Source organism: Ammospiza nelsoni, chromosome 11 (genome assembly GCF_027579445.1).
Source record: "Ammospiza nelsoni isolate bAmmNel1 chromosome 11, bAmmNel1.pri, whole genome shotgun sequence".
NCBI classification, from domain to species: domain Eukaryota; kingdom Metazoa; phylum Chordata; class Aves; order Passeriformes; family Passerellidae; genus Ammospiza; species Ammospiza nelsoni.
In genome coordinates, this window is record NC_080643.1 from 14,441,969 (window position 1) to 14,579,898 (window position 137,930).

The window sequence follows — 137,930 nt, forward strand, 5'->3', positions numbered from 1 at the left end:
CCTCTCCATCCCCTCAGTGCCTTTCAGCTGTATTTCACAGAATTGTTTACCAGTCTTGCCTCCCTGGGGGGAGTGTGGGTCAGCTCCAAGTGAGGCTGCCACCGCCAAGGCTGCGCTTGCAGGAGGATGCAAAATGCCCAGACGCTGGAAGGAACAGGAACACGTGTCAAGGGAGAGTTTCCATTTATTAGTGACAGTAACCTCAGCAAAAAATAGCCTGGTCTTTGTCACATCTTCATCCCTTCAGTGTCTCTGCGGGGCACAGGCAGAGGAGCTCTAATTGCTCCCAGGTGCGGGAAGCAGAGATCAGAGCCCAGCATCTCTCCTCACCCTCTCTGCTTCCTTCTTGCCTTTTTCTCTTCCTCCCCATCCTTTTCTCCACCATCCCTCTTTCATCTTTCAGCACCAGAATGACCAGCATACATGGCTGTGCTCGCTGCTCCATCCCTGCCCTTCATCCCTGCCTGTCACCCTCACACACCCTCAGGGCTCTTGCTCTCGGTGCTGGGTCCCTGGGGGGCTGTCCCCTGCCTTCCTGGCTGCTTTTGGAGACTGCTGTGGCACAGGCTCTTGTCCATGCCCTGCGTGCAGGCAGGAGGAGCACACCAGAGGGACAGGCACGGTCAGGCGCTGGCTTTGGGGTGGGAGAGGCGCTCGGGGGGCACGGGGACAGAAGGGTTAACTGTCCCTGGTGCGGTGCCATCGCCGGGTGCCCATCAGCTGCCCCGTGTTGCACCAACAGCGGGCACTGAATCCCTTCCTTGTTGGCAGCGCTCCAGCCCGGCGGAGGAAGCTGCTGAGAAAATGCAATTACAGCAAACAACAGCCACACGCGCAAGCGCTGCAATCCACACCTGGCACTAATTAACTTAATTAGCCCTTAATGAGCTACACTGGTCGGAAGGCCTATTTTTACTTAATTATCCCCTAATGTGCTTAGCAGAAAGTGGGGGCCCTGATGGATGGAGAGGTTTACCTGGCTTCCTCCACTCCGGCAGGCTCCTCCATCATCCTGGCATTCCTGCAAGGAGCTGAGCTGCCCCAGAGTGGAGCAGGGATGAGCCTGGGGTGCCTGGAAGCCTGGCACACAGCCTGGCTGATGGCAGGGTTTGGCTGCACTGTGTGCCTTGTCCCACTGTGTCCCAGCTCCTGCAGGTCTGGGTGGCATTTAGGAGACCCTGGGTGGTGCCCTGGTTGAGTGAAGTCGTGGTGCTGGTGCAAAAGGCTTTCCTGGGCTGTGGTGGCCTGCAGCTGCCAGGCTATGCCATGCTGTTCCTGGGGGATGGCTGGATCCCCCAGGTGGCTGGAGGAGAGGTGGTGGCCCAGGTACAAAGCATTTTGTTCCACCCCAGGGAGCCCTGTGCAATGAACATGCTGTGCATGACATACACGGGGTGGCAGGGGGTAAATCCATTGATCCCTGGGGAAAATGGGACTGGGAGCAGACAGACTGGGGCTGGGAACAGCCCAGTGCCACCAGAACAGCTCTCTGCATCCTGTGCTCTCCAGCTGCAAGCTAGGTGAGAGGAGCTGGTCCCAGGTGCAGGGAAATGCTGCTGTCCCTGGATCTGGCCCTGCTGTTTCCACAGCAACCAGCATCCTCCAGGCCGGCCCTGGAGCTGCAGCATCTCTGGGAGCTTCCCAAGACAGCCTGTCCCGAGAAGCTGAGCTAAAGGTGTGGGAGTCACCTCCAAACTGTGTCCTGGGGAGCTGCAAGGACCTGCTGTGGCAAGGCAAGGAGGCAGTGACAGGGGAGGGAGGGGATGGTGCCTGCCCCTGGCCTTATTCATACCATGCCTCAATGTAAAGAATTTTTAAATTAAAAGAAGAGCAGGAGCCAGGAGAGCAGTGCTGCTCTCGCAGGCCTGTCAAGCCACTTCCCAGATGGATATCCCTGTAAATTATGGATGGAATCTGCCATGCTTTCCAGCAGCAGTGGAGCACGGAGCTGTGACGTGCTTGGGAAGGAAGTGGCTGTGACCCAGAGCATGACATGGCTGGACACTGGGGCTGCTGCTCTTCTCTCACCTGCCCTTCAATACCACCACCCACAACACAGCCAAGCCTGGCCTTGCCAGCAAGGGGCACTGGGCTGTGCTGAGGCAGCTGGGCAGTCCTTCCTCCTTCCCCTCCGCATCATCACCTTAGCAGACTCAGTGAATGGTGCCATGTCCTGATATTCCCTTCCCTTGGGTTTGCTCCCTCCACCTTCCTTTGTTCTTCCTCCTATCCCTTTGGTGAGATGATTTCCTAAAGCTATTTTAGTAAAGTTTCTCCTTTGAATTTCTTCCTTGTTAAGTTTTGCAGCCCAGACCTCAGTAAAACACTGGCCTGCTGCTTTCCCAGGTGGTGGAGAGACATGGTGGGCTCCTCACTGCTGGGGTCACTGTCCTCCATGTCTCCCTCAAGACTCTCTGGGCTGATGGATCCTTTTGTCTCCGATTCCTTTGTTTAACAGATTTGGAACCAGTGAATTGCCTTTATTGCCTTTCCTGGGTCTTAAAGGACTTTGCTGGGTGCAGGAAAGGTGTGCAGGATTTTAGGAGATTTCTTCTGCTCTGGAATTTGGTTAATTCACTCCATTTTTCGTGGTGACTCTAATCAGAAGTGTGAGACCCTTTATTCACACACTGAGGTGTGTTGAGTGTTTAAAGGAGGGTTTAGAAGCAGATGTTGGGGGATCTGAGAGTCCTGGCAGCAAAGGGCCTGGCCTGTGCTCTGAGGGCATCCTGTCTGTCCTTATGGGCTTTCTGTCCCAAAGGGACATCCTGCCCTGGATGGGACTCTTGTCCCACAGAGGCATTCTTATGGGAACAGGGGATCCTGTTCCCAAGGGATGCCCTGTCATGGATGGGGTCCTGTTCCCAAAGAACACCCTGTCCTAAACTGAGGCCCTGTGCCTAAGCAATATCCTGTCCCCAAGTGTTATCCTGACCTGGGTGCACGTCCTCTCTCCACAAGGGTTTCTGGTTCCCTGGAACAGCTTGTGTCCATGGGCTGCTCTTTCTCCATGAGGTGTCCTGTGTGAGGATGAACTCCTGGCTGCCCAGCCCAGCTCCAAGGGATGTTTTCCACCTTGCTCACACCGTGGCACAGCTGGGTACCCATGAACAGCCCTGGCCACCCAGCTTTCCCTAGGGGACCCCTGCTCTCCCAGCCTGGCACACAGGGAGAGGGCTCCAGGTGCAGCTCACAGCTGGATTACAGCAATGCTTTGGGGCAGTAAAAAGGGGTCTTGGGCCACTCAGGGGAGCCCTGGTGGGGGACCGGCAGTCATTCCCAAACCTGGGGCTGTTAATTTGTTGTTGTGCAGTGAAAATAGGGCACCGAAGTGCATTTGAAGGTGAGCTGATACAGGTGTATTGGTGGTTGGGCCTCTTTGGGAGAGCATTTAAGTACTGCTAAAAGGATGCTGGGAGAGGGTTTCCAGCAGTGACATCTCTCATTTGTCCCTGAAGTACAGTGGGGGGCATGCAGCCCACCTGGAAGGCAGCTGCCACTGCAGCAGCATTGCTGTTTAACCTCAGCCTGAAGCCCCAGCCATGTCCCAGTCTCCTCCCATCTGCAGCTGGGTCCAGCATCCCCGCCTCTGACCCCTGTCCCTGCCACCAAGCAGCATTTTAGCACCCAAACTCAACAAAAAGAAGCTTTTCCCCAAAGACACCTTGCTCCTGGAGACCCAAGGGTGCTCCTGGGGACAGCATCCACCTCACCTGCCTCCCTGGAGAGGGAAAACCCCATGGCAGGGCTCAGGCATCGCCCCCACTTGGGCTCTATGTTTGTCATTATATTAATCTCTCATTTGAAATGGATACAAGGAGGGGGGAGAGATAAATTAGTCCCATTCTTCTGGGAAGAATGAGGTGACCCTGCGAGGCGAGGGACGGCCGTGCCAGCCCCACCGGCCCAGGCAGAAATGCAAATTTCTCCTCTCCTCCACCAAAGCCGGAGTAAAAAATGCTAATGGGGCTGACGGCGGGCTGCAGATAAAAGTCTGTGTCTGCTCGCTCGCACACAGATGGGTTTGAGCGCCGCGATAAGCTGGCAAACAAGGTAATTAAAATAATTAAAATGCTAAACAAAGGGGAGGATGGAGACAAGCGGTACAAAGGGCTGGGAGAGACGAGCAGCTCCTGGGGAATGGGAACTGGGTGCGGGCAAGGAGGAGGGCACAGGGATGGAGGTGGGTGGGCTGGCAAGGATGAAGGGCTGGGAGGTGCCCCAGGTAACCATCCCATCGGGGATCCCCATCCCTGGGCTGCAGCTGGCCCTGGCCACGGGGACATCTGCCTCCTCCATCCCCTGCCTGCCCCGTGCCCCCAGTGAACCCAGGGGCACAGGCAAATTCCCACTGCCTTGGCAAATTTTTTCAGTTCAAAACAAACTGCCCCCAAAACAGGCATGTTCTGCTGCTGGAAATTGCCATCTCAAAGTCTCCCTTTTATTAACAGCATCTATTAAAATACAAAAAAAAAAAAAAAAAAAAAAAAAAAAGCAAGCTTGAAATTAAAATTAATTTTTGTTTCAGGCCATGAGAAACATTGGATTGGAGGGAAGCAAACTTTTATTTTCAAGCAAAGTCCTCAGGTGGCACAGAGCTTTCACCTGCAAGGAGAGCTGGGGTCTGGAGCCAATCTGGGGACCTGTGTGCCATGCTGAGGCCACATCCCAGCATCACCAGCTGCAATTCCACACTGGTGCAGCACTCGGCAGGGATGTCACCACCTCACAGGGGGCAGCACGGGCTTGGGATGGCCGTGCCAGGTTCAGAATGCCCAGAGCCCTGCGCTCCTCCCTCCCCATGGCTGTGCATCCATCCCTGGAGCTGGAGCAAGGATCCCGCCAGACAGTTCAGCAGGAGCCACGGAGCCTGGGGAGCAGCAGATGCCCTGTGAGATGCTCTGGGGGGTCGGGGCTGGATCCCCCCTCCGAGCTTGCTGCTGTGGAGGAGCTGCAGCCAAAGCAGGCCGGGGGCTGGCAGCCTGCCCGCCGTGAGCTGAATCTCCGGCTGCAGTTTGAAGCTCGCAGACAGCTATTTAACACAAACAGCCAAGCTGTTATCTTTTCCCTTAGGGCCACCATCCCTTTCGCTTCTCAAATGCCAAATTACAGCCTACATTTAATTTCAATGCCACGGGGAGATGCATGTCAAGGGAGGGCAGCTTCGTTTAAAATTAGCCACATTAGATTAGTGGTGATACAGCCGGGGAGGAGGGTTCAGAGGGAGGAGAAGCGTCCCCATGAACTTTGGGGGGATTCCTCCAGGAATGTTGAGGATTTGGGGTCCAGCAGAGCCAAGTCTGCCCCATTTGCTGCATCTCTGGCTCCACATGGATGCTGTTTCTGGCTGGGGATATCCCATGTTTCACGGGGTCAGGGAAGGGATTTATGGTGTGGCAGGCACAATGTGGAGCTGGCACAGACAGATACAGGGCACCAAGTGTGTTTCCAGCCATCAGCCTTGAATTATTTGACCAAGGGAAATTTATAAGGATCTTCACTATTTTCACTAAATAGTGTATTTTTTTCTGCACAGCACACTTATGGGAGAAGGGTGTGAGGTGGGGTTGGTTTCCTGACCACAGCATTGGCATTGTTAGGATTTCTGTGAGCTTTTTGCCTGGATATGGATTGAACAAGCAAAGACCAAAGAGCCTCTGCTAGTGCACACATCGACATTCTGCTCTGGTCTGAGCCCCCCAAAATGATGGTTTTTGGTGGGGAGACAATCAGAGGAGTTTGAAACCAGCCACGCGCACATGGCAAGTGTCAGCCCAAATCCCAATTTCTTTTTCTTTACATTGAAATGCAGAAATGCTAAAATTGTGGGCAATGCTTTCATGGGGAATAGTGACAGCCAGGAAAAGAAGAGAGAGCCTGTAATTGCAGGCTTTCACTGACAGCAAAACAACCCTTTAATAATAACTAAATACAAGGAGCGCGCAGAGAGCAATCTTCTCAGAAAGAAACAAACACTGATTTTTCTTTTTTTTCTCCTCACCAGAAACATCTCTGCTACAAAAGGGCTGGCTGGCATCACCCACATCTCCTTCATCCCCAGGGATTCAGTCTGCCCCATCAAGGCTTTCCAGGCATGCTGGTGTGCGCAGGGCAGGATGAGCCCTGGCAGCGCCCTGTTCCCTCCACGCCAGTACCCAGCTGTTTGTGGGGGGTATGATGGGTTCATGGCAGGGCCCAGCATCTCTGGGCTCTGGGACCCAACCTGTTAGTTTTAATAAAAGTATTACAGCCTCAAAATCCCCTGGGGCAGAGCTACAAGGGGTGGACACGGGCAGGCATTGGGAGTAAAGCAGAAGGAATATGGAGAAGGTCCCCAGAGAATGGGGGAGTTGTGCCATGGAGCAGTGCCACCCCTGCTCCAGCTCCATACCCAGAGTAATTGGGCAGCCCTGTGGCACAGGGGAACTGCTGCACTTCCCCATGGCAGAGCTCCTTCTGTGTGTCCCCATCTCAGGGCTGCTCCTCTGGGGATCACTGGCTGCGTCCCTCTGGGCATTCACCTCACCCCAGGTGACACAGGGACAGGTGACACAGTGTGGCTTCAGCAGGGGCAGAGGAGATGTTGATGGGTCTGTCCTGTGTGGAATTCAGCTTCTCACATCAAGCCAGTCCTGCAGCACTCCCAGTTTCAATGGACCGCTCTGTCCTGCTCTGCCTCCCCAGACTCCCTGCCCTGTACAGCAAACCCAACACCCTTGTTGTGGGCAGCTCTTCGCCACCCAAAGACCCCCCCAAAATCCAGTTTGCCTTCCCATGCCCCCATTGAGCAGCTATTTGTGCAGCAGGGGAGGCAGCGGCGGCGGGGGAAGGGGGAGCAGGGCCGGGCAGAGCCGAGCCGAGCCGCAGGGATGCTCCATCAACATGCAGAGCCACGTGCCGCTTCCACGGCGGCCGGACAGCGTCTGGCTCCTCCAGACACACTGCTGGGGGAGAGGTGGAGAGCCAGCCCCGGAAATAATGGTGGAGAAGGAATCCTCTCACCTGGAGCCCAGGACAATGGGCTGAACCCCACTTATAGGAACGGCCAGAGGGAGCCCTTTGTGGCCCTTAATGAGGCTGTAATTTAGGTGGTCGCTGCGTTCAGAGGAGCGAGGACAAATCTTGTACACATGAGTGGAGTGCAGCCGGTGCCACCCCCCGTCCCCTCCCGCTGTCTCACGGGTGGGAGCTGCGGTGCCAGGGCTGGGCTGGCCAAGCCGCCGGGGCCAGCCCTGGCACTCAGGAATCTGCCGCCTCGTGGGGCTTCAACTAATGTGACTTGCATCTGTAATTCACTTTTAAAAGGGGATTCTTGCTTTCTCTCTCTCTCTCTCTCTCCACACTGCCTGCTGGCTGCTCCTGGATTTTCCAAGCAAAGGGAAGGGGAAGAGGGGTATGAATAAAATATCATCATGACAGCTTTTATATATATATACATGAACCCGCTCTGTCAGGCTGCGAGCTTCATTTTTAAATAAGAAGCTCAGCTCCGTTCCCCAGAGGCCGGGAGAACGCAGCGGGCTTTTAAGGGAAGGGACCAAAACAGAAGAGCATTTTCCTCTTCCATCACATCAGACTGGAGCTGGGTTAATTACGCTTCTCTGTCCTGATTTAAGCACGGGAGCTTATTCAGTACAACTGTTCCTTTATTAATGAATTGCAACCCAATTTTAACTGGAGGAAGCTGGCGAGGAGGAAAAAAAAAAAATTGGAAACCCTTTTGCCAGCATGCTCTGTTTGCCGCTGCCTTTCATTTACATAACTTCAAAGTGATGCATTTTTTAAACCAACCTATTTTCAGGTCTGGCTGGACTGCATGGGTGCATGGACATCCATGAGGATGTGGCATTTCTGCGTGTACGCCCACTGCTGCTGCAGGGTGCAACAGCTCCCGGGCAGGGCTGGGATCCACCATCCTGCTGGGCTGGGACACGGCTCTCCACACGCTGCTGCTGGCTCTGCGGGAATGCCACCATGAGCTGATGACCTGGTGCCAGCCAGTCCCTGCAACATCTCCTGGCGTTCCCATCCTCCCTGGGATGGCCCAGGAGGCGCATGGAGGATCCCAGGGAGCAGGGATTCGTGCTGCTGCTGGTCCTGCAGTCTGCAGTCTGTGCTGGTCCTGCAGGCCATCCCTGGCACTGGGGGTCCCGTGTGCCTCCCCCAGCGCAGGGGGAGTCGCGGCATCGGCGCCGCCGCCACGCGCCGGGGATCCAGGCACATATGCTGCTTGTTCACGCCGAGGAAACACCACCTGCTCGGCTTCCTGCTCAGCCCCAGGCAGCGAGGGAGGGGAGCCCATCACCCCAGTGCCCCCCAGCACGTCCCCACGGCCTCCTGCGCCCAGCAGGGCTTGGCCTCTCCCTGCCAGCTGTGGGCACTCGTCAGTGGTGAGCTCTGGAGTGCCGTGGGATGGCACAGCTGATCCCCAGTGCCCTGCAAGCAGACAGAGCTGAGAGCTGAGAGCAGCTTCCCAGCCCTGAGCAGTGCCAGGACCAGCCCGGTGCCAGCACCCACCACTGCCCCCTCCATCACACGGGAGAGGTGCTGGGGCAGGGGGGAGGCTCATGGATATTCATGAGCAGAGGGTTTACTGATCAAAAGGCGCAATCCTGTTTTCCTTTATAATATATCTGGTTAATACAGACTTAATGAACAAATGAATAATAAATTAGACCAATTTTGTTTTCTTTCTTCTTGGAAAGGCAGGCACGAAGGGGGACTCTGTGCGGGTTTGATTGATAGCAGGGGCTTGCTGGGAGATCTGCTCCTCAAACCCTTATTAAATATGGAACAAATAATGGTGCAATTGGTTTAATCTTGTTGCAGTGGTGGACGCTGGCTGGGCAGGGAGAAGAGGAGGATGATGGGGAGGAAGAGGGATTTTCAACCACCTTCATCCCACACCAAGGCAGGGTTCGGGTGTCTGGGTAGGGTGCTGGGCACCTCGGTGGTGGTGGCTGCACCATTAACCAGAGCACAGTGTGGGCACAAGCTACAGGAAGCAGCCAGCACTGCATGGCACCAGGGTGATGCAAAGGCATCCTCAGGGAATGGAGCAACACCATTGCCCCAGCTGGACCCACACAGGGGCTCCTGGGCTCAGCAGCTGATGTGTGAGGAGCTGCCACCAGAAGAGGATGAGACGATGAGCTCCATCAGGGAGGTGAGTTGTGGCCACGCTGTGATGGCCATGAGCCTGGGATGGCAGGGGGCCGTGGGTCCCTGCATGGCAGCACAGTCACTGATCACTGCCACGGCTCACTGCAGCCTCCAGGGTCCTGTCACATCCCACTGCTGGTGTGAAGCACTGGGAGGACGGGATGAGTCACAGGCCACTGGAGCATCCTCCACCTGGCAGGGCTGGTGGGAGCCCAGGGTGTTTCCCTAGGGAGCACTGGGGCTGGCATGCAGGTCTCCAGAAACACAAATCCCTTCAGAAACACCCTCCAGGCCTTCAACAGGCTCCAGGGTCTGGGCTTCATCCTGATCTATCTCCACAATGTCCCACTGAGCTGCCTGAACCTCCTGGACTCCCTGCAGAAGCAGTGATGGGAGCATCCCCTGCCCTAGGACGGGCGTGGGTGTCATGGGTGGCTTTCCATGCCCAGCACCCCTGGGCCCTGCCAGGCAGCGAGGCACTCCAGGTGGGTGCCATCACCCTAAACCCCCCAGTGACACCTCAGCACACACAGCTCCAGCAGTGCAGCAGGTGCTTCTTGTGGAACCTGCTCCTCTCCAGGTAGCTTCCCCCTGCCATCATTTCAATGGAAAAAAGAGAAGGAATTCCCAGCTGCTGTGAGCTTAGCGCCGCTCCAGCTGCCTTGGCCCAGCCTCGCTGCTTTTCTTTGAGCTCAGAGCCCCTCACTGGAGTCCTGGCCGTGGTGGGAAGCTGGGCTGGGGATAAAAGTGCCGCTTACCTGCTTACTTCTGCTCCAGCGCCCAACGAGCAGCAACACATGGATTACCAAAAATAATTCCCCCTAGAAAAGGAGGGAGGAAAGAGGGAGGGGGAGAAACGAAAAAAAAAAAAAAAAAGAAAAGAAAGCCTGTGCTGTGGGAACAGCCAGCTAACCTCGAAAGCCTCTTACCTGGCTAGATTTAACTGCCTTTGTTGCTGCATCAGCCTGAAAAATCCCCTCTTGCACGGTGTCAGTGCTGCTGGCAGCTCGGAGCCGCTTCCCGGCCCTTTGTAATGAAAGGCGGCTCTGTGCTCTGTGCTCGGTGCTCGGTGCTCGGTGCTGTGTACTCTGTGCTCCGTGCTCCGTGCTCGGCGCGGCAGCCGCGGCCCCGCTCTCCCCCTCCGCCGGTTCCCCTGAGGGACCCAGCCCAGCCCGGCCCGGCCCGGCCCTGCTCGTCTTCACGGGCTCGGTGTGCTCGGGGCTCCAGAATGGCCTGGGCAGGAATTGCCTGTATTAAACACTGGCCCTGGTATTAACTTATCTTCTGCCTCCTTGAACCTGCTTATCGCTGTGATCCCAGCTGCAGCACTTCCAGCTTGCTCCAAAGCGGCATTTCTGACCTGTATCTCCAATCTACTAATTAATGGCTTTATTAATGCTAGAGGAATGGCATGGCTTGGGACAGGGGGCATGAGAGGCAGGGGAGTTTGGGTGAATCCAATCTGCTAAGGTAGAGCCTGAGGCTGTCCTGGGAAGTTGGTACTGGTGGGACACAGCTCCCACACACTGCCATCCCCTCCTTTTCCAGGGCAAGCCCCAGGGCCACCTCTGCCACCGTGGTTCAGGGCCTGGCATCCGTGCCTCGCTCCAGCCAGCAGCACTGCGGGGCTGGGAGTGAGCAGGGGATGAATGGGACCAAGCCTGGGTGACATCTGCACTTTCCCCTTGGATTTTTCTGCCACCTTGATGCCAGCCCTCAGAGATAAAGAGGGAGCCAAACCAGCGGCGAGACATCAAAAGAGGTTGTGTGTATGTGGATGGGGTGCAACACCATGTCCCCCAATGTCCCCTTTGAGTTGGTTCACCCAGGACGGTGGGTGACAGCCACCTTGCCCGGGAGGGTTTGGCAGGGTTGGCAGTAGCCAGCTGGAGGACACAGAGGAGTGTTCATGTGTGTGTGGTTTGTGGGACTGAGTGCATGTTGGGGCCCAGAGCTGCATCACCAGCACAGCATGCACCTGCAGCACCCCACTGCCATGTGCGTGGGGACAGTCACAGCCCTTCCCTGCACCTGCCGCTGCTCAGAGGGAAGCCAGCGGGAAAGAGGACGGCGGCGATGCTCCATCCCGCCTGAGATGTTTTGGTCTCCCAGGGTGGGCATCCCTGTCCCGGGCTCCCTCTGCCCACATGTGTGCCGTGACCTCCATGCGGGCCGTGTCCCCATCCCGGGCCGGGCTCCCCCTGCGCTCGCTCGGAGCCCGTGGGGGTCCCGAGGGGCTGTCGGGCAGCGGAGGCTGCGGAGGGGGCGGGGAGCCCCGGCCGGGCTGGGGGCCGGTGCCGGGCAGGGCCGGGGGCGGGGAGGGGGCGCTCGCCCCCCCCTTTCCCGCTGCCCGCCCCCGCGGCAGCGCGAGTCGGCGGCGGCTGCAGACGGGGACGGCGGCGCCGCGCAGGTAGGACCGGCAGCGGCAGCGGCACCGGCAGCGGCAGCGCGGCCGCTCCAGGGGAGGGAGCTCGGAGCGGGGCAGGAGCGGGCGGCGGGGCAGGTGCGGCAGCCCCGGCTCGGCGGGAGCGGCGGGAGCGGCGCCGGGGGCTGCCCGGCGGTACCGGGCCGGGGATGGGAGCGGCGCGGGGGTGTTCCCGCTGCTGCCGCTGCCCGGGGGCGCTGGGCTGGAGCCGGGGCTGGATCCTGCCGGGAGGGAGGCTGCTGCCTGGCCGGCCGGGGCAGAAAGGCTCCGGGATGGAGGATCGGTGGTCCTGGGGACGGCCCGGGGTGATGGGGCTCCTCGGGTACCCGCGGGGAGCGAGGCCGGGGGATGGCGGGGGCTGGCGTGGGCGTGGGTCGGGCTCCGGCTGCCTGGCGGCAGGTGGATCCGGGGCAGGGACACCTCGGGGGACCCCCGGGCCGCTCGCTGTGGCCCCCATTTCCCCAGCGGTCACTGCTCTGGCCACCTCGGTGGGGCCGGGGGCGCCTGGGGGAGAGCCCACTGAGCGGGGACACCCTGGGAGGCAGGAGTCGTGTCCGGAGGGGCCGAGCCCTTGTCCGCTCTCCCCGCAGAGCCCCGGCCCGCGAGAGACTGACTCCCTGTAGGTTCCCTGCATCGTCCCGGGTGGCCTCGGTGGGCTGCCGGGGTGGCCGGTGGCTCTCAGGGGATGTGATGCATGTGACACGGCTGAGCTCCCTGCTCCTTTCCCGGCTGCCGCCTCTTCCCTCTGCAATTTTTCATCCTCCCATCTCCACGTCTACCTCTGCAGCCTCTGGTTTCTTTTTTATCCTTCCCTCTTGTTTCAAGATCCGTGGGTTTGTGTGGACTTTTTTTTTCCAGCCCACTCTCCCCCCCTCCCTCTCCTGTTTTCTCATCCGTGCTCTCGCTCGCTGGAGCCCTCGTCTTTGTTTCAGCAGGGAAAAAAAAAAAAAAATGCTTCCCTTGTAAAGTTGGCCGTGGCAGAGCGAGCCCCTGGAGAGCGATGCTGCCCGGGTGGCGCGGGAGCCAATGGCAGCCCCTGCCGCCCCGGAGCCGCGGTGCCGAGCGCGGGGGGACAGCCCCAATAAATGCCTGCCACCTCCCGGTGTCGGGATGGCCCGCGCCTGGGGGCACTGCCGGTCTGACACAGGTACCTCCACGGAGCTGCTTTCCCCAGGGTGGGCTTTTCTCCCGGCATGATTTTGGTCACGGGCCCCGTGTCTCGGTTTGGGCATCTCTGTCACTCAGGTCTGTGTGTGCTGCTGGTCCCCGGCGGTCCCGTGGGGCTGGGGGCTTCTCAGCCGGCCTGGGCTCGCAGGGGGCTTGGGCTCGCAGGGGCTTGTGTTTCAGGTGTGTGCTGCTATGCCCAGGTTTGCCTTTGTTTGGAGCAGGGACGAGGATGAGGGACGCGGGGGGGGGGGGGGGGGGGGTTGGTTGGTCTTTTATTTTCCCTTTTGCATGTGTCTTTGATACCGTCCCCAGGCGGGGATCCCATTTCCCCGAGCCGTCTTTGCTCTGCGTGGCTCCTCCTGCGCTGCCGGGATTCACAGCAGCCCCAGGTGAAAGGAGAAGCCGGGGCTGCTCCGTGCCCGAACCGCGGGCCGGCTGCCGGATCCGGCTGCGATCCCGGCATGGAGCCGCTTTGTGGCTGCCTTCGGCCTCGCCGGCTCGGGTATCGCCTGCCGGATGCTGGCGGCAGAATCTGGCCCCTTGTTTATAAGCGAGTGAGTAGTTTTGTCCTTATCTCCATCTGCTACGGAGGCCGGAGCTAAAATTTCAGTGGGATGCCGTGGATCACCCCGGGCGGCAGCCGGCGTGGGTGCTGCGCCCGGGGGAAGGTGTGGGCACCCCGAGGGGCAGAGCAGCGGTGGGCTCTGCTCAGCCCGGAGCTGGGCTCTTGAGGACCACAGGTTTAGCCATGGATTTATTGTCTGGCGTCTGTGTCTGCCCTCTGCTCTGTCTGGTTCCTTCTCCATGGCTAGGCTGTCTCTGGCGGGCAGGGAGGAGGTGATGCTCGGTGGGCAGCACACAGAGGGCATGCGGGGCTTTTCGGGGTGCGCACACAAAGCGCCCGCTCCCTTGTCCCCAGAAAGTTCGTACAGGATGCTGCCGTGGCTTTGGGCACCGATGGCTTTGCTCAGCTGGATGAACCCGGGCGGAGCGGGAGCGGAGTGTGGGCTCCGAGCCCCGTGGGGAGGGAGCGCAGGCCGGGCCCGCCGGCTCCACGGGCTGTGTTTGGAGCAATGACGCGTGCGGTGACGGCAGGGAGGGCAGCAGGGCACGGTCAGGCACTGGCCGCATCCCGGGGCTCGCGTGGACATGCACAGCCCGAGCAGAGCGTGGGGAGGGGGATGAACAAGGCATGGCGTCTCCTGTGCTCGGCCCTCCGCGCTGCCGAGCCCTGCCGCTGCTGCGAGCCCCTGCCTGCCCTCTCCGAGCCGCTTGAACTCGGCCACACGGAAAGAAGGCCGGGCGTAGGGTTTCCTCCCACCTCCCCCCTTTTTTTGTGTGTGTGCTTTTCAGCATGAGACATTCCTGAGTGGATATTCGTTGCCGGGGCTGGAACGCCTCCTGCCAGACAAAACTCATGAGAAATAGGGGAACTGGTTTGGGATTTTTTCTCTGGTGTCTTGACCCTTTGAGTTATTGAAAAGCCAGCTGCAGCTCAGCCCTGCACGGCGATTCCCATGTCTCCAGCCAGTCATTTTGGCTCTGTAGGTGGCCTGCAGAGAAGTCCTTGTGAGTACAGGAGCAGCAGCTCACACTGTTGTGGTTTCTGTGGCAGGTTACGTGGTTTTGTCTCTATTTCCATCCCCAGTTCAGATGTGTAACGATCAGAATCATCAAAATGTAAATTATAAAAAAAAACCAGCTGTGACATAGTTATAACTCTGCCCTCAGAGAGGTCAGCCTTTGGAGCTGGGAGGCCCAGAGGAGCACTGTGCCACTGTCCCATCTGCTGGCCACCATCCCATCACCCACCTGGCCACTGGCAGGGTACAGAGAGGGGAGATGCAGTTAGGCAGGGAGTGGGTGACCTTGTGAGGTCCCCTTCGTCCTGCTCTGCTCCACCACCTCTCGTTTTTGTCCAGGCACTCACTGTAGACATCTCTGAAAGCTCTAATCTGCAAAGCCCTGGGGGGCTCCACACTGCGCTGGCTGCTATTATCCCCGAGACAAAGAGGGACAGGCAGGCAGATTACCTTGGCCTTTATTTTTTCAGCTGGGAGCAAAGAAAAGCCTTAAATGAGCTTGCTGCCAGGGCAGGATTGACGGGGCAGAGCCCCCAGTGCCCTGCACTCCTTCCTCTCCCCAGATGCCGGGACCCCGTTGCCCATCCCTTGGTCACTCCCTGCTCTGTTGCCAAGCCCCAGGGCAAGGCAAGGTTCCCCAAGGTTGGGCCCTCCTGCAGTGTCTCAGGCCGTGTCGCACCTGGGGCTGGTGTGGCCATGACCAAACCGGTGCTCACACCCACCTGGTGCCCACCATCTCTGTGCCTCTGGTCTCATTGCCAGGCTGGAGGGGCGATGGCTCCCAGGGTCCCATCCCGGGCTCGGGGCTGTGTCCCACCCGGCCTGGCCCCAAGCCAGGGCCAGCTCCCCTCCATATGGTGCCCCTGGCCGGCTCTCAGCGCGGGGCAGGTGCTCCTGTCGGGACCACACAAAACCCCATTGTCGGCTTCCCCGAGGCTTTCCCGAGCCTTGCCCTCCCAGGCAGGGCCTGTGCCAGCCCCAGCCCTGCCAGGCACAGCCACCTCCTGCTCTGGGTGCCCTGCAGAGGATGCTTCCCATGCAGCCCATGTCCCCCTGCTGTCCCCAGCCCTGCTGGGTGGGCTGTGCCACCCGGCCGCTGAAGTGCTGATGGTTTTATGCCCAGCACTTCATTATTCCCCGAGTGCCAGGGCCATGTGCTGGCGAGCGGCGCTGGCTGTGACCCGCCGAGCCCGACGCCGCAGCCTGGGGAGCTAATGGCAGAAGCACACCACACGTGGAGTTTAATTATTGGCTTTCTTCCTCAACAGAGTACATTGGCTGACCTTAATGCAATTAATTAGGGCTTAATCAACTTCTGGTGGCTCAGCACAGCACACAGCGATTCCTGCCTTTCCAGGAGGGTTTATAAGAGGTTAAAGCAGTAAAGGGGAGGGTGTGGTGTTGTTTGTGGGGCTGTGTAGATAAGTCGAGTTAAGTTAGTCAGGTATTGGGGTAGACTTCGTGTCCTCCCAGGCTGGGCTTGTTGCTGGACGTTCTGGTATAGGCAGGGGGCAGGGGAGAGGTGAGCTGGACGCAAAAGCTGTGTCTGAGGTTATGCTTCTGCACAGAAGTGCTTGTGTTGCTTGTTTTTGGCATAACACTGAGCTCAGGGGTGGTGGGACTGTGGCTGGGTTGTGCATCCAGCAGCTGCTGGTGGGTGGCTCTTAGGTTTGCACCCAGAGTGCTGGAGGTGATGTGTGGGGAGCCCCTTTGCTTCCTCGAGCAGCTGTCAGCCTTAGACACAAGAAGTTGTTGGTCACTGAGTGTTCCTGGGCAAGAGGGAGGCTCATCCCCTCCCTGCCCTGCAGCATTTAAAAATTAACAGCTCTCATGAATATAACAGAGTGTCCCCCTGGCATGGGCCCTTGGCCTGCACCCCATGGCTCCTCTTGGTTTGCCTGCTGGGTGCCCCAAAAGCTTTTGGAGCCCCTAAAAGGGGATTAGACACAGATGTCCAGCACAAAGACTTATTTGCACACCTTGTGTTTCCAAGCCAGCAGGTACCTGTCGGCACAGCTGGTGATGGGTGCCCTGCCCTTGGGCTGCTGGGATGAAGTGACTCAGCCTTGGCCATGCAGAGAGCCCCTGGCAGGGGAGGTGGCCCTGTGCAAGTGGTGGCATGTCCTGGTGATGGTGGCAGAAACCACAGCATGTCCTGCTGTGTACCCTCACATCCTGCATGCTTTGCATCCTCCCTGTGCCATCATCCCAGAGCAGTTCCTGTCCCACAGTGGTATGTCTCCCCCTCTGCTGCTGCTTCTTTGGGTCCCCACGTCCCTGGCTGTGCCACCAAGCCCCTCGTGCAGGCTGCCCAGTGCCGGGACTGGGATGTGGCAGCAGGAGCTGTGCCAGGCACTGTTACTGCCTTGTTTGCTTCTGTGCCAAGTCATTAATATCAAAAAGCTAATTAGGATTCCACAGCCCTTCCCACCCAGGCCTTTCCTTTGGAGGCTGGAGGATCCTTGTCTGCAGGATTTTGCTGCAGCCCTGCGTTCAAAGGAGTCAGTTCTGCTCTGTCCCATCCCGGTGCTTTGTGTCCCTCCCTCTGTTCCTGGCTAATCCATGTGGCTAAAGCCCCTCCAAGCCTGGCAAATGGGAACTGATATTTGCCAATAATCCCTGTGCTCTCCTGGGCAGGCTTCTCATATTACAGGTTTATTAAAAAAAACAGAACCCAGGCAGCAATAACTGTGGCCCCAGGGAGAGCCCGAGCACAGATTGTTCCTGGTCAAACCCCACCTAAGAGGAGAGTGTAGGCCCAGCCCCATCTCCTGGAGCATCTCTGGGCAGAGCCCAGCCCCTCTTGCAAGCACAGGCGAGTGAGCCACAATCCTCTTTCTCCCTGGGGAACAAGCAGGATTCCCATGAGTCACAGACTAAATCCAATTTCTCCCCCAAAGGCTGTGGGATAAACTCTGCTATTGCTCACCGGGGCTCCCCAATCCAGTGCCAGCACCCCCTGGCCTTGGCATCTTCCCCACTGCTGGGCTGGGCATCTTGCAGGGACGGGACAGAGCCAGGTCCACCTGCCTGGCACCTGCTAGGACAAACAGACTCTACTACTGATTTTTTGCAAAGCTTTTGAGGAAACTTGCCCAGAATCAGGGATGCTGTTTGCTGTTTCTTCCAGAACAGGGTGGTGATGTTGCTCCATCCTTTCCCAAAGTCTTGCCTCCTTGAGATGGGTTTTTCCCGTGGGAAATTCAAACCACTAAATATGTGTAGCTGGGGGTGGGTTTTTTGTTTTTTTCCCTGCAAAAAATATCAATTTCCCTGCAAGGAGTCTCACTTCAGCTCGAAACATTTCATTGCATGGACTGGGGGTTTCCTTCTGGTTTTAAGTCAACATTTCCCCTCAAAATGTCACTCAGGGAAAGCTGCTTTTTTTTTACAGCAAAAGTCTGTGATGACATTTTAAGTGGAGAAGAAAATTGCTGCTTCGTTTCAAAATGTCAACTTTGAGTGGGGTGGGCTTAGAGTTTTGTTGTTTTTTTCTTTTTTTTTTCATTCCGGTGTTTCCCAGGGGAAAAGCAAAACGGTTTCATTAGACTAACTGTTGCCCCCCCCCCCCCATCGTCTCCAAAATAAATCTGTTTGGCTTTTTTTTTTTTTTTTTTTTTTTTTTAACCTGTTTGCATTTTTGTAGCAAGGAAACTTTTGCCAAGAGAAGTTGTGCTCCAGTGGGATGCTGCCTTGGGAAGGGACAACCCTGCTGCATCCAAACTGAGCCCTCTATGGCAAATTCTCTGCCACCAAACTCCAGTGAGGACCTGTGGGAGAGACTCCACTGCTGCCGGCTGGCTTTGGTTCCTGTGGGAAGGATTAACAGCACATCCAGGTTTTGAAGCTCTCCTCTCACTGCTTTCCCTCTGCCTTGTGCTCCTGCTTTTATTTCATACAGCTCTCCTCGAAAATCACTTGTTCTAGATTAGGCTAGAGACTGGAGTTATCTTCCTTTTATTTATTAGGGTAATTATACCTAATGATTCACATGCTCGGGGAGAGTAATTGCTCCCAAATACAGCGCTGGCAGTGTTCGTACCCAGCCGGGGTGCGGTGATTCACAAACGCATCTTTTCCTACAATTCATCAGCTGATGATCCCGTAATTGCCGACTCGCTCTGGAGCAGTGAAGGAGCGATCGGGACCCGGCGCTGCCCTCAGGTGTTGGGTCCCTGGGAGTGTCCCCTCCCTGCCACCCCAATGCCCGGCACCATTCCGTTCCTGTCTGCGTTTTGTTGGGGATTTCGTTGGGCCAAGCTCCTCAAACTGTGGGATTTGGGCTTCTGAAAGAGTCACGGTGCCTAATGTGGCAAATTCCGTGGCACAGCCTGGCCGAGGGAAAGCCAGGGCTGTCCCCCTCTGCATCCTCTCCATCTTCCCAAAAAGTGGCACAGATGTGGTTTGACGCTCACCTCTTCACAGCTCTTGGTGACAGCCTTGGAATTCTGATGTGGAAAGCCAAACCCTTCAGGTTTTACACTGAAAAAAGCTTCTGTGGGGATGGATCCCCCTTCCTTGGGGTCTGGCAGCCCTCTGCCTGCGCTGCCCAGGGAGGGGACGTGGAGAGCCTTGCCTCAGGACTCTGCCCACCCAGTGTGGGCAGACACATCCCACGAGGGATGATGTGCAGAGCCCACCCTCCTGCACAGCCCCAGCCCCTGGAGAAACCTGGGCACTGGGGCTGGAGGAAGGCTTCTGGCAGTGTTTTGAAGAGTGTGGACGTTCCCAGTGCTACCCTGTGGCATGGAAAGGCAGCCTGAGGCTTGGAATTCCTCCTGCTGGCTTAAGGAGAGCCCAGGGTGATGGTTCTGGGGTGGCTCAGCCCCTCTGGAGCTGCTTAAGACAACACCATAGTGCTCAGCTGGAGGCTGCTGGCTGTGCTGTCTTGGGCCAGCAAAAAGAGTTTTTTAGTGCTGTGTGGCAACCAGAGAGTGTATTGGTACTTTGCTGGGGGGGGGTTGTTGTTTGTTTGTTTTTTTTTTTTTTTTTTTTTTTTGGTGGGAGGTTGGTGTGGAGTTTTTATTTGTCTGTCTTGGTTTTGGTTTTGTTTGTTAGTTTGGGGTTTTTTTTGTTTGTTTGTTTGTTTTTAGCTAGAAGACCTTTCCCTTCTCAGTCTGGGCTGCACTGCATGAGCCTGCACCCAGCACCCATTCTCTCCTGCCCCAGGCACTGCTCCAGCTCTCCCATCCTGTGGATGCCAGAATTGCTGCTGGGATGTCAGCAGAAAGGCAGGGGGAGAGGAGGTGGCACAAACAGCCCTTTCTGCTGGCCACCCTTGGCTACATCCCCAGCACTGCTTGGGTGGGCTCCCTGCCCTGGCTGTGCCAGTGCTGCTCTCTGAGTGTTCACTGAGGAACAGCTCCCTGCTTTCCCTCCACCCACATCCACCTCCTTAGAGGAGGATCCATGTTAGTGCCTGGTCCCCTGACAAGAGCTCCTGCAGGCAGCCAGGAGCTGCTCCTAATGGGCTGCCAGGGGATTTGGGATCTGACAGCTGGGTGCTGACAGCTCCCTGCAACTGCTCGCTCCAGCTGCTGGGCTCCTCTCCCTGGTAAGATGGAGAAGGATGCTCTGACTGCCACAGGGAGGAGGCTGGCTCTTTTTTCTCCCCTCACCAGGTGTTTGTGATGGTGCTGGAGGGTTATGGTGCCCACTGCCTTGGTGGGGCTGGAGGGTTGTGGTGCCCACTGCCTTGGTGGGGCTGGTAAAGCCTTGGGGGACAATGCTGGTACAATGTACAATGGTGGTACAAGCAGAGGGATGCCAGGCTGGAGGAGCTCCTGCAGGGTGGTGCTCCCACATGGGCACTGTGAGAGGGAAGGAGGTCTGGGTGCTGCACAGAGCAAGTCTTATCGCAGCCCCTAGCAGGGAGTTGGGATGGGAGGCCCTTGTTAGCTAGGAGAGCTGGGAGCAAGTGCTGGCACCTCCTGGGGCTCCCTCTGCAGCAGCTCTGGGGCCTCCCAAGCCTTCTCCTGGCTGACACATCGCCTCTCTCCTCTGCTTGATGCAGGGCTCCTGTGTGTCCCCACAGACCCCATGCAGGGGCTGGGGGGATCCTGGGGCTCCCTGGGGTCCGGCTCCATCCCAGCAGGGCCGTGGCAGCCCGGGCAGAGGGACTGTCCCATCATCCTCCAGCACGGAGCATCTCCCAGCCTGCTGTCTTGTATGGCTTTTTATTCCTATGTGATTATACATCCCACTTCATATAGGGATTGAAGCCGTGCACTACGCCGGGCTCCTGCGGCAGAGAGCAGCCCCTGTGCCACGGGAGCCGGCCTCAGAGGAGCCACCAGAGCTGTCCCCGGGGGCTGGAGGGAGACTGCTGGCCTCAGCCTGAGCTCATCCCACATCCCAGTCTCCCCAGCCCTCTTGGGATGCAGATGAGGGGTGCCAGGCTGCTTTGGGGTGAGGCCGGCACAAGCCCACTCCTTGCATTGCACCCCTTGCAAGGGTGGCGCACAAACACCCTTCTGCACCACATCTGTGTGGAGAGCCTCAGTGACTGCACTGGTGGGCTGATCCCTGGGGAATCTGCTGCTCTGCTTTTGTCCCCAAATATCCTGGGATATGCAGGCACTGCCAGCAGCACAGGGGAGGAGGAAGAGGAAAAAGAGGAAAAAGATGCTGAGGAATGGCCACGACAGCAAGGGCTGCCCCAGGCACGATGCTCTTCAAGGTTTCTCAAGAGGCCTCAGCCACTCTTTCAAGGTTTGTGTTATATCTGTCACATTAGCGAAAATGGTGAAAATTGTGGCTTGTGGAGGAGATGAAAGGCAGCCCCTTCCAATGCCTCCATAAAGGAAGGGCCCCATTAACACCTAGTGAATTATTGGCCATTAATCAGGCTCTGTGCAAAATAAAACCATCCACATTTATCATTATTGGATCCTTAATGAAGTGATAATGGGAATGCTGGGGAGCTGTGATATTAATGTCTTCTAAGAGGCAAGAGCAGAGCCAAGGGCGGCAGCCAAGATTTTTAATTTACTGCCAGAAGCTCGTGCTGTTAATAATGCTGTTACTTCCCCCGGCCGTTAGCCCTGTTTGGCTACGAGCTGCCGACCTGGGAGAGCAAATCAACCCTGAACATACCCAGACTTTGCTCACCTGCTCCCCACACAGCATCTGAGCACATTTTCCCCACCCACTGTCTCCTGCCCATGTGTAGGGATATGGCCGGGGAGCTGCTGGCTATCTTCACCCACCTGGCTCCTTCCTGAAGGCTGGCTGGTGTAGAAAGTTTTGCTTTCTGATAAAAAGCAAAGGGACTGTGAGCATCAAGCCCCTGTGTCTCTTACTGTCCTCACTCTCTGTGACTTTTCTCCTTAGGCACAAGCACCAGAGCCAGGGTGGCACACAGCTGGTCCCAGCACAGCCCACACACCGGGGTTGCTCCACACTCTGGTGTCTTCATTTGCACAGCTTATTCTCATGAGGCCAATATCCCATCCAGGACAGCAAGCACAAGCTGCAAAGCCTGCTCAGCTGTGGTGACTCACTTGAGTTCCAATGGGAAAGTCATTGCTCCTGCCAAGTCCTGCCAGCCCAGAGGCAAATCATTACCAGGCAGGTAAGCGATGCTCTCTCTCGTGTCTTAAGATTTGTGTTATCTCACAAATCCTGTTAAACCTGGCCAGTGGGGCCCAAAGGTATGTTGGCTCATGCATGGGGCCTTTTGACCTTTTGTGAAGGCACTGCAGGTCAGAGGGAGCTGGCCTTGGGCTGGAGTGATAGCAGACAATTCCCTGCTGAGCACTGTCCAGAGGAATAAGATGCTGCTTTGTCTGGGAGGGCTGAGCACACTCCAGTGCTCCTTTTGTCCCTTGGCAGAAGTTGCACAGGGTCCACCAAAGCAACCCCTTGGAAATGGAGCTTTGAGTTATCCAGGCAGAAGCATCAGAGAAGTATTTCTGTAGCCTGGGTGTTCTTGCTGAACCTCCCCCTGGCCTGTTATCTCCTCATTAGGAAAGAAAGGACAAGAACAAAAATCCATATATGGCAGCCAAGCAAAGGTAGATGGGAAATGCACTTCAAACAGCTCCATCCTTTCAACAAAGCTTTTATTAGACTTCTCTCCTCCCCAACACACACTCTTTAATCGTTATGAAAAGCCACCATTCAGGAAGCAAGGACACTGCTGGGGCTACCTGGAGCAGGCATTTCCCAGGAGAAGCCAGCCAGCACTAGCCCAAGGTCCTCTGGAATTGACTGGGAGGCAGCACAAGCAGCAGCTCCAAGTCCAGGGTGGTGCTCAGCAGTGTGGCAGAGCTGTGGGCAGTGGGTTGTGGTGGCCCTGTGGCAGTGGTGGCAGTGTGCCCAGGCTAAAACACTGGTCTGCTGCTGCAGTGACCCTTCTGCCAGGCACCCCAGCCTGAAAGGGAGTCACTCTGCATTCTGCTGGAGCAGAATGGCCCAGGGAGGGCTCAGCATGCTGTGGGGCCAGCAGAATGGCCCAGGGAGCACCCAGCACACTCTGGAGCCAGCAGAATGGCCCAGCTGTCCTGGCTGCAGCCCACACTCGTGGCTGTGTGGCTGCCCATGTTAGTGCCCTGTGGAGCTGCCCTGCTGGGCACGGTGCAGGCGACCTGCCAGTGACCTCTGGAGAAAAACACAGAGCACAAAGCAGCTTCTCCTGCACAACCACCCCTGACACTACGGGGGCACAGCGAGCTCTGTAACGCTTGGCAGATTTTCCCCAGCAGATCTGGGAGCTGCTTGCCACTGTGAGCAAGTTCAGGCATGTTACAAAAGACCTTCAGACTCTGAGGACAAATGAGATGCATGGATGAGTTTAAACCACCGGGCAAGAGTGGGGTTTTGAAATTCCCAGGGTTGTGCCTTATTCTGAGCCTGGGCTGTAGCCCAGAATGTCCAGCTGCCAGCCTGGCATCGACAGCAGGCCCCATGATGGTCCTGCTGATATCCCTACTTGTTAGGTACTGGCTTCAAAACCAAAATAGGAGGTTTTGCATCCTCCACAAAACCCCACCCTCTGATCCACCTTGAAGTGGGGTGCAGAACAAGTGACTGTTCAGTGAGACACCACAGGCTGTTGGCACAAGGGTGTATTTATGTCACACGATGAGATCAGGCACACGGAGTAGGTCGGTCTGTCTGGAAAGAGTCTGAGTCAAGCGTGTCCTATTACATTAGAGCTGGATTTTCAAAGGAGCTCAGCTCCCACTTAGGCTCTGTAACAAACAGACGGATATTCAAAAGGAGTTGGACGTGCTGGGTCATACTGGCTGCTGAGCTAAAGCCCTTTGAATACCCAGCCAAACCGTCAGTGTGCCTGTTGCTGCAGGCAAAGCCCTCCTGAAATCCTGCCCCACTGTGAGCTCCCTGTCCTGGGAAACCGAGCTCATCTCTGCTCTCCCACATACCACACTGCAGTAGGTGACAAAAACGTGATAACCACAGTGTCCTCGTGCATGTGGGGGGAGCAGCTCCCTGTCAGAGCACAGCTCTGGCAGATCTGCCCTTTGATCAGCTCAGCAGTATGGGTCAGGAGAGCTGAGCACGAAGGTTTCCTTGTCTTTTGTTCTGTGGAATTAGCAGAGTTAATCAGAATGACAGCAACTTCTGCCTCAGTGCAGAGGAAAGGTCAGTGGCTCGGGCTGGATGCATGACAGTTTCCTACAGTTGGAAAACTACACCATGAAAGCTCATAGCATACATGCTGCTGGCACACAGGCTCTCCCAACAGGGACCAGCAGGGAAGATGTTGCTGTGGAGGGAAAGAGGCTGGAGGAGGACTCCACACAGCTGGCTTGTCACTGCGCTTCATTCATCCCCATCCTTACACTGTACAGGGAAGGTATGTTGTCCTCTTTGTCACTGTGCACTGCTTGTGCCACCCAGCCAGTATCAAGAACTTCTCTCTGCCAGCGTGCTCCTTAGCCACACTCCTGGCAGTGCATCCTGCTGGGCCTGGGTCTCTGTCATCTCAGTACCCTGCTGTGGGAAGAGCTGCAGGGCACTGTGCTGGCTTGTGGAGCAGGTGCTGGGTGTCCCCTTCCCAGCACATCCCCCCAGCCGCTCCATGCTTCATGTGAGCAGGCCTTGCTGTAATTTGCTCCAGTGGACCCCTAAAACCCCACTGCTGAGCTGCTCTTAGCTGGGGGCACTGCAAGTGCAACATTGCAGCAAGGGCTCTCCATGGTAGCTCTGCAAATGGCCTCAACTTCCTTACATCTCTTAAATTAACTGGAGCAGTCACATGCCTTAAATCCAGTTTCTTTCTCTGTAATGTGACCCCTTACCTTCCTCTGATCCCACCAATTAGAAGTGCTTGTTTTTGCTGTGGACATTCACTCATGTGTCTACACAGTGGATTCTTTCTGTCAAAGACACTGGCAGCCTCAACAGTGAGCCCTAATTTAAGTAGTTTGCATTTGTCCACAGCATTGGTGCTCTCATTTACTCCTGCTTCTAATTAAGTGCATCTGGGTGTCTGCAGAGGGAGCTCTCATGATCACTCCGTGGCTCTAATTAAAATGGCCTGGATGTCCATGACATTGGTGCCTGTCAAGCCTGTCACCAGGAGGTGATGCCCACCTTGGAACTGGCTGAAGAACGTGTAGGAGTCATTGTTCCTGAGAAAGGCCTCCACATCCAGGCCCTCCTGAAGTGCCTCAGCCACCAGCCCTGGGCTGCAGAAGGCTCCTGCTGCCTCCGTTGGCCCATCCTGCCCGTCTGTTCCCCCACTGAGGAAGAGGATCTCACACCTCCCTTGGGGGCTGCTGGCTCCTGTGGCCTGGGCCTTGTGCAGCCCCAGCCCCACACGCAGGACCAGCTCCTGGTTTCTCCCTCCCTTGCCTGTTCCTTGGAGCTGGACCGTGGTTTCTCCACCAGCCAGGATGCAGACTGGTCTGTCGGGCCCCAATCCTCTCAGGGCCTGTAGGAACTCCTCCAGGTGCAAGCCTGGGATCTGCAGCTCTGCTTCCAGCTGCAGGAGATTGCCCCTCAGCTCGTCCCCCAGGGGCCCTTCTGCGAGGCTGCTGAAGCCCAGGCAGAGCAGCTGGATCAGCTGGCAGTACAGGGTGGCTACACTGCCCACTTCCCCCTGCACTGCTGCACTCAGCACCAGGGCTGCATAGCCCAGGCCCTCAGCCTGGCGCCTGGCCTCCTCCAGAGCCAGCCTGTTGGAGCCAAGGATGATGTTGGAAACATGGGAGTAGTTTTCTGGAGCAGTGGGCTTGGTGGGAGAGCTGGAGAGGACCATTTCCACTGACTTGGGCAGGTTGTGCAGCAGGTTGTATTTGGTGAGTATCTGGAGGCAGTCTTGGACACTGTGGGAGCTGGGAGCAGTGGGCCCACTCGCTATGATGTCCAGGGGGTCACCTATCACATCAGACAGGATGAGACTCACCACCTGTGGAAAGAAATGCCCACAGATTATTGCAGGAGGCAAAGACAGGTGACCATAAAAGAGCCCTGGCATAAGCACTGCTCTGAGTGCCATCCCCACATCAAAGCAGATGGAAACAGGGTAGGGCTTCACCCATTTTCAATTAATGGACCTGTGAGTGTCACCTTGCCCTTCTCAAAGCCACAGATTTACAGTCCCCTTTGAAGCTGGACTATCATGCTGGAAGATGTAACCTGTGACACTGCAGTTGTCAGGCCCAACCTAGTGTGGGTTCAGCAATGGGACATGCTGAGAACAGCCCCCAGGGGAGCCAAGGGTCAGGGCCAGCCTTGAAAGTACTGTGCTGAAGCACCAACACTTGGAAGTGCCTGCTGGCTGTGGGCTGGGGTCTGCATGATGGGATGGCTGATGTTTCCCAAGTCTGAATTCCCACTCTCCCAGCTCTGTCTCCCTGAGAGTTTCTGCCCAAAGTGAAATCTCAGCCAGAGAGCCCCAAAACAGTGTGCAAAGCTGTTCACTCAGTATGGACAAAAACCTGGCAAGCTGATTTAAACCTGTGTTTTAAGGGTAGATGGGAGATGTCTGGGCAGACAGGGGCTTTCCCTTGGTCACCTGAGCAGGATGTGCCAGCTGGGCCAGCCCTCCACCCTTCAGCACGGACAGAGTCTTCCGGACAATGTTCAGCTCCTGTATGGCAGCTCCTCGGGAAGCCAACAGCTTTGTGAGCTTCTCCTTCTCCTCCAAGAGGATGGGAGGGATGGGAGCAGGCAGGAGGGCAGATCCACCCCCTAGGATGCAGAAGAGATGGCAAGGACATCAGGATAGCAGGAGAAGGAGGACAAAGGAGAGCAAGGCTTTAGCCTTTTCTCTTCCCTCACCGGTGTCTGGAGGGAAGGCAGAGGTGACTGGGGACCTAAGCTAACATCTCTGGGGAATTCAGTCATCTTCAGTGGTGGGTTTGAATCACTGCTGTGCTGCACTCTCTGCAGTCAGCTACACTTCACCCAGGCAGTGTGAGCCTGGCTGCATGGGGGCACCACAAGCCTGCAGTGTGGTGGGGGTGACAGAAGAGGGACGGCACCCACCCTCACCTCTGCACTGGGCTGCAGCTGGCTCCTCACACTGATATTGAGGGGTCACCTGGGTGTGTGAGCAGGGAGCCATGGCCTCCATGGATCACACAGCAGCCAGTGCTGGCCACATGGGGACACTGCCTGCTGTGGTGGCTCCATTTATTCAGGACAGTGTGTAAAAACACTGGCTAGGGATGCAGCAAGATTGGAAACTGCTGAACTGCACTCATCTAGGCCTGGGAGGAGAGAAAAGGGGGGACAGTAATGCAAAGGACAAAGCACACACTGAGTCCAGGGTGATAGCTTCACTGCTGGGAATTCTGTCTGACACAAGCAGGCATTGGAAATGTGGAAAAGAAGGAAAGGTTCTAATGGAAAAGTGGAATGGATTGAAAATACAGAGGAGAAAAGAGCAAGGTCTGTGCACAGAGTGAACGTGCACAGAAGTACAGCTGAATGCTACTGTCAAAATGCAAAGCCTGCTCAGAGGTTTGAGACAAATCAGCATCAATAAAACATGATGAGCAAGAAAAACAAATGCAAATGCCTGTGTTTCAGTCAATAGCCAGGGATCTAGCTGAGAGGCAGGAGCAGTTGGGGACCGGCTGCTGTGTGGGAGTGCACATACACAGGGAGTCACAGCCACGGGGAGATCCTGCACAGGCTCCCTGAAGGGCTGAGGAGTCTCTTGGAGATCCCTGGAGCCAGAAGACAGGAGGAAGCCCAGGGGAATTCCCAGAAAGCACAGCTAGCTTCCAGTCACTTGGGTGTTTGCCTAATGGCACTGCTCTCTCTGTACTGGATCAGGCTGCAGCATCCACAGGGGAATAAACACTGAGCAGAGGAGAACAAGGCCTTTCTGCAGAGCTGCTCCAAGCCCCTGCATGCTTCTGCCACTGAGCTCAGGATGAGGTGATGTCACTGCATCCCTCTGATGCATCTTCTTGCACAGCCCTGGATCTGGGGACAGCCTGGGGGCCACCAGCCAGCCCTGGGGGTGTGCAGGGCTGCCCCTGCAAGGCATGCAGCTTACTGTGTGCTACCTGGAGGCCTCATTTCCACTAGCTGGGAAGGAGCCAAGCCCTGGGAAAGGTCAGTCCCAGAGCTCAGCTTTCAGACTCACGCTCCTGCACAAAGGCTGAGCATGCAAATCTACCAAGTGCTTGCTTCTCCAAGTCTGCGTCCCCAAAGGTAAGGAGGGGGCAGGAAGAAAGTGTCTCCTTGCCAAGAGGTGGGAACAGCTGCCAGGCTGTGCCCAGAGGTGCCACTTCACTGTGGTGGCACAGCTGCAGGACCCAGCCTGTGCAGCTCAGCCTCTTTCCAGTGCTGGGAGGCAGCAGCAGGAAGCCCTGTGCTCTCCCCTGCTGCATGCCTGGAGGAAGGATGGCAGAAGGGAGAGGAAAAATCAGAGGTGCAAGTGGCTGTGCTGAAGGGGCTGGCACAGCACAGCACTCCCTTGCTGCAGGGTCAGGGGTGGGCAGGCAGCTGGGGGCCTCAGCAGATCCCACTCCCTGGGATCCCCACACTACCTGAGATGAGCACAAGGAGCAGGTCATCTGCAGTCAGACCCTCAGCCAGCTCCTGGATGGCAACTGCTCCCTTCAGAGCCTCTGCATCTGGGAGGTTGTTCTTGGCACCTTCGATGACCTGGATTCTGCTGTGTGGCTTCAGCAGCATCTCCCTGGTGAGGTAAGAGAGGCAATTACAGCACGGATCTGTGCACCCACACAGGCAGCCAGGCTGTCACCTGCAGGTGCCTGGGGTACCAGTGGCATACAGGGAGTGACCAGGACACAAGGCCTTTGCTGAGTGTCTCTTCCCCACAGCCAGAGGCAGCACACCCAGCACAAGAGGTGAGCTGCATTACTGGTGTCACTGGAATGTGATGGTGCTTGAAGATGAGAACAGAGGGGTGGATGAGGTGGGCAGCAAAGCAAGGGCAGCTCAGAAGGACTTAAGGTGTTCATAGCAATATCCCACAGAGAAAAATCTGGCAGCTTATACCCCTCCTCCCTGCTCCCCAAAACTGCCCAGAAACAGTCCTTACTGCATTCCTGCTCGCTGCAGGCTCTCCTGGATCCCCAGCGGCACATTGATAATCCCCCGAGTGAGGTGCTCTCCCAGGATCTCTTCTGCTGCTGCAGCCATCCCCAGCACAGCTTTTCCAAAACCCACCAGGTACAGGTGGTCCCTCTTCAGTGGAAAGGCCTGGCCCTTGACCAGCAGCTGAGGGCTCCCCTCTCCCTGGAGCTTCAGAGCCCTCCTCAGCATGGGAGCGGGGCGGACGGTGCCCAGGGCGCCGCGGAACAGGGACAGCGCGTGCTCGCGGAGGGACATGGGGCACAGGCTGCCCGGGCTGAGCCCCTCTGCCTTGTGGGGTGGCTTCTGCACTCCTGCCACCAAGGGCCGAAACAGCCAGCAGCCTCCGACCTGCAAGGGAAAGTGAACACTTTTGCTAGTAGAAGAGACAGGGCTGTCACTGAAAGAACAGAGAGGTCAAAACATGAACTGTGGAACTCTAGCTCCTGTTTCCCCTAGATTAAGGTGTCATACAAGCAGCATTTTCTAACTTTTCCCCAGGCAGGAGGAAGGGAAGGACAGTGTCACATTCAAACTATCTGTCAGCTTGTGATTCCCCTGCAATCTCATCACCTCCTGCAGGGAAGGTGAGCTCTGCCAGCCAGCTCCTCCATCACTGTAGATTTGCCACTGGCAAGCCATCATTTCTATTTGCTTAACGTTTGACACCTTTCCAAACTGTGGAAGCTGCTCTCTGTCCTGGAGAGAGCAGGGCATCTGGGTGGAACAGCTTTTCACTACATTAACTCCCTTCCCCATGCCAGCCAAATGCTGATGTCACCCTCTGGCTGTGCATTGCCCCATGTGTCCCTGCAGCATCAGACACGGACTGAGGAGAAACAGCAGCCTTGCTGGCTGCCTCATCCCTTGCTGCTGGTGGCCACAGAGAGACCAGTAATGAGGTTTCCTCACCAAACAACAAATTAACACAAGGCTTAATTTACCTTTCTCTTTTACTCCTCATTATCCATTAAAATCACATTTAGAGCCCAAATAAGACTTCATATCCACGCAAAGTGTCTGTGAAAGCCGTGTCTGTGAAAGCTCATTTGAGCTGCTCTCCACTGAGCATTAGCATTATCTGCAACAGATCTGTGCATGGACCAAAAAATCTCAGCCGCTCAAGGGCAGATACTTGTCTTGACAGAGGAAAGGTGGCCCCTGCCGGCACACACACATCTATTCCCTCCCAGCATTTCTCCTTCCTTCTGTTAACTGGCAGCAAGTTCACTGCTGGTTTCTGAGGATCAAAGATCCTTGTGATCTGCATCTCTCCTGCTCATGGCATTTAAGGCAGGGTGCCAGGAGGCTGAAGCAGCCAGGGCAACACACTTGATCACAGACCCATTGAAATTCCCTGAGAGAGAGTTAATCCTCTCTCAAGTAAATGGATGTGTTTTGTGCAAGGGCTTCTTTTAGGAGAGCTCAGGAGTCCAGAGGTCTCTTTGTCCTGACACTCCCTAGCATTGCAAGGTGTTAATCATTAAGCTGGACAAGCTTTTCAACAGCTCCTCCGGGTCTAAATCTGCCTTATTTTGCTGCAGGGACCCAAAAGATCTACAGAGAAAACCTCTACACACCTTCTCAGGCATTGAAACTTAGGAACACTGAAATATTGGGACAAGGGACTTGTAGGTAAGGCTATAAAGAGAATCAAAAGTTTGTCAGAGAAAGAACCCCAAGAATCACTGACGTGGGGAAAGACCCTTAAGAACAAGGATAGTAGTAAACGATTCATTGCTTAGGGAACAGATTTTAAAGCCAAAAGCCAAGGCAGATTAACTTCCTATGTGTACTCCCTTTAGGTGCTGTCAGGACTGGCTTTTCAACCACGAGGAGACAGGAGAACAAAAGACAGGGTGCCCTGACCACTTTGTTACTAGACTTAAACTTCATGGCAGCTGATGCTGCCAGCAGTTGAAACCACTGACCCCACTTCAGTGAGGGCCAGAGTAACTGAGGGCCGCAGTGAGGTCAGCCCTGCACCTCTCAGGAACTGAGATAAGCATCTCTCCTCCCAGCAGGTCTCTGATTCACCTGGCCCCGGGCACTGTGCAATCAGAGGAAGGTGCTACAAAGCAGAGGTGCATCACACCCCAGGTCACCTCGTCTGAGCTGCAATACAGGGTTTGCAGAAAAGGCTGGAGAAGAAAAGCTTAAAGGGAGGCAGGGGAGTTTAAGAAAATAAAGCCCCAAAGTTTTTAACAGGCTTTGTCTCTGCCTTGATGTCTCTGCTCGCCGCTGACCCTGAAGCCCGGGGAAATTGAGCACCAGCAGACCTGCAGCCGTGGCTCTGTCACACGTGCCCTCCTGGCAGCTCCAGCTCCAGACACCACACAGCAGGCAGGAGTTCTTTAAAGGCAGTCCTCTCCTACTGGAGGTGGAAAAACTAAATGTCAGCTTAATTCATCTGGCACTTGTGTACATACTGCTAATGCTTACTCTGGAAAGCATTTCAGTACAATAGCAGCATGTAATCTGTTTTCTGCACTCTGAACTCAGATTATATTTTAACCATCGAGGCCTGATCCAGAGCCTGTGGGAGCCAGCAAGTGCCTTTCTATTGCACCTCAGGATTTTGGGGTTCACTGCCTGGCACTGATCTCAGAGCACAGGTGTAAAGGCAGAGTAAATACAGTGTAAAACCCCCTAGTGCTCTGAGGTTATCCAACTTTATGCCAGTGCAACAGAGAGCTGAATTTGGCACAGATCCATTTGCTTTGGATGTCTCAGTGTGTGACTCTGCTCCTTGTCAGCTCTGATTAGACATACAGGCTCAGTGGAGACTCCCCTTGGAATGGGGGTGCTGCTAATGATACCACAAATCCCTTTTTATGTAATTTATTTATACAGTCTCAGGCACTGGGTACTAAATGTCATCAGGGAACAGCTATAAATCAGTGCTATGGAATCCACTGTAGATATTAACAAAAATAAAACTCCTACTCATTTTACTAAGGCTTTAAAAACAAGATCAAGAGAACTGAATATCACCCCAAAACACAGGCAGTAGTGGAAAGAAAAATAACCCAAATGGCAGCTCTCATGCTCCCTCCCCAGATGGTGGGTTTAGAAGTGGTGTAATTGCCTGTTAACTGCTACATATTGCACGAGGGGAAATTACACCCTCACATCCCTGCCTTTTCCTCTTCCCACTGCTGGCTGTGAGGAATCTGGGCTGGGAGAAGGGGCTGATGATGTGACTCATATTACTTCATGCACTAATCTTAGTTCCCCAGTTTCTCAGGAAAATCACTAAAGGATGAATGAGCCCTCTTCTGTATGGATATAAGGTGACAAGCTATAGGCACAAGTGAGGTTCAGGTTTCACACCTTCCCTTTGTCCCTGGTTGGGATAATGTGGAGCTGGGATATAGTCTTTTGAAAAGTTTTCTGTAAGTTTGCACTAAGCTCAGGATGAAAATGATGCTAAGAATTGCCTGTTCCAAAGAGAGCTGGAGGATTGTAAGGGGTTTAGATTAATCCCCTTTAAATGAAAACTTCCTCAGCTTTCATTCATGAATAATCTACGCACTTATAATAATCTACACACACCATTATAAGCCCTTTCTTCAGAGGGCTCCTCCTAAGCCTGTAGAAATTTCCACTGTTAGCTCTCACACCAAAATGCAGCAAAACCCCAGCTTCTCATTTTCACCTTCTCTGGGAAAGAGGCAGGGGAAGGAGCTGGACTGTGATAAAATACAGGCAAAATGCTCGTTTGCATTACCTTTCATTAACTTTTTAATTAAAGCAATTCTGCAGGCAAGGAGCCAAAGTCAGAGGGAGACAGAAAGAATCCAGCAGTAGGGGCAGAAATGTGGTAAAGCTGCCAAGTAAATTGGATGGTGGCAAGAGACCAAAAGCATGGACATAGCAGGGCAGAGTCTGAGCCATAAACTTGGAGGCACACTGGGGAAGAAAACTGAACAAATGAGCTGGCCATGCCCATGCAGTGAGAAAAATGAGCCAGCACCTCACTCCATGGCAGGTACTTGAAAGCTAGAAAAATACTCCTTTACTCCTTTCTAGGGGCCAGTCTGGCATCACTGGGCAGAGCTGAGCTGTTCCAGCTGCTGTGGTTGGAGGTTTGTTCAAGGATTTGCATCTTGAGCTTGTGGTTTTTTTGAACTTGGGGCAATCGAGCTTATTGCAGGCCAACCCAACCACACAGACATCCTGAGCATTTCAGGTGCTGTGAGATCAGAGGATGCTGTGCCAGAATACATGATTTAACTGAGAACAGGGACCTAAGTTACTTTAGTTTCAATGCTGTCAGGATACCTCTGGATTTCCTCCAGGACTGGTGGCTGGCACACCTTCTACAGGGTCAGCTTCAAAATCCCCGAGGCGCTAGGAAAATATTGGAGATAGCACTGGATCAAACCCCAGTTGTTGGAGGATAATTTTGAGCTCAAGCTCTAAGAGACAGATTACAGCAGTAAACTCCCAGACACAGCAAGTTTTAGCAGTGTCTCTTGTTCCTCGTTTTTCTTGCTGCGTGACTTTTTCCTGGCCTCTCAGCATGTAAATTACTGACAGGCTCACCAAGGCTCCCTGCTGCAATTCCTCCTGCATCACCAGGGGAATTTACCTATGAAGTACAACAAAGTGGAGATTTTACTGCCTTAAACTCCCCTGTTCCCACTTACTGACACATCTCCTCTATCATTTGATATATCAACTTTAATTCGCCTGGTGAGCCCTGCTCAAACCCAAGCTTGCTGCTCCACATGGTCCCAAAAGCATTACAAGAAAATTTTCCAGGAGATGCACTAAACCCAGGAGGGAAACAACGCACTGAAGGCTTGTTCCAAGTCACTATTCTGGGAGGATTAGATGGGGGATTTTTCAAGACTAATCTCTTTAAATGAAAATTTCAGAATTTGATTAATTTTTTAATCTGCACATGGATTTGCATAAAATTACTGCACTGCCTCATTCACATCTGGCAAAAGAGAAAATGTCTGCAGCAAGGATGGGCAGCTATGAAGGGTCCAGTGCACGTGTGGGTGTGCAGGGACACGGTGAGGGGCCCTTTGCCCCCTCTCACTGCATCCATAAGTGGGAAAAAGTATCAGGGTGGTCAGCAGCAGTATGATGAGACCAGAGGGTTTGCCAGGCAGGCAAGGGAGAAAGTAGGATGGAGCCTGGATACCTTTGTTTTAAGAATATGCTGAGCTCTGGGAAAGCCAGGAGTCCTCGTTTCCAGTACATGGCTCTCTATATGTTGCTCGGAAAAGAAATATGTTGCTCTCATGACTGATTTACTCACCAGGAAAGTGTCAACAGGGTCTCTCTGCCTTTGATGGGGAATGTGGCTTAAGGCCAAACACAGGGAAGATAAGTGTTCTATTCAGCATTTTATATATATAGATCAGTATCATTAGCAAAAAAAAAATTAACTGGATTTGACATATGCATCTTACTAGTTTTTCTAGGTCACACTCCCTTCACTCCCTATATACCTTTTGGAAATGATTTTCCCATGCTCTGGGGATTGCAAGGAAGAAAAATTTTTCACTAAAAATTCTTCTGTAGCTCAACACAGAACACTACTACCCCGAAGCCAAGCCCATGCCAAGTTTACTTCCTTTCATGCTGTAATTTCTCAAGCTCCCTATTCTGAGTCAACTTGCCATCAAAGATGAGAGTCATTTAAAATCCAGGGAAGGATCACAGTATTCTAGAGAAGATGAAAAGCTGCGAGCCTTGAGGACTGGAATAGTAGAAAGGGGTTGAAATTCAGTGCTGCGAAATACAAGGTCATGGTCTTTGGGATTAATAACAGAAAAATTATGAGCTCCTCAGCTGGAAATAACATAAGAGGAGAAAGAGCCAGGAATCTTAATCAGTCACAGGATGACAATTACAGCTGCCCTCTGGGCTGAGACAAGAGGCTGTGGGGAAGGTGGAAAGCAGCAGATGTGAACTGCCTGGACTTTGCTGAGGTTTTTGACATCATTCCTGTGAGCACGCTGCAGGGTGGGCTGGGCAATCCCAGCTGGACACCAGCCTGACCACGGGGCTCAGAGGGCAGAAAGCATGGCTCGGGGTCCAGCTGACAGCTGGTCATCAACAGGGGCTCTGCTGGTGCTTGTGCTGCCCCACAGCTTCATTAGGGACCCAGAGAGCAGCACAGAGTTTGGGGAACTGCTGATGGAGGCACCTTCCAGAGGAACTGGGATAAACTCAAGGTCGGGGCCCATAGAAGCCTCAGGGCCCTCAGCAGGGAGAAGTGTGAATTTTTGCTGCTGAGCAAGCACAAGTGCCTGTATTGTGCAGGTTCCATGGTATCTAATACAGAAATGCATAGGCAGAATAACTGCATTTGATCGATATTACCCAAGCAGCAATTAAACGTTTTTTCCATTAACTAATTTTGCAGGGGCATTATCCATAATTCCTACTTAATATGACATTTTTCTAGGAGATCCAATTATCCTGCCAGCTAAATTCCAGCTTGGTATAAACTGACAAACTAAGTTCCAACGATTAGGAAGAAAGGCAGAAGAATAAAAAGGAAGTGACAAAGTATCAAATCAACAACCCACGGTGTTATACAACTCTAAAACTTAGCTAAGTATTGTAGGTGTTTTGAAGTAAATTGTCTTATGATGTTATTGGTGAGTCACCTCCGGGCCTGCAGGAGATAATCCAGGCTCTGATCCTGCAATTTAGAGTGTGCAGGAGGCACGACATTCCCAGCTTTTCTAAACCCTCTTATCACAGGAAAATAAATCAGTTGTGGGTATTGAACTGGCCTAACAAAGGGGCAGCTGACCCCAGACCCTCGGGAGGAATGAGGGCGTGTTCTGGTATCCCTGGACTCCCCTGTGAAAGTCTTGACTTTGTTTCAAAGTAAAAAAGGTAAATCATTCTGAGAGCCAAACCCACAGCAGTGTGAGAGGATGAGATCTTCAAACATGTAAGTAGGAGCTCCAGCAAGCAAACAGCGAGGACAAGGACTCTGAGAAAAGAAACAATTCACTAAATCAGACAAAAATAAATGCACACAAAATAATTGAGCTCATTTGAAGGACGTGCAGAGCTTTAACAGTCCTTGGACTTGCTGAGGTTTGACCACAGGAGGGCAACAGGATCCAAAAGCAAAATCAAACTCTATTCTGGACACCTTGAGAGGAAATGCAATTAACGTTCAGGAAGGCATCTACAGTTCATTTTTTTCTTTTGATTGTGTTTCTGCGGGATCAAAGTGACAAGATCTGCTGGTTTCTAAATTTAAAATAGCAGCAAACTTCGTGGGGTGAAATTTTCACAGCTAGTCCAAGAGCAGCTTTTTAAGGTAAGAAATACACTAAAACATGCACACTGAGCCTGTCATCAGGATTTGATAGAAAAAAGCAGTTCCAAGGTGTGTGTACTGGAGCAGCATCCTCAAAAGCCACGGTGTGTTTCTCAAAGGCTTAAGTGTGTGCTGCCCACCTTTACCTGAGAGCCCACGTGGTGTAGGAGCACGGTGCTACAGCTGTGGTGTTGCTGTAATATTGCCAACACGTTTTTAGAGGAATAAAGATTACTGGGAAATAAAAATGTGCTGACTGCTGGGCTGAAAGTGGGAGGGGAAGGGTGAGAAAGTGTTCACAGTGTGATTCAAAGGAGAGGCAGCTGACTGACACTCCCTGGCCACCTGGGCTGCCCTGAGGCTGTTCCTGCCGGGCTCTGCCGAGATGCCGGCACAGCACAAAATCCCCTGTGTTGGAAAAGAACCCTGAGACACCGAGTCCAACCTATGGCCCGGCACGACCGTGCCACCCTGACCCCATAGGGCCACAGCCAGCCTTTCCTGGAACACCTCCATGGACAGTGACCCCACATCTCCCCGTGCAGCCCATTCCAGCGTCTAAGCACCCTTCCTGTGAAGAAATTCTTCCTGATGTCCAACCTAAACCTCTCCTGGCACAGATTGAGGCGGTGTCCTCTCATCCTGTCATTGATTAGCTGGCCAAGCCCCACCGGGCTACAACCTCCTTTGGGGAAGTTGTAGAGAATATAAGGTCACCCCTGAGCCTCCTTTTCTCCAGGGTAAGCACCCACAGCTCTTCAGCTGCTCCTCACATGATGGTGCTCCACACCCTTCCCCAGCTCTGCTGCCCTTCTCTGGACATGCTCCAATATTGCAATGTGCTTCCTGAACGGAGGGGCCCAGAACTGGACACTGCACTCAAAGAGTGCCCTCGCCAGTGGCCAGGACAGGGAGACAATCACTGCCCTGCTCCTGCTGGCCACACTATGGCTGGTACAGGCCAGGTGCCACTGACCCTCTAGACCACCCGGGCACGCCTGGGCTCACGTTCAGCCGGCTGCCGACCAGTGCGTTTCTCTCTAGTTTCCACTGGAAACCCCGTAAGACGCCTTAAATCAACATCACACGGGGACACCCCGCACAGGGCGCGGCCGTCCCGCGCTCCCCGGGCCCCTCACGGCCCGCAGCCCGCCCTGCCCCGCACCGGAAGTCACGGTCTCCCCCCGGCGCGAAGCCATTGCCCGTTCTACGGGATGACGTCATGCCCTCAACCCGGCCCCCTACGCCTCAATCGGCACGGGCGGGTGGGCAAATAACGGATAACGAACCCCGGCCCCGCCACAGCCGCTCGACCATGCCCTGCGCCGCCCCTTCCCACCTCGGGCCCCGGGAGCGGCGGGGACGGTGGCAGATGCTGGCAATCGCGGCGGGCCGGGAGCGCGCGGGCCTCTCTGCTCTTCCTGCCACACTCAATATGGCCGCCGGCCACCCCGCCCTCCCCCGTCCCAGCAGCCCCCGCGCCCGCCCCCTCAGCACCTCCCGTTCCCAGCGTGTCCCGCGCGGCCCCGCCGGAGCCGCAAGATGGCGGACACAATGAGGGGGAGCCGCCTCTCCACGGCCTGACCGCGCCGAGCCCGCCGGCCCCGCGGCCCCTGAGCGCCCCTCACCGCCCCTCACCGCCCCTGAGCGCCCCGCCCCGCCCGGCCCGGCCGTTCCCGCCGCCGCCCGCAGCCCCGCCCGGCTGCCCTCAGCGCCGCCGCCCTCGCTCGGTGCGGCCCGGCGGGCGGGATGAAGCTGACGGACAACGTGCTGCGGAGCTTCCGCGTGGCCAAGGTCTTCCGCGAGAACTCGGACAAGATCAACTGCTTCGACTTCAGCCCCAACGGCGAGACCGTCATTTCCAGCAGCGACGATGACTCCATCGTTCTCTATGACTGCCAGGAGGGCAAGTGAGTGGTGGGGCTGCGGCCGCGGCCTTCGGGGGCTGGGGCAGCGTCTGGGGCACGGGGTGTGAGGGCCCCTGGCGACTGCCCACGGTGGCCTCTGGGGACAAGCTGTGCCCCCGCACATCTGGCCCGTGAGCTTCAGCTTGAGCTTCTCTCTAACTGTTTTTTAGCGTAGCCTTCTGAGTAGAGTCCCAGCGGCAGGGATGGCAGCAGCGTGGGCAGCTGCTCTACGCGTGTACTTGTTATCCTTAGGCTGGAGACAGTGGTGATATTTTCCTCAGTGTAAGCGAAAGTTCACTTCTGTGAGAGCTAAACAGTTCCCACGCCTAAAGGGTTCAGTCTGGTCACATTTGCAGGGTTGCTGCAGGTATAGAACTGACTTCTCGGGCTTCTCTGGGCTCACGTCTCGCTAATTAGTGGAGCAGTGGTTGTTATGAGCAATGTGCAGATGTGCCCTTTTAATGCCTCGTTTGAGTGTAACTTCTTTGCTAAATGCTTTAAACCAAAAGGTGCAGATAATGTGACTAAACTAAAACAAGGAAAACCTGGTGGTGTTTTCCGTAAAACCCAGTTCCTAAGTGGTGTCTTGGATCGCTGCAGGCAAACGTGGTCCTCTGTGCTTTGAATCATTTTCTCTAGTTGTGTCCTTATCTGTAAAGCACCGTGTGAATTGCCTGTATCTTTGAACATTGTCTGTTTGGGTGTAATCGATCAGGGTGTTGATTGATTTCTGTTACCTAAGGGCAATGAGTTGAGGGTGTGTTTCTGTTTCTCATTTAACTGCCCGGGTTTATCTTTCTTTTACCATTGATCACATGCTGCTCATCTTGATTTTGGGATAAACCCTCAGAAATCTGCAGAGCACTTGAGATCTGGTGCTCCTGTTCAGCAGATGGAAACCTACACCAAGGAAGGGTGTTTGTAGTCTGTGAGAGTTGGAACAATTTGAGCCAAACGGTGTCATTATGCCATTAAAATCTTTCTCTGTACTTTCTCTTTCTCACACTCTGTACAAATGTGCATTTGTCTGCTTTAAATTCCTGCAGGTTTTAAGTTTTACATGTGCTTATTGGTGTAGAGATGTAGTTCTGAGGTTGTTGGTTGTTATTGGTTTTTTTGTTAAGTCAGGGCTGGGAAGCCTCACATCCACACAGAACGTGAAAGGAGAAGTGTGTGTGTTATAGGGCAGGGAATAGAAAGGTCAGGGTAGTGCAGGAATGAAAAAGAAATGGCTTGGGGGTGTCAAGAGAGAGATATGTCAGTGTTGTGTGTTTCTGTTGTGTATATATATACATAAAATATATATATTTTCTAGTAAACTAGGTATTCCCAACCCTCCTGCTTTTCCAAGCAGGCCAAGACATCATACTTGCAGGGAGGAAAGATTTCCTCCTACATATTCTCTTTATTTGGTGGCACACCTATTATATATTATTTTAGACTTCTCTGTAGTTTGATTGCTTTACTCAGTAAAATTGTTGGTGTTCCCCATCTGCTAGAATGAGCTCTGACATAAAAATATTTAATTTTGATTTCTGTAAGAACAGGTAACTCTATACATATGGATTGTGCCATGGATTGTATCCCAGATCTTAATTATAGACAGTAGTAGCAGGGCTGAGTGATGTTAATGCAGATGGTATTGATTGCTCTTCCCCTTTCAAACATGTAAAGAATGGTGTGATGGGTTGGGAGCCATTTGGCCCTTTCATTCCTATTTCCATCTAATCCTGATGTGCTTTATAGTCAGAGGCTTTGCTTTAATTAAGTTAAGTGTAGATCAGTGGTCTTCTACTGCAGTGCTGCATGGCAGTGAGAGTGGTTTCAAGGTAACTTCTGTGTCAGGATGCAGTTCTCTGGTGGTTATAAAATTTTAAAATTATTTGAAAGCTTCTCATGCACTATCAGCTGGCTTAAAAGTGTGACTGTGATTTTTAGGGGTGGCTAAGGATGCAGGGCCCATTTATTCTCTAACCTGGAAGGTTTTACTTTGAATTACTTTGTCACTTGAAATTCATGTGAGGATGATATTTCAGGTCTCTGAGTGATCATTATTGTGGCAGTTTTAGGCTTATAGTTTGTTTGTTTTTCCTTATAAATCATAATTTCAAGAGCCTGGAACTCTCACCTGCTTAGATATAATGGCCAGGAGGAAATGAAATGTCCTGCTTGCTGGGGTTCAGTGTAGGATACCCTGCTTCATCAAATGGCCTGAAAATAAATGCCTTTCCCTGTGTAAAAGTGGGAAAATCTGATGTGTGTCCTCTGTCAATGAGCAGTTCTGCTGGTAGAATTAAAATGCAGCTGTTTGTACTTCAGGAATATCTTCACCTGGTTTGCTGTGTTTTGCCACACCAGAATGAGTTGTTCAGCTCTGTGAGAATGTGCCCAGCCCCATCTTGTGGGGTTGGGCACATTCTTCACTTGTGACAGTGTCAGGACAGTTGGGACAGTGCTGTGTAGCCAAGGGCTGACAGGACAAGATTATCTCCTTATCATGTATTGCTCTGGGCTGAGGCAACTGACAGGAGCATCCAATGACTTTGGTCCTGAGATTCCATTTCTATTTCAAAGTGTGCAAACAACTCAATTGTCACTAAATTTGTAACCCATCCTGCATCACCTCCACAGCAGGCTGGACTCTGGAGTCTGTTTGGGCTTGAGGAAGGATTGTGAGAGCTGTTGTGTGTTGGATGTACAGCAGTCCCTGAGGCTGGGACCAGCCTGGCTGCTCATTGGTGACCCTGCAGTGATAGAAAGGTGCTCCAGAAAGGTTTAGCTTGTGTTTTGGTGTCTATCAATTGTGTGTTATTGAAGTAAATAAAGTGGCAGATCGGGACTCCTGCTTTTGGTGTTTGCTGGGCACACCCACATTCCTGGTTGTGGTGATGTTTTACCCACAGCAGCAGTGATTCAAACCAAGGCATGAATGATTTTGCAGTCCTTGCCTGCGTTTTGTTTCATCTTTGTAGCAGATTTGCCCGAGATCTTGTATTTTTCTTTATCAACATTGCTTTTTTTGTAGGTGGGCTGCATAGATTGACCTTGACTTTGGAATTGTTTTAGTGATTGTGATTTGTTGTTTAAAAGTACTTAGTTTTCTTGTTTGTGTTTAAAATAGTTGACTGGCAACAGGTCTTGTGTGCAGTGGCACACTTCTCTTTGTATCAGTTTAAGGGAAAACTTCACCTTTCATAGAATACAGAACTCTTTTGCCTTGTTTTTGGTAAATGTACTTTTGTCTGTCTGTTGATCTTTATTGTCTCTCTCTATGATAATTCATTCTAAATAGATCTTCTGACGTTTAAACTTGTAATAGTAAAGGAAAAGCCAAACTAGGTAATATATTTTGAGATTAGGATTTTTTTCTTGGTTTGTTGTTGGGTTTTATTCCCACCAGATTGGTCAGTGTGGGGAAGTATATCACACATAATGTTATAGTGTGTCAAAATTTAAATAAGGTGTTCTTTTTCAATGTGTGGCATGTTTGGATCTGAAGAACGATTTTAAAAAGTGCTGGAGTTACTGGGGGAGAATCAGTTGAGATTTGCTCTGTGGTACAGGTGGTGTGTGGCTTTTCACTGCCCTTGCTGGATTGGCTTTCCCTTCATAGGAACTTGTCCCCAGCAAGTTTGTTTGAAGTCAGAGCCCTCTGGCTTCTGGTGTTTGAGAATTGCTATTCAAGAATGAATATCTTGTTTTTGTTTTGATATGAAAAGTCTCCAACTTGTGCTCTTGTTTGGGTGTGTCAGGTTGAGGCTTATGAAGAAGGAAAAAGTCCAGTGCAATATAAATACCTTGTCTGAGGTGTAGTCTGACAAACTTTTCTCTTGGCAGCAGTTTTAGTTTTGAGTGCTCCTGCTGTTTGTTTCTGTTCCCATGCTGTTTGTCTTTGGTTGTGTGGGTAAAATATTTTGTGGGCCTGTGTAATAACCAGAGTTATGAGTCTGGAATAAAAATAGCTCCCAGAAGAATGGCATTTCTGGTGTTGATCAGTGCCCTCACTGCTCCACTGCCCAGCTCTGAAACCTTCGTGCTCCCTCAGCTGGGGATGAAAGGGGAAGGAGGCTGCTGGAGACCTTGCACTGCTCAGGCAGGCACCACTGCTCTGAGATAGCCTTATGAGGCAGCTGCTTCCAAGCTTGCTCTGCAGTTTGAATTTCTAGTGCTAATTTACCTGCTTACCAGACCCCCAGAAACCCAGTTCTGTAGGTTGTGTTTGCTCTCACTAGTATTTTTCATTCTGTTGCAAAATGTTAAATTTCTTTCCCTAAGATTGGGTGCAAGTATGATTCTGCAGTGGTTTGGAGAAGTCCCTGTGTTACTCTGTCTGTTAGAGATGACTGATGCATAGATGTGTTGGGGTTAGTACCCCATGAACGAGACACCCTGTTCTAGGGTTTGAACTAACAGAGAACAAAGACAAATTATACTCAGCTAAAATAAGCAGCAGATGAATGGGAGATTTGAATGGGCAAGGGCACAGTAAGGCAGTGCTGCTTGCTGTGCTCATTATGGTCGCTCCTCCTTCTCCTTTGGCAGTAGACGTCATAGGAAAAGGACTTTTGGAGGAGACTCATGCATTTAGCAGGTGTTACAGAGAGCTCCTCAAGCCTAGGGATGGTTTTGGAGAAACAACAAGATCCTTGTTTGAAAATAAAATACAAAAGTTTTTCTTTCTTTATATAAAAACATCTGACTTCTTGAAACAATCATGTAATGCCTCAGTGGGAACAGGCCTTGTTGATGAGAGTTTTGTTTTGAGATTTTTGTTGCAGAGAGTGCAATTATTTCTGCTTCCTCCTGACAGACCAAAGAGGACCCTGTACAGTAAGAAGTATGGAGTGGACCTCATCAGATACACACATGCTGCCAACACTGTTGTGTACAGCTCCAACAAAATAGATGGTAAGTGATGCACTGGAGTGGAGCATAATGATCTCCTTACACTGCATGTCTGGATAATTAGAGCTAAAGATTTGGGAAAAAGTTATAACAGCTCTTCAGTGATAAGAACTCTGGCAGAGGAGGGAATTAATGTCCAACACTCATGCACAGCTTGGGGCTAGTCCCTTGAGCTTCCTTACATGTTCATTCACTGCTGCAGTAACAGAGGGGTTAAACATTGTCAGGGAGATAAAACTCAGGTTCTTCATTGGGCTCTTCGCTTGCTGTTGGTGTCAGTGCTGTCATCGGCCTCTGCCCCTTCATTTCCTACCTGAGTGAGGTGGAAGCAGCAGCTGGGCCCAGTGCCACAGCTCTGCCTGGTGCACACAGCTCAGCTGCAGAGGAAGGAGGGCAGAGCTTCAGGCAGCTCAGCACATCACAGCCCAGCCTGGAGGAGCTCACAGAGCTCAGTCCTGCTTTTGTTCATCACAGTCAATGTCTGAGAATTTTGCAGTGACCACATCTCTTAGCACAGCACTTCACAAATGGATTTTAACACTCTACTTGTAGACTCATAATTTCTGTAGTAGAGGTTTTGGTTTGGTTTTTCCTTTGCACAGATGAAACTTAACAGTAGATATGCTGGTGCCTTGTGATGTGTGCTGGGCTACTAAAGGAAATGCAAAGGCTGTGAATTTAGAGAAGGTGGAAGTTAAGAGTTAGGAGGTTGGGTTAAACTAGAGCAAGCTGGGCCTGAAACTAGAGGAACAAGGAAGTCTCCACCAGAATTGGATTTAATGGTGTAAAAGGTTTAAAAGTGTCACAGGAAGCACATGCCTTTTTAGTCTGTTTCAGAACCTACTTATTTTTTTAATTATGTTATTACTATATGTCACGTTTTTAATTTGGCTGTTATTAAATTTACAATAAGTAGTAATTAACAATCTAATGAAGCATTTTAATACCATTTTGAATACTGAGTTTTTGTTTCTAAGCAATGGTAAGCCTTAAGACTCAAATCTTCCTGCTGCAGGGTAGCATTATGGTGAACACTTAATTAGAAGAAAAGAAAAAGAGACAATGTGAGAATGTTTGTTGCTGTTACAAATTGTAACCTTAATAAAACCATCAGTGTGTTCTGTAGGAGTCCAGGAACTCTGTAGTCCCTAATGCATGTGGTCATGGGCAAGGTGCATTGTATTAACCTGTTTTGCAGGTATTGGGAGGGAAAATTACCTCAGGAACATTCTATAGGAATGCTGGTGCTTGCTTGCAAGCTCCTTTCTGTTGAATGTTTTGTTGCTACCAATCTACTTGTGAAGATTTCCTCAAGACCTCTGGACCTAACTCGTGTTGCCTGATTCCAGGCTGAGGTAGTAGTTTGTACAGTTTGAGGGTCTATGATACCACCCGGTACAGGAGATAACTGTACAGGCCACTGCCTTGCCTGGGACAGCGCCCTGCCAGCAGTGACATCACAGGGAGCACAACTGCCCTCTGCTTCCTTTTAGCACAGGAGCATGGAATTCTGCATGGATTCTTCAGATCAGGTAATGACACTTGCAAGAAACTGGAGATGAGCCCTAATAGGAGCTTTGGAGCATGTTGGTTCTATCCAGTGTGGGATGTGACACTGGTGTTAAGGATTTCTGTTTTGGATAATCACCTCAGGTCACTTAGAGCTTTTCAGAACTGTCACCAGTACCACATTTCCAGCTCCTTCAGGCAGCTTCAGTTTGCTTCTCAAATACTGGAAGGTGGTTTAGACCTCTGGTCTCAGCTTGATGAGCAACCTCAGGCAACAATGAGAACTTGACAAGTTTTTTCACAGACAGAAACTTTTGCTGAATGAGCCTTTCAAAACATTCTGAACACAGTAGCCCCTCTGACTGTCTGAACACCCAGTTCATGTTGCATCCTCTTGGCACATGTTCTTCTGAGTCAAAAGTAAAATGTCCTTGACCCTCAGCAGGACTGGTTGTTCCAGCAGTACACAGTCTGCACATAAAGATGAAAAAGTGGCTTCTGTCTTTTAATAATTGTTTCCTCTTAGAAGGATTTCTTTTAATTTTGGGGAGGAAGTCTCAACAGCACGTTCCAGAATTGTGAGCTACTCTTGCTATGTTCACCTATACTCAGGATAAAATTGGCACTTGAGAAATGTTGTGCTACTGCTGTCATCTATTCAATTTATGTTTAAGGGTGCTTGAAGTGCACTAAGCTTTAGACTACTCTGTCCTCTTCTTAGTGCAGAGAAAGTGTGAAGTTGTTGATTGTCGGATTAAACACAAGAGGGATTTGCTAATTTTTAATGATCTTACCCTGGCTTCAAAGTTACGGTTTTATCTTTAGCTGAGTGCCAGAATTTGTACATTTCCTGTGTGTACTGCTTAGTTGGAAATTTGTTTGCTGAAGGTGAATGTAGGAAAGAGAGCAATATTCATGCTGCAAAGCAATACAAAGTGGTATCAACTCTGTAAATGTGATACTCTCCATTTCGTGAGAGCAATGGAATAAAACCTGCTGCTACTTAAATTTTAGCACCTTTGAAATTACCTTGCATAAATCACATGACAGTTATTTTTAAAATGTAACATGACTTCAGACTGTGAGAAGTATCTTTTCCTGTTGCCTAATTTTCAGTTCTGCTTAAGAACTGAGTTGGTTTATTTCTGTTTCAACTTGATTCTCTTTCGAAGTCTTACTTGAAATTAAATGACTTGAAATTAAATACACTGTGGTGAGATTACTATTGCTCTTGGGAGCAAGTTGCTATGTGATCTCTTTCAGATAACCTTGGGCTGGTGGTATACATAATAAAGCTTATGGTTTGTTTATGTTTCAGACACAATCCGATACCTCTCCCTGCATGACAACAAATACATTCGCTATTTCCCGGGGCACACAAAAAGGTGAGCTGTGGCTTGGGGGACAGGCCAGGAGAAACTGAAATGAGAGTGCTGGTGGGCTTGAGCTCATTACCCTTGCTTCATGCTGCTTTTGCTTAGTTCAGTTATGGGTTTTTCCACAACTGTTGGGGTGGGTGTTGCTGCATTCACTTCTTTGGTTTGTCTCTGACGCATGTGGGTTTCTGTATTGCAGGGTGGTTGCTCTTTCAATGTCTCCAGTGGATGATACTTTTATTTCTGGATCTCTGGATAAAACTATTCGTCTCTGGGATCTCCGCTCTCCAAATTGCCAGGTAGATTATAAAATTAATGTGCACAATGTGTTGAATTTTCAGTTGAAAGAATAAAAAAGGGATGTATGTTTGTAACAAACTAAAAATACTGCCAGAAGTGTGTGCTGCTGATTTAGTGTTGACATGTTCCTGAAGGAGCCCGGGTCAGGAATCTCTGCAGAGTGTGTGTGTGTCACATTGTGTAACAGCACTTGCTCTCACCTGTGTCTCTGCTGGAGAGGCACTGGGGAGGGCAAGAAATAACACCCACAGCTGATGAAACAGGAGAAGGGCTGGGTGTCATCAGCTTGTTCATCAGGCTGCTACCTTATGCAGAGGGTGTTCTCTCAGGGTTGGCATCCCTCCTGTGTTGAGAATTCATCTTATCTGACTGTTTGTGTGTCTAAAATTGGTGCCTTGATGCAATTCAATTTGATGAAGAAACTGGTGATCTAAAGTAACACAGCAGCCATATGGTCTGCCACCTCCTTGCATCACCTCTGTTGTTGATCAGAACTGTTTGTGAGCAGGTTTGACTCGATAGCAAGGTAGCAAAACTGGTTTTGTTTACTTATTTTTGTGAAATGCTTTACTCTTCTTAGTGGAAGGAGGCTTGTAAGAGCTGAGAAAAATACAAGAACTGGCAGCAGTGTCAGGAATGAAAGTTTGGAAGTAGAATCTCTACCTTCAATGGTGCTGAGTTGTTTTGTCCTGGTATCTGGGTACACAGTGTTGTGCTCTCATATTTCCCCATCTCTCTGGGACTGTTTTGCTTATGAGAGAGGGCTCCTTGCTTGTTCCAGATGATGGAACTGTTATGAAAGAGAAAGAAAAAAGTTACATTTCTTAACAAATATTTTGTCATTGTTCAAACCAAGCCTTTTCTTAATTCTTTCTTAATTCTGCTTTTTTTTTGGGAGTATGCCTTTAACTCCAGCATGTATGTTTCCCTTGGGATGAGTCTCCATCTCCAAGTTGCTGCACATGAGACAGGGTTGTAAGTGCAGTAGCCATTCTGTGACTTATGCTAATGCTTGAACTTGTAAGAACAGTAAAACTGGGACTTATAACTGGAAGCTGCGTCCAGCCAAGTTTGTGAAACGGGTGGAGGAAGTGTTACTTGTAGTTTTCAGTTGGTCCGTGAGATGGCAGCCATACTGCCTGGAAATATTCCTAGGAAACCAGAGCTGGCCCACTCACCAGGGCCCTGAGCACTGGCTGAGCTCTCTGCCTCACCTTCAGAGACCACAGGGAAAACTGACCTGTGAGGGAAAGAAGAGAAGCAGTAAAATCTCCAGATTTACCTAAAGAGGAATGCAGAAAGAAATAGAAATGCAGAAACTTGTTAAATGTGTTATGGATTTAATCAAAGATGGGTTCTTGTTTATGTGCATGCAGTTCATGAAAATGTTTGACTAACATGCACAGACTGGTAGTCAGGATACAGAAGATTACATATTTTGTTGGCTTTTAACAAATTTCCTCAAGTGTTTTCTATGATGTGACTAAAGGAAAAGGTAACATTAAAAATAAGCACTGGTAGTAACCTATCAATTTTAATATGTGTGAAAAACACCATTCACTTTCGTTAAAATTTTAGAAGTTTAATAGTAATGAAAATAGTAATAAAAATTAGGACTATAAGAGACGATAAAAAGCAAAGAATTATGGATGTCCATGTGCCTGGCACTCTACCACAAAGCACACCTTGCTAACAAAGGATTACCCCTTAAAAGCAATAGCCTATTGCATATTCATATATCTCATACATGATTCAAACATTCCTTTCAAACCAGGGTGTTTCTGCTTAATTTTGGCTTCCCTCCCCCTTATTGTAAATCAATCTTCTTGGTTCCTCGAAGTCTGAGATTTCCTGATAAGGAAGCAATAATTCTTCTCTTGGAATCTTGGTGTCTGTTGCTGTTATCTCTATCCAGATAGGACAATGTGAAGAATTTCTTGATTATCTTTTCCATTCCTTGAGCTAGTTACAAAAAGTATCTTACATCACATAGTTTCTATTTTAATATTATGCTATAGCTTAAAAAGTGTGTTTACCACACTGCTTAAAAGAGATGAATACAGCATAACTGTCCAACATAACACATAGAGTATTCATTTTAATATTTGCAAAGGGCCAATATTATAATAGGTATCTGTAACATATGTAAGGTCTGTTGGCTTTCAGCAGGTATGAGGTTTCATTAAACAGGCATGTAAAGCTCAGCAGTGATATTCCCTTGCTTTCAAAATACTTTTTTTCCCCCTTGTGCAGCCATAAGTGGTGGAGCATTGCTGTTGATCCCAGCAGCAGTGTTTTGTGGTGCTGCCTGGTGTGGTTATTAACACACCTATATGAGCCTCCCTTCTCTGGGGACTTTTGGAGTGCCTGACACCTTGAATGGGTTTTTGATTTGTTTTGGTGTAAACTTTGTCACTGAAGCAAATTGGAAGCCCTATATGATGGCCTAAAGTTGAGAAAGCTGAGTTCTGAACCCTTGTAAAACCTCAGTATTTACAATTGAAATTAATTTGTTCCACCCCTGGTGTGCTGTCCTGCTCCCAGTGGACTCAAAGGGGGGTGGTAGAAACATAAGCATCAGTCTTGGAAAATAATTCTGGCTATTTCTATTTCTAGGGTTTAATGCATCTCCAAGGGAAGCCTGTGTGTTCTTTTGACCCAGAAGGGTTGATTTTTGCTGCTGGAGTCAATTCTGAAATGGTGAAGCTTTATGATCTCCGTTCTTTTGACAAGGTGAGGTACCCTGACTTCCCTTTTTACAGCTTTGATCTTGCAAGAAGTAATCTAAGCTCAGTGCTCAGAAGCTGGATTTGGGTACCTGAGTTTACTGTCTGGGTGCCTCCTTGGCATCCAGAGAGTTCTCATTATGCACACATTTAATGGACAGAGACACAAATCCTGAGGTACACTTAACCCATGTTCAAGTGCTAGCTCTTGAACCTGCTCCAAACTGCAGTTCATGCTCTTTGTTGTATGGTTTTGGCCTTTCTTTCCTTGCTGCTTATTCTGGAAGAACACTGGCAAAGATTGAGCCAGGACTGTCAGAAAGGATGGAAATTTCAAAGGAAACTGTACTGGTGTGGTCAGCTGAACTGAATAAACACTGAACATAGGTCCATGGTTCTCAAAACTCAGATGATGATTACACTGGCTCAAATTCTTTCTGTAACTTCAATAGCAGCCTTGTTCAAAAACCTGTTCCTACCTTAATTTAATTTGTGCTGTTGATTGTGGTAGAGTATGAAACTGTTGGATTGAAACAGTCTATTGCTCTCATTTTTTGTTTTGGAAACTGGATTCATATATTGAAACTTATACACGGAGAGTCACGTTTGACTTAACACTGTCTTTTGGTATCTTAGGGCTAAGGATTTTCTTTTAAAAAATCTGAGCTGTTTCCCTGCGCTAAGGTTAAAAGCAGATTCTTGTTAACAGCAATATGAACAAACAGCCTCCATGTTTCCCATTTTCTGTCTGCAGGGGCCATTTGCCACGTTTAAGATGCAGTATGACCGAACGTGTGAGTGGACAGGCCTGAAGTTCAGCAATGATGGCAAACTCATCCTCATCTCCACTAACGGCGGCTTCATCCGGCTCATCGATGCCTTCAAAGGAGCTGTCTTGCACACGTTTGGGGTGAGCCTGCTGCCTCTGGTACCTGCTGGAAAACCTGCTGTTAGTTTGGGGAGCAGGTGCCCTTGGGTTGTGAGATTGCTGTGGACACACTCTCTACTACATATTCTCCTGTTTTGTGCCATAGGGTTATAACAATAGTAAGGCTGTCACGCTGGAGGCATCATTCACACCAGACTCTCAGTTCATCATGATAGGTAAGATAATTCTTGGCAAGAATTTCAGTGCTCTGAAATTAGCCGTGTTATGTAGGGCTAAAGCTGTGTCTGTTGGGAAACAGAATGTATTTAAATAATACAATGCAGCTGTAAGCTTTCTTTGCACTGACAGTGTTCTGTTTTGTTAGATTGCTCAGTGTTGTCTAGACTGGAATATAAAAAAGCCTGCAAGAAGTCTTTTCTTCTTTTCCTATATATAAATACTGTTCCAAAATAGATAAGAAACCAGGGAGCTGTTGTAGTGTGGGAAAACTGGTCACACAGTTTGTTAGTGATCCTTTCCCTGTGGCTAGGATGCCCTCATGTGCTGCCTCACAGCATTTTGTGGCTGTGTTGTGGCCATCCCCTGATGACCAAAGCACATATTTGTGCTTGGGAGACTGGTCTTGTAGCTTGGTACATTTGTACAGGGCTGTTCTCACTGGTGACATGCTGGGGCTGCTGCAGTTTGTTCACGTGGCTCTTGTAAACCCCCATGTCTGTGGAACAAATTCTTAACCCTTGATAGAAGCTGTAGGCATCAGTCTGGTGGCTCCCAGTGTATGATTCCCCTGGCCCTCTGCAAAATGGACTCCTGAGGGAAGCAGGTGGCAAAAATCAGCCTGAAACTCCTGTACAGGCTGGTGCTGCACCTTGGGCACCCCACAATGAGCACTTCAGTCACCTGCTGCACAGCAGGACCTTTGGACACAAGTCAGATGAGTCTGTATCGTGCTGCCCCATCCTAGAACTTTATCTTATTTCTGTGGCTGATATATCAAATATGTTTAACCTAGTGGTGATTTGATATCCAGATCCTCATTTTTCCTGTATGAGTGATGGTCTTGGCAAAACTCCCTTTCTTTTGTTCTGGCTGAGAACTTCCTGATTGCGGAGAAGACGGGTGGGGTTTTTGTTTAGTTTGTCTCTGGAGAGCACTTTATTGCACATATTTACCTTCCTGTTGTGCTCTTCCAAATTAAAGCAGTAGTAGAAGTTCCAAACCACTTATTCCTGTTCAGATTTTACATATGGTTAAGTTGCAACTTGTGCTTCTTAATTTTCTCCTGAAAGGCTACAGACATAAATACAGAAGGAGAAGAAAATGCTTTGCATTTTTATTAGGAATCCTATTTAAAATGAGTCTAAAGCAGAACTGAATTAAAATTTTCTAAGTTCTCAGCCTCAGAGTTTGAAAAATGTAATTTTAAAGTGAAAAACTTGTTCCATTATAGTAATGTGGAGAGTCGATATCTCCATGGGAGCTTCTGATATTTGGCTTAGTGCGTTGAAATCTGGTTCCCTTCCATGGTGAAAGCTTAGGCTTGATTCTGTGCCCACTGAGTGAGACATTTACCTGTGTCTGAACTGAGAACTTGTGTGAACAATGACTCTTTCCCCAGCACTTGGCCTCTGCACATTGGTGCAGGTTGGCCAGGGTCTCTCTACAGCTGGAGGTGTCAGGTCTCCTTTACTACTGGGTGACAATAGTTAACATCTTTGCCTGAAGAGTGTTCCAACACTCTGATGTTTTGTACTTGCCCTTGTGGCACTTGGAGAACTCTAAAGGTTGTATTATGAAGTTGAGACCTGCCTGTTCCTAAAGTTCTGACAGAAAAAAAAAAAAAAGTTCTTTCTTTCCTCTGCTGACATCTCCAGTGCATCTTGCATATCTTGTTTTCCATTCCTACCTTCAGGTTCAGAGGATGGGAAGATCCATGTTTGGAATGGAGAAAGTGGGATGAAGGTGGCTGTCCTAGATGGAAAACACACAGGTCCTATAACCTGTCTGCAGTTCAATCCAAAATTCATGACTTTCGCTAGTGCATGTTCCAATATGGTAAGGAAATGGGCTTTAAGTTCCTGTGAGCTCCATGAGGTGCTGACCCTTTCAGAGATGAATCTGAGAAGGCTCAGTGCCTCTCATGTGTGCTTGCAGAAGGTAGCAGCTCCTACAGGATGCTGTAGGAGAGATTTGTGTTCTGCTGTCAAAAGATGTTTTCTTTCCTCCTCTCTAGGCCTTCTGGTTGCCAACTATCGACGATTAATTTGTGCGCTGCAGCCGCTGTGGATGGCTCCATACTGCTAACAGCAGCACGTCGCTGCAAGCATAGTTCTGGAATTGCCTCCATCTCCTAGACTGTGTTCCTGTTCCTGAGTATTTTCCATGTCTTACCTTTATCTACAGCATTCCGTTGGGAGGACTGCTCCTCTTGGCCTCCTGGCACACTCCAGATGCAGTGTGCTACAAGTTCTTACCTTCCAGGCCCAGCAGGCTTTAGCCTAAGATGGAACTGACACAGTGTCATTTCTTAGAGCCCTGAAGTCTGTTTTATCTACAAAATGTTTGTGGCATTTTTTAAAGCTGTAATTATGTGTTTTCCTGCTGTAAATGCACAAGGCTATTGATGTTCCAATGTGGAGCGTGCAGTTCCTTTCCATAAGTGCATGTTTTTAACGTCTGGGATCTCTGGTTTCACTGCAGTCCACAGATGCAAATGCTTCTGTGCCAAATGTGAACACTGACAGTTTTCAACGGCAGTTGCTGGATTCTCTTGCAGTGGAACATGCACCAGAAGTGTGGGTAGCTGTGAACGTACCTCATACATCTTCTCATCCTTTTTTTTGGCAATTTAGTGTGCAACTGCACAGGTTTCATCCACTGTCAGAGATTGCCAAAGCCTCACTGCTGTTTGCTGTGTCAACATCCTGGAGGTGCAGACAGTACTGCTGAGGTCCAGCCAATGTCCCGAGCAATAAAGGAGTCTGTCAGCAGAAGATGGAGAAACCACACTGAGACTGAAAGCACAGTCTGCCTGTGTATCTTCCTTATGTACCATCTTGGCTGATCCTACTTGTAAATATCACGGGGTGGGTGGGCAGTGGGAATGGGCCATATTTTTTTACTTTTAGATATAAAAGAATATGATGTGGGCCAGTAATGTGAGGTGTCTAGGCTGTTTACTTTCACCGATGCAGTTTACCACCCCTGGTTTGTAAATAAGCTCCATGAAATTCATCCCACAGCAGGCTTAGACTGGTATCCCTTTGTTGGTAAAACTGATGTAGGTAGTCCATCACACAGTTTGGCACTGGTCTGCAGGTTTTTGGTGATAGCTGCAAAAGAGCCATGCATCCTTTGTCAGATGGTGTCTTCAGAAATGAATTTTAAAAATCTTAGGCATGACTGTGCTGACTCTGCTTTGCTGTGGCCCTGCTCCAAGGAATGCCCCTGCAAAGTGATGGGGAGGGACATGCTCTCCTGCCTCAGGGGCTTGTAGCACTGAAAAGCTGGCTGGTCTTCAAGCCCAGTTCCAGGTTTTTTTTCCTGAAATGCTGCTTCAATGGAATGCATTCACCAGCAAGCTGGGACAGGCTTGGCAAAAATATAGTGTTGACTGTATTCTTGCCCTTCCAAACACGCTTGGGAAGTCTGTTCTTTCCCTTGCCCAGCCACATGTGCTTCCCTGCTCATAAATATGAAAAGCTGGCAAGGTGACAAGGCAGTAACAGGCGTGTTCTCTCTGCTCTCCAGGGCCACTCCATACTGGCAAACCATGCTGGAGTGTTTTCTTTAGGTCAGTTTCCTGATGTTCCCCTGTTACAGCAAAGTCATCTCAGCTGTATACAATTCACATTGTGACTCCCTGGAAAAGTAAATGCCTTGTAGAACAGCTGCTTCTGTTTTGCTGTTTCTTGCCTTTTTGTCCCCTCCCAGCCCTTGCCCAGGGAAAGGTGCTGTGCTAAGAGCTGGGGACAGGCACTGAGCATTTCCGTGCTTCTGGGTGGGTTCAGGTTGCAGCACTTGGCTGTGGCAGTGCAGGAGCTCTGCCCACTCGGGGCAGGCTCACACTGTCACACTGTCTGTGCTGTGGTTGTGGCTCTGCTGCTGCTGCTGCCACACGGGGCATTTCTAACCACAGCTCTGCCGTGTGAGTTGGCCATCCTCCAGCAGGGTGATGGATGCTTTCCCTCTGCCACACAGGCCTGCTGCTGGAGATGGAGATGAGAGGTTCATGCCACCCCTCTCCTGTGCTGTCCCACCGTTGCCTATAAATAAAACTGGCCTGTGCAAAGGGAGGTGGTTTTCTCGGGCCTCAGTCACTTTAACTCAGCAGTGTTGCATTTCAGGCTGTTTGGTGCTATTTTACCTTCGTTGGTATTTGCAGTGCTTTGTAAAATACAAATTTGGGGTTTGTAGTGTGTTTTAACCGTCAAACTTCAGCGTCCAGTAGTAAATTATCTTTGAGGTTTTTCAAGTCTTTTGCCTGAGGAAGTGAACAGATAGCCTCTGTCCATATTCCTTGTTACTTTTGACAGGGAAGCATTTGCAAGTCTTTTATTCTATAGAAGCTCTCTGTTAATGTGGTTTTGAGCGCTTGTCTAGAGGTTGTTGTTCAGCTCTCTTCTGCTTGCAGTGTTGTAAAACATGGTGTGTTGTGGCATGGAATGTTGAAGGAAAAGGGAACCAGAGGAGTGGTTTAGGAGGATGCACACACAAGCACATCAGTGGCTTTCTGGAGTGAAGAGGGATGTTCAGGCTCATGCAGTAGTTCTCCATTCAGGGTGGCAGCTGAGCACCTTCCCAGGGCCCATTGCCACCCACGGAGGCAGAGACATCTCTGTTGATGTAGCATGGAGTGCTTTCCATCTGGCTTTAAAAGAGGGTAATGTGCCAAGTGTTGTCAGGGAACATGAGGATTGTGTGTTTCAGACAGTTGGACAGGAAAGGTGAATAAGCTTTTAGCTTTCAGCTTCTACATGCTTCTCTAGGAGTCCCAGGGCTGCAATTCCTGTGTTCTTTAGGGCTGCTAGCTAATGAGAAACATATCTGATGAAAAACAGCCTTCCCAGGTCTGACAGAGTGGCCAAGCAGCAAACAGCATTTCCCCTCCAAATCTGACATGTAAATCCTCCCCATGTTCTTTGGGATGAATTAAGGAGCTTTCTTCAGAACAAGGGGGAAATGAGACTCAAGAGCCCACCTCTAAGTGAGCAGTGTGGTGGCTGAGCACATCTGCCTGGGCTGGGGGAGATTTCAGGTGTAATTCTCCAAGTCAGTCTTGAAAGATTTTTTTATTCCTTTATTGAAGCTCTCAGGTCCTGGATTTGTGCCCCAGTCCCTTTGTGCTTTGGAGGGTGCAGGAGCAATTCAGTGACACATTTGGAAGCAGCAGGGTATTTTTTTCCAATGCCTCTTGGCTATTTTAGCACTTTAAGAGACTTCACCTTGGTTTTGGGTCAGGGGCATGAACCTGGTGAGCCTTTCACAAACTGGTCTCTGTGGTCGTGAGCTGCTCTAGGGAGTTGGACTCCTTGGTGGTATCTGCCAGTGAATGTAAATACATAAAGTCAAATTATGCTTTGTCACAAAATACTACCTATGTGGAGAATTCAATGTTGTGGCTGTGACCAATAAATATTTTGTAGAGAGACCACTTGAGTGCTGTAAATTCTGCGTTTGTCCAGTCTGATACAACTTGCTGGTTTCTTAGAGGGGGAATGTTAAACTCATGCATTTTTTAAAATCTCCCTTTGTTTTGCAGAGTCAGAAATTCTTTAGTGGAAATTGTGGTTCTCTGAAGTTACCCCTCCATAAATTGCCCATTTTAAGAGGGTTTTTTTGCGTTTGAATGTATCAGGATAGGGAAGCCTTGTGACAGGTACCTATGGAGCTGTGGTGCCCTAGGTAGAGAGGTGTTCACAGCAGCCTGTGGTCTGAGCCCTTTCTCAGCAAGGTGAGAAAATAACTTCCTGAATTTGAGTGACAGGAATCTTGGGTAATTACAGTTAATGCATATAAATGTGTTACAGCTACTGGAGGGAGAACAGCAGCCAGTATCATTACCATGGGTGAATCCTCATGTGCATTGTTTTCAGGTCAAAGTTACGAGGAGGGAAGGAGAAAAATGTTTTATATTCTACTCCTTGCCTAAACCATGAGCAGATAACTCAGAATGCTGCCCCATTCCTGGGGGGAATTTTCTCCCATTGCTGGAAATAATCTTTCAACACCAAGCCCTGGCAGCAGTTCTAGTAAGGGGATGCTTCTGGTGACAAGCAAAGACAAATTAAAAGCACAAATTCCCCAGTGATTTTCTGAGGCTGTTTTCCTCCAGCCCAGATCTACGTAAAACCCCCAGCAGGAATAACACCACAGTAAGATGCATGGGAAAAAAACAAAGTACTTTTATTTGGACTTTCATCCTTGCAGAACTTACACACTGGGGTTTGGCTGCTTCTCTAGGGAATCCTGGAACCTGTGTAATGAATAATGAAAACCAAAGTGGGGACTTGGGGAGAGGGGAAGCTTGTCCAGACCTGAATTTGCCTGGCTAATAAACAGGTAGGGAAGCAGATCCTCAGAGTTTAAGACAACTCTGGCATGTCTGCTGCACTGTGGAGTAAGTGCTTGAAATTCAGTACTGCAGACAAATTGCAACAAACCGGTTTTATTTTACTTGGAGCTCTTCTACTGAATCAGCTGATGTACTGAACACCTTGGTTCTCATCAGTGCTGCTGCTACTAAACCTGCTTTGCTATCAGAAATTACCTGATTAGAGAAAGTGTCAGCAAGTGTGGATTAAGGTTTGTTGGAAATCTGTACACTGTTACTAACACACTTCAGTGTTCTTAAATAAGAGTAAGGCACGCATCTTTGCACAGGAGGCTTCTGTACACCAGGGTGAAGCCTCACCTGGCTACATCCTCTGGGTTTGAGGTGCTGCCTCCAAATGGCAGCTGTCTCAAGGGCTCTGGGCTACTGCTCCAGCATTCCCATGCCACAGGCAGGGCTGTGCCCAGTGCTGTCTTGGCAGCAGCTCCCAGGTTTTCAGCACATCTCACATTACAGCAAATGGATACGAGAGATGCTTTAGCTTATGCATCCAGTTCAGCTTAGTTCAAGTCTGATTAAAAGCCAGCTCTTCAGACTGGCTGGATCTCAATTGATCCTTATTGTTCAGTATTAAAAAGGGAGAGGGATCAGTAGAAATATGGATCTGAGTGTCACTGTACCGCAAAGATCTTAGGAAAAGTGCCCCTTGGTGTGCATGGCCCCCTTTGCAGGTTCTCCTTGGTCCAGCAATGAGAAAGGGGAGTCATTTGTTGCCCACTGGGCTTCTCTTGCATGTTGTTAAGGAGCTAATCTTGTTCATCCTGTGCCAAGTGCTGGCTGTGCATTTCAGGTTCCACTGCAAATGGTTTTGCTGGAAGAGCAGCAGAAGTTCCTCAGTCTCAGGCTGATGCAGAATGGCACCAGAGTAAGGGAACACAGAGATGCTGTGTCATCCTGAGAGTCAGTCCTCTTCCCTGTTGTGTAGTGGGATGACAAATACAGAGATGTCATCGTAGGATGCCTCGTGGCTGTCATCCAGCATCCACTGGTGGCCTCTCTTCTTTCCCCTTGCCCTGCAGACCAAGCACTTGGCCAGTTCTGAAAACCTGGGGGTAGAAAAATGCAAGGGCTAATATAGCAACTGTTCCCCTTAAGTACAACGTTGAGATGTGGCTTTATGTTGTCAAAATAACAAGGTTTTTTAAGATATCAGCTTTGTAATTGTTACTTTAGGATGGGAACAGATTAGTAGGCAGTTTGCAGTCACAGAAAAGAGTGGTCATGCCAGAACTGACCTGGAAGCAGTGGGGTCTCAGCCTGCTTTAGGTCTGACCAGGTTCTTTGGAAGGAAAAACAAAGGCAAAGCTGGTATTACCTTTGAGGATCTGTCCTGTTTTCTGCAAGAAAGCTCCTGACCACATGGGCCACCTCATCGTTGCACAGAACATCCCAAAGGCCATCAGTTGCCATGATGAGGACATCATCTTCCTTAATGTCATGCAGAGCAAAGTCAAATACATTGACCTGAAAAGCAGAGCAGTAAATCTGTGACAATTCCTGCAATGTAACAGGGGTCAGGGAGATGGGACTGCCCCTGAGAGATGAAACACTGGGACCAGGGTGCTTGGAGAAATGCTAAGACCTGCCAGGTCTTTAAAAGGTGCATCCTTCAGGGCAGCAGCTTGTTTAATTCCACCCTCTAATTCCCATGTGCTGCGACTGACCTTAGGAATGCAGGAGAGGAAGGGTTTGACTTCAATGTTGGTGTCAATGACCTTGAGCTGATGATCCCCCAGGCCTCGAGAGACAGCCAGAGTGCCCAGCAGGCGAGCCTGGCCCCAAACAGAGCAAAACAGGATTGAAACGTCAGGGTGTGGGGCCTTTCAAGGCTGGTGTGTGGCTTGTCCTGACTGATCTATGTGTTGCTTTAGGACCTTCCTCCAAGCATCACCCAGAACAGCGTCTGGAGGCTTTGGAGATGGAGGAATGATCAGAAGCAATGCCTTGATGGGAGTGTGGAAGCAGCCTGACTGTGAATGGCTCCATGTGGCCCACGGTGTGCTCTGGAGTTAGTACATGTGCTCTGGGTAATGCTGCAGACCTCAGGAGGCCCATGGTGGCATCTGCTCTTGGTTTGAGGTGGCAGGAAAGACAGCTGGGCTGGTTTGGGGTGTCTGTTTGTTCTGGCAAAGAGGGTTCTGCACTGACTCAGTAAAGGTGGTGGCACATGGGTTGTAGTGCTGGGACTTCCTGCAGGCAGATGCTGGATGGGTGCAGTCACTGCCTCTCCCTACCTCCTCCTTCCCTCTCCAGGCTCATTGCTCAGCCTCTGCTCGAGGAGGACAGTTTGTGGGAAAGGCACTAGAGCTAAAGGAGAGAGTCCCAAGTGGGAGCTGATGAAGTTCTCATCTGAATCGAGTTGTGAGTGCAAGCCCTCAGGGCTGCCCTCTGCTCTGCTGTACTCTGGAGGAGGGAGCTCCAGAGGGCTCTGGGTTACACCAGCCAGGCAGCAAAGGGCTGCGGGACTGTGCTGTGCTGGAGAACAGAGCTCCAGGTCTGCTCTAGTGCCCCAGAGTATGACATGAGTGACACTGAGGACCCCCAGAAGACTTGCCTGTGCCTTCCCAAGGTGTAAAGCATTAAGCTACCTGCTTCCCATGACCATGGACCAGAGGATACTTGAGGTCAGCCTTCTCCACCGTCTTGTACCCCCTGGAACAGAGAATTCACTGTTGATTTGGGATTTGTCTGACTTGATAGTACAACCCAGCCAGAGCATTTTGACTCTGATTGACTCTTGTGGTGTCTCCATGCACAGGCAGCTCACTGAGGATGGGGGCAAGGTGATCCTCACTCTCCCTCCCCAGCTTCTACCTGCATCAGCTTGGGACTGCCTGCAGCAGCCCCGTGCCCATGGATGCCAGAAGGACCATCCTGACTGTTTTCTAACCGCCCTGCCAGGGCCATGGTCCTTTGGAGGGAGCTGCTCACAGCTTCCCTACCATCGTGCTGCTGCTCTCACTGGCAGGATGTGCCCCTTGTCCCCTCACCTCCCCATGGGTGTGAGCAGGTAAGGCTGCCCTGGCTGCAGCCCTGCAGGGCAGAAGGGACTCACCAGCCCTCCATGAAGTAATCCCGGTACAGCACTTTGTGGCCCACATCATCTCCCTTCAGCCTCCGAGGAAACTCAAAGCGGGTGAATTCACCATCCAGGAGCTTGGGGAAAAGGAAAGCCTGGAGGAGGGAATGGAGGGCTGAGCATGGACCTGTTCTGCTTCAATGGAGTAGGGCATCAGAGCTGCTTCTGCCTCAGGACTGGCACTCCCAGCAGCAGAATGGGGACCAGATTTGGGAAAGCACATTCCAGTGAGGACATGAACATCTCCCATACTAAAGACTGTTGGCTGAATTTCTACCCCAGCCCTCCCTGGCTGGTTCCAGCTGACAATATGGCCACACAGTGGCCTTCAAGGAATGCTGGAGGTCCTCTTGCCACATGCCCTGTCTGGCCCAGTGGGATGCTTCAGCTGGATTGTGTGGAAGGAGTCACTCACCAAGTGCTGGATTCGCTGCCTCTCTGACTCGGGGGTGAACTCACTGCTCATGGGCACAATGCTGTCCTTCAGGACAAGAATTGCCCTACAAGGGGGAAGAGGCAAAGCTCAGCTGTGCCAGAGAATAGCTGTGCACTCAAACTGTTAAAAAATGCCACTGTATTTCAAATAACTCCATTGCAATTGCACTGTTGAAGCAGAGAACTGTGCTTGCCTGGTTTTACAGTGGTCGAGCTCACTGTTAGAGGAATGGGGACCACAGCCAAGTGAGGGAAATCATCCTTCACTTTGAAACACCTGCCAGGCTGAGTGGGCTGCTGCATTACCACCCCAAGGCTGTGTCTGGGCAGCTTTAGTCCCTTGAAATGCCCAAACTGTTCCAGAAGGCATGAGAGCCTTTCTTCCAACAGGTCCCGTGCCAGGCAGGAGGGGGATGGCTGGGCTGCACATTTACTGTCTGTAGGATTAAATCAGAGCTGTGCTTTAACCTGGCAGCTAAACACCACACAGCCACTCACTCACTCCCCCACACCCAGTGGGATGGGGCAGGTAACTGGGAAAAAGGAAAGTAAAATCTGTCAGTTGAGAGAAGAAAAGTTTATTAGGACAGGAATGGAGAGAAAATCATAACGAGAAAAGGATTAGAATATAGAAAAAACCAGTTACACAGTGCACTTGCTCACCACCTTCTGACTGATGCCCAGCCACTTCCCCAGCAGTGGCCCAAGGCCACCTTTCCCCTCAGTTCACATGGTGCCATGTGGTCTGGAACATCCCTTGGGGTCAGCTGTCCTAGCTGTGTCCCCTCCCAGCTTCTTGTGCCCCCAAACCTCCTTGCTGGTGGGGTGAGAAGCTGAAAAGTCCCTGACTGTGAGCAGGTGCTGAGCAGTGCTTGCACAACTCAAACATCAGTGGGTGTTCAACAGTGTTCTCTAGAACTCTGTCCCAGCTGAAACCAGGACAGAAAGATGCTGCAAACCCTGCTTAACTCCCAGCTCTCATCCCCAGCAACTTCCCCCTTTATTATGACTCACCTGCTATCCCCAGCATTGGCCACATAGAGCTTTCCCTGGAAATAAAGGGCAGCCAGAGCAGTGCAACCTCCTGTCTGGTTTGTAGCATCCATCTCCTGGCCAATGACTTCATCCTGTTGGTTTCAACAAGTTTGGAGACTGGTGTGATCTGGGCTGCTGCTTTCTACACGCTGTCTCATCCCTCCCAGCAGAAATCCAGAACCAAAACTGGCTGTGGATGGGCCACAGGAAGCCAGCAAAGTAACAGGCAATGCTGCTTCTGTACAGCCTACACAGCTGCTGCTCCTGCACTATGGGTGCTTTGGGAGCGTGATGGGGAGAGCTCAGACTTGTAGATGCTCTATGAGTGTGACAACAGCCACCTGCCTGCCCTACAGAATTGTTCAGAACTACTGCAGCTTTGCTCTGGGTCAGCTCTGCCAACACACAACTCTGACACAGGCCCTGGGCTCTGACCCAGCGTGATCCCAGCACATTGAAAGGTTTGGCCCAATGTTCCAGCCTACTCAGTGAGCAGAACGGCAGACCCTGCCCTTGCAGGGCTCAGGGAGGGTCAGGCTGTGGCCAGCAGGAGTGGTGCCCTGCATGGGTACTCACACATTCCTGGAAGGCATTCTCCAGGGCTCCCACCACCAGGTCTGCTGCGTGGATGTGCTTCTCCTCCACGAACTGGGGGTCACTGTCACAAACGCAGCGCCCGCTGAGGTGCATGGGGGGCTGGGCCTCGGTGATGCCTCCCACAACCTCCTCCAGCTTCTGCTTGATGCAGTAGTGCAGATAGTTGGAGGCGATGATGGCAGCGTCTGGGCCACCGTGGCCATCAAACAGTGCCCAGTAGTGACCAGTCAGGAACTGAGGAACAGGGACAAGACAGGGGCTGAAGGGCTTGTACAGAGGGCAGGCTCAGAGCCAGCATGCCACTGCATGTATTTTGCCTGACTTTTCCACCCCAGCTTCCCTTCCCTGCCACTGGTGAATCTCCTCAAACTCAAGTGATGCCCACGTGCTGCTCTGCCTGACCCATCATTTGAGCATCTGGATTTGCACCACCCCCCTCATGGGCTGTATTAGGGGAGATGGGGCCATTTCACCAGAAGTGCAGCACAGCCTGGTGAGAGCATCCCGTGTGCCCAGCTCGTGATGCTGGGCAACACACACTGGCCCTTGAAAGCACAGGGAGGACAGGAAAGGTGAGGGCACCAAGGGCTTGGATGACCTCAAATGCTGCAAGTCATGGGCCACAGAAGTAGAAATGGTATTTACAGAGCTATGTATTTGCTGGCCATAGGGTACACAGGTCCCCTAAATACATCCAAGGAAGGGTTTCAGCCATGTGGGCATGTAGGACTGATGGAGCAATCCGTGTTTCCTGAACCTGCACCCTTGGGTGGCAGCAAGAGGATGGCAGCAGGGTGAGCACCAGAGCCTGCCTGGGGCAATACCTGTGTGGAGCACAGGATCAGCCATTCCTCATCCTCCTCCAGGCCTGGCTCTCTCCTCCGGACAGAGATCTGACAGCAGGCTGCCTGGTCCTCATTGAACTCTGACTTCTCGGCATTGATAACCCTGCAAACACTCAGGTAAGGTGTGGGGACACACTGCACCTCTGCTGCTCCCAGCCAGCTGTGCTGGCTGCTCTGCAGCCTCTGCAAACAGCTGCACCTTGCCCCTCCTTTCCAGCCCCACGCTCCCTGCTCAAGGATCAAACTCAAGGATCTCTCTGCTGATGACTGAAACAGTAAGTCATTTATGTGCAGCAGGGGAAAGCCCAGCTGGGGACACAGAGACCTGCACCCTGGCCTCAGGCAGCCCTGTCAGCAGCCCACACCGTGCCATTTCCTTGTTGACACAGTGCACTGCAGAACCACCACCCTTGCTTTTCCTTCCAGCCTCGGTGATGTTTGTCCCTGGGTGGGAGCGGGCTCTCCTTGCATTTCACGCTGTGCCATCCCAGCACCGCGGGGTCCGTGGGAACAGCTCCTGCCTGATCCATCCCTCTGCCATTTAAAACAGCAAACCAAGAGGTTTCTAAAATCGTGGCCATCCCCTTCCTTCGCTTTAAAGCTACTGTGCCAGGAGCGGTGCCGCTCTCGGGCTGTCCCGGCCACTGTCCCAGCGCTGGAGCCGGCACTGGGCTGGCAGGGGCTGGCCAGGGCTGTCCCCGCCGGCCCCGGCAGGACGGAGAGGGGCCGGAGGATTCACCGCCCCGCCAAGCCTGCTCTGGGGCACAAAGCCGCTCTCTGCTGGCCCGCAGATGCTGCAGGAGGGCGAGCTGTGCCTGCGGGCGGCCCCTCCGGCCCGGGGCGGCTGCAGCCGGGGGGCGCAGCCAGGGCAGGTGGGGAGCGACCGCCCCGGGCACCCCTCCAGGAGCTCCCGAAGCCTCCCGCGCCCCTTCCACCCCTCTAAACCTGCCCTATTCCCCGGTACCGGCCCCGGCAGCGCCCCCCGCCCGCCCGGAGCCCTCCCGGAGCTGCCGGCTGCACTCACTCGGCGTATCCCGCGCCCCAGGGCAGCGGCCGCTCGGGCGCGGCTCCGCGCACGGCCCGCCCGCCCCGCGGGGCCTCCTCGCCGCCGCCGGGCACGAACTTGGGCCGGCGGTAGCGCAGGGCGGGGGGCGGCGGGCCCGGGCCCGGTGCCGGGGCTCCGCCGGGCCGCTCCGCGGGGCCGCCCCGCCGCCAGCGCCGCAGCCACTCGCCCGACATGGCGGGGCAGGTGCGGCTCCTCCCGGCCCGTCCGCGGTCCCGCCCCGGGGCGGCGCGGAGCGGCCCCGCGCTCCGGAACGGGCGGTGCTGCCTGCCCAGCCGTTTCCTGCCCGGGACGCGGCGGAGCGGAGCCGAGCGGAGCGGAGCCGAGCGGAGCCATGACTCACCAGACCGGCATCCACGGTGAGCGGCGCCCGCCCGGCGCTCGGGTCCCCCGGCCCGTCCCGGGGCTGCCCCCGCCGCTCGGCCCCCGCCCGGGCCGGGCTGCCCCGCCGCGCCCCCGGCAGCGGCACCCCCGGACCGCGCCCCGCGCATCCCCGGCCCCGCCGCGGCGGCTGCGGGCGCTGTCGCGACAGCGGCGGCGATGGGGCCGATAAGATGAAGCTTCGGGTTCATCGGTTCTCCGGTGGAAGCCCCGCAGGCGGGTTTCCTGCGGTTGGCGGGGGAGGGGGACACTGAGTCAGGCTCGGAGGGAGCGTTTGGGTGCCGGCGGGAGGGGCGGGAGGGGTTCAGCCCCGGGGTGCCGCCGGTGCGGGGCTCTCCCGCATCCTTTGTCTGGGCTGATGCTCAGCACCCGCCGCGACGTGCTCGGACAGATGTGTCACGCTCGTCTGCCCGGCCACAGCCCCGGCCACCGCTCCCTTGCCCACGGGGATGCTCGGCCCCAGCTGCTCCCCAGCCCGGGGGAGAGCCCGAGTGAATTCCTGCTTCCCAATTTCTCCGCCCGCTCCCCGCAGGACCCAGCCAGCCCCCCGACACGGCGGCTTCTGCATTTCTGAGTGTGCTTGGTGCATGACTGACTGTGTGTCCTCACGGTATTTCCCTCCTGCCCCTCGCCTCGCCAGCTCAATTAGCAATATTAATCAGGAGTAGAGGTGCTGCATAATTTATGTAACCGAATCAATATGCGAGCAGGGATGTGAGAGCAGCTGCCCTGGAGCCCTGCTCTGTGCGGTCGGGTGTGAATGCAGCCCGCAGCGTGTCCCGGGAGGGAGCTGGGACAGTGCCCTCGCAGGTCCCTCTGGCCAGCACCTTTGTGCCGGGGTGGGAATTTGTGTCTTCTGGTCCTTCCTGGCAAGAGCATCCTTGTTCCTTCAGCATGGTCGAGAACATCCTTCCTGTCCGTTTGCTTCTGGAGGGGCTGTAGCTGAGGAGTGGCCAGTGTTGATGCTTAGATGTTCCTCCTCCAGCTCAGGAGAGCTGGTGGTTGTTGATGGCATTTGGGTTCTGGTTCATTGTTTCTGGCTTAAACTGAGATCCTGAAGCACATGCTCTAATTAAATCTTCCCTGTTTTGTAAAAATATAACAATAATTTTTTAAAAGGTAAAAATCAACAGGATGGAGCCCTGCACCCACCTGAGCTCTGGGGGTGCTGGCCCCATCTGCAGAGCTGTCCATGGGCTTTGGGCAGGCAGGGCCCATTGCGCAGTGTGCCCCCGGAGATGCTGCCTGTTGCTCTCTGGCCATGCCCTGCTGCTCCTGTGCTGCTGGTGCTGTCCTTCGTGGCACCCTGCAGCTGCCAGGGAGGGAGATGTGCCAGCTTGGCTCTCTCTGAGAGCCCCGTCCTTGGCTGACCTTGGTTGCCCACTGTGCCCAGTGCTGGGAGTCACCGTGGGATGTGACGTGCCCTGTCAGCGGCAAAGGGGAAGGGACTCCACTTCCCTCAGGGAGCTGCAGTGCAGGGAGGGGATGGACCTCATGACTCTGCCCTGGCAGCAGATTCCTGGGCTGGGGTGGTGTAAAATCCCCCCTGTGGTTGTGGAAAGTAGCTTGTGTTGGGTGGTCTCTGTCACAGCATCCTGGACGTGTCTGGGCTCTCTCTCCGTGCCCTGTTGCGCTGTCTCTCTTTCCGGAAGCTGCTGTTTCCTCTCTGAATGCAAATCCGCCCCTCCAACACCTGTGATGCAAAACTGGGGTGCCCCAGGCTTTAAGGGAACCCCCCCTTCGAGGTGGGTTTGGGATATTTCAGTCTGCCCCACCCCGTCATGGTGATTGAATTGTTCTGTTTGCTCAGCAAAGAGCAGATTCCATACCGAATGAGGAAGAGCAATCCCACTGCTACTTTCATCCCCTCTGCTGAGGCACTGAGGTCTCTTGTTTGCTAGGAGGAGGAATTATTCACTTCTTCCTGCTTTCTGGGGCCTCATTATCTTTGTGTGCACCCAGCATTTTCTGTTTCTTCATTCCCATTTCTCCCCCATTTCCAGGAAGACATCTGCTCCCAGGGGAGTTGTGATCAGGTTCTGCAGCTGCCTTAGGGGAGGTTGCAGACAAGCTGGGAGGGATTTTGCTTGACACAGAGCTATATCTGTGTGAGGCAGGGTGACGTGGTGGTGGGGAACCCCCGAACTGAGACACTCCCATGTCATCCCTCCATCCATCCTCATTCAGCTTTTGGGGAGAAACAGGTGCAGGGGAAGCTCTGGCAGGGAGAGCTGGGGGGTCAGGGAGTGCAGTCAAGCCTGAGCCTTTCGTGCAGGGCCAAGAGGCTAATTATTGTCTTTTTAGGTATCTCAGGCAGCTCTCTTGAAGGTGCTGGCAAGAAAACCAGGCTGCCATGGAGACTGCCAGGCTGGGGAGGCGGTTGGAAGCTCTCAAAGGGTGCTGTGGGCTTCCTGGGGCTGGAAACCTGCTTTTTAGCTGCTGCTGGGAGGACTTATTGAGTGGTTTTGTGGTTCCTATTTTGCTCTGAGAGCATTACCATTAGATTGAAACAGCATTTGCTGCCTGAGCTCAGAACCTTGGGCAGGCAGTGCTGAACCGGGCTTTGATGCTGGTGGGAGGTCATCTGCTTTCAGCTGCTTCTGGGAGCTCTTTCAAGACCACTGGGTAGAGAGAAAAAGTCTCTTAGAGGGTATTTTTTCATCTAGAAAGTAGAGAAATCAAATGCATTTTGTTTCTTTAACCTAAAAATAGAGTTTGGTACCTGCTCTTTCTGGGGGAGGTGGTGAGATCTGGGGGTAGGGGAGAACCTTTGCTCCCATCCTCAGCTGAGCTGCCACTTTGCCCCAGGATCTTGCTTTGGGAATGCATCTGGTAGGAGTGGATGTTTGCTTCAGGAGGAGCATAACCATGGTGCACATGAGCAGGAATGCTGTCAAATGGGTAAAAAAAGAGCATAAGGTGGGACTCAGGAGCTGCTGGGTCTGCCAAAGTCTTGGTGGAAAGCAGGCAGCTTCCTGTCTCTCTGGTGAGAAGAAAGAAGGAGCTTCTCTGTCCATCAGCACTTCATTAGCCCCTCTCCTCTGGCTGTGCTGGGAGGCAGCACTGGCTCCTGAGACACCTGGGTGCACAAATTTGGGGGGTAGCTTTGGAATGCTGGAGGCACCCCCTAAGCAGAGACATGTCACAAGGTGCCATCAGTGAAGGAGGAGAAGGAGAAGGGATGGCTGGTTCATGGCCCCTTTTATCCATGGGGAACACAGGGCACTGGGCTGCTGCAAGGATATTTTTGGGGAGCCAGACCCAGTCTCTTTTCTGGGGCCACCTTGGAGGTTGATGTCCCCTGGGAGTATGGCCCATATCCAAGGGGCAGGCACGTCAGGATGGCCAGAGAGGCAGTGTCAGTGGCAGACCAGATAAATGAGATGTCAAACCCCTTGAAGCAGTGATGGGATGGAGGAAATCCTTTGGGAAGTGTGCAGTGAGACTAAATGCAGTGAGATTGTGGCCAGGTCTGTCCCTGGGTGCCTGTGCACAAACCAGTGCTCAGCTGGTGGCTTTACTGGGTGGAGAAAAGGAGCAGCAGCAGCTTCTGCAGGCCAGGACAGACCATGTGTGCTGCACCACGACTGTGCCCCAGGATCCAGCTGATGCTGCCTGCAGGGTGAGTGCTGCCTGCCCTGGAGCAAGGGATGGGATGAGTAACTCCAGTCCAAGGTGGCAAAGTGCAGACAACACAGGTCCTGAACACACTTGGAAAATCAGGTGTTGAGAAGCAATTGTCTGGTGTCAGGCAGGTGGCTCCAAGTCTCTGGGTGGGATTTGCACTAAGGACCAGGAGCTGTCCATGTGAAATCCTGCAGGAATACAGTCTAGCCCCACAGAAAATTGGGAGAAAAGCTTTACTTGTCTCCTCTCTTGCTCCCTTTCCCCCCTGCCCCACTCCCTTCTTTCTATTTTCTTCTGACATCTGTAGCTTTTTTCCTCAGAAAAGATTCCCTGCAAGGACATATTTATTTTTTCCATGGTGAGGAATAAAATCCTCTTACTGCTTAAACTGGCCAACCGTGTCCATCGGCAGCAAAGCTCTGCAGCAGCGAGTTGAGCAGGCACTGCCTAAAGGAGTTACACTGGGATAGACTGAAAAGAAGGAATGTTAGCAGCAGCAAAAGCTATTTTGTGCCTGTTGCAGTTGTATCCTTTCCTGGCTGCCCAGACCAGGAGCTGGGCAGGGAGAGTGTGGGTAATGCAGGTATAACCATGTTTTATTCATCACCATCCTGACTTCTGTCTGGCCACGCATCCCTGGAACTTGGACAAGTTTTGCCTGGGTTTGTGGCTGGATTTTTGGCTGAGTTTCCCTGTTACATCCCAGGCAGGCTGTGCCCCAGGCAGTGAAAGGGAAGCAGTTGCATTGAGTTGAAGAAGATGCCCAGGGAATGAAAGATTGATGGCCCGGGGCTCGGGTTTCCCGCCGGGAGGGCAGGGAGGCTGGGTGTATTGGGAGAGGCATCTGTTTCAGGGAGCATCTATTATTGATCTGGGAGCTGCATGGGGCCACGGGGAAGGGTCAAAGCAGCAACAACCTGCTGTGCCCCAACACGTGGACAGGGGCTGCAGGAGGGGGGGGATGCTGTGACTGTCACCTCCATCCCCATCCCGCGGTGCTTCCCGGGGTTTGCACGGGTGGCAATCGCTGGGAGAGAGGGGCCCTTGCTGTGGCCACGGTGCCATCACCACCTCTCTGTCCCCTCCCCAGGCTCCCTGCACCCCCTCTGTGCTCACAGAAGCTCCCTGGGGCTGTAAAAGCAGAAAAAGCTCAGTCTGGGGCAGCTTTGGCAGGGTGGTACCCACAAGCAGCATCGTTCAGCAACCTCAATAAGAGCCGTGCTTCAGGCTCTGGAATCTCCTGGGGACTGATCCAAAGGGGCCCATCCCAGCACAGGGCACCCTCTGGCTGCCAGCAGCGTCTGTCCTGGTGACATCCCTCTGTCTGCCAGGAGGTGCCAGGGTCTGGCTGCCCTGCTGCTGCCTGGGCTGGGGGAATGCAGGCTTTGCTCGGAATGCACCTTTTGGTCAGTGCTGCCCCAGGGCTGGCTCTGTCCTGCCCTCCTCCCACAGCTCCAGTTCTCCTCTGGCACTTTGCCTGCAGGGTCAGGGCCACCTGAAGGCCACCACCTCCCTGCCACCCCAGCCTGGGTGCCATCAGCTGGCTCTGCTCAGCTCTCCATCCCAAATGGAGGTGCCACTGGGCTGGAGGCTGTGTGGGACCTGGGACTTGCTGTTATCAGGCTTCTACAGGCTGTTTGTGCCCAGGGGACAGCTCACTGCAGCCTACAAACAGGTGGGACAGGGAGGAGCTGCAGGCTGAAGGTGATTTTGGACTGGGGTGTGTGTGCCCACCAGGTGTGCCATGAGGGTCAGCAGCAGGGCTGCCTTGTGGAAGGGCCAGAAGGTTCCTCAGGTGCCTCTGGGCTCACACTGCCTCAAAGCAGCAACATCCATTTTTCAGGGCAGGGGTGGAGTCATGGTGTTCTTCCCAGGGTTTGGGCACCCTCATCATGAGTTTTCCCAAACACCACAGTGGGTCTTGATGTTCCTGGCTGGAAAACCAGTACAGACTGTTCATGATTTTTATTCTGTTCCCTGGGCTGACCAGCTGCAGCTCCTGCAGGCTGTGCCCTCTGGCCCAGGTGCTGTGTGTGCTGTGCCTGGCTCCTTGCACGATGCTGGGTGTGCTGTTGGTGCTGTGCCTGCAGCCTTGGCAGCGCCAGATAACGTGGTCCTGCTCTTGTTTGTGCCTGCAGCTGTGTGAAGTGACTAACCTGGACTTGGCTTGTCACCCACCTCTCTCTGGAGCTGCTGGACCCTGCCCTGTCTGGTCCTTTCTCCAGTTATGGTACTCTGCTTCCTATTGAGTTTCATCCTATTTCTTTTCTTCCCAGCCCGTTTCTCCAGTCTCCTGAGAGAACGCTGAGTTTTTCTCCAGCGCACACTTGCACCTCCTGTAGCTTCCCACCTTACAGCTGCAGGAAGCACTGCTGCAGCTGCCAGAAGTGTTCATGGAGATGTGGATAAAGCTGCACCCACCCCAGGTGCCCAGGACACTGCTCCATCCCAGCTCTGGTCCCTCCCTGAGTGAGTTACCCATGCAGTGCTGTGTCTGTGCCATGGAGGCTCAGCTCCCCTGTGTTCCCAAGCTGGCATCTGACACTTGGAGACCCTTAGAAGCTGAGCTGAGAGCCCTGAAGCCCACAGGGGTCTGGCTGTGCTGGAGGAAGCATGAGGGATCTCATGCATCTTGGCCTCAGCAGATCCACACTGGCTGTAGCCCAGCTTGGATTTGTTTCTGGATTATTTGTTCCAGGATTTTCCAGGAGCCCATGTCTGGAGGGTGAGTTGGATCTGTGGGTCCCTTTCAGTCCTGTTGCTCCTCCCTCTCCCTTGGTTTTTATGGGTTTTCAGCTCTGGAGTTGTGTCCTGGAGGCTTCCTGGCAGGGGATGCCATGAGGCACCATCTCCTCCAGCGTGAGACTCTTCCTCCAGAGCCAACTGTGGACTTCTCTATTAATATTTCAGGCACACAAGCCATCTCATCAAGTCTGCTGTGCCAATTAAGTGGTAATCATGCCCTAATGAAGCAGTGCTGAGCTTTTGCTCAAACCTTCCGTGGTTTATTCCTCTCCCTCCTCGCTGACTCTTGGCTCTGCGTTGTGAGAGGCAGAAGGGGACATTGGAGACACTCTGGTTTTTGTGTAAATGAAATTTGCTTTAAAAAAAACCCAAACCAGCAGAATTAAATCTTGCAAGCCTCCTGTGGGGTTTTTTGAAAGCTTTGCTGCTGTCTCCTCTGGAAATGTTCTCCCTCCTTGGAAGACCTTGTGGTATTTCCTGTGCTTGGTTTCTCTGGCAGCATCCAGGCTTTTCCTGAATCCCTTCAACCTCTCAGTACCTACACAGACCCCAGCGCTTGGCTGTCATTGTCAGTCACTCACCTGCCAATCATCCTGGCTGTCAATCTGCGGGGCACCCCCAGCATTTCCAACTGGGCTGCAGGGCTGCATTTGCCCAGACTCCTGATTTTCCAATTCTGGGAAGGATGGGGTCACACTGGAGGGATTTGCAAGCAGGTTAGTGCTGCAGAGCTTTCCTATTTCTTCCCTGAAGTTGATGCTGTAGAAACATCCAAGAGTGCTGTTATTCTCTCATAGTTTTGCAGCGTAATAGGAGTTGGTGAAACTTGATGCTTATTAAGAGCTTTGTCTCCTGCATGGTGTTTCCTGGGTGTTTAAATGTTCTTTTCTCTTCCTCTTCCGCCTCGTGTGTGTGCAATAACCACAGATGCTGCCAGGAGGAAACTGCCACTCTCAACAGGGAAAGGGGCTAAAAATACCAGAATATCCTTGGCTGGGCACAGCAGGAGCAGGCTAAGCTCCCAGCTGGCACTGGGAGAGGGTGAAGGTCTGCCCTGGGAGCTGGGAGAGCTGCATGCCCTGATGCTGCTGGAGGGGCCTGCTTGTGGTGTGATGGGATCACACCAGCAAACCTTCTGTTTGTCCCCTGACGTGCCATTGAGGACTGACATCCCTCTGCAGGGGTGTCTGTGTGCCCATCCCTGCAGGCTCCTGTCAGGATGGCATCTCTGGGTCTGTGTGGGAGCTGCTGTCCCTGCTGTGTGCCTCTCCCGTCTGTGGGAGGAGAATTCAGCATCCCCTGATCGGGGCAGGCTGAGCTGTGCACCGTCACAGAGCATCACTGTGGGCACAGGCAGGAGTGCCTGGGAGCTCCCCAGGGATCCCTCCTGTCCCAGAGCTCTGGAATGCCCCAGCCCGGCTCTGCCTGCAGGGGCTGAGGGCAGCGCTCGGGGACAGTCGGGGCTGTCCCTGTCCCTTGAGCAGTGCTGGGGACACCAGGGCTCCTCTGGGGCTGTGCCAGGGGTGGCACCCCGTGCTGGAGGGCCTGAGGGGATGGACATGGCCCTTGTGGGGATGGCTGCCTCTGCTCTGGGTGCTCTCGGGCTCCAGGTTCCTCCCTCTGCTGGCACAGCAAAGCCCCAGGAATGGAGGGGCTGCTGATGGAGATTCCCAGCACAGGTCCTGGTCTGGGCTAAGGGCTGTCTGCCCAGCTCTCTAATCTTTGCAACATCAGTTTCTTGAGTATTTCTAGCAGCTTTTGAAGTCACAGGGCCCCCTTTGCTGTATCCAGGTAAGGCCTTGGGTGGCTTTAGGGGGAGCCAGGCCAGGAGATGATCCTTGTTGGGGGTTGGCCTCTGGCAGCCACATCTCCTGGGCTTTGCCTTCACACAGAGTGTGTCCCGGGTGGCACGGGGAGCTCTGGGCCAGTGCTGCTTCAGGGAGGGCACACGAAGCCTCCAGTGCTGGCTGGGGCTGCTCCTTCCCTGTCCAGTGCCTCCAGCTGCCTCCTGTAGGATGCCGAGGATTGGCTGCCATTGCCTGCCGCTCAGGGAGCGGGATGACTCCTCAATGCTCCCAAAACTCTTCCCAAAAGCTTCTGCAATCCAGGCCCTGCCAGCTCCAGAGCAGAACCCTGGGGCTGTTCCTTTCCCTTGCCCACGGGCTCAGCCAAACCAGCCTGTCCAGTTTGGAACTGTGCAGGTTGCCAGCCGCTGGGAGCAGCATCCTGCCGTGTGTCACCAGCCTGTCAGGGCAGCACAGCCTGCAGGACATCCTGCAGCCACCCCTGCTGCTCTGCAAAGCCAATCAACTTGTCACTTGAGCTCTCCCTGCTGCCCTGGCCAAGCCATCGTCTAAATTTGGGTGATTATGTTCACCCAGGCCAAGTATCAGGTTCTCTGGGTCACATGTGCTCCGTCCCAGCTGCTATTTAACTCTCTGCCGCAGGGAGACGCGGCACTTCTCTCCCAGCTTTGGGATTTCTGCTATTGTTACTTTTTATTAGAATTTTTTGGCACCAGAGATTTAATATATATTTTTTTTAAAGTTTTAAAATTCTATCCTGCCAAGTTGGTCCCATTTCTGGTCAGTCACTGAGCAAGCCAGCACCTGCTTTGATTGCTGAATCTGATCACGATGTTTTTGGTTCTTTCAGCCACCACAGAGTTGAGGGACTTTTTTGCCAAAGCCCGAAATGGTTCAGTCCGGCTCATCAAGGTCATCATTGAGGACGGTAAGTCCCATTTTTGAGTGCTTTGATTTACACTCTCTCTGTTCTCTGTTTCCTCTCCTCCTTTCTTCCTCACCACTGCGGTGCCAGCTTGTGTTCTTGTAAACCTCAAGGAAAATGCTGCTGGGGCATGTGGCGACCCAGACCTGAAACACAAGCCCAAACTTTGGCTGTGCTGGTGAGCAGCTCTTGGAGCCCCAGGCCAGCTCCAGGGGGGAGCAGTGACTTTGCCAGCAGAGCAACACCAGCCTGGGGTCGGTGCTCTGTGGGGGCTTTTGCTGCTGCTGTGTCATGGTTTATTATGGATCCCTGAGGCAGGCTGCTGCAGGGACCCTGGGACCTTTGGGATGTGCCATCCCACAGCTGGCAAGGGGATGCTCGGGGCAGGGGGGTGCTGGTGGCTCAAGGCCTGCAGTGGCATCCTGTGAGGAATGCCACACTCTGAGACCCATCCCATCCCATCCCATCCCAGGGCAGCCCCTAGCCCAGGATACAGGCTGGCACCAGCCTGGCCCGTGTTTGTGCCATGGAATGGGTCCTTTGGGTGGCCTCTGCATGTGTGAAGCAAGTGAGCAGAGCTGGGCACTGATTGCGTGTCCCAGGGGTGGGGAGCTGCCCTGGTGTAGGTTTTCCATCACCTCAGCCTCATACAATTGCATATGAATGACTTGTTTCTCCAGCAGCAGCAGCAGGGACATTGCTGCCCTGCCAAGCTGCTGTCACCACCTGCCCTGGGTGGGCCACCAGTGCAATCACCGAGGTGGATGGGGTTGTGAGGAGCCTGTGGTCATAAGGAGCCCACCTGACCTTTGGAGAGGCCACAATGTCCTGTTCAGAAGAGCAGCGTGACTGGAAATGCATGGGACACACCAGTGGAACTGCAGCAGGGCTCAGCAGTGTTGGCTTTGGCCTTGGCAAGGTCCCCACTGTTGGGGGGTGAAACACCCACATGGTTTCTCAGGAGTGTCTTTGACAACAATTTTGTGCTCTCAGCTTCTTTTGCTTTTCAAAAGTGGAGTCAGGTTTGTGTTAGGATAATCATGCCTGTCCCTAAGCCTGGACTTGGGATGCTCAGGGCTTGTTCTGTTGGTTTTGTGTTGTGGCTGCTGATGCCAACAAGAGAGATGTTTTATCACCAGTGGAAAACATTTCCCACCATTTTTGCTGTGACTGAAAGGGATTTTTTTTATCTGTCATTGTCAGCAGCAGGGCCAGCCCTGTGCTGTCACACAGGGGACACCAGCCTGTGGTACCCAGCAGAGAAGGACCCTTGGGCACTCAGAGTGGCCAGGCAGGTGTCACAGACAGACAGATGCTCACCCTGGAAGGGAGGTGTCCTGGGGAGGACATGCCAGCTGCCCTGCCTGGACAGGGGATGTGCAAAAGGAGCCTCCCTCTCTGCTGGATGGCTGCAGCACCTTTTGCCCTGTAGAGAATTTGTCTTGGGGCATTTTGGAGCAGGCAGCAGTGAATAGAAGGAGAGGAAGATGGTGCAAGGAACCTCATGGCAGATACTCTGTGTCCAGGCAGCTCCAAGGCCACCATTGTGGCTGAGTGACACTTTGGGAGCAATTTGAGAGGTTGTTTTTCCTTTGGAGGGCTACTGGGAAGAGCTGAGATTGGATAGAGGAGGGAGTTGGGGAGCAGGATGTGCACCAAGGCTCAGCAGCAGTTTCCCAGCTTGTGCCCCAGCTGTTTTTAGATGATGCTCTGCTCCTCACTGCCGGCAGGATCTGGGACAAGATTGGCTTTGTGGACTCCCCTGTTGGTTGCATTTCTTCACTCACAGGTGATGGTGTGCCCTGAGTTTTGCAGTTGGCACCCAGCAGAGCTGCAGGCAGGGCTACAGAGGCATTTCAGAGCAGGGCAGGGAGTGCTGGGGGCACCTCGAGGGCCAGAAACACTCCCGGCTCTGCTTTTCCAGCAGCAACTCCTGGGACAAACAGAGCCCGACACAGCCAGTGTAACTCTGTCACTCTGCTGAAGGGCATCTGCTCCGAGTTTCCCCTTTCTGACACTGCCCAGGGAAGGGAATTTGTCCCTGAATGGATTGAGCAAGCTGCAGAGAGCTCGGGGAAAGGTGAGGGCTGCCAGCTCCCAGCTCCCGGCCGGGGTCCGGCTGAGTCACAGCCCGGAATAGCCCGGGTGACTCAGCACAGATTGCTGTGTGAGAGGTGTTGGTTTGTTTTACAGAGATACCCTCGAGCTGCCAGTGGGTTTGGCCCTGCGAAATCCCCCTGCAGTTTCTTCTTTGTGATGCACAAATCCATTCGCAGAGCTTTGTGTTTATTTTAGGAGTACACTGAGGTTTTTGTGCTTCCCTTTCTCCAAACAGGTAGTTTTGCAAAAGGTGCAAGCACCTTGCTCGCTGCTGGCCTTGTTACTGAACCAGTGACTCGTGCCACCCATGCAGAAATAACTGGATTGAGTGGTGGTGGCAGATGCCAGGGCAGTGCTGGGCAGGGGAGGGCACTGCTGTCACAGGGCATGGGTGGGAACAAGGGGTGGGTAATTCCCCCCAAACCCTTCATTCCTCAATTATTTTCCTTAAAAGCTTTCCTGCCGTGAGATCTGGAGCTGCTGAGCTGAGTGGGCTGGGAGGGAGAGGGCTGTGCCCCAGCCAGGGTGCTCCCAGTGGGCAGAGGCCCTGGCAGGGCATGCCCTCAAGTGCTAATTGCCCAAAGCCCCAAAACATTTTTCTTTAGTACCCCCAGAATTTCCTACGTCTTGTTCTGAGTGCTGTAATCTCCCCCCAGACCTTTCTGCAGCTACAGATGGAGTAAAAATACAGGCTGTTTTCCAGCAACCCCAGTCTTCCACCCAGCCATCCCAAAGCTTGACTTGGCCCTTGCCAGGGTGTGGATTCATGTCTGTGGGATGCCTGCACCAGTGTTTGAGTCCCAGCTGAGCAGTGCCCAGCTCACAGGGCTCCCAGTCCCACTGCCACTGAAAATGATGCCCTGAGGTGTGTGTGGAATGCACAGGTTGTTCCCAGAGGCTGGGGCTCTCCTGCAGCATGGTCCCCTCCAAGCTGGGGACTGTGGGACATCCCTGCTGCCCACAGCCATGGACTTTGGGTATCAGCTCTGATTTTGGCCCCTGTGAGGTTACAGGGGATCCGGTGAGAGCAGATTTGGCACCACCCTGGATTTTGCTGAGACCATTACTGTTCTCAGCTCCCAAAATGTTGGTGGTTCTCTGTGTCCCTGCTGAGGTGTTCCTGTGACCCTGGGGCTTGTCCAGGTGGGGTGGGGGAGCTCTTGTGAGTGAGGAGGGGTGGGTGAGACTGCAGAGCTGGAGGGAGCAGAAGGGAAGGAAGCCACAGGTGATCAGCAGAGAGGACATTCTGCTGGTGAGAAACACAGGAGGGGAAGAGATGGTTGACAGGAAGCTGGCAGAAAACCAGCCCTACAAACAGCCACAGCCCCACGGTCTCTCCTGGTGGGAATGTACGCTCCTGCACGTGGCTTGAGGTCACAATTTGTTCTTGTGCAGTACAGATCACTGTTGGGGGTGGAGCTGCCATGAACCACCACCTGGTCCTGGAGATGAGCCTTGCTTTGGTGTGACACCCCTTTTGCTGTGTTCTCCTTGCAGAGCAGCTCCTGCTTTGGTCTAACCCCACCTCTGCTGTGTTCTCCTTGCAGAGCAGCTCGTGCTGGGAGCCCACAAGGAGCTGTCCCGGCGCTGGGACACCGACTATGACACCCTGGTGCTGCCCCTGCTGGATGAGCAGCAGCCCTGCTACGTCCTGTACCGCCTGGACAGCCAGAACGCCCAGGGCTACGAGTGGCTCTTCATCTCCTGGTCCCCAGACAGCTCCCCGGTGAGCCCCGGACACCCACCTGGGGACAGGGACAGCGACAGGGGGTGCTGGCCAAGGGGACTGTGTGTGCCCTGGGCTGGAGAGGAGCGTTCACACCCTGGTGCTGAGAAACGGAGGCTGCTGTGGGGATGGGGAATTTTTAAGACACAAAGAGATACACTGGGATTGTGTCTCTGTCCTGTTTCAGTGCCAGTGAGGAGGTGGAAGAGCCGGGATGTGGAGGGGGGGATGGTGTGGACCATGAGGCCAGGATGGACTCATCCCACCATGGCTCTGACCATTGCTGGCAGGAGCTGGCACTGACCCTTATTTGCCTCCAGCCTGGCCCTGCTCTGTCTGAGGCTGATGCAGAGTGGCTGCCAGCCCTTCTCCAGGCCTTGCTCCAAAATCAGCTGGTGGAGAATGACACAAAAGGGCTGGTTAGAAGAGAAGCAGGTTTAGAGGATGTCAGTGGCACAGCTTGGAAATGCCATCCTGTTGAGCACATCAGCTGAAATTTACTGATGTGTTAACTATATACATATTTGTGTATATATATATATATATATATATATATATATATGTATATGTATGTGTATGTATGTGTATGTATATATATGTGTGTATATATATATATACATGTATACATATATATGTATACATTATACATATATGTGTATATATATTCCTATGTATTTATTTGTTATATATTTATTGTAATCTATAAGCCAGATAGATTTACTGCCACGTTAATACATGCACTGGTCACATATATAAAAATATATAAAAAATTTGTATATAAGTGCACCAGTGTATATAAGTGCAACACATATATAAAAATATGTATACAAGTGATATATATGTAATTTTATAAGCATGTGCATATTTGTGCATGTGTACATGTACATACACAGGTGTATATGTAATAATATATTTTTTTAATATGTATATCTTTCAACAAACCACAGAGGCTCTCACTGCAGAAGCACAGTGTGCCCAGGAGCACTTGCCAGAACTCTTCCCTGCATTTTGCAGAACGATGCAATAGAAGTGACAAAGGCAAAAGGCACTTTTGAGTGGGTCTGTGGTATTTGTGCCTCCTCTAACCCAGGTGCTGGTGGGAAATGGTGCTCTGGAGCTCAGAGACTGGAAAGCAAAGCATGGAATAAACTGCTGGGTTGTGGGCAGCTCTTGGCAAGGCTGCAGCCCCAGAAATAGTGCTGGTGGGTTTTCCCAGCTGATCCCTGCCCAGGGATGCTGCCATTAAAACTCAGACCCAGCCAGGGGCTCGGTGGGTGCTGCCAGGAGAGGCTGAGGTGTGGAGCCTGTGGTGGGGTGGTGGCTGTGAGCACTGGGTCCCCTGTGTGCCAGCAGTGTCCCCCTGTGTGACAGCAGTGTCCCCTGTCCCGGCAGGTCCGGCTGAAGATGCTCTATGCTGCCACCAGAGCCACGGTGAAGAAGGAGTTTGGCGGGGGGCACATAAAGGACGAGATGTTTGGCACAGTGAAGGTACCGTGCTGGGTCTGGGCAGCCCTGGGGTCTGACTGAGCTTCAGAGCCTGCCCAGAGCTCAGTGTGAGCGTGCTGGGTGTGGGATGCTGGTGTGTGCTGAGGGAGCAGCAGGGTGCTGGTGCTCCACACTGCTCCCTGCGTGACCAGTGCTGCTCTCTCCTGCCTGCACAGCCTGGTCTGTGATGGGGAGCTGGGAGAGGTGGGAGGGAGGCTGTGAGATGTGGAGCTTTGTGCTGAATGGCAGCAGTGGTGCCAGGTGGTGGCAGTGTCACTCCAGCAGCCAGAGCTGCTTCTCACTGGGGTTAGCCCTGCCTTGCAAGGAGGTTTCTCCTCCCCTTCCATGGGCAGAGGGAGCTGCACGGCCAGGGCCATCAGTGCTGGTGGGAGCCAGGGAGCATTCCTGCTCTTCTCCAAAGTCCCTCTGCTGCTCCTGGGCTATGGGCTCTGCCTTTCCCTCTCACTTCCATGCTCATGAGCCTCATGAAACAGCCAGAGGAGCCCACTGCCACAGCCATGGGTGACTGGGGACGGGCAGGGGGTCACAACAGACGAAGGGAGTCTGGGATTTGCATGGAGGAATCCGAGAGCCTCACAGTTGGTCCTGCTGGTCAGGAGGGAGCCTGAGACTCTCTGGGTCGCTCAGACTCGGCTGAAGGCTGGGGGCACAGCCAGCCCTGCAGCAGTGACCCCTGTGACACTGCCCTGTGCCCTGTCTGCAGGAGGACGTGTCCCTGAGTGGGTACCAGAAGCACGTGTCCTCCTGCTCTGCCCCCGCCCCGCTGACCGCAGCCGAGCAGGAGCTGCAGCAGATCCGCATCAATGAGGTGGGTGTGCTGCAGGGATGGTGTCCAACAGGGCTGGGTGTGCTGCAGGGATGGTGTCCAACAGGGCTGGGTGTGCTGCAGGGTGGCCAACAGGGCTGGGTGTGCTGCAGGGATCGTGTCCAACAGGGCTGGGTGTGCTGCAGGGTGGCCAACAGGGATGGGTGTGCTGCACATGGTGGCCAACAGGGATGATGTCCATCAGCTGGGGTGGTGTGCTACAGAGTGGTCCAACAGGGCTAAGTGTGCTGCAGGATGTGTCCAACAGCTAGGATGGGTGTGCAGCAGAGATGGTGTCCAGCAGGATGGTGTCCAACAGCACAATGGGTGTCCAGCAGGGCTGGATGTCCAGCAGGGGTGGATGTCCAGCAGGGTGACCAGCTGGGTGTCCAGCAGAGGTGGGTGTCCATTAGGGTGTCCAGCAGGGGTGGATGTCCAGCAGGGTGACCAGCAGAGTGTCCATGAGGGGTGGGTATCCACCAGCCCAGAGAGAGGAGCCTGAGGCCCTCTGGGCACAAATGGATGGAGGATGCAGGGGGTGAGCGTTCAGCTTAAAGGGATGGCTCATTTTTACTTCACTCTCTGGCATTTAAACCATTCCTTCTCAAGGTGGATGAGCACCCTCACCAGTCAGACTGGTAGCATAAAGAGGAATTTACACTTCTCTTTTTTTCCCCTTGCTTGGACATGAGCTCAGGACTGTGTTTTGCTGACAGTCACAAGTGATTTGGGGCTGAAAGCAGGTCTCTAACCTATATTGGGTATTGGAGCAAAAGCAGAGCTGAGTTTGAGGATAGGGAAAGCAGGAAGAATTCAGGCTTATCTTTGGACTGCAGCAGCATCCTCTCCCATACACTTCCTCTATCTCTATGAGGGATGCTGTCCCAAGAATTACAGATCTTAGCCTGTATTTGGGGTTTATGTGCTGGAAGGATGTGGAAGTGGCTCAGGGTAGGGCTGGGGGCGCACAAGGCTGTGTCACCATTGCTCCCTGCTGGCCTTTCACAGCCTCTGTGGTGCTGTGACACACTGAGGCACAAAATGGGGTGTGCTCACTGTTGGGGTGACCACTTGGAAGCAGCATTTTGTTTTGGGATTGGGGAATTTCCCTTAGAAAGCTTTCCTCTCTGGAGGAGCATCCCTGTCCTGTGCCTGTGCTGGGGCTGTGGCTCTCAGGGTGGATCAGGACATTGTGTGAGGTGTGAAGCCAACCAGCCCCATGGCATTCATTGATAGCACAGATGCAGGAGGTTTCTGCCTGTCCAAGCAGCTCTGGGGGTGATCTCCCCCTGCCACAGCAGGTCTGCAGGGGGAAAAGTGGAGGGACATTTGGGAGATGCCACCAAGGGGTGCTGTCCACCTGGTGGGTCTTAGGGGAGTTATCCCAGCTCCCAGCCTGGAGGGCAGGATTTGTTCTGCAGGATCCAAGGAGATGCTCATGGAGAAGAGAGAGGTGCTGATAGTGACTGTGTGGTTTGTTTGGCACCTTGGGACATCTGAAATTAATGATTCTTGAGGGTCCCTTTGGACTCAGCTGATTCTGTGGTCTGCCATCCCCTTGTCTGGCCTGTGCTGCAGGATTGAGTAGTTTGGGGGGCTGCTGGGTGTGTCTGACAGGGCTGTATGGCCCAGGTAAGTGGTGCTTGTGATACTCATTGATCTGCCTCACTCTCCTTCCCTCCCACCCTTGCCTTTGTGAGGTGCAGCTCCTGGATGGAGGTGCTGCTGCTGTCTGGTTTGTTGGGGTTATTTTAAGGGTACATGGTCCCCTGTGTCAGCCTGGGCCACAGGGAGGAGTCACTGACATTGAGAAAGAGATGAAAATGGATATATTTTTGCCTTGGGTTTAAAGGTGGGAAGCAGGCACATGCTGGGTGTGCTGAGGGGTCTCTGTGTGGGTGTCACATCGTGGTGCAGTGATGCTCCCAGCCTTGTTCATTGCCTGCAGCTTGCAGGCTCCAGGGCCCTGTGCATCCCCATGGCTTTCAGAAATGGCACAGGGACATGGTTTCTTTAAAAGCCACCAGCCCACAAGGGCTGTGCTGGGCTCCTCACCTGGAGCTGCTGCTGGGCCCCACTCCCTCCCCTGTCACTCTGCTGACTCACAGCCTCCAAGGTGCCTTGGGCAGACTTGCAGCCTTCACCCCACTCATGGTTGTGTTTCTGGTCAGGAGCAGCTGCCTGGGCTCCTCCCCAGCCACCAGGTGAGTGTGGAGAGGGCATGGTGAGGGCAGGACAGCCCAAAGGGAAGGTGAGGGCAGCAGAGTGGCCTTTGACACCGAGCAAGGAAGGACTAAGGTTGGCACATCCCCAGGGAGCTGCCCAGCCTTTGGCACAGCAGGTTTGAGGCTGTGGTTTGAGGATTGCATGGGCACAGGTGATGCCATGAGTTACCCCCTTTCTGATAGCTGGGTGGGAGCTCATGGAAATTTGCCACTGCTATATATATATGTGTGTATATTTTTACTAGCTGGAGAATGCCAGCATTACTGAGCTGATGGTTGTCACAGACCGTGGGCTAAGAAACAGCTTTGAGCTTGGCACTGAGCTCAACACCCACGCCTGGGGAGGCTTTGTACAAGTGGTGCAGGATCAGAAATGGCACATCCCACTGGTGTGCCCATGGGGCAGAGGAAGGCAGCCTTGGGGCTGGGACAGGAGGCAGGAGAATTGAGGAGAAACAAAGCTGGGGGTGCCATTGCAGTGTGTCCTTCACAGCTGCCCCACAGTGCTGCTGGTGCTTCACCAGAACCCTCCCGTGAGGAAATTTGCCATAACACAGAGAAGTGCTCCTCAGGCAGGGTCAGGCACAGCAGGGAGGAGGGAAGAGGAGGAGAAAATCTCACCTAAAGAAAAGGAGATGAAATAACCTCCAGGCAAGCTGCTGGCAAGGTTGGGAGGCTGGGATGTGGCACATGCTCATCTGTCCCATGCACTGCTCCCAGGCTGTGCCCTGGGGAGTGCCCAGGCAGCCAGAGTTTAATGTTATTGTAAAGGGGAGGAGTAGAAAATGCAGAGCTATATGGGGGAGTTGATGTTGCTAGTACAAATTTTCATTTCCTGGTGTTTTTGGACCTCAGTGTGCTTTTTGTCAGAGCTGAGGTCTCTGTGGTCCCACTGTAGCTCTCCTGGCCTTCCTGCATTTATGGAAGACAGAGCTGGGGCTCTGGAGGTGCTGGCAGTGCTCATGTCCTTGTGCTGCACCTCTGCACAGGATGGGACCAGGGGAACTCGTGTGTGTCCTGAACCCCTGAAGGGGTGCTTGCCTCAGGCCCTGCTGGTGCCAGGGCACCTGGGGGATGGAGGTCAGCTGGATTGGTGCCCACCTGAGCAAACATTTCCCTTTCCTGAGAGCTGCACATCAACACCATGCTCATCCTGCAGGATGCTGGGCATGGATAGAGGCCTGGGCATGTTTTTCCCTCACAAACCTTCCCTATATGCTCCTTAGTGGAGGATAGCCCAAAAGCTATTGCTGCAAGTGCTGGAACTCCTCCAGACCCTGGAGTGGGGCCAGCCTGAGTGGGGAGGCAGGAGGAGATGGGGCAGGGATGGACTGTGCACAGGGGTGTTCCTGGAGACCCTGCATGCCAGGCTGGGGGCTGCCCTGGCATCTCCTGTGTTGTTTTTGCTGCTCTCCCTGCCCACACGGCTGGGCTCAGCCTGGCCTGTGCTCCAGCCGGGGTGCTGCAGCTCCCTGCTCCTGGCACACTGGTGTGTCCCTCCCTGCTGCTGTCACACGCCCCTCCTGTGCCATTGACAGTGTGTCTCCTCTCCCCACGCTCCCTCAGGATTCCTGCTCCCAAGGCTCGAGCACTGAGATGGTAGGCAGCTCTGCCCTGCTCTGCTCTGCTCTGCTCTGCTGGCTTATGCCCGGTCTCTCCCTCTCCTGGCAGTGTTTTCCTGCATGCTCTGCCCCGGGCACACATCTGGCTCCATCCTGTCCCCAGGGTGTGGGGCTGTGTGGGGACAGAGGGCAGCCTGTAACAGGAGCCACCTTGGTGCTGCCCAGTGGTTTGGAGATGTCAGCTCCAGCTCTTGTGTTTCTCTTGGCATGCCTTGACTTCTCCTCCTTTTCTCTATCAGGGGGAGGGAAATGAAGAAAGAAAAAAAAAACCCATAAAGGTTGGACTCTATCCAAAATCCCCAGAACTGATCCCAAAGGAAAGGGAGCCACGCTCACTGCAGAGCACTGGGATAGTGTTGTGGAGTGCTTCCCTGGGAGGGGGTCTGGGGGTGGGAGGGGCTCCTCTGCCATGGGGTGACCCCGTGTCCCTGTATTCTGTGGCAGATGGTGGGGGGCTGTTGCTGCTGCCCATCGCTGGTAGAGTACCCCGACCCCGAGGAGGTATGGTGTGCCCCCATGTCTGCCCTGCTCCCCACCCTGCCTGGAGCCACCTGCAGCCACTCAATGTCTCTGCAATCTCCTTCTCTCCCCTCTCTGAAGTGGGGTTTGGTCTCCTGGACGAGGGGGTTTGCTGGGGATATGGCTGGCAGGCTCTGCCTTGGAGGGGTTGTGGGGAAATCAGCAGCTGGCCTCTTTGTGAGCTGTGGGTCTCCAGTCCCCAGCTCTGGTGTTGGAGGGATGTCTGTCTGCTGCAGTACAGCCCACTGAGGAGGGTGGGGTGCCCAGCTGAGGGCTGTGACTCCAGGGCTTCCCCTGTCACCCACAGGCTGCAGTTGGAGATGATCAGAGAGGAGGTGTGCCTGTGCTGGTCACAGCATCCCTGCAGGGATTCCCTGGGGAATGTTGGTTTTGAGCTGGTGTTTGCTGAGAGTGAAGCAGGAGGTGTGGGGGTGCATGGCTGGGCTGGGTGATGTCCTGGAGAGGTGGGATGGTGACAGGCACCACCATCCTCAGCCTGGCTGACTCCCATGGTTTAATGCCATGATCCCTGTGGGACAGGTGTCAGACACCTCCTTGGATGAGAAGCCTTTAGCTGCAGAACCAGCTGGTTTTCCTGTTCCTCCCTTCCCCACCCTTTCTCACTGTGCCCTGACGCTGGAGGTGTCTCCATCCCCAGGTGAAGACGGAGATCAGCGTGGAGAGCAAGCACCAGACGCTGCAGGGCCTGGCCTTCCCCCTGCAGCTGGACGCCCAGCAAGCCATCCAGGCTCTCAAGCAGAAGAAAATCAACTACATCCAGCTGGTAGGTCCCTCACATGGCTTCTCTGTGCCCCACTCCCCACATTCTGCTGCTGCTGTCTCTCACTGCCACCTGCTCCCTGTCCCCTGTGTCCATCAGAAGCTGGATCTGGAGCGGGAGACCATCGACCTGGTGCACACGAGCCCCACGGAGATCTCTGACCTGCCCAAGAGGATCCCCCAGGACTCTGCTCGCTACCATTTCTTCCTGTACAAGCACTCACACGAGGGAGATTACCTGGAGTCTGTTGGTGAGAGCCTCAGCACTGGGAAAGGCCAGTTTGAGCCTGTGCCAATCCCTGTTTTCCCTGGGTCACTGGGTGCATGGGGAGCGAGCAGGGATGGGGATAGGGATGGTGCATAGGGAGCCTCGAGTCAGCTCCCTCTCATGGTGGGTGCTGCAAACCCTTTGGTGCCATGTGCAGGGCAGGTCTCTGGGTGCTCCAGGGCATTTGGTGGTGATGGTTTGGTTTCCTCCGGTGTTGCCAGGGTGTGATGGTGTTCACAGGGGTCCCAGGATGAGCAAAGAGACGAGGATCTGACTTCATGTTTCAGAAGGCTTGATTTATTATTTTGTGATATATATTACATTAAAACTATACTAAAAGAAAGGATTTAATCAGAAGGCTAGCTAAGAATAGAATAGAATAGGAAGGAATGATAACAAAGGCTTGTGGCTTGGCTCTTTGTCCGAGCCAGCTGACTGTGATTGGCCATTAATTACAAACATCTAACATGGGCTAATCAAAGATCTACTTGTTGCATTCCACAGCAGCAGATAATCAATTTTTACATTTTGTTCTTGAGGCCTCTCAGCTTCTCAAGAAGAAAAATCCTAAAGAAAGGATCTTCTATGAAAGATGTCGGTGACACAGGGGCACCAGGGGAGATTTGGGAGGGGTGATGGATGGGATGGCTCACCCTCTGTTGCTGGATGTTGTCTGGCACTCTGGGCTGGAGGAGCTGTGAGCAGGGTGGGATGCAGCCAGTGCTCCCTGGCCATGGGCCTGGGCAGTGCCACAAGCCCTGCTCTGTTTTTGCAGTCTTTATCTACTCCATGCCCGGGTACAAGTGCAGCATCAAGGAGCGCATGCTCTACTCCAGCTGCAAGAGCCGGTTGCTGGACACGGTGGAGCAAGAGTTCTGCTTGGAGATAGCCAAGAAGGTGAGAGTGACCCCCCCAGAGGTGATGGGGCTGGGCACTGCCAAGGGGCTGTGATCCAACCCCTCTGATGGGCCTGGGGGGAGCTGGGTGCCCCAAAGTGGGTGTCTGTGACTGTGTCCACAGGGGTCTTAGGATGAGGGAAGAGATGAGGATCTGACTCCATGTTTCAGAAGGCTTGATTTATTATTTTATAATATATATTATATTTAAACTATACTAAAAGAATAGAAGAAAGGATTTCATCAGAAGTCTAGCTAAGAATAGTAAAATAAATAATGATAACAAAGGTTTGTGGCTCGGACTCTGTCTGAGCCAGCTCACTGTGATTGGCCATTAATTAGAAACAACCACATGGGACCAATCACAGATGCACCTGTTGCATTCCACAGCAGCAGATAATCACTGTTTACATCTTGTTCATGAAGCCCCTCAGCTCCTCAGGAGGAAAAATCCTAAGGAAAGGATTTTTCACAAAAGATGTCTGTGACATGTATGGAACCCCAAGGGAGCTGCTGAGCCCTGTTGGTTTCCCGGTGCAGATCGAGATCGATGACGGGGCGGAGCTGACGGCGGAGTTCCTGTACGAGGAGGTGCACCCCAAGCAGCACGCCTTCAAGCAGGCCTTCGCCAAGCCCCGGGGGCCCGTGGGCAAGCGGGGACAGAAGCGGCTGATCAAGGGCCCGGGCGAGAACGGCGAGGACAGCTAGATCCCCGGGCAGGGCACGGACACCATCCATCCCTGCGGCGCTTCCCGCCCTCCTTCCACTGACCTGGGGAGCTTTCCCTCCATCTCAGCTCTTCTTTGGTTTTTTTACCTTTTTTTTTTTTTTTCCTGTTTCATTCCTTTTTTAAACATCTGGATGGCTTGTTGCACCTGGGGCAGGGCACTTGGGAGGGTTCAGGGTGGGTTGTCGCTGGTTCTGTTCCTCGTGTCCTTGTGCGAGCCCCGGGGCAGCAGAGCCGCGTCCCCAGCCTTGCTCCTGTCCCCCTCAGGGTCACAGCCACTGCTCTCCGTGTCCCCTGGGTGACTGAAGGACACACTCACCTGAAAGCTGCTCTATGCAAAGGGAAGGGGGTTGGGGATTCCTGTTTGAAAAGAGAAAATGCTTCTTTCCCTGTCCCCCCCCAGCTTCCAGACTCTGTTCCCCTGTCCCACTCTAGGTGTGCACGGCCCCTCTGCCCCAGGCTGGAGTGATCCCACACCCCCTCAGGGTGTGGGCAGGACCCCCTGTGGGGTGGGCTTTGCCTCCTGTGGGATGGGAGCTTCTCCATGCAGAGCCAGGCAGCGGGAGGTGGAAGTTCCCCACTGAGTCCTGAGCTCAGCCTGGACCTGGAGAAAGGTGACTCTGCCTTTGGGTGATGTTTGCTTCTCCTTTTTGAACTGCTCCAGTAAGGTTTTCCCCCTCAGAAGGAGCTGCTACAACCCTGACTCAGCCCTATCCCTGTTTAGGATGGGATCTGGGGGGTTCCTGAGCCCTGGTCCCCCATCTCCATTCCCCAGCCCCCACCATTTCCTTACCCCCAGCTTCTCAGCTGGGTCTGTGGGCTGGGGCAGCCCCATGTCTCAGTAATCACATGGGCTACTCCAGACCCTTGTGTGGGGGAGCATGACAGCCCCTGTGTGCCCTGGGGGTGTCCCCAGCCACCAAGGGCCATCATCAGCTCCACGCTCTGAGCCTGGCACTGTGATTTGGGCTGCACTGGGGGCTTGGGGGGAGAGCACCTTGCTGCTGGGTACCAGCGAGGGCTTGAGAGCCACCTGCCTCCCTAAGAGGATGGCAAAGGGGCCAGTGAAACCTGCCCTCTGCTTTCCAGCTGTGGCAGTGAACGTCCAGATGTTGCTTCGGCCTCATTGGAGTCAGGGGGTTGAAGCTGGGAGGAGCAGAGCACACTGTACTGAACGCTGTATTTTCTAAAGAATAAAGTATTTTTAAAACAGTCTGATGCTCTTTAGAGATCCCCTGGGTTCCCCATGTTTGACATTTAGCAGCTGTGAGTTCTGGAGCTGCAAAGCAAATTGCAGCTCTCACAGTCCACCTGCCCTGGCTGAGTGCAGCCCTCAGCACCCTGAAGGACATCCACAGTCCAGGGCTCTGGCACAACCACAGTGCCTGGCAGAGATTTTTACACTGGGCCACTCCAGCAATGCCCAGAGACTGAGCTGGCTGCAGGAGGCAGCATCCCTGCTCAGTCCAGCTTTCCTTATTTTAATGGCTGGTGATTCTGCAAGGTTGTGAAGGTGCTCCTGGGGCTGTTCTCTTGCCTGGAGTGAATTCCTGCCTGGCCATGAGGAGGGAATGCAGGAGGATGCAGAGCCAAGAGAAGAACTGGGATTGCAATGGGGTCTGCCTGCATCATAGGCTCCTCACCCAGGTCAGGGCATTGCCATGTCTTGGCTTTACCCTCCATGACCAGGATGAGGTGGAAGATTTGCAAGGCCTGCTGTAAAATGTTTTTAAAGACAGGTTTAATGCAAAAAAAAAAAAAAAAAAATAAATCCAGCCCTGAATCAGTTTCTTTTTGTCATGGAGAAGGAGGGAAGATGCTGCTCTGCAAGAAGCAGCCTCCGTGCAGGAAAGCTCCCTCTGTATATAAATGCTAATAAGCCTGGCTGATGCCACCGGAGTCATTTGACAAGCTGAGTCACCCTTCTCCTTCAGATCTTCCTCCCCTTCTGTGCTCAGTAACTTTTAGCTTGCCCAAATACTGAGAGGGAGTGAGGGCTGTGCCCCTTTTCCCACCTGTCCCACACACTGCCCCCAGCCCCTGCCATGCAGCCATTCCAGGTGACAGCCCCTGTGCCAAAGGCTCATGGTCATGGCAGAGATGGCCAGGAGCAGCCCAAAGCCTGGGCACCCTTCCCCTCCTATCTCACCCTGTCTCCTGTCCCATCCCATTCCATGTCCTTTCCTATCCTCCAGCCCATTCTCCATCTTCCATCCCTTCCTATTCTGTTATCACCTGTCCCCTCACATCCTATCTCATGTCCCCCATCTCCTCCCATCTCATGCTTTCCTTTCCCATCCCAGCTTCTCTTTAAGGCTGGAGATAAAAGTCTCTGCTGCTGCTGCTGCTGCTGCAGAAGGCCTGGGGTTTGAGGTGATGCTTGGGAAAGCCACATTTGGCCAGCAGTGGCTTGTGCCACCTCAGGGCACGTAGCACTTGCCTGGCTGGGCAGGGGACAGCAGGGCACAGCCTGTTTCAAACAGAAGGGGCAGCTGCAGGGGCTGTGGCTGAGCACCACACCCAGCCCCAGTCCTCAGGGCTTGTAACATTCACACACAAAGGTTCATGGACTCCACAGCAAACGAGGTGCAGAGTAAATGATATGACTGTGATGCTTTTCTTTATGGGATTCCCACGTGGGAAAGGGCAAAATCTCAGAGGAGCTTACAGCTTTGGCTTCCACTCCCCTGAGACCTGGAGCAGAGGGGCTGCAAATGAGTTACACCTGGTTGTAAGCTGAATGTGTGAATTAAGAGTCAATTGGCACCTGGGCTATAAAACCTCAGGTGCCTGTGGGAAAGGGAGATGAGCCCTTGTCCTCCCTCCAATCCTTGGGGAATGGCAGGAGGCAGGTAGCAGCAGCAGGGAGGGAAAGGCTGTTTGCCTGTGGGGTAAGGATATCTGGGATCAGCCCCCTGGGATTGTGCAGGTTTGGGGGTTGGAAGGAGGGTGTCTAACCTAACCTAAACCTAACCTAACCTAACCTAACCTAACCTAACCTAACCTAGGTGATGAGGACTTGGGATCAAGCTGGAGGGTAGCTGGGGCACAGAACATCCTAAATATTCAGAGTCCAGCTGTGCTGTGGTGGGCTAGCAGCTCTGGGCCAGGGGCTACTTTGCATGAGGCTTTTGCTGCCTTGTGCCAGTGTGTGCCCCAACAGGAATGGTTTGTGGTGAATCCACACTCACATTCCCCCATCCCAGCTGCTGGCAGCAGGCCAGGGTGCAGTGCAAGGGTGTGTCCCAAAATAAATGGGTGCAAAGCACCAGGGATGGCAGAGCTGTGGGTTTGGGGGTGTCAGTAATGCCATGGCAGGAGCAGAAGCCCCTGCAGCTCCTCCCAGCAATGGGGAACACGTGCCCCTGCTTGCACTTGGAATGGTTTTGCTGCTCCTGTAGCACCTGGGGTTTCTCCTTTGTGTAAATAGGTTGGGAAATGGAGGGGGGTGTGAGTTTAGGGCTATGCAACATTTAACTAGATGAATTGTTTTGGCCCAGACAAATGTTAGCCATGGCTTTATGGCTGCATTCCTGCTTCCTCCCTCTGCCACTGCCATTGTCTGACCTTAAACATATTTTACTGATTACTTCCTCTATTATTTTTTCTGGGAACCAAACTGAAGTTTGCATAACTTATCCCTACTTATACAACCCCCCATTCAATTTTTATTTGCTGGGAAACAATATGTGTTTATTTTTTATTTCTTTGTCCTTTCCATTGGGGAGAATTTATCTTTTCAATGTGCCATTGGATTTGTCTTTTGCAGTTAAGTGATGGACATCTGCTGGCCCCTTGCTGTGCCCTGGTTCTGCTTTCTCACTCTTGCTTGCCAACAGTAGTGTAAAGGTAATTTGTCACAGCTGATGTTAAAGGTGGGGAGGCACTGGCTGCCACGTGCTGAGGTTATTCGTGTTCCTGTCATTTCAAAGGTTGCCAGCTTTGAATCCTGGAGTTTGGTTCTTTCCTGATTAATTTGGAGACTTTTGATAGCTGGTACCTTCCTATGTCTTATTTCTTCTCCTTGGTAGAAGAAAGTGTTGAGTTGACATTATTAAAACTAGGGAGAAAAACTGGGCTTATGAAGTGGTTTGTAAAATGGACTGGGCCAATTCTGAAGGCTTTCAGTGAAAAAAAAGCTAGAAATGCAAGTGGCCTGGTGCTGTCAGAATATGGCCATGTGTGAGTCAACATGTTGTGTTATCTCCCACACACACTGATTACTTACAGCTGTTCCCCGATTGTTGCCAGAGTTTGCAATGACCTTGTTGGCATGTCGTGGTGCTGGGGACAAAGTCCTTGGGAGAGGCTGATGGAGGAGCTGTGGCTTGTTAGTTTATGTCTCCAGTTAATGTAGGAATATAACCTAAAAGATAATGGGAAGAGCTCTGTAACAGATGCATGCATATGCATTGAGTTTTGGGCCACAAATGGTTCTTGGCAAGGCCAGGCAGGTCACATCCTCCCTTCTACAGAGCACCTGCATGTGGCAGAGGCAGCCCCTTGGCTGGCTTGGCAAAGAGCTTTTCCAAAGTAGCTTGACTGCTTGGAAAGTCAAATGTTTTATAAAACTCTTCTGAGAATGGCAGGGTGCTTCAGTACATGCTTAAACAACTGGTGACTTCCAGCTGATGGTTTTGCCTTAATTTGGGATTGTATCTCCCCCCCACATGGCTATTTGTGATACTTTAACAGATCCCCGGTGGGAGGGAGCCTCACAGCACACACGTGAGTGTGCCAGGAGGGGGAAGTGCCAGGCTGGCTCCTTCCAGCCACAAGAGTCCCTGCAAAGAGTGGCTGCTCAGAGGCAGTGAAAGCCACTACAGCAGTGCCAGACGTGCCTGCACCTGCAAGCAGTTCAGTGCTCTGCCTGACTTTGTGCCAATACTGACCTCTGAGCAAAGGCACTCACCCAGAGAATTTACTTCCCCCTGTTCAAAGCAGGCCTTTGCTATTTACCAAAGCATTAAATAAGATAGGCCTGTTACACCCAATTGCTAAGGTTCCAGAAGGGTTGCATGGGCAGTACTGATGCCATCCCACAAGGACTTCTCTCAGAGACATGAACTATTATATTGCTTGCTGCCAGTTTTTACAGCCAGAGCCCACCTGCAATGGTGAACACACCTTCCTTTTCCAGCCCCTGCCAATCCACCACCTTGGTGTTCTGTCAGGTAGTCAGAAAATAGCACTTAATGCATTAGCACCTTTTCCCTCAGTGTAGTCAATGCCAGAAGGGGAATGCTTGTGCACAAACTACAAAGGAAGAAGAGAGTAGCAGAGAGAGACAGCCATTCTAAACCCATTCTAAATGCCTGCCTCCCAAAACATGGGTGCAAGCTGCTTATAAGCAGCACTTCTCAAGGTGCTTAAGTATTATTGGGCATGTAGAACTATCCCTGCATGCTTTCAGGAAGATGTCCCAGAGAAGCTATTTTCTCTTTTCATAATAAATACACCCCATGCAGGAAGCGCTAGTGAAGTTCTTTGGGCATAGTCATTGGACAAGCAGTAGTTCAGCTGCGGGGCACAAAGCTGTAGAGCACTGTTTTATTCCATCAAATGCCATCCCACCCCCTGAGACATCAGTTCCAATTCTGGAAGGGACACAGAGAAGCACACAAACACAACAGGGCATCATGGCTCTTGAACTTTATTTTCAGAGCGTAGTGCTTCAACTACAATTAAAATACTTGAGCAATTAAAAAATGTTACTGACTCCATACTAGAGCTGGACAACAACTGACACTGCTGCTCTCATGCACTGACAGATACTAGTTTGCTCATGCCACTGAAGTAGGCTCGTTCTCTTTCACTCATCACTTCAAAATGCAGGGGTCGTCGACAGAAGTTGCATTCAGCTGAGGAGTGTGGTTTCAGCTCTAGACCAACATCCTTCCATGTAGCCAGCAGTTTTTCTGTTAAGAAAAGTTTATCAAGATCAAAGCTTAAGACTGAATTGCTTTAGAGAAGCAGCAGAAGTTTCAGCATATTTATTCTCCTAACAAGTAAGCAGGGATAATAGGATTACACTCTGACACAATCTACCTCTTGAAACAACTGGGCTGCAACTAAGTCTCAGCTATCCTCACAACACCTCTCCTGACAGGATCAAGGAGGATCTACTTTCTCTGAACAGATCCATGTTTAAGACAAGTTAACAGCTCAGCTGAGGACAGCTGAGTTTGGAATCCATGTAGCATGTGACGATTGGTTTGCACAATGCATGAGAAGAGCCCTGGCTGGGCTGCAGTGGCCTTGCAACTCTGATCCAAGTCACAGTGCACTGACCTTCACACCTCACACTCCAAGCAGGGAAGTGTGCAGGATGTGCTGCAGCAGTGGAAACAGGCTATCCAGCTCACGACATCTAAAACTTAAGTGCTTCCCAAAGTAAAAAGACTGCACAGACAGGAAGGATCTTCAGTGCCCTGATGCAGGAGTCCACTCACCGATAAAATAACTCATCATCTGGGGGGTGTGGTGAGGTGTAGGGGCGATTCGGAGCAGCTCCTCTCCACGGGGAACCGTTGGGTAGTTGATGGCTTGGACGTAGATGCTGTGCTGGCTCATCAGCTTGTCACAGATCTCTGTATTTTTAGCAGCATCTGCAACCTGAAGTTCACAATTTTAAGTTACAAGAGCAACCAAAAGAATGAGAGTTGGTAAAATTGTCAGCCCAACTTAGCAAGATCTAAGAATCCAACAGGGCTGGTAAGTAACGTGTAGGTCAGAAAAAAAGGCTAAAGGTCTGTGTTGTATACGGATCAGACTTTTTCAATAGCTCTCAAAGATGGTTGACATCATTATGGCAAAATATATGTGTATGCCAGAAAAAAAGGCTAAAAGTCTGTGTTGGGCATAAGAACACCACTGCAGCCTGGGCAGGTAGCTGTTTACGACCCAAATCTTTTAGCTTGTTAGCAGTTTCCTTATTTTCTGTATACTGTTAGTGTATGAAACCCATGGTCTTTCTCCCTTTATTTTATATTTACACCAGACTTAAGGCAGGCTCCTGGCACACCACTGCTGAGCAACAGGGTGAGTTTGAATTTTGTGAAGGCAGTAACTAATGGTACATGTAACTAATGGTATGTATGAAACCCACAGTCTTTCTCCCTCTGTTTTATATTTACACCAGACTTAAGCTTAAGCCATACTCCTGGCACACCACCACTGAGCAACAAGGTGGGCTTGAACTTTGTGAAGGCAGTAACTAATGGTACATGTAACTAATGTACCTGATGGTACAGTGTGCTCACAGACAGCAAAATGGGCACCGCATCCCTGTGTTAACAGCACCCCCAGCGCTCACCCTGATGGGAATGATGTGGCTGGGGCAGTGCACCACGGGCAGCCCCGCATCCATCAGCATCTGCCTCATGAGCTTGACGTTGCGCTGGTGCTGGCGGCGCAGCGCCTGGCCCTCGGCGCCCTTGAGCGTGCGCACCGACTCCAGCGCCCCGGCCAGCAGCATGGGCGGCAGCGACGTGGTGAAGATGAACCCGGCCGCGTACGAGCGAACCGTGTCGATCAGGGAGCTCGTGCTGGAGATGTAGCCTCCCACACAGCCAAATGCTTTGCCTGAAGGAGAAAGTAAAAAGGTAAGTGATTGGATTTATTCTTTCCACCTATTGAAAAGCTCCAAGGCTTCACGTCGTTCCACTTGGGAGGAATGGGTTATTCTGACCACACATGTAATGTGGTCATGGTATGTGCCAGCTCCCCACCCAGTAATCTTGTATTTACTCAGCACATGGTACAGCTTTGTTTTTAAGCTAATCTTGATAATGTGGATCTAGCTGCTGCACAGGAAGGACAGTTCATGCCTCTATCAAATACACAAGTTTTGATTTTGGGGAAGACCTTCCAAGCCAAATCATCAAGCAAGGACTTGAACAGTGACCCCAGGTGATCAACACTAAGTCTCTCAGCAGATTTAAAATAATCTGTTTCAGAGATGCTAGAAATAGCCTGTGATCCTAAGGAGCACACAAGGCTGTTACTGTGATTGTGCAGTTGATACCAGGCCTTCTTTCCAAATGTTTGGAGTGCAGAACACAGCCATAGACAGAATTAGGATGTCTGGTGAACATTTCTGTTCCTATTAAGCTGTAACCCAGGACTTTAAGTTCCAAAGAGCATGAACTTTTCTAGTAAATTTTATTTATGTTTTAAAAGGTGTTTAAAAAACCTTTCAAATTACAGCAGTAAACTTACTCCTTAGCCTGCATTCTACTCAGATAATAGCAGTTGCTTCAGTACTTGCCAAATCTCTTTACGTAACTCCCCATCTCAGGTTTCTAGATTAGGAGCACTCCATTTCACATAAAGGAACTAAGTACGACTAAATATAGAGAACTGCTCTACTAGCATTCTCACCTGAATTTCTTCTTGAGTTGTATAACATGCCACTGGAGGACTTTTTGCTAGCTTGCTTAAAAGAAAACCCATACAAAGCTACCATAACAATTTCTAAGGCAGTGTAAGTAGCTTAACAGAAGCTTTTCAAACTGTGGGGCACACTTAAATCCCTTGGGCTTTCTGAAAAATCCTAGGCCCCAGCAGCCCTTAACAAGTTCATTTGACTAGACTGATTTTGAGCTAACCCAGTTAATTGGGCAGCTCAGCAGCTTTGCAGCCTCAGCTCCTGCAGGAGTGCCAGGCTGTGCATACCCAGCGTTCCAGAGATGATGTCCATCTTGTGCATGACTCCGTCCCGGTCTCCTATCCCGCCTCCTCGGGCTCCGTACAGCCCCACAGCGTGCACCTCATCCACAAAGGTGATGGCCCCGTGCTCGTGGGCCACATCACACAGCTCCTCCAGAGGACAAACAGCACCTAGAAACCAAAGCAGTGACTGGCAGTTCAGGATTTTCTGTACGACTGGATAAACTCCAGAAGTACCCCCAGACAACCCCTACAGAACTGTACACTTTGAGACCTAAAACAGATGATCTGAGGACTAACTGCCCCAGAAACAGAGAAGAGGCTTTGATGTCAGCTTACCATCCATGGAGTGAACAGTTTCAAATGCAACAATTTTAGGGGTGGATGGATCAGACTTTTTCAATAGCTCTCGGAGATGGTTGACATCGTTATGGCGAAATATATGTTTTGGCACCCTGCTGTTACAGATCCCCTGGATCATGGAGGCATGGTTTCCAGAATCAGAGTAGATCTCACAGCCTGAGGAAACAGGTTACAGCCCAGTTACATTAGGAGTAAGTATAGAAAGCATTAACTGATTCTTAGCATTGCATTATGTATGGCAAGAGTTCAGGAAACAAGGGTAGCTTGTTCTTGAAAGTAATGCTCTTGATCAAAAGAGCAAGTTACAGATCATGAAGCAAGAATATTTGAGGTTTATTTTAGGCATTCAAATTAACACAAATGAGAGCTTGAGACAATAGTTATCTAACTATCCTAACTTCTGAAGTGAGAGAGAAGTTCATCCCTTCCAGTGGGAAGACAGTAAATTCTGCTGTCTCATTTTCAGGTAGAGTTTAACCACAAGAATAGAAGACTCAGTTTATGTAATTCCTCCAGCAGTTGCCAGCTCACAAATCTCAATCTCAATATGTTGATAGTATCATTTGTACTGAACATAACTTGAATATGATATTAAAACCAGCAAACCACACTCTGCAAATGGATTAGGGTGAATCCTCACTTTGGACAGCTTTTTGTGAAACATACTCCCAACAGCCTGGGGCAAGGCTGTGTTTTTGTGGCAACACAGGTGCAGTTTGAGATCTCACCTGGCAGCATTTTAGCTAGAGTGAAGAGAGTGGAGTCATTGGCTACAAAGCAAGATGAGAACAACAGTGCTGCATCTTTTCCATGAAGATCCGCTAGTTCTTTTTCCAAGTCGACATGAAATTTACTTGTTCCTGATATGTTTCTGGTACCTCCTGCTCCAGCACCATGTTGTTTCAGTGTTTCCCTAAAGAAGGCCCAAGAGAGGATTTAGCATTGCTGTGGGACACACAGAAGAGTAAAGGATCATTGCTGAAAACATTCTGGTACATAATCAGGACTGTTCTAAAAAACTGGCAGCAAAAAGCAGCTGCTGGGTCTTGGAGCAACCTGCACACTCAGGAGTCCAGCAAGGTCAGATATCAGTGGCCAAGCACAGCTGCAATATACCATCCAGTTTATCTGGTAACATTTGGGGCTTTTAGAGAAGATCCAAGGAGCACAATCAGTGACCAATACACACAGTGTAGCCCTGGATCTGAACACTAAGGGACCACTCAAGAAACAAGTGTAACCTTAACTGCACACCAAGAATCACATCAGAAGCAACTTATGTCCCGCAGTATAGAAATCGGTTTTTCAGAAGCCTTGCCAGAGAACACAGTTTGAAAACCCCTCTTAAGAGCACAGCAGCACTCACATCACTGCTCCACAGACACGAGGGTGGCGGCTCATGCCCAGGTAGTCATTGCTGCACCACACAGACACCTCCTTCTTGGTGATCAGGGAGTCGGTGTAGTCGTCTGCCATGGGGAAGATCTGTGCCTTACGGTTCACGGTCTTGAACACCCGGTAGGTGTGATCCTTCTTCTTCTCATCTATCTTCTTCTCAAAGAACTGATCATACTGGAAGGTGGAGACAGCTGAAAGGAGACAGACACTTCAGCACACAGGAAATAATCACAACAGACCAGGCCTCTGGGGGTTTTCCAGACATTCTTACATTTTGGCAAGTTATCCTGAAGCAGATGAGAGACGCTTTCTGGTTTTTGCTTCAGCATAATATCCTTAAACTTCTCGAGCAAGCCACTCTGCTCTGCTCCCTCAGCCTCAATCTTTCTCACTGTGGAAGTACTTGGTATTTTGGCAAATTCTGTACCTACAGATATTGTAATAAATTCCAGTGAGCTTGTTTGGTTTGAAACAGTGAAGTAGGTTGAATTCAGCAAAGCAAACATTTTAAGTAAAACCAACATTTCAATCTTTAGGAAGTACATGTCCAAAACCCCATGTTGATCCTGCTAGGATGAACTGTTTTATTTGCTTACAAATTTGCCTTTCACAAGACAGAAGGATTAGCCTTGCTAATCAATCACCGTACAACAGGCAATTTCCTTATAATGTATTTGGTTCATCATGACTCAGAGAATCACACTATACAGCTACAGCACTCATCTGAAAGGATTGCTACACACCTAACTGAAAGCAGAGCTCTAGTCAGCTGCTTCCTTTTTGCTCTGTTAGCACAGATTTTTTTTTAAACTATGCCACAGAAGGCAATCAGGAAAGTAAAATAAGCCTTCTGAGACAGGCAGCAAGGCTTTACTGACACTGCTCAGAAGATCCTTCCTCTGAAGGACAGCCCTTCCACACTACCGCTGCAAGCTAGCCAACACCCTTTAGTTCCATAAACAGAAAAAAACACCCCAAAACCATTTGCCTGCTTTCAAGCTTGGATTTGTGCTGGTACTTGCCTGGTGTCTTGACACTTTGCTCCAGCTTTAAATATAAAGCCTTTGTCTAAACCAGCACCGTGGCAAAGCTCTCTACAGATCTAAGCATCGGCTTGGGTGCGAGTGTACCAGCCTGACTCACACATCTAGAGCCAGCCAGCACATCAAAATACAGCTCACGGTATTCCCACATCAGAACCACCCAGGGAAGCCCTGCACAATGTCACAGGTATGTCACTAACACCTACATTCTCCAGCAGCTTCTCCCTGCAGTCTCCCCTAATACCAGCTGCATCACTTCAGTGGTGCCTGTCAGACCAGGAATGCTCCACATCCGAGAAGGCACCAGAAGCTCTTGGGAGGAATCACTGCTTCAGTGCACAGAGAACGTACCTTTCCTGTCAGCCTGCACTTCCTGCACATCCTCCTGCAGCTCCAGGCTGGCTTTGCAGAAAACATTGCTCTTCTTGTGGTTCATCTGAGCTGCCAGGAATGGGCATTTGGTACCTGTACTCTGGTTACTGCTGGCAGGTGGGTGGCCAGCAGGAAGCTGGGCTCCATCTGCATTCTGCTGGGCCGCTTCTTTGACATTCTTGGCCTCTGAGATGGGGGCAGAGAAGGGAAAATATGTCAACTTCATCATTTTAATACACTGGTTTCAGTTTCTTGATCCATTTCTTTTGGAATTAATTTGGCAGGACCCATTCAGAACTATTTAACTGAGCAGTCACATTTTATTTATACAAGCACAAAATGCCAGTAACACCCAAGGGACATCTGAGTTAAGACGCTAGATCTAGCACTGTACCCTTTGAGGGGCAGAAATATCTCTTTCACTCCCAACGGGAATATTTAAGGAAAGACTGGATATGGCAGTAAAGGCCATGGTTTAGTAGACATGGCAGTGTTCAGCCATAGGCTGGACTCGACCTCAGAGGTCTTTTCTAACCTAACAGTGATTCTGCGACCTTCTTTCGAGGACTTTCTGAGATTCTTCAGCCGTGCAGCTTCCTCTGCTGCAAGCCTCAGCTCCTTCCCCTGAGTGCCTGGGGAAGAATTCCCCAAGGAATATTCCCGGGTGGCATGAAGGGCCACCGTACCGTGACAAACACCGCTCCGAGACCCAGGAACGCGGATCCCACCCGGGGCTTGCCGCAGGACGCCCCAACAGGCCGGTCCCTGATTCATACCACGGTCACAAATTTCATTACCGCGGACATTTCCAGGATTAAGCAACCCCTGCCTACTCCAGAAGTTTTCCCCCGTGACATGCAATGTCTGTGTTATTTTTTCCCCCCTCAGGGACCCTCGGCTCGCTCCCCGGCCGTACTCACCGCGGCGGCCCGCGGGGGTCTCCTCCTCCGCCTGCTGCCCGCGGGCGGCGGACGTGGCGAGGGCGCGGGCGGCCGGCGGGGCCGCCTCCATCATGCGCGGGCAGTGCTGGGCGTACAGCAGCAGCGACGGCCCAGCCTTCTGCAGGAATGCCTGGGACACACGGGCCAGGAACGGGCAGCGCCGCACGACCGCCTCCATCCTCGCTATCGGACGGGACACCGGAGGTGACGGCAAAGCGACACTGGTGACGAGAAGGCGACACAGCGCTGTGCTCTCGCACTGCCGCCTTTATAGAGCCGGGGGGGCGCGGCGGGGCTGCGCAGGCGCGGGGAGGGGCCGGGGGCGGTGCCCGGCGGCTCTGGGCTGTGCTGGGGTGTGAGGGGCTGGAGGTGGAATGAGGGTACGGGGGGGGAAAGCTTTGAGGGAATGGACGTGTCCCGAGAACAGGGAGAGATCTCCGGGGGTCGTGAGAGACTGGAGGCATCCTGAGCATGTGGAGAGGCGCAGGGGTTCGTAAGGGGCTGCAGGCGTCCTGAGTATAGGGAGAGACCCCCGGGGGTCGTGACGGACTGAAGGAGTCCTGAGGACAGGGAGAGACCCCAGGGGTCGTGAGGGGCTGCAGGCGTCTCGAAGACAGGGAGAGACCCCAGGGGTCGTGAGGGACTGAAGGAGTCCTGAGGACAGGGAGAGACCCCAGGGGTCGTGAGGGGCTGCAGGCGTCTCGAAGACAGGGAGAGACCCCAGGGGTCGTGAGGGGCTGCAGGCGTCCCGAGGACAGGGAGAGACCCCCGGGGATCGTGAGGGGCTGCAGGCGTCCAGACCCCCGGGGGTCGTGAAGGCTGGAGCGGGTGTGGGCGCCATGGGGTAATAGGGGCGCTGTGAGGGTGAGCGGGAGGCTGAGCCGCTCTCGCAGCGCTGTGAGGGCACGGAGGGGGTTTGGGTAGGTTTTGGGGGTTTGCCGGGGGTCTGTGAGGGGATGGGGCAGCCGGCTCTGAGCGGGGGCTGTGTGGGCATGGCCCGCACGGGAAGCGCTGCTCCGGGTTTCCCCAGAGCCCCAGGCTGTGCAGTGCCTGTTTCCCAGAAGGTTTGGGCTCCCTCGCCCCAGGACAGGAGACTCGGGGTCACCCCAGCGCGCGCGTTCGTGGGAAAAGGCGAGCTCTGGGTCAGCTGCACTGGGGGAAATCCAGCGCTGCTGGGACGCGTCTCGGTGTCTTGTTCCTAAATGCCCCTCTGACTCCCTGCAGAACCCGTGCCTGGGGCTTAGGTAGTGGTGGTGGGATCCTGAACTCCTCTCACTTTTCCTACAGCTGGTATTAATTTAACAGCTCCTCTGTGGGTGATGCTCAGACTTTCACCATTGCATTTTTGCCAGGTTTTGAAGGGAAGAACAACAGCAACAAGTAAAACAGTACCCTTCATTCTCTGGTTTGCAATGGACGTTAAAGCTTGTGTGCTTACAAGAATATTTGGTGGGGAGAGTAATGGTAAAAGGAGTTCTTCTTACGTGTGTGGCCATTCAAACAACAGTAGTGCTACTTCCTGTAAGCGCTGACTGCTCAAGTGTGGAAAGAATGGAGAAGGAAAAACGACAACACATTTTTTTCCCCTCATCTTGTGAAACAATTTCACGGAAGACAGGATTTGGGTAGAGAGCCAAGAGCTGCCTTGGGTGCTTTGGGGCAGGAGTGGGTTTTGTTAACAGGTGTGGAGTTTGGAGGAGAGCTTTCTTAAAGGTCACTCCTGGCTCTTACCTTGCATGAAGTCACGTTGTTAGTTATTAGAAGGTGCTCATGTAGCATTACTAGAGAAGTACAAAGCCTGTATAGGACTGTGGCTGCTGAACACAAATTTGACTTTAAAAAACACTTCTTTAGCATTTAGGTACTGCAGATTAATCTTTAATCTGGGGGACAACCAGCAAGGTATTTGCCTGACCCTCTTTTATTCAGCACTGACTTGCTTTGAGGATGCTGCATGCAGTTTGTAAACTTTGGGATCTGAGTAAGTTGTTCAGGAAGAAAACCTCTTAGTCAAATGTCAGATTTGATGTCAGCTCCAGTGTGTTACTAAGCTCTGAGGCAGGAAATGGGACAGAGTTCTGCCCTCATATACTACTTACAAAGCCCTGAAAAAGTTAGCTGGGGTTGTACAAGGCAGGGTGTGGGATTTGGGTTTTAGTAGGGCTTTAGTAGGAATGTTTTAAGCACAGTTCACTTCTCGCTTATTAGAAATTTAAGACAGTGTTATATAAGAAGTCTCAATGCTCAGATCTTAACTCAGTATTTGTCGGTGTAATGCATAATTGGTGTCATTACACCAGATATGTGCTAGTTTTAATTTGTTCTGTAGATAAATTATTAAAGTAGGGCAGTGGTATTTGACCTCAGCCTCTGAAGCAGTTATGATAGCAGGAGTCCTGGTCATTTGGTAATACCAGGATAGTGTTTTGAATTATTAGTTCAGTTGCTCATTAAGAATTTATTTTGGTTTTTTTTTTTTCCCCTCCCACAACTGTGTTTTGGGTAGTGTTACATGCCTCAAGCATTTAGCAAAATAGTAAGTTTAAAGGCACCTGATCTGTGTTTCAGATTATTGCTGTCCCTGTTTCCTGGAACATCAGCATTTGACTCTCTACCCTGAAGTTTTGTATCACATCAGTTATTCTAAAGATTGAGGGAACATTGCAGCATTCTAACTTGTGGATACCTGGCAAGTGTCCTTAGAGCACAGTTCATGTGTCTGGGCCTAAGGGACCACTCCTGTGCTCCTGGGGTTAATTGCAGTTTTAGCAGCAGAAATCAAGTCCCATAAGCTTGATTTATAGTGTGTTGTGAGTGTTTTTCTTTCTCCTCCTATTTTCCCTTAACAATTGTCCATGATCCTTAGCTCAGAGGGAATGTGAGTTGCTGTAAGAGGCACCAGAGAGAGGTGTTGAGCAAATGAGCACAAATCTGCTGCAAGAGGCTGCAGAGCTTGTCTGCCTGGACATCTGCCACAGCAGGTTAGATCCCTCAGAAATCTGCTAATCCTCCTTTATCCTGGTAATGTGAACAGCAGCATCCTGCCATGGTGTGGGGCTGAGGGATTGTGTGTTAGTCTGCTTGGTTGCAGGAATGCAGAGGCTGCTGGGTTTGTGTTCAGCAGTGCATGTGAAGCCTGAAGTGCATCTGCTTTTTACACAGACATCATTCAAGGCTGGCAGCTGAGACACCGTGACCTTGGCTATGACATGGAGATCTCCAAATGGAGCAGAACTCAGCTTTCCTGTCAGACTCCTCTCCAATCTGTGCTGTTCATCACACACTCCAACAACTCTTCTTTTGAAGCTTGATTTTGGTGAATTTATTTAACCTTGTGCATGACGGGAATTGCGCAGAGCCGCGGAATGACGTTAACTTGACCCTCATCTTGGAGGGTGAGGAAGGAACTGTCCTTGTCAGTGCACAGAGCTGGCTGCAGCTCTGGGAGCAGCAGAGCAGGGGAAAGTCAGGAAAAGGGGGTCTTGTCAACTGCTCTGCCAGTGTCCTTCCTCCCTTTGGAAACACTGCCAGAGCTTACGCGTTGGAGGTGAAGTATATACTAATAAAGATGCTGTTAATTAAAATTTCTTAGGGCTTCAGTGGATTAATTAAACGGTGTTTAAGGATGTTAATTGTGGCAGTGTATTACTGCCATCCTACAGGGCTCAGGAGAAACAAATGCTGTTTGCCACACTGCAGGAGGAGCACAGTGTGCAGCAGGAGGGAACAGGGGCCCATCCTGAGAGAGGAAAATCAGGCTTAGACCAGAGAGAGGCATCAGGTACAGCAGGCAAGGGAGAAGGAATGGCTGCTTGGCACTATGGAAAGGGCAGGGGAACATGTAATAAAGGAGGAAAAGGTGGCCTGACAAAATGTAGCTCAGAAGGTATTTCCTTGCTGAACCTATGTTTTGGAGCAGCCTTTACAGAGACCAGATGGATTGAGCACAGGAAGACCAATCTGCCTGAAAGGCTCCTGTGTTGCTGTGGCAGAGGAAGAGAAGGGAAGACTCTTGGCTATCCTGAGAGCCTCTGCTGATTTAAGTTTCCTAAAGCCCATTCTGTTCTGATGATTTGTCAATTTCTTAGCTCAATAAAAGTTAAGGGAAAACAAGGTTAAATTCCAGCAGTTTGAGTAGAGGGTGAGAAGCCACAGGAAGTGCTTCCCACAGAGGAAATTGAAATGGGGAAAAATCCCTTGCCATAAGATCATGTTAATGTCTGCAGATGTCCCTGAAGAGTTGCTGGTGAGGATGGTCTCTTTCCATGTTGCTGGTTTACATGTAGGGTCAGGTGTAAGTTACAGTTACCTTGAATACTTCTCTCCCATCCCTCTTCTCTCAAGCATGTTTGTACCAGCATTCCTGGAAGCAGAACTGGGTTCACAGGTTTGTAGCATTCATCTCCCCTTGCACTTGTCTACAGGTAGCTCCTTTCATAAAATTTTCATGAAATTTATGCTTTAAAGAGAGCATTTACATACTTAGCAGAAAAGCAAGGGTCAGAGCCCTTCTGCCTTCAGCCTGTTCAAATGAAAGGCTGTAACTGCACCATAATTAGCAACATCTAATCCCTTTTGCCCACTTCTGAAGTCAGGACTGTGCATATTCCTAATATTTTCCCATCCTGTCAGTGTCAGAGAGGGCAAGCCAGAAAAACAATTCCCCCTCCCCATGCACAAACCCTTGCCTATATTGAGATCTGAAATTTCTGAGGGAGTGGGTGTGATCCTGACATCTGGATTTAATCCAGACTCAGATTCCAGGCTTCATCTGAGAACTTCCACCTCCGGCCCTGAGACCAGCAGTTCTTAGAGAGGATTTAGTTTATTTACCTTTTAAGGCAAAATTGGAGGCCTGTTCTAGCAGCTGCATAGTGACAGTTCTTCCCATGGTGGATTTCTTTAACACGTTTCCTGATTTGGAGCCAGTGTCTTCTTTACGTGACAGAACAGGAAATCTCATTCCTTTCTAGGACCCTCTGAGCAGCAGAGACTTGGAGCAAGCTGGAGGAGCTGCTGGATGCTGAGGCTGGTGTTGTGGAGTGGCAGAGCAGCACCCCTGCCTCACTGACACAGGCCAGGCAAGATCCGTACCCATCTCATACAAACGAGTGTGAGTTGTTTTGTTCCCTGCTGTAATGGATCTCCTCAAATCCATGGGCTGCTGGTGGGCCCTCCCAAGGCTGTTGGGTCAGGACACTTTTCCTGTCTGCCAGGAGTTGCCCACTGCTGCAGAGGAGTTTGGTTTCCTGGCAAAGTCCCATCACAGGGGGTGAGTCAGGCTCAGTCTGGGCAGTGGAAGCTGTTGCCACCCTCATACAAGGTACCTTGCTGTCCCACTGAAGGGCACCACCCCACACTGCTGCTGCAGTCCACAGCCCAGCTGATTAACACATCCACCAGTGGCTTATCCTAAGTCCAGAATATCTCCCTGATGTCTGTCCAGTTGCTTCAGATGTGGAAAATCACATAATAATTTTTTTAATCTTTCATTGTTGAGTTTGTCTTGCTTTGTGCAGCACATAGCCCAAAATGATACACTAATCCTTCCAGCTACTGTGTGCTTTGCTGCACTTGCCATGACTTGCTTCCACACCCTCATTTCTTCCTCTCTCCCACAGTTTTCCTCCTTCTCTTAGAAAGAACCAGTAGACACCAACCAGTATACTTTTAGTTATGGTTATTGAAGTTATTCAGCCTGTCATTTTTCTTGCATATCTCAGCCCTCACTTCTCACTAAGTACTCAGTCAGAGACAGCACCTTCTACATCCAGTTTAGGAGCTCTACTCAAAGAGAGCAGAAATACCTTAGAAAATGTGAATTCAAGTGGTTCCTATATTGAAGGTGTGAGAGGATGGGAAAAGGACTTGGATTTTTAGTCAGAGCTCTTTATAGAAATAGAATGGAGTTTTCCAATAAATATTTAAATAGATAGTCTGCTTCTCTATTGGAAGGGCAGCTGTCAGAGGAGAGAAGTGTGAGTCTCTTCTTCGAATTTAAGTGCTTTAGGCCCAGAAAGGCACTCAAGTCATGCTTATGTAGCAAAGCATCTTTGCTATAGCAAGTATCTCTAGTGAGAGCCCTGAGTCTTGCTCATACCTGTGCTACTGTGGGCTTTGGCAGACAGGTGGAAGTCAAAGCAGAAGGGGAATTGTCCAAGTCTTTGAAAACAAGAAATCAACCCACAGCAGTGAAAAATGCTGTGCTGGAGCCTATGGGCTCTCTCCCGTAAAGCAATGTCAATGTTAGGTGTTTTCTGCCAAGAAGATTGCTAGAAAGCAAGAAGCAGACCTTGTTCTCTCCCTCTTGTCCTCTAAAAACATGCTGGTGTTGGCTGGGATAGAGTTGGTGTTCTTCATAGCAGCTTGTGTAGTCTGTGCTTTGGATTTCTGATGAAAACAGCGATGATAACAGAGGGACATTTCAGTCATTGCTGAGCAGGGCTTGTGCAGTGTCAAGGGCTTTTCTGTTTCTCACACTGCCCTGCCAGCAAGTAGGCTGGGGGCATGCAGAAGTTGGGAGGGGACAACCCAAACTGAGCATATTCCACACTATATGACATCAAAATCAGCAGTTAAATTGGGAGGGTTGAGGTTGGCTGGGGCTGTCATAGCTCAGGGACTAGCAGGACATCAGTCAGTTGGTGGTAAGCAATTGTTTTCTTTTGCATCACTTGTTTTCTCTCTTACTTTTGTCCTCTTTTTTACTTATTAAACTGACTTTATCTCAAGCCACAAATTTTTACACTTTCACCCTTCTGATTATCTCCCCCATCTGAGAGAAAAGGGGGACTAAGTATGGGCTGTGTGGGGATTTGGTGCCTACTGGTGTTAAATCATGACCAAAAATCATCTCTCTGTCTTGTCTGCCTGTCCCATGGGCCTGCCATGGACACCTGAGAAGGCAGTAGCATAATAAAACTGCCCTCACTTCTTTCCAGTCACCATAGACTCAGATTGTTACAGGAAGTGAAATCCTTTGTATAAATTGATGTCCTTTTTTTTGTCAAAATGAAGATTCCCTGACTGGACAGTTTTTAATCAGTACTATTTCCTGCAGCCTGTACATGCTGCCTTTCTGTTCCCAGGTGTAGCAATACAAGTAAGATTGCCTTTTCAGCCTGGGAGTAGGGGTAAAGGCATCCAGTGAAGTCCTAGTACACCTACTAGTGTACTAGTCACATTACACCTGCTAGTAAGGCTTGTTGTTGTTGTTGTTTGTCTCAGCAAAGGTTTGTAATTCTTTTACACATCTGGTAATACAATTTCTGCTGCAAAGGTCAGTGAAATCCAGTGAGGTAAGGAGAAGCATTTCAGAATGAAGTACCTGCTGATGACGTGAGAAGGTGGGGGAAGATCCTGCTCCTGGCTAGAGCCAAGCTGGGCGTTTCTGTGTAGGTGTTATCCCATGAACGAGTACCCAGTGAGGCAACAGAACTCTGCTAGCTGGGTGCCTTTTCTCCTTATCCAGTCATTCCATAGCATTACATATTGCTGGCTGTGAGACAGTTTTAAGAACTGTTTTGGAGAAAGCAAGCAGTAACAGAGTAAAGTGTAAAGTGGCTTCATCTTTCATTGTTTCCATCAATGGCTAGGGAAATGTTATAGTTGTAGAATTAGTTGTCATAGTTAATATTGGATGCTAGAGTTGTACAGTCAGAGTTAGCTCCTTGCAAGGCATAATCCAAAGGATTGAGGCAAAGTGGCCAAGCAGTAGAGCAGAAGGATGCCTCACATTTAAGTAGAGGTTTTGCAGACATGAAAATAGCATGAGAGTGTGTGGAGTGTGTGGTAACAGGGGGTATAAAACCTCACAGAGCCAAACTCTCCTGTGAGTGGAACACCACAGCCTGTGTATACACCAGGAAAGGTGGAAGAATGAGCTTACAGCCTTCTTGGAGTCCAGATCCAGATGCTTCCAGCTCCCAGTGTGCATTCTGCCCATGGCATTTGCTGTGCTGTTTTGCAATAGCTCCTGTTGCTTAACCTATGAGATGCAAGACATGCTATTCCTCCTTATGCACTGAAGATTACAGATAGAGGGTGGTGATAAGTTATTGAAATGAGAAGAGTGTCAGCTATAGGGAAGAAGGGGCCTTGTGCTGAAACATTAAGGGAGGAAATTAGCACACTGTATCTCCAAATCTGAACTTGAAAGCTGCAGATCAGAGAAACTCTGTGACGTATTGAGATTATTGGAGTATGCAAGGCTTCCATTTCTTGTTTGCTTTGGTACTGAACCTTCCCAAAAGCTGCCAAGTGCTCTGTGTGCCCTGTCTTACAAACAGCCTCAGTCATGCAAAGCTCTGACTCCACTTCCAAGGCTCCCAGGCTGCTCTGCCTGCCAAGAGGCACAGGCAGTACCAGGAGCAACGAGGATGCCAGGACAGCTGGATTGGGAGGTTTCTTGGGGTACTGTGACCCTGCTGGCAGCTTTGTCTGCACTGGTTTACTAGACCTGATGGTTCTGCAGCTGCTTTGAACATCATTCCAGCTGAGATCTGTTGGACTAGAGGACTCAAAGGAGTGAGCTGTCTCTGGCTTGGTGTGCTGAGCAAACCTAGTTGTGTTGTGTTGGCTTGGGGTGGTGGTAGTGGTGGGAAAATATGGTGCTCTTCTGCCTCCAGGAGATGTGGTAAAGAACTCTGAGCTTTTAAGGTCTTCTTTTCAGGAATCTCTCTGCTTAATTGGGGGTTAGGCATGTGCTCTCTCTTGGAAATGCATCTTGTCCCAGCCCTGGGCAAAGATGAAAACTGATTCTAGAGAATGTCCTAGAAAGAGATGGAAGTGCAAACATTACATAACAAAAAGGTTGAGAGGGGTCAGCTGAGACATTAAGATTGAATTGGCAAAAATACAAACCCAAGGTTAAATAATTGTCTTTACCCATTGCTGGCTTAGCACTAGTGATTGACCTGTGTGCTGTGGTTTTATAGAGAGCTCTGATAATCTTATGGATATATACATTAGATAATTTAGGCTCTTCACACTTTCAACCCAGAAATTCCTGCAGACATCCCTCAAGCTTTTAGGAAAACTGGGGTGTAGTTCTGATGATTCAGTTTTGTACTCCTTATCTTTTTCTTTAAAGACCTTTAGTCTTGAAAAGTCTGTGCTTCAAAGTTTAATTTGAAAAGGCAATTCAGAATTCAGGTTCTCAAAAAGGTGCATTGTGTTTTCACTGTGAAGTTTAATAATGCATTAATTACAAAATAAAAATAATTCTATGTTACTCCAGGTGACCTGTTGTGAGACACCCTCTCTAGGCACTGGTAAGGATGATTGATCACATGGGGAGGAAGCACTGAGTGAGGGGTGGTGGCTCTTGTGGAGACAGAACTCAGGGCAAAGGATAACTGGTGGTTCTCCAGCCCTCAGTAGCACCAGACAAATTTCAAATTAGCTCCACTGCACAAGGCTCTTGCTGGCCACAAGTGGCTGAACTGTTTTCCCAAAAGCCCTGATGGCAGTTTTATATTTCCTTGTAGTTCTTTGGCACTTTGAAGTCTGCAAATACAGCACATAATGATGGATTATTACAGTGTTTAACGAGTAGAGGTGTGGTTGGGTTGCTTTGCAATGTTTTTCCACAGCCCATTCACTACTTTAAGGTTAGTTCTTCTGTCTCTGATGGAGTGTGCTGAGCAATCTCTGTGTCTAGGTGGGTGTGAAGTTGGGTTTTTTTCTCAAGCTGAATTTTGAGGCAACAATACCTTGCAAGGAGTAATTTTGGGGAGAGATGCCATGCTAGGCCATGCACACTTATTGGCCAGGCTCTGATATGGAGCAAATGTTCATCCTCTCCAAATGTTTATCCTCTCCAACCTGCAGCAAGAACGAGCTACAGTAGTGGAGGGTGTGGTGCCTGAGAAGGGGACAGCCACCATTTCAACCACAAAACAGGAGCCAACAGTTCCAACAAGTGAGGATGGGCAAACCTTCTGGATCTTTGTGCTCTCTAGTGCTGAAATCCAGAGGGATCTTCAGGGCTTGTGTAACACCTGGCCTTGCACTTGGGTTGGAAGAGGCAGAGAGGAGGCTGCTGCTTAGCACAGCAAACAGCTTCACTGTTCTTTGGGGGATATGATGGGGGCAAGCTCTGAGTGCACTTGTGAGCCTTTGAGGCCATGGATTGCTCTGTGAGAGCTGTGCTCTCTGTACTTCTCTCTTGGAAAGGTGCTAATCTTTCCTGTGTTTCCTTCAGCTTTGTTCCCAAAACTGCCTGCCTCCTCCACAGTAAAAACTCTGTCAGGATTATTTACCATGAAGAACACTGAGATTTTGAGCAAGTAATTGAAATTTAAAGCTCTAATTACAAGAGCAAATAAACTAGAGATGCTTCCTGAGCTCATATTTTAATTAGAAGAAGTGATTTCAGTGCATCCTTCCCCAAGTCCTGGCACTGTCTCTTGGGTTTGATAGCCAGTGACCCAGTTTTCATGGACTGATCTCACTGTAGTGCAGTCCCTCACCCAGCTGCACTTGGATCAGGGAGAACAGTGCATGTCTACAGGGATGGTGCATATACTGTGAATTTGATTGCTCTGCTTTTCAAAGTTTCCTTGGGTAGAAATACTGTTTTATGTTTACTTGGCAGCTTTTCTCCTTTCTAGTTGTCCTGGTTTAATTGTCTGTTCCCTGGCATGCTGTCAGTTGTTCATGTTGGGGAATACAATGCCTTTGGGGGTGGTGGTGAGCACAAGTGACACTTTAATAAAGGTCCCCAGAGACATGGCTTTAGTACTAAGCTGCCCCCCTCTCCCAACAGTTGTCAGTGTAGAGCTTATTAGTCATCCATCTCTCCTCTGAAACACTATTTTTAATGTTTCTGTTCTGTGCTGAGTCCTCAAAAGCTCTGTTAGGTGTTGCTGTTTTTGCTGACAGTGGCTGCTTTTTAATTGCTCAGGTAGCAAAAGCAGGGCTTGAAAACTCAATCAACATTATCCTGTCTTATCTCCCTGTCACCAGTGGATTTCAGCAGATCAAGATATTTGTATGGATCATGTGTAGAGGCAAAACACAACCAGCTGTAGAGGCCAGGGCAGGTGACATTTACCTAGACTGCTCTCGCAGTGCCAGCCATCCATGGCCTTGCCCTGTCAGTCTCTGCTCCCTGTTGGCAGATGTGCTCTCCACTGTCATGGGCAGGATCAGCTCTTTCTGCCAAGTGAACAGCCTGGCTTTGCCAGCAAGTGACCTCTCCCACTGCCAGCTGCAGTGTCAGGCCCTTTTCTCCTCTGGCCTTGATGCCCCTCTGCAGCACCCAGGGCTGTGACTGCCTGTGTGCAAGCTGAGGCAGCCCAAGCAGAGCAGCTGGTATCTTTTAGATTCCCCCAGAGTTGTGGGAAGTGACTTGGGACAGCACACCCCACCCAGCACAGGGATGTGCAGAGGAGAAGAGCAGGACTGCAGGTGGAGCACAGCCCAGGGATCCAGGATTCAGCTGTCCATCAGGATTTGGTACAGCTCCTCTGCTGGAGCCTCATGTCTGCCTGCCCTGGTCTGTTTTCAATCTCATCACTCTCCTGTGTCATGGATTATGTCAGTGTGGTTTGGGCAGGGGTTTGTGAACAGGCTCTGGGTTGCTGTCACTTCCTCAGGGGACATGGCAGGAGCCTGGTGTGTCTGCTGGTTAAAAGCTTGGCAGGGAGCAGGCTTGGCAAAGCAGATGCTGCTTGGCTTGGGTCTGGCATAACCCCTGGCCTGCTTTTTTGCTTAATGAGCCACCTTATCTGTCATGTTCCTCATGGCAGATGGGGAATCTTCAGGATTAATTAAGGATCATAACTGTGACCTAGTTACCAGACTTGCACTATTGTCACTGGAGCTCTCTGAGCCATCAGGCTGTCTGAGAGAGCTTCTTACCCTTTCCTTCTCTGGTTACTTTCTCTGTGTGTCCTTCTGGGACTGACTCTGAGCCCCAGGCAGGATCTCATTACATTAATTTCTCTAATAGATGCCTGCTTTACCCGTGGGTAGGTAATTCTCTGCTTCCTGCTTGCAGTGCCTCAGTTGGTGTGGGGATTGGATATGCTGACATAGACCTTTCACAGGGCTGTCTCCTGTTTGGGAGCAGGGGAAGGATTGGCTGCAAGATGAGGGAGGATGGTGCTGGAGACAACATCCTGAGACAGTCCAGTTCCATGCTGTCCACCTTAAACCATATGGATACTGGAAGGTTATCCCAGGGCCTCTCTTCTCTTTGCTCAAATCTTTCTCATTTCTAGCTTGTGCTTTATTGTGGCAAACTCTTAGGGATGTTCCCCTTATGAGGAAGCAGCAACGATGACTAGAGCTTGAGAAGTAAACTGAATTCAAGCTCTTCTAACCCTGCTTTCACCTGCCAGATTTTCAGGTAGAGCACTGTTCCAGCTGGTACTGTCTGAGCCCTGTGTTCCTGTGCTCTGCAGACCTGCTACAGCCCAATCCCTCCTTCTGCTGGGGGGAGGGCTTTGCACCACAGGGACCTCTTGTTCTCTCCCCCCTGTTGCTGCTGGTTTGATGGGAGCTCGCCTTGCCCACGGGACTGAGTCCCACACAGCCGGGCCACTGCATGAGCTCCCAGCCTCGTGCTCAGGGATGCACATGGCCTCTGTACTGCTCATGTGAGGGAGGTTTGTGTTCCTGAAGCTCCCCTCAGTCCCCCATGGAGCTTTAACCAGCCTGATGTTCTGCTCAGGGTCTGTCCATAGCCCCAGAATCCCAGCAGCTCCTGCTGGTTTTGCACAGAGGAGCATGAAGGAGGCTGTGGAGTGGGACCCCAGGGAAGCAGCACTTTGTCCTCAGGAGCCCACCTGGAGGGGGAGCTGCCTGGCTTTTCTCCTCTGCCTCAAAAACATCTCTCATGTTCCAGTGACCTGCTTATTATGTAGGTCAGCATCAACAGGAAAAGAGAAACAATTTCAAAAGTAGGAGAAATCCAGCATGAATCCTCCACACAGCAGTTCCTTCCAGAAAAGCAAGGAAAGTTTTCCTGGAGGAGGTGGCAGGCAGTGTGGCCTGTGGTTCTTCCACCCAGCCAGGGCAGAGCAGCTGGAGAGGGAAAGCTCTGAGGCTGTAGGGATGTGTGATACCCTGAAAGCAAGCACAGTGCCATGTGATGGGGAAACAGTGCCTTAAATTAGGCAATAGGAACTTGACTTGGGTGGGTTGTTTGTGCTTTATTGACTTCCTTGGGCTTGGTTTGGGTAAAGAGGAGGCAGTTTCTGCTGGTCTGCTTGGTCATGTGTCTGCACAGCACACACTGGTGCCATGTTGCTGGAGGAGCATGTCCCTGCTGGGACACAGTTGTCCTGCCAGGGTGAAAAAGGGGACACAGAACAAGCAAATGCCTTTGGATGCCAAAAGTAAAACTGGGACCTCAACCAAAATTCATCTCAGTGTTTGCTGGTGCCATTACTCTGGGGCTGCTCCACTATGCTTGTAGCAGAGCTGACACCTTGTGATACCCACTGAGGAAAGAGAAAGTCCTTAGCATAAACTCCTGACTGTAACCTAAGCAAGGGACAAGTTGCTCTGTGCACAAGAGGTTTGGTGAGGTCCAACTTCAGTTGTACTTGCCACTGACGCAGTAAATCTTAGCATCCCTCATTATGCTCACTTCTCTCTCAAATCACCTACTGAATATCAGCTTGGGGGGAGACACCCTGTGCCCTGGCTAATTCTCACTTGAGAATGTGTGTGTGTGTGTTCTTGCTGGCCAGCCAGCAGGCAGTTGAGAGAGCTGCAGCTTTCTCTTGGCAGGAGCAGGAATGTAGCTCCCCTCTCTCCCTTCTCACTATGGAATTTCTCTTCCCCTTCAAATATGTAGAAACACCATGTTTTTGAGACAGCTGAGTTTGACAGAAGAAGCTAAAACCACTCAAAGACTTCACTCATAATCAAGGTGAGGCAACACAATCTTGTAATTGTACAATGAGATTTCAGTATGCTGCATTTTTGGTGATGAAAAGGTGTGTGGGCAGGTGGGTTGTGCAGTGAGCAGAAGGCTCTGCCTGCATCTGCCTTGCTGTTTGCTGGGTCCCCTCCCCATTCACCCGGCCTAAAGCTGTCTGTCTGAGGCCTCTCCAGCTGCAGGAGGCTCCTGGCACCACCTCTTGTGCTTGAGGGTGCACTGACAGGTTCTTACAGAGCTGCTCACTCTGTTTCAAATACAGCCTCCTGCAGCCTTTGCTCCTTGCTTTATACCAGCATCTGCTGTGCTGGCTTGATAAAGCATATCTGTCTGTGACTGGACTGTCCTTTCTCTTCAGTGGCTTGATCCTGGTGGTTTCTATTTAGTATTTGAAGAGCTCTCTGCAGATCCCAGCTCTCCCATTGTCTCACCCAGGGGCAGGCAGTCCTTGCCCATCACACCATGGTAGTCTGGAGAAGTCAATGCAGGAAGCAGCACAGCAGTGACATTTTGAACAGAATGATGTTTTTTCAGCTGCAGTAACAGGACATCTCCCATGCTTTGTGCACTCACATGGAGCAGAGCATTAAGGCAGCAGGCATGTGTCTTAGCTGGAGGCACTGCCAGTGCACTGCACGCAGCTTGGAAGTCTCAGTCAAGATGTAGGATTAGGGTACATTCCTAGCACAAGATTTTCTGACTTAGCAGGGGATGGGTGCCCTGTGGCTGGGATTGTCACACTGGCTTGGTGGGTCCTTGCACAATGAGGCTGCTGTGTGCTGGAGACAGCAGAGTGCTGGAGCTGTCATGTACTTGCGGTGAGAGTGTTGAGGATGGCTTGTTATCTGTGCTTGGAGGAAGGATTTGATTAGAAACTGTCTCATAAATGTGTGGTTATTGAATGAGCTGCTCCTTTAATATGTATGAGCCATCTCCACATACGTGACAAGTGCATCTGTCCTGGGCAGGCAGCTGCTCTAAAGGAAAGCAGATGAGTTTTCCTCATCACAAGCCTTTTCTCATCAAGCTTTTTCTAAATTGCTCCCTGCATGGAGCAATTCTACAACAATATTAAACACAGCAGCAGGGGTGAGTCAAGCAGATCTTGTCAAAGCTGCCCTATTTTTTCTCTTTTTGGTTTTATTATAAATTGAATTCACTGTGCCACAGGGAACAGTGCTGTTCTCAGCATGATTGGTAGCAACAAATAGCCACCCAGGAAAAATATGTATTGTGTGGTAACTGAGAAGAACCTCCTGTTCCCAACATCTCCAGCCTATCTGGGGTTTGTTGCCATGAGATTGTGGAGCTGAACTGAAAGATGATTGGGCTGTGAGAAAATCCTTTTAGCCACTGGTTAGCTGAGCTTACTTATCTGTGTCTCATTGTCTATAGAAGTTGGTGAGACCATAAATTTAGCAAGATGGAGTGTCCAGCTCATGTTCTTAAATGGAAAACAAGGCAACCTGGTGTTGGAACCAACAGTGATGCTTTTGTGAGGGAAACTTGGGTGTTACTGTCCAGACATAAACCAGTCCTGAGGTGCTGGAGGCCAGGTATGCAGGAAGTCTGTGGTTCTTGCACCTCTTTGGGAAGTGTTTGGTGTTGGTCTGGATAAGAGATGAGGTGAGGTGGCCCTTGGACTTGGCATGGAGGCCTTGACAGCACTCTGCCTGGCCTGGGGCTCTGCATAGCTTTCTGTTGCGAGAGCACATCTCCCATTTGCTCAACTTTGCTTTGCTAATATCAAGATAAGTCTTGGTGTTGTTCAATGTAGGTTTTTGCCCAAACCATGAACAGCAGTTAAACAGTTACTGTAGCCTCAGATGTTGTAAAACTTGTGGGCAGTGGGTGAGCTGTACTGGAACATGCAGGGTCTTTGAAGCAAACACCAGCCTGAGTCTTGGATAATTACTTGGGCTGCTAGCAAGTAGTTGTCCCACCAGTTACTTGTCTTGGAAGCTTCAGTTGTCCTGTGGATGAAACAACTACTAATTTGAATTAATGTTAAAGTAAAGGGTGCCTGAAGAAATAAACCACAGTGGCTGTTTGTGTGGCAGTGGGTTCTCTGCAGCCTGGGGTTGTTCTTTCCTGCACACCCCAACTTGCCAATGCTCAGATCTTGGCCTCCACCTCCAGGGTGGTGCAGTGACCCCAGCACAGACCTGGCCTGCCCAGGGCAGGAATGAGTGAGGAGCACAGCTGGGCCCTGCTGGGCAAGACAGGGAGGACTTGGAGATGAGTGTGCACCTCTGGGTGCAGGCTGAGGGAGGTAAGGAGGCAAGAGGAGGCTGCAGGAACCTCAATGCAATGGTCTTAGCATGCCTCTTCTCTTTCTGCAGCTGCAAAAGAGGCCCTTGCAGCCTCTGTGTGTCCCTGCACAGCCTTGCCCAGACCCTGCTGGGTAAAGCAGGCAGGACATCCTCCCTAGGAGGTGATTTAATTACAACCAGACAAAGCCTCAGGGATCACAGCCTCCAGTAAGCCTCTGCCATCTCTGGTTGCTCAGCCCAGTGGAGTGGGACTGTGCAGGGAACTGGTTTCACAGCTCTCTTGTGCTGGGTGAGATCGTGCTGTGGGGACAGAAAACAGCCCAGTGTCCCAGCATGAATGAGGCATCCATTCACAGCCAGCCTCTCCAGCAGTACCAGGCAGTCCTGCACGGAGATGGGCTGCAGGGATAAAGAACTGACTCTCCTCTTGTGACAGGGGGGTTCATGCCAGGCAGTTGTGGCTGTTGGTGAGAGGAGAAGGAGACTTGGACTGAAGAACTTCCCTGTGCTCTGGCTGTTCAGGGCTGAAGATCATGAGTGTCCAAGTGCTTTGGTTTGGAGGTTCAGGCTACATCTCTAAGAATTGAGGAGATGAGCCTACAAACAAGAATCTTCTGATTCAGTGCCTTTTCAGATTTGGTTTTGCAATTCTCTTTTGCTTTAAAGGATTTTTGCCAGGATAGGATATGATTGCTCTTGGCTTCCTTTTCCATTTGTTTCAAGCTGAACTCTGTGAGGGCACAGTGCTGTTCTGGGGTTGTGCTGACTGCCTGCCAGCACCTTTGAACGTGGTGGCCTTGCTGCAGTTCAGTGAAAAGCTCAAAGAACAGTAAAGCTTTTAAAGGTTCCTAAGAGAGCTCAGAAAGCCAGTTGATAGAGACCTTGCCATCCACTGACCAAGAAACAGGCTGTAGCAGACTTGAACTGTGGTGGCCATGAGGAAAAAAATCAAACCAGAAACCAATTATCCAAATACTAAATCCATGAGGGACCTGGTTTCCTTAGGTCTGCTCTGAGGGAGCTCTTTGCATGGCAGAGGAAACAAAATCTCTCACCAAGTAGAAACTAAATGAGTGGAAAATAATTTCTGGATTGCTTGCAGCTATCTGCCAGTAGTATAAGGCAGGAAAAGGTTAAACATTAATTTCTATTTATCTCTTCTCTACTTTTTTTTTCACTTGCCCAGTGCTAATTCAGTGTGGCAGTCTGGAGGGTGGATGGCACACACAGTGCTGGGGAAAGAGGTGCTTTTGGGTGAGGATATAGTGGGAATGTTCACCTTTGGGGCATATCCTGCCAGGCCAGGGCTGCTGTTGCCAGTTAGGCCAAATGTCACTGAGCTGTTGGGGCAGGGGTTTGGCCTTGGCAGCCAGGGTTGCTGTGCTGTGGAGTTGCCTTGCTGCAGCCAGGCCCGTTCTGTGCTGTGTGCCTGGATAGATGAGAACGTGAGGACTTAGCCTGGGCTATAACCCCTGCCCTGGGTTTCTCCAAGCCTGTCATTGTGAGTCATTATTTGTTTATTTACAAAGTGCACACAAATGATATCAATACAGAGTCAGTCTGTTACAGACACTGCTGTTTGGACATCAGGCTGTGTTTGCAGAGCACAGGCAGAGCAGTTGCACAATCTATGTAAGTAGTCAACCATTCCTAAGAAAACCACTCAGATATCTCAGGTTTTCTACCTGATCAATTGCTTGAGCCCAATGACCTGACTCTATGCTTGCTTTTACAATGTAGAGGGTTTGATTATCCTGCTGCAAAGGTGTTTTACCATGTGTGGGCTTTGTGTCATCTTTCTACCTCCCCTACTGCATAAAAGCATTAGGTGAGAAGCTGTAAAAGCACCACATCCATACAGGTGCATTTCACTTGGAAAGGACAGGAGTTGCATGAAAGATATGTTCAACTTAATTTAATGTGGTCACTCATGATTTTATTTTTTAGTGCTAAAGCTTCCTCTCCACAGTCTAAGCCCAGAACCCCACTGTGAATGCTGGTTTCACCAGCACAGCAGAGACCACAGCTCAGCTCAGGGGCAGGGTTTTGTACTGAACAAGGTATAAGAGGTTATGATGGGGTTGGCACCAGGAACCTTTACCTAATAGTTATGACATCTGGAGGTGATATGAGAGTACTTCTTTATAGCAGCAGGGAAATGTTTCTGTAACTGTGCAAGAAACATATATTCAGCAGTAAAATGATGCTTGTGCTGTTGACATTGTAAGATCAAGGCAGCCCCCTCCAGATATGTGGCAGAAAATCTGCTGCAGCATAATCCTCAGCTAAAATAACAGGCCACAGGTAGGTGCTTGTTGCCTAGCTTAAGAGAGCTTGGAATCTCTGTTTATAATTAGAGTAAATAAGCCCTGATGGAAAATTGTCATCCTCCTCCTCTTTGGGTCATTTTTATCCATGACACCCATGATTGCAACACCAGTGTGATTAATTCCATGCAAGGGATTTATCTAAGATGTCTTTTCATGAGAGGTTAGACCATTTGCTTGCACACTGTTGTAATGCTTTACAAACAAGAAGCAGAGCAGCCCTGTGTCTGTCCTCCTCGGGGATGGTGGTCTGTCTTTTCAGGCTCACAGGAGACAGAAGGAGGAACTGAACACTCTGAGATGACACTTTGAGAAACCCCACACTGCCAAATGAGGCTTTGTTTTGCACAAACAACACTGACACTTGAATACTTCAGTCTTGGCTGACTGGATGAGTCAAGTGAGTCAGAGCAAATGTCCATCCAGCTAGCAGCAGACTCTAAAGGAAGATGCTGGTGTGCACTGTGCTCCTGGCAATCCCCTGAGCCAGAGGACATGTACCAGGAATTAAAAAAAAAAAAAAGAAAAAAAAAAAAAGAGAGAGAGAGAGAAAATTGTTAAAAGAATAAAATTTCTGGTGAACTCTGCCTTGATGAAATTTTATGAACTTCACAGAATCACTAGGTTGGAAGAGACCTTCAAGACAAGTGTGCTTAGTTTCGAGCTGAAACTTGGCAATGAGTTATACAGTTCTGTGTCATTCGGAAATGAACTTCCTTAAAAGAAAAGAATATATTTGTGTTCAATGTCAGCTGCACTTTCCTGCCCTCTAAACTCTAGGATAACATATCGCACTGTCATGAAACTTGCTGGTCTTTAAACTCTCAGTTTGAAAGCCATACGGTTTTGCTTTGGCTGAGGATCCTGTAATGTCAACAGCCTGCATTTCTGACATCTTTTGTCATGGTGTAAGTATTTATGGCAACCATGTTGTGCTAGAGAGATTTTTCCCTGAAGGTCAGGACAGCTGTAGATGAAATAGCTGATCCCTTCCTCTGCTGGTCCTTTACTGTACCTCTGCAATTTCTAATAAATGTTTGCTGATTAGAATAATTACCTTTGGGGAAATTTGACAGAACTAAATACTGCTAACCCTAATTGTTCAATAAGTTGATTTAGCAAGGGAAGTACTTTGCCTTAGGACCTTTTTGGTGCACCTAGGTTTGCACCAGTCGGTATGGACCACTCTGCTTAAGTAGGAAAACAAAACTGGGTGTTCTTAGCATGAAACTTCTCCTGCCTCTTGAAACTGGACACCATCTCTCTTCAGGTTAACACAAAATACTGAAAATACTTCAGGTTAACACAAATTACTGAAAATAATAAAAATAACAGGAATTAGAAACAACAGGTTTAGCACCTCAGCTCTAATTACAATAGTGTTCAGCCAGTGCCTGCATTTGGCAGAGGTACTGGCTTCTGTGATCAAATCAGCCAGCTTGAACAAGAGCTTGGCCATTCTCCAGCTTTAGTGGCACTTTCCTGGGCAGGCAATGCCTTTCTCGTGCTGTTCTCGTGCTGTTCCCTCACACAGAACAAGTTTCAGTGGATCACTTCCTCATTCTGCTCCTCAGCCTCTGCTTGGCACAGGCTAGAAGTTGCCAGGAGTTGACAAGTGGGCAGTGGCCATAGAGCCCTTGAACTGGAGCCAGCATGAACACAGCTATGGCAGAGCTGTGGGATCTGCTCCCAGCACCTGAGGTCTGCTCCTTCTGTGCAGTTGTGGTTATTCAAGGGACCAAGCAACCCCTGAGGAGCAGCTGAGTGTGATGTTCCCCCTGTTCTACTCCTGGCTGCTTGGAGCATCCTGAAGCCCAGCAGGTGTTTTCTGTTCAGCTGTAGTAGCAGGCTGTACTAGATAAATATCTACATACTCAGCAGGCTCAGGAGGGTTTGTGGGTGTCTCTGTTTAGGCTGGTCTGGACTTTGTCATGTTTTGCTGCCCTTCCCAGATGCTTTCTTCTGCACTTAATGAAGAAGGCTATGGCGTCACTTTTGGTTTTGTCTTTGGAAGAGTAAACAAAACAGAGACCAAAAGCCAGCTACTTAAAACATATTCCTCTGCTGTAACTGGGGAAAATCTCTCCTTCAGATATAGGCATCCACTGTTTGGATTGCTCATCCTCCTGGCAGGGGTTACAGCTTTGTCTGCCTCACTTGGTTCAAGCCTAACCTTGCTGATCTTTCTATTTTTGAAATGCCTGAAATTCTATTGCTTCCTGTCACGGATTCTGGCTCCAGCTGTTTCCCACATCTCCAGGAAATAATGAAAAAATAACTCATCAGTGGGTCAAGGTATGGTGCTAGACAAGAATGTGCTTGGTTTTGCCAGGGCTTGGTTTTTCTGTCAGACACATTGCAGGCCTGGCATTGAGCTGAAAGGCAGGGGCAGAGGAATGTGCCTGGTCTCCAAGAGGGAGTAAGCCCGACCAAGAAATGCAGAGCTGTGTGACTTGCAGTGGCAAATAAATTCTTCTGAGAAGGCCTGAGGTGTTGCAGGAGACTCCTACACCTACAGGCTTTTCCTATAGCTCAGGATAACTCAAAGCAGCACACCCCAAACTCACTGCAGCTGTAGCACCTCCCTTTTTTTCCTTTATTTTTTTAACTTGTCCATCTTCCTGTGAGAACCAGCATCTTTCTTCACCTTTCTGCTTTCACAGGAAAAAACACAACAACTTACTTCCTGAAGGCTGAGTTGGGAGAGGTGGTGCTGTGATCACTGGATGCTGGCTCTTCACCCCAGAGGGTTTGTCCTGCTGCCAGCAGCTGCATGTTGCTGCTCCTTGTCTTCTGTGAATGCTTGGTGAGCTTTGCCCTTGGAGTAAGCCTAAATTGCTGAGGATTTTCTGGAGATAAAGCTGAAGTCAAAAGCTGAATATGGACACTTTATAAGGGTCAGAACCTGTTAGGAACTGGCTTGTTGAATCTGTTTTGAATGGAGGATTCACATTCATTTGCAAAAGTCTGGAGCTAGACAGTGAAATATCCTCTGACCCTCCAATTTTCCAGCCCTTAATAGAGTATTAAAGCCCTGTTGGAGCAGTTTGAGGGATTCACAGCTAGATATGAACTGTTCTATAGAGGAAATATAATAATATTTACACTTCTCCCTTGTGCTCCCTCTGTTGACAAGCCCTTCATTCATTGGCACGACCATGACAAGCCTGCTTTTAGCACTGTTTCCAAACTTAGCCAATGTTTAGAACAGATTGTCAGAAAACAGCAACCTGGCAGTGCTAACAAGGTGAGCTCAGGGGTTGTTCTGGGCTCTCAGCCATCTGCTGGGTCTCTGTCCCCTCAGAAATAGCCTCTCCTCTCACAGAGACCACAGAATGCTGCAGCCAAACTGCCTCACCCTGGGCTGCAAGAGAGAGACAAGCAGCAGCTCAGAGCTGGGTACCAAGACAGGTTGTTTGTATTGATCCTGCTGGCATGAAGAGTGTTTACTCCACACAAAGGCTTGCTGCAATGTGTTTCAACACAGAAAACCCTTTCCCCTTGCTTGGCAGAACTTTTCCTAGCCAATTAAAGGCTAGTTTGTTATCAAGGAGCTTTGTAAGGTGTTTCTCCAGTGAATCATAAAAGGTGCAGACTTGCCAGGGTGTTTCTGCAGGTGTCAGAGGGGTGCAGCTGGACAGGTTTCCAAATGGGGCACTGGGATGTCCCAGGCTGCAGCTGTCCCTGCTGTCTTTGGGGAACCACTCCTGGGTGCAGCTGCACATGGCCCAGGCCTCTCCTTGCCCACAGCCCTTCAGGACAGCTCTGTGGACTTGCTCAGGTAAAAACTCAGGGCTGGTTATCACTTAATAGAACCATATTGTAACATCTGAGCCAGCCTAGGTTTGGATTTTGGCCAAGACTAAAGTCTTAGTCCTTATGTATTTTTGTTTTTCAGGCTTGAACTGGTTACAACTAACTCTTCCTTCTTCTCTGCACTTTCTAGCTCTGTTATAGCCCAGCTTTAAGATGGACCATCCCAAGGTGCTGGAAGGCTACAAGCCAAGAGTGAGCCACAAAAAAAAGAACCCCAGCTGTATTGTGCCTGGATGAGGAGCTGGAGGAAAGCTGCCCCTCAGGAAGCTGCCAAGATCTTTGGCCTGTCCAGGGAACCACTGCTGGCATGGAGAAGGAGGTGCTCACAGCAGCTCCTGCACAGGACACACAGGTGTCTGCTCACAGAAAGCCTGTGCTTGCCAAGGTAACACAGCTAACCCCTAACACATATCCCTGCATATGCAGACCCTGTACAGCTTGACAAGCAGCTGCTCCCCCACTTCCCAGCTGTGCTGGAGAATGTCTGGAATGCCTCATCTCTGTCACCACCACCCAGCAGCCAGGCCCTGGCTGGCCTCCGCCTTTGGCATCAGGGCTGGGCTTTCCCACATTCCCCCTGTGCAGCCTAGTGCAGTCCCTTGGGCTGGCCCCTCTCTCTCTGATATCCTCAAGGACATTTCTGCAGGTGTCAGAGGGGCCCAGCCAGAAATGTCCCCAAACAGGGCCCTGGGATGAGGCTGCAGCTATCCCAGCTCCTCCCTAGGAACCCACTCCTGGTGCAGCCAGACATGGCCCAGGCCTCTCCTTGCCCACAGCCCCTCAGGACAGCTCTGTGGGCACTGCTGGGCTCTGGGCTCCCACCAGACAGAGAAACAAGTTCCCTTCAGCAGTTTCTGCTTGGGCTGCTCCCACTGCCATGGCACCACTGAGATCAGTGGTGAGATCAGTGGCAACCATCACTGAGATATCACCTGCAGTGTCCCCAGAGCACAGGCACCATGGTGATATGCCAGAATATTTATTGGAACCCACAGTTAGTCGTGGCCAGTTGGCTTTTGCCCACTGACTGGGAGAACGAGGTATGGCTGTGCAGGCAATGGCCAATGAGGGAAGCTTCAGGCCACCTGTGAGAATAGAAAAGCAAGCTGATTCCCCCAGAAACACCAGCCCTTTCTGCTCCAGGTGCACTGGGGCAGTGGGCTGACATGGCTGCTCCTGGCCTTCCAGGACAGGGGGGAATTGTGCCCTGTGACACTGCCATACAAGTGATGGAGGACGAGCAGGACATCTGGAATGGCAGTGACACACACAAGACCAAAGGAGCTCCTGCTGTTTCCAGTGAGAGCACAGGCAAAGGCAATCTATTCTTGCCCCTCTGCTTTCCAGAGAAGCTTTGGAAAATGCTGGAAAGTGACCAGTTTCGGTCCATTTGGTGGAGTGAAGGTGGAAAATGTGTGGCCATCAACAAGGATCTCTTTGAGGTGGAGGTGCTGGGCAGGGGAGTTTGCCAGCAGGTTTTTAACACGCAGCACATCAGGAGTGTCATTCGCCAGCTGAACCTCTATGGATTCACCAAAGTGCAGCGGGATTGCCAAAGATCTGCCTCCCTGCCTGAATTCCTATCAGAGGAAGCAGCAGCTTCTGCTCACAGCCAGGTACAGCAGCTGCTCTGCACAGCTACTAATGCTTGTGATAATCTGGGGGGAGAGGCACCTTCACAGCAAATAAGGCCTTGCCATAGAAGAGGTGGGGATGGGAGTGAGTGGTTTGGTTTTCATTCCTTTCTCAGCCTGTGCTCAGGCAGATTTGAGAGAGTCTTTCTGACTAGCAGAAATGCAAATAAGATACATTTCAGTGAGAGCTACTGAATTTGAACCTGTTTAAGGGACAGACAGACTCAGTGTAATCTGGTTTCTCTGAATGTTTGTGCTCTGTGTCTTGCTGTATTAAATCTGTATTAAATCTTCCTGTGGCACCTGCCCAATGCCAAGCAGATGCATCCAAGGATCATGGGATTTCCTGCCTACTCAATCTGCACTGAAGCTGCTGAGAAATAGTCATATTTAATTTTTGAAAGCAGCTGTTTTGCTTTGGCCTCCGGGAGGGCAAAACCTCAGTTGTGATGGCTGAACACAATGGCCACATAATGCTTTAGCCTGAGCTTTAAGTTGCATATTTAAGTTCAAAGTCCTTTTCCTTAGCCATGCTCTTCTTTTGCAATTCAGAGTCCTAGTTCTTGTATCTTGGGTTTTTCCAGTCTTGGAATAGTAGCAACTAACTCTTCTCCTTGTTTTAGATCCTCTACTACTATAACCCCAGCTTCAACAGAGCACATCCCTGGCTGCTGGGAATGTGCAAAAGGAGAGCTGCCCTCAAACAGAGAGCCCTGTGTGCAGCAGGCCTGGATGAGAGGCCCCTCCAAAAGCCCAGATGGTCAGTATGGAAGGAGATGCAGGTGTCAGCTGAAGCCCATCCCTCTCCACTGGCAGCTGCTCCCATGCTTCTAGAGCCTCCTGGAGCACTGAATGGATATAAAGTCTGATAGCCACAACCTAACAGAGTTGATAATAAACTGTTTGAACAGTAAACCTTTCTGGTTGTCCTGTTCTATTTGAACAGCGGAAAATTCTCTTATATAGTTCTGTGTCTTTAATGTCCCACTTGTGCTTTAGTGGCCTCAGCAAGACCTGTCCCAGCACAAATGTGGCCATGTCCTGCTAGCACAAAGAGGTGCAGCAAAGGCTGAGCTGCTGTTGGCACTGGACAGAAAGGAAGCCAGGAGCTTCTTTCTCTTTCTGAGGATAAGATGTTGGAAGGGTAAATGATTCGTGCAAGGAAGCAATTGGTTTGGGTGGTAGGCAGTGAGCCCACCGCTATCTAGTTCTGCCTGCTTCAACTGGCTTGGAAATACAAAGAGCCACTGTCCCCTCACACAGTTCAGTTCACAGCAGGAATGTCCAGCTTTAGTAATTGTGGTCTGTTCAGAGGGGAAAGTGCTGCAGGGGAGATGCTCAGGTGGGTGCCATGGAGTTTATGCTCATTGGAACAAGGGCTGCTCTGACATTCTGCAAACAGGAGCATCCTTCCCTTCAGCATGTAAGGGCAGCAAATGTAACAGATATTTGGGGTTGTTCTGTGGTCTGCTCTGGTCATACTTACCTGCCATTCCTTTCTGCAATGTGCAGGAATGGTGTGTGGGAAGGAGAGAAGCCAGCTCTGGGCCTTCAGGAGGTGAAGGCTTCTGAGAGCATAGAGCTTTAGATGAAAGACTGGGCAGTTCTGTGCTTGCCTGTCCTGACCAAACTCTCCTGTCAGCAGGAGCTTCTCTAGGAAGGTTGATGTCACCCTGCCCACTCTGCTCTCATCTTGGCTGAGTCTTCATCCTTTTAGTTTTTCCCACTTTCCACAGACACTTGATATTCTCTAGCAGGGTCTGACTGATACCCTCCTCTAATCTGCAGAGTGAGGTCCCAGATTTGTGAAATTCTGGGACAAAGAACTGTTTGATAAGATTAGAGGCTTAAAAGTCAAGGCCAAATGTGATCCAGCCCAGTGATCAGTGCTGTTTGGAAAGCAGCCCCATGGGGATGGGTGAATTCTGGAACATACTTGCATGGCACTGGCAATACCAACCTGCTTTGTAGGTAGGTGGTGCTGGACATGCAGTGTTACCTGCCCTGACCAGGCCAGCCCCAGGCTCTGTGTGGCAATGAACCCTGCTAGGTGTGGGTGCTGGACATGTGCCCCATGAGTGAGGAATTCCGTGTCCCATAGGTTTCAGCTTAATTCTTGTGAACTCAGCTAGGGTTTTCCTAGCACCAGTTTTTGTGCACTTTGGGCTCTGGGTTGACGCAATTGTGAGTTCAGCAAAGTCTGAACTCTGCTCACCCCTGCAGACACCAGCAGAGAAAGTTCAGGGACTGAAAGCAGCCACCTGCCCTTGGTCAGCAAGATCAGCACAGCTGAGCCACCTGTGCTGGAGACATTTTAAAGCCAGGTTTGATCTACATTCCTGTAACAGATCTTAAGATCTTATAGCAGCTTAAGACACCAGAAGCATTTTAAGTGGTCAGAGACAAATTTGTAGATGCCAAGAGGCTGTTGATGGTATTCTGGCTGGATCCAGCTTGAGGTTTTCTCACTCCTGGATTCTTCTCCTCTTTTGGCTAGTTCTGGAAACTGCAGGCATGTATGAGCTCCCTTTACTTGCTCTCTCTCAGATGGCTTAAGAACTGTGTAGCTCCACAGAGGGAGTAGCAGTGTATTCCTCTGGTGCTTCTGCAGGCATCCCCTTGCCACCTTCCCCTCACCCAACAAATCCACTGCAAAGACTTGCAACAAATAAAACAGGGTATTGCAATTAACAATTGCAATACTCTCTGCCTAGCAGACACTTCAAATCTGAAGCAGAAATATTTTCTCTTAGTGTTCTGAGCAACTGCAGAGTCCAGGCTTTGCAGGCCCTCTGCATGCTGAGGAGAGAGCTCCCCCAGCCCTGTCAGCTGTTTCCTGCTCTTGCTGTAATCAGCTCCTGTCACTTTCCTCCCTCTTTCCAAGGCACTGATAACAAGCACCTGGGGCAGCCAGGTGACCTTTGTCTGAGCTTCCTCTTTAAACTCCCTAGGCTTTTGCTTCATTGCTTGGTTGTTATGCAGCAGTAAAGATCTGTTTCGATAGCAGTAGAGGCTGCTCTCCTTCCTTTTCTCTTCTTCATACAGCATCAAAGCTCTCTGAATTTGCTTGAATAGATTTGCATTTAGGTCAGGACTTACTTGAGTAAAAGGTTGGTATTTTATTTCCTCCTGTCTTTCTCTTAACTCTGTAAGGAAGGGTAATAAGCACAAAGGCAGGCAGGTAAAAGAAATGTGGGCTATACATAAACAGGTTTGGCACACAGGGGAGGACAAAGTCATTAGTAAGAGAAAAAATAACTGATGTGGCAGCAAGCTACATCTTCAGCTGATGTAAAGCAGCCTCTCCCCATGGAAGCAGTGGGACATGTCACTGTCATCAGGTGAGCTGCTTGGTGGGTCTGCTCCCTTCTGCAGTGTCTAACGTGTCTGTAGCTGCCCCCTTCCACAGCAGCAGTAAAGGAGGCTGAACAACAACTCTCTGAGCTATGAATCTTCATCTACATTCTTTGGCTCCTTGTAGCTGTGTGCTTGGGCTGCCCAAGTCCCTGCTGTGCCCTCTGGATGCAAAGTGCCAATACCAAGGTGGCTGTCACACCCCTGATGGCTGTTTCAACCTATGCCACAGCATTCAGAGCTGGTTGCCCAAAGCCACTGCCTCCATCTCCAGGATGGATTGGGATGGGACATGAAACAGCAGTGAAGGAGCCATGCTGGGATCATGGGGACAGGATGGCCTTGTGGTGAGAGTGCTGCTAGCAACTGGAGACTGGGTGTAGGTGCTGGTTCCATTTTAGTGTGTGCACATTGCATTCACCAACTCCGTGTCTCTTGGAGCTTCCTTTGTAGATGGCAAAGTACTTCTTCCCATCACTAGTCTCATTGAGAACCTCAGCTTTTTCAGAAAAACTCTCATGGTGGCTTTCTGAAGCTTTGCATGCTGTCCTTTGGAATATTCTTAGCACTGCAAAGGTACAAGTAGAGACTGGTATGCTCAGCAGTTTAAGTATTAACAGGACACGTGAGAACTGGGGTTTGCCATATAGAATTGGTAAACATTAAGTTTAGTTGCTAAACTTAGACCCACACACTCTTGAGAGAAATCCAGGCTTTTATGAATTGGGCTTGAAGTCAAAGGTTAACTGTAATTTCATGCAAGAACAACTCATCTGAATTCTGGGTGTGTCTGATGCTCTGCAACAGCTTTTGCAGCATGCAGAAATCACAGCTTTGGCAGAGCTGCCAGTGCAAGGCTCTGTCGATGTGACAGAGGGGGCAGATCCTGGGGCTTCTGGTCCCTTTCTGATTCACTGTGACAAAAATAAGCCCAGGGAAGGACTTGCTGAGAATTACTAGATAATGTCTAAAGGTAGCAAGCTGGTAAGTGGCATTTGAAAGAGGCACGCTCAGACCGAGAGTTCCGGTATTCTTCCCAAGGAAGCTGCCTAGATGGGCCTGATTTATCTCTAATGAAGCCGCGCTGCATTTCATCCCTTTTCCTGCTGGCTTTTCCCTTTATCCAGGAGAGGCTGCTGCGGCCCCCGCCTGCCCCCCGGTGGCCACCTGAGGGACGGCAGGAGTCCCTGCGGGGACACCGGGGGGACAGCGCATGGATGGCCTGAGGGACGGCAGGAGTCCCTGCGGGGACACCGGGGGGACAGCGCATGGATGGCCTGAGGGACGGCAGGAGTCCCTGCGGGGACACCGGGGTGACAGCGCACGGCCTGAGTGTCCCCTCCCTGGCTGGCTCCAGGGACACCGTTTCTGAGGGACTGGGAAAACTCCATCAGATAATGCCGCAAGGATGTTTGAATGGCTGAGCTGGACTATTCAAGACTGTCAACTTCACTGCTCGACCCAATGTGTGCTTGTTGCTCCCATGGGCTCCTGTTCCCCTCTTGAATTTTCTTTAATTATTAATGAATTTTCTTTAATTCTTTCTCTTTTGACATTTGCTCTGAACTCCCACAGGTGAGAGCGTCCTGCCAATGATCTGCTGCCCCCTCTGGCTGTTGGTGTTACACAGTGGCACCCCAGGGCTGAGGTAAGCTAAGTAACCATCCGTGGCCACCATGGATGCTGCTTGTGTATTATCTAGAAGGCAGCTTGGGGTGGTTTTTTGAGTGGTGGAATCCTTCAATTAAAGCAGATGTTCCCATTTCCTGCTTTTATAAGTGGGAGTGCAATTACAACAGGTTTCCGGTTTTTTATTTCTCTAAAATGGATTCTTCCAGACCTCAGGCATACTTAGCATCATGTTTATCTTCTTTTTTTATTTAAGTATAGAGGAAAAAAAAGCTAATACTGAAATGCCAAAGAATTTAATGAGGAACAGGTCAGGCCATGCTAGAAACCACTTCAGACTTCCAGATCCAAAATCCATGGCTATGTGGGCAGAAGGGCCATGTCTGAGGGAGGAATGCATCTCTTCAGATGCAGTACCTCAAAGGGCAGGGGGAATGCAGAGCTTTTCAGGCACACAGACATACCTGAACCAGCAGACAGTCTGCTGCAGGAAGGCAGTGTATCAGGGAGAAGGAGGGATGGATTCCCTGAGAAGACCCATTCATGGAATTGTGTTCATGGCTCTGCATTTATGAACAAAGCAGGAGTGATTCAGACCAAGTAAACCAGAATATCTCTTGACCAGATGGCTTGGACTTTGTTCCCCCAGCCTGATTGCTGGGTCATTGATGGATGGAAAGGAAACTACTGCTTTTGTGTCTCATGCCAGAAATGAAGCAAGTGTGTCCCCTGCTCCATCTCTCCCAGCTAATTTTAAACCCACTAGATAAAAAAGTGCAATCCTATTCAAGAAATTTGCAAAGACAATGGGTTGGCATGAATGAATACCTGCTGCTTAGGTGCAGGAGATGTCAAGAAAATTATTCTCCAATCCAATGTTTCTGCATTGCAGGGATCCAGGGAGCCCCATTTCTGCAGGTGTCAGAGGGGCCCAGCCAGAAAACTCTCCAAACAGGGCCCTGGGATGCCCAAGGCTGTAGTGGGATAGGATATAAGAAAATAAAGATAGTGTAGAAAGTAATCTTACCCCTAAGGAATTGCAGCTGGGCCAATTATCAAAGATAAGGATCAGGCCTGACTTTAACAGGCCACAGCTGTAAGCAATGAGAAGAAGAGTGCTATAAAAGAGTGGGGTGGCTGGGTGAGAAGGGAGCTGGAGTCAGTTGGCTGCCTTGTGATGAAGTGCTTGGAGGAGATGACCATGAGAAACACCAAGAAGGTATGGAACTTTTGCAATAAGGAGATAACAGTATGGAATAAGAGGACAACACAAGGCTGCAGCCATGCCAGCTCCTCCCTGGTGAGGGCCTACTCCTGGTGCAGCCAGACACAGCCCAGGCCTCTCCTTGCCCACAGCCCCTCAGGGCAGCTCTGTGGGCACTGCTGGGCTCTGCACTCCCACCACTGGTGGCTCTGGGACAGAGAAGCAACAAGAGAGATCAGCCTCTACAATTCCCTTCAGCAGTTTCTGCTCAGGCTGCTCCCCCTGCCAGGGCAGCACCACCAACCATCACTGAGGTGTCACCTGCAATGTCCCCAGAGCAGAGGCACCACAGTGATATGCCAGAACATTCCATTGGAACCTGCTGTCTGTTGGTGCCAGTTGTTCTTTGCCTGCCAGCTGGTGGGACACAGCCAAGCTGTCCAGGGCAATGGCTGCGGAGCGAGAGTTCTCGTCCCTGCGCTTTCCAGAGAAGCTTTGGAAAATGCTGGAAAGTAGCAAGTTTCAGTCAATTTGGTGGAGTGAGGGTGGAAAATGTGTGGCCATCAACAAAGATCTCTTTGAAGTGGAGGTGCTGGGCAGGGAAGGACAGCGGGTCTTCCACACACAGAAAATGAAAAGTTTCATGCGACAGCTGAATGCATATGGATTCACCAAAGTGCAGCAGAATTTCCAAAGATCTGCCTCTCTGCCCGAATTCCTGGCAGAGGAAGCAGCAGCTTCTGCTCACAGCCAGGTACAGCAGCTGCTCTGCACTAATGCTTGTGATAATCTGGGGGGAGAGAGGAACCTTCACAGCAAATAAGGCCTCCTCATAGAGGGCCATTTGCAGGTTGAAAAGAAGCCACTTTTCATAAGGGTGCTTATAAAAATGAGGGAGAGGGACTTTTAGTGCAGGCAGAGAGTGACAGGACAAGGAACAGCAGTTGTGTAGTGAAAGAGGCCAGGTTTAGATTAGTCCTTAGGAAGAAATCCTTTCCTGTGAGTGTGGTGAGGCCCTGGCACAGGTTGCCCAGACAGCTTGTGGATGCTCCATCCCTTGAAGTATTCAAGGCCAGGCTGGATGGGGCTGTGAGAACCTGGGGTAGTGAGTGGCATCCCTGCCAAAGGCAGCGGGGTTGGGACCTGATGATTTTTAAGATCCCTTCCAACCCAAGATAGTGTGTGATTCTGTGATGGAAGGGATGGGGATGGGAGCAAGTGGTCTTGTCTTCTTTTCCTTCTCAGGCATGTTTGTGTTAGTCTTTCTGACTACTAGAAATGTGGACAAGATACATTTTGGTGAGATCTACTGACTTTGAACCCATTAAAGGCACAGACAGGCTCAGCATAACCTGATTTCTCTGAATATCTTTGCTCTGTGTCTTGCTGTACCAAATCTGAAACCTTCCCGTGGCACTTGCCCCAATGCCAAGCATCAAAGGACCAACAAGATTACCTGCCTGCTCACATCTGCACTGAAGCTGCTGAGAAATAGTTTTATTTTCAAAAAGTAGTTCTGCTTTTGACAATCCTACACTGCTCTGCTCTCAGGAGGCAAAACCCCAGAGGTGGTGATGCCTGAACACAACCATCTCAAGCTTTAGCCTGAGCTTTAGGTTCTACACAGCCCTCAGGGTACATGATCCTCTGCTGTGGTTTGGAGTAACCGGGGAGATGGTGGCAACTAACTCTTCTCCTTTGCCTGTTTTAGATCCTCTACTACTATAACCCCAGCTTCAACAGAGCGCACCCCTGGCTGTCAGAAACGTGCAAGAGGAGAGGTGTCCTTAAAGGAAGGGGCCTATATGCAGAACAGATGGAGGAAAGGCCCCTTTAGAAGCTCAGATGGTCAGCCCAGGCTTTGTGGAGAGGCAGATCTTGGCTCCACACAGGTGCCTGTTAGAGAGCAGTCAGTGTGCAGTCCATAGTGTCTAATTAATAGTACTGTTCCTAGAGATGAACAGAGTTGGAAGAAATTTGAGTTAGTATTAAACCACTGGAAGAATAAACCCTTCTCGGTTGTCCTGTGCTCTTTGCACAACCCCGGGGTGAGTTCCTATTTGGAACACTCACAGACCAAGCAGAAGCAACTGATCTCCCATCAGCTGAACCACTTATTGGAAGTGAGCAGCCCAGCCTGAGCCCTGGAGAGCACGGCTTTGTGGTGCTCCCCTGGCTGCGATCCGGACACAGCCTCACCAGGCTCGGGAGCCATTCGGCCTCAGAGCAGCAGTGACACAAACGAGAGGGGTGGTGGGCACTGAACGAGAGCGGCACCAAGTCTGCCAGGATAACGGCTGTAACAGCGCCGGAGGGGGCTTTCCCAACGCCCCCCAACGTCCCGAGCCCCCTGACGGGGCCGGCCGTGCTCAGAGCAGCCCGCTACCACACCCGGCCCTGAGGCGCGGCCGGGCTCCCGCCCCGGGCCCGCCACGGCGCCCTCAGCCGGGCCCGCCCCCGCCCGCCCCTCGCTGGGCGGGGCCGTTGCTACGGGGCGCGCGCGGCGCGGGAACCGAACGGCGGCCGCGGGGCGTCATGGCCGCCCTGTGCGAGGTGAGCGCCGGCCGGGCGGGAACGGAACGGACCAGCACAGCCCGTGTGGGGCTGCTGAGGCGGGACCGGGGCATCCCGCCGAGCGGGGGAGAGGCGGTGGCAGCGGCAGCTCTTGGGCCGCTGTGTCCCAGCCGGCAGGGATGTGACACTGCCCGGAAGAGTGAAAGGACAAGGCAGGGCTGGTGCAGTGTCTGGTGCTGTGGGGGGCCCTGAGGCCGCGGTGGCGGTGGGAGGCAGTGCTGGGCTCGGAGGGGTTCATGCAGGTGGGGCTGGGGACAGAGGGGTTCGGGGAGCCTAATGCTGGGGTGTAGCCCTGGGTGTGGGGTGCTGTGCAGCCGGGGTTGGTCTGTGTTTGTTTGTGGAGAGCGGCACCTCCGGGCTCTTGGAGGGGTTCTGGGTCTCCGGGGGGCCGGACTGAGCGGGGAGCGCTGCCTTGCTCTGGGACTGGGTGCTGGGCTCTGGTCAAATCCTGAGTGTGGGATTGCCAGGGAGGCAGTGGCAATGTGTGAGAGCAAGGACTGAAGGCTGACCAGCCTGTCCTGAACGATTTTCAAGTGTTAAAAGCTCTTGTAATAGTTCTCTCAGGTCTTTGTTTTTTTGCGTGGCCTCCGGCTTTTGTTGGCCTTTGCAGCAAGGTGCTGTGGGTGGGGTTAGGTGTCAGTCTGTTTTGCTGCAATTCTCATTTGTCCTGCCTGTTTCAACAGGTGTGTTAAATCTTGTGAGTTTGCCTCTTCTGTGCAAATAATGGCCTCTTGGCTACACCTGAGCTGAGATGAGCAGCTGTCAAAGCAAAGCTGAGCTTGGCTGCCTGCTCAGGTGATCATGGACATGGCTTATCTGTTCTACAGTCAGCTTTAGAGTCTCTGTGCCAGCAGCGTGTTGTAAAAGTGCATGAGGGATTTGTGCAGTCACTCAACATCCAAGCTAATAACACCTTGGATAATTTGCTTCTTTTAAAATTTATGGTATATGTGAGATTTGTGTTTTGTGTTGTGCAGTTGCCTGCACAATGGTTCTTGCCTCTGCCTGTTTTTTTGTGGGGTGAATATGTGGCTTGGTTCACTTCTTCTAGAAATAAAATGATTTTATTGTACAAAGATGGTTCTTAAATCTGTACTGTCTAAACATTCTTGTCTTCTAGGAAGATCCATCCCTGGAGAGGCACTTCAAAGGCCACAGAGATGCTGTCACTAGTGTGGACTTCAGTCGTGCTAAGAAACAATTGGGTAAATTGTCTGTGTTTTGGTGGCCAGAGGATAAAGAAAGAGCTGTTCTGCTTTAGTTAGATAGGGGGAACAGTGGAAGTAACTGAGCTCTGCAACAGCAAAAGGTCCTGCTGCTGCTTCCTGCTAACAGCAAGTTGAGCACTGCTCCACTCACCTTCCAAGCTTGTGTTTTTAGAATGTTGTGAAGAACTGCTGAGCTGACTTTGGTCAATGTTTTGCCACAAGGGAGAGGTCTTGGAGGGAGGTGTAGCCAGCCTGCTTTTAAGACACCAACTCAGTGGTCTTCTCTGCTTAATCTGAAGTGACATTTAACCTGCTGCAGCTAATGCCTTTGCCCATAAGAAAGTGAAGAGATAACCTTCATTTCCTGAGTGTGTGGACGATTTGCAACCTGTGGCTGTTGCATGTCTGGACTCTTGGAATTAAATTGTCAGTCTAAAGTAATGCATGGCTGGCCTTGTTTTCTTTGAATTACTAATGAAATTATATGCATGACAATAATGAAATCCACAGCTTGCAATAGACCGGTGAAGCTTCAAGGGCAATGTATTGAGACTGCTGGAAGCTACGATGGAGAGCTGAGTGTGAAATGTAGTTTTTCTGTAATTGGAGGAGAGCTAATGCAAGTTTGGTTTTGTGTGGTTTTGTTTTTCCTTTTTTATTTCAGCAAGTGGCTCAATGGATTCGTGCCTGATGATCTGGAGCATGAAGCCTCAGATGAGAGCCTATCGCTTCTTGGGCCACAAAGATGCAGTGTTGTGTGTCCAGTTCTCACCCTCTGGTCACCTCGTGGCTTCAGGCTCTAGAGACAAAACAGTTCGTTTGTGGATCCCTAGTGTGTGAGTACCTGTCCCTTCTGCCTCTCTTTGTGTTTCACTGTGGCTTGGAATTTCTCCTTAGTGTTTTGTAGCAGTTCTCTGGCTATGGGACAGGGATCTGTTGGAGGGAAAGAAGAACCACTGTGTCTTTGTCTTCTCTTCAGTCTGTGGATATGGAGCTCCTGGTGGTACAGTACATGCTGGAGGACAGATTTTGGACTGAGAGTTCCATAAACCTGTTAGATCTCTAAATACACTCTGCTTTGGATCTCTAAATATGTCTTGTGCTTATTAGCCAGAAAAATGCATTTATTTGGAAATGATGTGTAAAGAAAAATGAACACATTTGAATTGTCTTGCCTGGCTGAGTTAATGGCAGATTGCTCACAGCTGTACAGTATCAGGTGTGCTGAATTCGTGTGTGATGTGGCACTGGAATGGCCAGCTGGGCATGGGCCATTACAGGAGCAGTTGGGAGGTCGTTGCCTGCTTGGCTCTTGTTTGAATGAGCTGTGAAAACACCTCACTCTTTGCCTGCCTTGCAGCAAAGTACCTGGCAAGAGTACAGAACCAAAGTGTCTTCTTTTACATTGATCTTTTTGTGTTTAAATGGTTCCACAAATTAGCTGTGGCATTTTTTTCCCCTTTATAGGAAACATGGGTTGTTTCCTGTTGGATTGGCCTCCAGTATGGAACTGGAGCAACTGGTTTTAGCTGTGTATTCTGTACTGCTCATGAAGCATGAGCAACTTTGGGGTCGATCAATGTTTTTATCCTACTGTGGTCACATGCAGTTCCCATAGAAGTGATGGTTGCTAGCACTGCTCAGCATGCAGCAGCTCTGTGCTTTCAGTTACAGAAAACAAATGCATTTGCTGCCCTTTGTGCAGTTTTAAAGAGCTCTTCCCTTTTGTGTAGCAAGGGAGAATCGACTGTGTTCAAGGCTCACACAGGAACCGTGAGAAGTGTTCATTTCTCCAGCGATGGCCAGTCCTTAGTTACAGCTTCTGATGACAAAACCATCAAAGTGTGGACGGTTCACAGGCAGAAGTTTCTGTTCTCACTGAGTCAGCACATCAACTGGGTTCGCTGTGCCAGGTGAGTGCAGCCCTCTGACAGACAGAGATGGAGATTTATCCCTCAAAGCAGAGGCTCAGTGTCATGGTCTGGTGCAACACATTTCTGTTCAGGGTGGTTCACGTGTGTCTAGTGACTGAAATACATTGCTGACCTGCAGAGACATTCTTTGAGTAATTATCTGTACCCACGTTGTGTTTCTCCAGTAATCTGTGAAGCAGAGGCTTTCCTGCTTTGTGATTTGTTCTGTGTTTTATTTTTATCTGGTAAGGAGAGTTCTGTGTCTTGAAGTTGCTAATAGGAAAAAAAAGGAGAGGTTTCTGCTGTTATTTCAGCTTAGTTTCTTTAGACTTGTCATTCCCCTTGTTAAAATGATCACCAGTGCTACCTCTAAAATGTTTTAAGTGCTGCCATGATAAGAACATTATTTCCTGATAACGGTTTCAGATTTGGTTTCAAGGAGTTATTTATGCATACGTGTATCTAGGCTAAAGCCATGGTTCCTCTGTAGGTGAAGAGTTCATTACAGTTGTGGAACATGGTGGTGGCAGTGGCTGGTAGCACTCTAGATGACCACAGAAGAGCAGAAAGGATGTTTTTCCAGTATGTCTGATAATCTGGAGTTAGGGACTCAAGTCCTGATTCTGTAATGTGTATATCTGTGAAGAGAGGTCTGGATCTGTCATGTATGTGATATTTTGAGATGGGAACTTAATATATTCTCTTAAGTCACTGGAATGGTGAAGGCCCTGCTGCAGCTGTTTTCTTGTGAGTGGCTATGTTGCTCTGAACTCTTGTGGCAAAGGCAGGAATTGTTTTGCAACTTGAGGTACACTTAAATTGAAACAAGTAAGACACAAGATCTTAAGTCAGACTCAAGACTTTCCTGAGGGTTATTTTATGTGCTCATGGAGTTAGGGATAGTTTGAGTACTTAGGGCTTGCTTTCTTTTCCCTCAACTTAGTGATTGGATTTTCAGTCTCACTGATGCCTCTGTGACTTTTTGAGAAGCTAGGTGTGTTTACCAACATGACAAAACACCTGGCCAAATTCAGTCGACCCTGTACTCCTTTCATTTGATGGCTTTTGTTAATTGCTGTCACTCTTGTCTTAGATTCTCTCCTGATGGACGATTGATAGTGTCATCCAGTGATGATAAAACTGTCAAGCTGTGGGACAAAACCAGCAGAGAATGCATCCACTCCTTCTGTGAGCATGGAGGGTAAGTACCTGGTGGTGATGTCTGAAGTGGGGAATTTACACCTGGTTTGTGAGGTTCAGAGGTCCCTGTCCTGGCAATTATAAAACTGCTTGAAAAACCATCTTGCAAAAGCACCTCTTGCAAGAGCAGCCAGTGTGAGGGCCCAGTCCAGAATTGCCCTGGCCCCTTTGACTGCTCAAGGTTAGAACTGTGAGGGTTATATTTCAGTAACTGTCCAGCACATCAAGCCTCAGTTTCTTTGTGCTTAATTATTTTTGGAGATGCTTAAATTCCTTATCTCTTCTTTTATTTTGCTCTGAGTTGACATAAATTAGAAGTGCAAAAGTGTACTGACAGAATGGCACTTGGATGCTTTGATTCATCTTCAAGTTTTTAAATAATGAGGTTATTCAAACCCCCCGCTTTGCCTTCAGAAAAATAGCTGTTAAATTTGGAATGTAGCAAAAGATAATTTACCCAGAAACATAAAACAAGTCCTCAGAGAACTGAGACTGGAATCTCCCTAATTCATTGCTGCACTGAATTTCTAGTGCAATATTTTCTTCTTTCTAGGTAATATACAGTGATGGTAAGACAAATTCAGACATTTATTTTTTTCAATGCTCTTAAGTATGTGTCTTGTCCAAACAACCTATTAAAATAGCTCAGTTTTTTTTCAGTACTTGCTACAAGAATAGTCAAAAGATAACTCCTCACCAAACAAATTGGATAAAATTAATTAATTATCTTTTCCTGAAGGGTCTGAAGCTTTTATTGTAATTATGTTTTCAAACTAAAAATTGATTTGACTCAGGTCCAGGAAGAAATTTGGCCTCAGCCTTGCTACTTTCCAAGGGGCAACATATGATTTCAGGCACAAATTCACTAAGTTCCATCTTAAATTTAATTAACAGAAGAAAAATCTCTGTTCAGTGTTGTACGCATCACTCTGGAAATAATGTTAATATAGTAGAAGATATATATTATGCAAACATTAAATGAAGACTTGAAAATGTTGTTGTGACAGTTGGATCCATCAGATTTCAGGAGGTTTGTGTCTGCAGCTCCTACACCTGCAATGTGAACTACTGAAGATGTGCTTAGGTAGGAGCCTGCAGTCTGGCTGGGGTTAGAAACAAGGTCTTAAAAGAAATTCAGAAAAATCAATATTCAGGTTATTTCCTCGTTTCTTTAATGCTCAGTGAGTCATGCTGTAGCACCCCTTGTTGAAGAGGCATTTTTGGTGTGCAGCAGGAGTTGCAGTCAGCAGTTGGGTTTGGTGCTGTTGCAGGTTTGTGAACCACGTGGATTTCCATCCCAGCGGTAACTGCATTGCCGCGGGCAGCACGGACAGCACTGTGAAGCTCTGGGACGTCAGGATGAACAAACTGCTGCAGCACTACCAAGGCAAGTCAACAGCTTACAGCAGCTGAACCTTTCCATCTATTGATGCCAGTTGCTCTGAAATCCAAGGATTGTTTCTCCATCAGCTGCTGCTTTTCCAAAAAGGCACTGGGTTAGGCCTGCCAGCAGGAGCCTTTCTTCACCAGACGTCATGCTTTGCTTTGTGTTTAGCTCCAGAGCTAATCCTGAGGCTGTCCCACGTTACAGGTGGGCATGGGTCTTACCTGTGATGCCATTTGGCTCCTATTCACTGTTACTGAGAAGGTGCTGTGCAATAAAAAGGATGTGGCCTCTGCCTCTGAATAAGCCTATAGGAGGAGTCAGAATTGTATTCCAGCAATTCAGACTGTTAGGTTCTTTTATAAGAAAATTAGGAAAAGTTAAACAAAAGGAAAATCAAAATCAATCAATAGCAATTCTATACTATGATCCATGTTTATGGTTCCTTTTCCAAACTCTGTTTTTCAGCTTCCATAATTAGCTTTGATGATGCCAAATGGCATCTCTTCCCATTACATGTTCTTGTCCCACTGATTGGTGCTGCTCTTTGGTAGATCTGGATAGGAAAAGGGTGCTTTCCCTTCCCTGCCAGCTTCTGTGAGATTGATTGACCTATTCTGTGCATTAG

At 51.0% G+C, this 137,930-nt stretch overlaps 7 protein-coding genes across 13 annotated transcripts in view; 4 read left to right on the plus strand and 3 right to left on the minus strand.

The window, feature by feature from the left end:
• Positions 1-22,383: 22,383 nt before the first annotated feature.
• On the minus strand, positions 22,384-37,589 carry GLYCTK (glycerate kinase). The gene is made up of 5 exons (XM_059480241.1): positions 37,509-37,589; positions 28,832-29,214; positions 28,314-28,465; positions 26,324-26,499; positions 22,384-25,714 (listed from the first exon to the last, which is right to left on the minus strand). The coding sequence occupies exons 2-5, from the start codon at positions 29,119-29,121 to the stop codon at positions 24,815-24,817; spliced, it is 1,518 nt and encodes a 505-aa protein (XP_059336224.1). The 5' UTR covers positions 29,122-29,214; positions 37,509-37,589; the 3' UTR covers positions 22,384-24,814.
• Positions 37,590-37,794: 205 nt separating this feature from the next.
• On the plus strand, positions 37,795-55,431 carry WDR82 (WD repeat domain 82). Its single transcript, XM_059480118.1, has 9 exons — positions 37,795-38,079; positions 42,887-42,984; positions 45,809-45,875; positions 46,066-46,165; positions 48,783-48,899; positions 49,647-49,802; positions 49,927-49,996; positions 51,694-51,836; positions 52,015-55,431. The coding sequence occupies exons 1-9, from the start codon at positions 37,919-37,921 to the stop codon at positions 52,042-52,044; spliced, it is 942 nt and encodes a 313-aa protein (XP_059336101.1). The 5' UTR covers positions 37,795-37,918; the 3' UTR covers positions 52,045-55,431.
• Positions 55,432-56,174: 743 nt separating this feature from the next.
• PPM1M (protein phosphatase, Mg2+/Mn2+ dependent 1M) lies at positions 56,175-63,624 on the minus strand. Its single transcript, XM_059480051.1, has 10 exons — positions 63,410-63,624; positions 62,365-62,488; positions 61,520-61,774; positions 60,923-61,035; positions 59,889-59,973; positions 59,450-59,568; positions 58,983-59,046; positions 58,059-58,166; positions 57,710-57,858; positions 56,175-57,440 (listed from the first exon to the last, which is right to left on the minus strand). Exons 1-10 carry the CDS (start codon positions 63,622-63,624, stop codon positions 57,296-57,298), a joined length of 1,377 nt encoding a protein of 458 aa, XP_059336034.1. The 3' UTR covers positions 56,175-57,295.
• Positions 63,625-63,735: 111 nt separating this feature from the next.
• Positions 63,736-87,320, plus strand: TWF2 (twinfilin actin binding protein 2). Of its 2 annotated transcripts, none has more exons than XM_059480022.1 (9): positions 63,736-63,807; positions 72,857-72,934; positions 76,579-76,757; positions 78,150-78,245; positions 78,967-79,071; positions 84,093-84,218; positions 84,315-84,465; positions 85,258-85,379; positions 85,919-87,320. In XM_059480022.1, exons 1-9 carry the CDS (start codon positions 63,783-63,785, stop codon positions 86,084-86,086), a joined length of 1,050 nt encoding a protein of 349 aa, XP_059336005.1. In that variant the 5' UTR covers positions 63,736-63,782; the 3' UTR covers positions 86,087-87,320. The 2 variants fall into 2 exon arrangements, with proteins under 2 accessions (XP_059336005.1, XP_059336006.1); XM_059480023.1 differs by lacking the exon at positions 63,736-63,807 and adding an exon at positions 70,070-70,181.
• Positions 87,321-91,742: 4,422 nt separating this feature from the next.
• On the minus strand, positions 91,743-99,128 carry ALAS1 (5'-aminolevulinate synthase 1). Its single transcript, XM_059480100.1, has 10 exons — positions 98,872-99,128; positions 97,931-98,137; positions 96,808-96,963; positions 96,505-96,727; positions 95,867-96,051; positions 95,115-95,294; positions 94,782-94,946; positions 93,421-93,689; positions 92,558-92,720; positions 91,743-92,023 (listed from the first exon to the last, which is right to left on the minus strand). The coding sequence occupies exons 1-10, from the start codon at positions 99,068-99,070 to the stop codon at positions 91,863-91,865; spliced, it is 1,908 nt and encodes a 635-aa protein (XP_059336083.1). The 5' UTR covers positions 99,071-99,128; the 3' UTR covers positions 91,743-91,862.
• Positions 99,129-121,506: 22,378 nt separating this feature from the next.
• Positions 121,507-123,705, plus strand: LOC132078361 (heat shock transcription factor, Y-linked-like). Its single transcript, XM_059480458.1, has 3 exons — positions 121,507-121,587; positions 122,391-122,818; positions 123,460-123,705. The coding sequence occupies exons 2-3, from the start codon at positions 122,432-122,434 to the stop codon at positions 123,703-123,705; spliced, it is 633 nt and encodes a 210-aa protein (XP_059336441.1). The 5' UTR covers positions 121,507-121,587; positions 122,391-122,431.
• A 2,122-nt stretch (positions 123,706-125,827) lies between these two features.
• The window catches only part of POC1A (POC1 centriolar protein A), a 49,742-nt gene continuing 37,639 nt past the window's right edge, over positions 125,828-137,930 (plus strand). For 2 of the 6 annotated variants that reach the window (XM_059480163.1, XM_059480164.1), the window contains exons 1-6: positions 128,983-129,038; positions 132,718-132,802; positions 133,470-133,641; positions 134,539-134,718; positions 135,812-135,919; positions 137,190-137,305. In XM_059480163.1, coding sequence (XP_059336146.1) covers positions 128,997-129,038; positions 132,718-132,802; positions 133,470-133,641; positions 134,539-134,718; positions 135,812-135,919; positions 137,190-137,305 — 703 coding nt within the window. In that variant the 5' untranslated portion in view covers positions 128,983-128,996. Of the gene's footprint in view, positions 125,947-127,765; positions 127,839-128,982; positions 129,039-131,506; positions 131,577-131,803; positions 131,840-132,717; positions 132,803-133,469; positions 133,642-134,538; positions 134,719-135,811; positions 135,920-137,189; positions 137,306-137,930 lie in introns of those variants that run through there. The other 4 variants (XM_059480165.1, XM_059480166.1, XM_059480168.1 and 1 more) reach the window with 3 other exon arrangements.

Coding starts and splice junctions, on each gene's coding strand:
- TWF2 (XM_059480023.1), top strand. CDS start 70,070: ATGAGGGATCTCATGCATCTTGGCCTCAGCAGATCCACACTGGCTGTA. Junction 79,072..84,092: donor AGCAGATCCGCATCAATGAG/GTGGGTGTGCTG, acceptor CTCCATCCCCAG/GTGAAGACGGAGATCAGCGT. Junction 85,380..85,918: donor GCTTGGAGATAGCCAAGAAG/GTGAGAGTGACC, acceptor TTCCCGGTGCAG/ATCGAGATCGATGACGGGGC.
- GLYCTK (XM_059480241.1), bottom strand. CDS start 29,121: ATGTCCCTCCGCGAGCACGCGCTGTCCCTGTTCCGCGGCGCCCTGGGC. Junction 28,466..28,831: donor CTGCAGCGAGCAGGAATGCA/GTAAGGACTGTT, acceptor TTACCTCACCAG/GGAGATGCTGCTGAAGCCAC. Junction 25,715..26,323: donor AGCTGGCACATCCTGCTCAG/GTGACCAAGGGA, acceptor TTCTTTCCACAG/GTGGTGAGTCTCATCCTGTC.
- WDR82 (XM_059480118.1), top strand. CDS start 37,919: ATGAAGCTGACGGACAACGTGCTGCGGAGCTTCCGCGTGGCCAAGGTC. Junction 45,876..46,065: donor TTCCCGGGGCACACAAAAAG/GTGAGCTGTGGC, acceptor TCTGTATTGCAG/GGTGGTTGCTCTTTCAATGT. Junction 48,900..49,646: donor ATCTCCGTTCTTTTGACAAG/GTGAGGTACCCT, acceptor TTCTGTCTGCAG/GGGCCATTTGCCACGTTTAA.
- ALAS1 (XM_059480100.1), bottom strand. CDS start 99,070: ATGGAGGCGGTCGTGCGGCGCTGCCCGTTCCTGGCCCGTGTGTCCCAG. Junction 93,690..94,781: donor CATCATCTCTGGAACGCTGG/GTATGCACAGCC, acceptor TTTCTCCTTCAG/GCAAAGCATTTGGCTGTGTG. Junction 92,721..93,420: donor GCCACATCATTCCCATCAGG/GTGAGCGCTGGG, acceptor TGTGAACTTCAG/GTTGCAGATGCTGCTAAAAA.
- LOC132078361 (XM_059480458.1), top strand. CDS start 122,432: ATGGAGGACGAGCAGGACATCTGGAATGGCAGTGACACACACAAGACC. Junction 122,819..123,459: donor CAGCTTCTGCTCACAGCCAG/GTACAGCAGCTG, acceptor TCCTTGTTTTAG/ATCCTCTACTACTATAACCC.
- PPM1M (XM_059480051.1), bottom strand. CDS start 63,624: ATGTCGGGCGAGTGGCTGCGGCGCTGGCGGCGGGGCGGCCCCGCGGAG. Junction 59,974..60,922: donor GCCAATGCTGGGGATAGCAG/GTGAGTCATAAT, acceptor TCCCCCTTGTAG/GGCAATTCTTGTCCTGAAGG. Junction 57,859..58,058: donor TCCTCTCCTGCATTCCTAAG/GTCAGTCGCAGC, acceptor TCTGCTTTTCAG/GTCAATGTATTTGACTTTGC.